This window comes from Hibiscus syriacus, unplaced genomic scaffold, assembly GCF_006381635.1.
Source record: "Hibiscus syriacus cultivar Baekdansim isolate YM2019G1 unplaced genomic scaffold, ASM638163v2 tig00000764_pilon, whole genome shotgun sequence".
Lineage (NCBI taxonomy): Eukaryota > Viridiplantae > Streptophyta > Magnoliopsida > Malvales > Malvaceae > Hibiscus > Hibiscus syriacus.
Genome location: NW_024061820.1, coordinates 570,974 through 692,869, shown reverse-complemented (window position 1 = coordinate 692,869; position 121,896 = coordinate 570,974). Strand labels below are relative to the sequence as shown.

At 35.2% G+C, this 121,896-nt stretch overlaps 10 protein-coding genes and 3 pseudogenes across 14 annotated transcripts; 5 read left to right on the top strand and 8 right to left on the bottom strand.

The window, feature by feature from the left end:
- Positions 1-407: 407 nt before the first annotated feature.
- On the bottom strand, positions 408-1,516 carry LOC120214398. Its single transcript, XM_039212308.1, has 5 exons — positions 1,466-1,516; positions 1,207-1,383; positions 1,047-1,121; positions 807-947; positions 408-730 (listed from the first exon to the last, which is right to left on the bottom strand). Exons 1-5 carry the CDS (start codon positions 1,466-1,468, stop codon positions 410-412), a joined length of 717 nt encoding a protein of 238 aa, XP_039068239.1. The 5' UTR covers positions 1,469-1,516; the 3' UTR covers positions 408-409.
- Positions 1,517-7,120: 5,604 nt separating this feature from the next.
- LOC120214691 (axial regulator YABBY 1-like) lies at positions 7,121-8,414 on the bottom strand. Its single transcript, XM_039212519.1, has 7 exons — positions 8,337-8,414; positions 8,101-8,253; positions 7,888-8,011; positions 7,734-7,782; positions 7,566-7,641; positions 7,280-7,354; positions 7,121-7,192 (listed from the first exon to the last, which is right to left on the bottom strand). The coding sequence occupies exons 1-7, from the start codon at positions 8,412-8,414 to the stop codon at positions 7,121-7,123; spliced, it is 627 nt and encodes a 208-aa protein (XP_039068450.1).
- A 5,350-nt stretch (positions 8,415-13,764) lies between these two features.
- On the bottom strand, positions 13,765-17,607 carry LOC120214368 (Golgi SNAP receptor complex member 1-2-like). Of its 4 annotated transcripts, none has more exons than XM_039212283.1 (6): positions 17,256-17,607; positions 16,828-17,024; positions 15,355-15,444; positions 15,204-15,275; positions 13,979-14,117; positions 13,765-13,905 (listed from the first exon to the last, which is right to left on the bottom strand). In XM_039212283.1, exons 1-6 carry the CDS (start codon positions 17,386-17,388, stop codon positions 13,808-13,810), a joined length of 729 nt encoding a protein of 242 aa, XP_039068214.1. In that variant the 5' UTR covers positions 17,389-17,607; the 3' UTR covers positions 13,765-13,807. The 4 variants fall into 4 exon arrangements, with proteins under 4 accessions (XP_039068214.1, XP_039068217.1, XP_039068231.1 ...); XM_039212286.1 differs by having other exon boundaries at positions 13,778-13,905; positions 13,988-14,117; positions 17,256-17,595; XM_039212300.1 differs by having other exon boundaries at positions 13,778-13,905; positions 13,988-14,117; positions 16,828-17,015; positions 17,256-17,589.
- Positions 17,608-26,822: 9,215 nt separating this feature from the next.
- Positions 26,823-27,830, top strand: LOC120214362 (auxin-responsive protein SAUR36-like). Its single transcript, XM_039212277.1, has one exon. It carries the CDS (start codon positions 27,171-27,173, stop codon positions 27,696-27,698), a length of 528 nt encoding a protein of 175 aa, XP_039068208.1. The 5' UTR covers positions 26,823-27,170; the 3' UTR covers positions 27,699-27,830.
- A 1,406-nt stretch (positions 27,831-29,236) lies between these two features.
- On the top strand, positions 29,237-31,190 carry LOC120215544 (plasmodesmata-located protein 8). The gene is made up of 3 exons (XM_039213204.1): positions 29,237-30,067; positions 30,837-30,944; positions 31,050-31,190. The coding sequence occupies exons 1-3, from the start codon at positions 29,326-29,328 to the stop codon at positions 31,052-31,054; spliced, it is 855 nt and encodes a 284-aa protein (XP_039069135.1). The 5' UTR covers positions 29,237-29,325; the 3' UTR covers positions 31,055-31,190.
- A 510-nt stretch (positions 31,191-31,700) lies between these two features.
- Positions 31,701-34,526, bottom strand: LOC120215534 (protein GRAVITROPIC IN THE LIGHT 1-like). The gene is made up of 3 exons (XM_039213197.1): positions 34,377-34,526; positions 33,839-33,895; positions 31,701-33,382 (listed from the first exon to the last, which is right to left on the bottom strand). Exon 3 carries the CDS (start codon positions 33,314-33,316, stop codon positions 32,063-32,065), a length of 1,254 nt encoding a protein of 417 aa, XP_039069128.1. The 5' UTR covers positions 33,317-33,382; positions 33,839-33,895; positions 34,377-34,526; the 3' UTR covers positions 31,701-32,062.
- Positions 34,527-38,830: 4,304 nt separating this feature from the next.
- LOC120215522 (UDP-glucuronate 4-epimerase 3-like) lies at positions 38,831-40,578 on the top strand. The gene is made up of 2 exons (XM_039213192.1): positions 38,831-40,361; positions 40,430-40,578. The coding sequence occupies exon 1, from the start codon at positions 39,030-39,032 to the stop codon at positions 40,341-40,343; it is 1,314 nt and encodes a 437-aa protein (XP_039069123.1). The 5' UTR covers positions 38,831-39,029; the 3' UTR covers positions 40,344-40,361; positions 40,430-40,578.
- Positions 40,579-41,949: 1,371 nt separating this feature from the next.
- On the bottom strand, positions 41,950-44,010 carry LOC120215505 (pentatricopeptide repeat-containing protein At2g45350, chloroplastic-like). Its single transcript, XM_039213178.1, has one exon. The coding sequence runs from the start codon at positions 43,906-43,908 to the stop codon at positions 41,992-41,994; it is 1,917 nt and encodes a 638-aa protein (XP_039069109.1). The 5' UTR covers positions 43,909-44,010; the 3' UTR covers positions 41,950-41,991.
- Positions 44,011-44,209: 199 nt separating this feature from the next.
- On the bottom strand, positions 44,210-45,947 carry LOC120215514 (annotated as a pseudogene).
- Positions 45,948-48,352: 2,405 nt separating this feature from the next.
- On the bottom strand, positions 48,353-53,503 carry LOC120214680 (annotated as a pseudogene).
- Positions 53,504-54,436: 933 nt separating this feature from the next.
- LOC120215494 (AT-hook motif nuclear-localized protein 1-like) lies at positions 54,437-57,382 on the bottom strand. 2 transcript variants are annotated; one of them, XM_039213168.1, is made up of 6 exons: positions 57,067-57,382; positions 56,112-56,508; positions 55,549-55,616; positions 55,197-55,328; positions 54,873-55,034; positions 54,442-54,729 (listed from the first exon to the last, which is right to left on the bottom strand). In XM_039213168.1, the coding sequence occupies exons 2-6, from the start codon at positions 56,461-56,463 to the stop codon at positions 54,442-54,444; spliced, it is 1,002 nt and encodes a 333-aa protein (XP_039069099.1). In that variant the 5' UTR covers positions 56,464-56,508; positions 57,067-57,382. The 2 variants fall into 2 exon arrangements, with proteins under 2 accessions (XP_039069103.1, XP_039069099.1); XM_039213172.1 differs by lacking the exon at positions 57,067-57,382 and having other exon boundaries at positions 54,437-54,729; positions 56,112-56,463.
- Positions 57,383-109,799: 52,417 nt separating this feature from the next.
- LOC120215483 lies at positions 109,800-114,111 on the top strand (annotated as a pseudogene).
- A 5,002-nt stretch (positions 114,112-119,113) lies between these two features.
- On the top strand, positions 119,114-120,631 carry LOC120214353 (AT-hook motif nuclear-localized protein 22-like). The gene has a single exon (XM_039212270.1). The coding sequence runs from the start codon at positions 119,496-119,498 to the stop codon at positions 120,378-120,380; it is 885 nt and encodes a 294-aa protein (XP_039068201.1). The 5' UTR covers positions 119,114-119,495; the 3' UTR covers positions 120,381-120,631.
- The last annotated feature ends 1,265 nt before the right edge of the window (positions 120,632-121,896 follow it).

Here is a 121,896-nt window from a genome sequence, read left to right as displayed (position 1 = left end):
ACAGCTAACAATTTAATAGCATTTGCCTACTTCCCGCCTTCCTATATTGTCCCCACTCTGTCCTGGGAACAAAAATCCAGAAACAGATGGCTCCAAATACAAATCATCTTCATGTTTAACATTAATTATAACTAATGATGACATTGGAATTGATTAAGATTCATTAAGAGCTGGTAAACATAAATCATAAAACATAACAACTGAATAATGTAATGACACAGCAGTTTCTGTCTGTATTACTCGCTATGAATATATATGGGAAAAGAAAAAATAACAATTTGCTGTGTGAGAGGAGAGTATACATAAACAAAATTGGAGGGATTGAAACTGTAAATTGTCCAAAATATAGATAATGTCCAAATCCTCCCTTGCCTCTCCTCCCTCTCTTTCCCTACACAAATAACATATTTCAATACAGTGGAGCTCGTTGTGGAGTTTTCTTTCTCCGGTTCATCAAACTTCCCGAGACTTCCGATACCGGCGGACATGTCGGACGACACGCCGTTAAGCTCGTCCTTTTCTTCCTAACGATCTCCGACGTCGTAGCGGTGGAAGCAAGTGCTCGACACCACACTTCATCGTATCCGCCAGACCCAGACGACGTTTTGGTCGAACCAGACGGCTCAAGGACCGAGTCCGGGTTCACCAAACCAGACTCATGTAAAGGCAAATAATTGCACTCAAACAGGAACTCGGACAGCCCATCATCTGCTCTCAGCAAATAATTTACCTGCAAAAAGAGAGAAATAAAGGGTGAGTCACCGAGTCAAATGATTTTAAAGATGAAAAAGAATGGAAAATGGAACCTTGCAGGAGAGAGAACAAAAGAGATATGGGTCTTGCAGGCTTCTGTCGCAGATGGTGCAGAAATTGCCGGACCCTCTGAACTGCCTCGTCTGTGGCCTTTGGTTTATAAAGATCACTTTTGCACTATTTGTTATGTATGACTAATGGAAACCAAACAAAACAAAACAAATGGAAAAGGGAAACAATTAAAAAAAAGAGTTTAATTCAAAGCTCAACAAGCAGCAACAATGGCGACTTACTTGAACCAAGGAACAGTCCATTAATTTTGTTGCATCATCCAACCTTATAACATCATGGTACACATATCTTCTTATCTGCAAACACGAGAAAAGGATTTAACAAAATTGAAAGCAAAGCAAATCATTTTGAGGTTTTTGGTGTAAAATTCAAAAAGGGAACCTGTAAGAGCCTGTGGGAGCTGTGAGGGTCGAAGCAGTGAGGGCATAAACTGATAGAACAATCCAAGCAGAAGATGTTCTTCTCGTTTTTCTTGGCGTCTTCGTGGATTATACAGGCGTTGAAGAATTTCTCGGTAAGAAGAACTTGAAGCCACCGAGGTGCTTGTGAAGAAAACAACTATAAACAAAAAACACACAATTCAATTCTCTTTCAAAAAGCATGGATTAAAAAAATCGAGAAAGAGAAAATAAACACTTACCATGGTAATTAATTTCCCAGATTGAACTTAGAAGAAAAATTTTGTTTAAAAGCTTATGAACATTATCACAAAAGAGAAATAGAAGGCGAGAGCTCAAGAAAAGAGAAACGTCGCCTGGCAAACTGCAGCCGCCTGTCTAACAGTTACCAATGAACTAACGAGGGAAAGAGAGAGGGGATTGGGCTTGTTTAAAGAGGTGCTGTATCTTTTCTTTTGCATTTGAACGTAATTGTAGTCTAGTCTAGTGTAAAGCAAAGATTATATATAAAAAAATATTTAATATGAGGGTCTTGACTGAAAGGAGAAAGGGTGGCCATGTCCCCCAGGAACCCTTAAAAACCCTAACCATTTGGTTGGCTCCCTCTCACTGCAAAATGACAAGACGAGGAACAGCGACTTTTCTCAGTTCTCGGTGGAAAACGGTAAAAGAAAAGGGCCAAGTGGGCTCCGGGATTCAGAAAGTGGCCCATTTTTTTAATGGGGTTTATACATTAAACCCTAACTTTTCCGGGTTATTGTCCAAAAAAACTCTGCTGCTTCCAAGCTCAGATTTAATACACGTGGAAGAAGACAACTAGGAGTCTTCGGGTAAATCCGTGGCTTCTTTATACATCACTAGATTGCTCAATTATTGGACACCTTCACAGATAACAATGGGGGTTTGATTCCAACTAGTTTGTGGTCAAATAAACATGCCAATTCGTTACAAGGACTATACATTCACTATTTTTTACTAAATAAAAATGAAAAAGTTTATAATTATGTATAGGTATTTAATTTAATGATGGTGTATAAAGTATATATTGTTGTTGATGTACCAAAAATATATAATATTAATATTGAGTGGGTTTTAATTTATTAAATATTATTTTAATTTCACTAATTTAAATCTATTCAAACATGTTTGCCTTCTTCATATTTAAAAGTTCGAGGATTATAAACAATTTAAATATGATATTATATAAAATATATGGAGATAATATTTAGGTTCGATTAATTGAAAATCCATGTACCAACAAAATAATTGGAAACTCTGAACCCAAGAATGTTCATGCACCTCCAAAAGAAAACACGAGAGCAAAATAATAGCGAGCAAAATTCAATGTTTACCAAATCTAATTATTGGCTATAATCATTGAGATTAGCTAGTAATGGCAATGACATTTGTATTTAAGATACAAAAATGTTGTAAATTTAATGAATTTTAATTTGATTTAATAAGCGCGGTTACATGGATTTTTTTACTTTTTTATTAATATCGGATAAATAAAAGGCAATAACTTTTATCATTTGACATTTAACGTTTACGTCCATGATATTTATGGTACTCAAAACGAAATCTTAATAAATAACAATAATTTTTTTACTATCAAGATCGTTTAATTCGTGCTACGACAGAAGATTAGGATAATTGACCAATTTTACATTGAAAGTAATTACAAAAAATGTGGTGAAGTAAAATCTTAAAAACAGATATCGCTTCATTCGTGTTATATGACAAATAGTTATTATTTTTAAAATTATTGTAAATACTTTTTCTTGTTTGAGTTATATGTAGCATTAGATCTATTAGAGTGAATCAATAATTTATTTTAGTGAAATGGGGTATTTAAGTCATGTCAGGAGTTATTTTGATAGGTAACTTATTTTTTACACAATATTTTATAAATAATATTTTGTCATCTTACCTATGATTATTTTTCAATAAATTTTGATATGTATGTTATTTTATATAATTTTTTATTTCACTTTCACTCGCAATATTTATGTGCCAAAATTTAGTATTAATTATTATATAATTTGTGAAATTTTGAAAATTTATAAATGTTCTCTTAATTTTATACTATTAAAATTGGTAGTGTTTTATTAAAGTATTATTGTTATATATATGCGTTTTAAGATAAATTTTTATTAAATATATTCAAATAAAAAATAAGTTGGTATCAAGGAGATTATTTCAAGTAGTAAATAACTTGATATCACTTAAAAAGTCTTAAATTTTAACTCTTGTGTATGCAAAAAATATTTATTAAAAAATTCACCTCCAAAACTAAATGTGTGACAAGGATCAGTCTGATTTAACAAGGTGAAATTTTAAAATCGAAAGTACAATAAAACAAATAAGTCAGTGAAATTCAGTTGGGGTTTGGAATTAAACCGTGGCATGAAAAACGCACTCATAGCGATCCAAAGTGAAATAATTCCAAAGGTTTCCCCTTAGTCATAATTGAATGTAATCTAAAATATTAATTTTTTAATATTTTTCGATTGAAAATCGTAAAATTTATCTTATATATAATATTTTAGGCCGTGCCCAATAAAAAATATTATAATTTTTATAATATTTTTATATTTGATCATATTTTAACCTTAAATTAGACTACCCTCTTCTGTTGCCTGAAATTATTGACCTATGCCCTATTTTTCCCTGCCATTCGTACGGCCGAAGCGGATGCTAATGTTCAAACGTTATTTAGGACTATTATTTAATATGGCCATAATATTTATTTTTATTTCTTTATTAAATAATTATTATGATATTTATTTTTATAGATATTTTAGTTTTAGTATTATATTTACATTAAAATTAAAATGACTTGTGATTGAATGAATATTATTAATTGGTTAGCGATTAATTTATGTTATTATGTGTATATATATTGGTTTGATAAATATATATAAAAGTGATTATTTACCGCATATCACATGTATAAAATGATTATGTGATATATAATTACGTGTTCAAAGTATTAATATATATTACTACAATACAAAAATATTTTATTTTATTTAAATTAATTAATCAATTGTTTTTATTAAATTAATTTTAATTAATATGATAGTAACACATGCTCAAAACATATAGTATTTTATAAAATATTTAATTTGTCGTGAATCACCCATATCTAAACGTAACACCTATGTTTTTCTATACTTTCTTTTATTTATTTATTTGTAGATTTTATAAAGAGTAATGGATCCATAAATAATTTTTAGGAGGAGTGCATAGGTATTAATAGTAACAATATTTTGTATAAGATAAATGTAAATAAAATTTTGAGGCGAATATTTTTAATAAAATAAAATACGAACATAAAAAAGTTTAATGTTTATGATAGATATGTATCCGCTGTATAATACCCATAGATTCGCCGCTGTTACTGAATGGAGTATGGGGGTGTTTGTTGGGCAGCTAAGATTATAGACGAGATATGAATGGAAGGGGGATGTGATGATAAGGCTGATTGACAAGTGAGGTGTTTGGGTAGGGGTACGCTGTTGATCGTACGATTGAGAGAGAGCCTGAAATGGAGAATGGAAAAAATAAAATAGATTAAATTTTCGAGTTTTGAATTATGAATCAGATGAAATTTTATTTTAAAATATTTATTCCGTTAATTATTTAATTAAAAGATAAGAGAGACATTTGTAAGCAGATACCAACTTTATTTTTAATAATCCATTTTCAAATAAGAAGTACGAAAACAAGTTGGTAAAAGTATGACGTGAGCCTGCTGGGTAGCTAAGTTACATGCCGAAAGTGAAGGCTGGTTACGCCGTTTTTCATACTCAAATTAATGCAAATAAATAGTAGTATATTGGCGACAAGGACCCGCAAAATCCAAGGAATTAAAGCCATACATTTGACTCACTTCTATTTTAAAATCTTTCTACGGTGCTTTCATTTTTCATCCCAGATATCCCTTTTCATTGATTTTCAAATATTTAATTTTTCATTAATTTAAATTTAAAGTATTTATTATTTTTTCATGCACGTGAGCCGTAGAGTAAAACTGCAGCAAACAGCGGCTCCAAGGACAGCAGTGAAGCGAAGACTTTTAGGGGCAATCCAAACACAACAAGATGCCAAATAGCATTAAATTTCTCAAACAACACAGGAGGCCGTATGTTTTGAACGACGATTATGAAAGACAAAAACTTGTAAGCAAAGGTGATAGCGAAGTCTCACATCAGGTTATGATCGTGTGAATGCTTCTGGGCTTCTGGATTTTCATCCATGGTTTAACTGATACATTTATTATGATAACGCATAGGTCAAGTTTTTCAATTGCAAAGCGCAAAATGTCGTTAATCACACCCCAAAAGTTGTACGAAACATAAATCTATGAAATGATTAAAGAGTGCAACAAAATCTTTGACTTGGAAAACTATAACCTAAAGTCATTAACATTTATCGATCTATTTTAAAAAATATATATGATAGTTCGTGTGTAAACATGTTTATCTCAAACTCCTTACCAAGGTCTCATCTTTAAGACCATTTCTATTGTATATAGAATGCCAATCGGCAAGCAATGGGAGATAGATGGGCCTGGAGCCCAATGAAAGAGTAAACATTAGTGGTGTGAGGTCCTAGTTGGTTGGAGGTGCCCATTCCGATATCTACTTAAAATGAAACTGGACTTAGCATACCCTTTTAGGGCGTCCCATAATGACTCATGGTCTTAACTCTCAACATCCTTTCGCATCGAGCCATCCTAACTGGGTACAGACTTGAAAATTTATGTTAAAAGAATATAAATTTAAAAGTGACCTGATAAATTTATGGTTGTGAAATAATAATATTTTAAAAATTGTGTGGGTAAAGCCTGAGGATCATCACCTTAATTTCGTGAGAGTTCTGTGTGGGTACAAAGAACGGACAAAGGTTAAAATTGTGTTCCGGTTTCCCTAACAAGTTCCCATAGTTTCCGGAACAATATGAGCATAGTATCAATTTGCGGTTACAGATTTTGTTGCGGATGCCGTTGTGGTGTCGTAATTGCGGATGCTACGGATGTTACGTAATGTTTTGTGACTGCGAGAGTGATCTCTTTCTTAAAAATCACAATATGTCTAAAATATTATATTTATACATTTTACAATTATCTTTTAATATACTAATATTACTATACTCTTTTAATATATATTTTATTTTGAAAATAAAAATTTATTAAAAACAAATATAAACCATAGAAGTGTTATCATACTGGATAATGGGTAATAACAATTATAATATTAACGAGTAGCATATACTATTATATTATAGATTAGATAAAATTTTATAGTTTCATAGTAAATAAATAAAATACATATACTATTATAGTGTTATAAAGTGAGTTCCTCTCTTATACAAAATTTATATAATAATAATTAAATATATAATTATGATAATTAATGTTAATATAAAAATTTAATTAAAAATTAATCACGCCAATTTTAGATGTGAGAAAATTTTAATTTTAATTAATTTAATTTTAAAATAACGTTAATAAATAATTTAATTAATTCAAATTTATGTAACTAATTTTAAACATAATTATTACGATATTATTAATAATATATATTTATAATTCAATTTTAAGAATTAAATTAGAACAATTCATCTATGTAATTTTATAATTCAGATAATTTAAAATTTGTTACGGCGTTACGGCGCAATTTATAGCGTGTTGCGGTGTTACGTAACGGTTTTTTACCACAACAATTGTGATGCGGTTACCTTATCACGTTGTGCCGATATTGTGTCCCAATAACCTTCAAAAACGTTACTTACTGTCTTCTAACAGAACATGTTCTAAGATATTTGATACGAACCCTAATAGCAGCTAAAACAAAACTAGAGGAGACAAGAAACCCTAAAAGTTTTTTACTTTATTTGTAGAGAGAGACGCCCACGTTGGTAGGTATAAAGAACCCATCTTTCACCCGCGCCTCCTCTCCATCCTACACAGTACAGCAGACCCAAAATGATGGAAAATATAAGGATCAACAGTGATAGATATAAATATGCGTATTTAGGGTTTGAAATACCTGTTGGCGTGCGTTAGATTTCCTCATGGATTGGTCATGCATAAGACCGAAATGTATGTGTGGGAAGTGGGCCCACTAGAATATAAAAAATAAGAACGAAAATTAGTAGATGATAATAAACATAATCACTAAACGTAACTAAAGAGATGGACGTGAGACAAGTGTGTTTTATATCGAAAATTAGCACATAATGCCATAATGGCGAACATGACTAAACCCTAATTTTTTGTTTTTGTTTTGTTATGCTAAGATTGTTTTATAATGATTCTGGAATCGTTGATCTTACATTCTTGGCAGCAGCACTAAAGGCGTCTCTGTGACTTATATCAGGATTCTCAGATTTGATACGTTGGATTTCGTCCCTGTAGTTTTGAATTCAAAACACACCAACATTCTACTTAATTTGTAAAATAAAGTAACTTGCACGAGGGATTTTAAGAAGCTAATTACTTACTTGATGAAGCGATTGTAGGCAGACGGTACTCTCTGTCTCTTGTCCGGAGCTGAGCAAAACACAGACAAAATCTATCTCAAACAAACGAAGATCCGGCTAAATTTCTCATACAAGTGCGTTGAACGATAGCATGGTAAAATGTTAAGAATCTCACGTCTGTTGACCACCGGAGGTTTGGTCATCTCTTCAACTGCTGCTCGTATAGGAATAGCTAAACCCCTTGGGTCAGGGTGATTGATCATCAGCATCTTAGGTGGTGCACTACTTCGGATCTCCTCCTGCGATGAATTGAAGTAGTGAAAGACGGAAAAAAACCCTGATTTCTTCGGAAAACAAAACTATTGAATATAAATATTAATGCACATACAAGGAGATTCTGTGGGGTAAATTGAGAATGGGCAAGGTGAAGCTGATTAGCGGCAGGAAGAAGCAAGCCACGCATGTTGACAGACAAAAGATTGGTGCAATGGCCGCATCGAACTGTAACAGTCTTCAGCAAGCTACTGCATGGAACACTCACCTGATACAAATAGGAAGAGAATCAGATTGTAATACTAAAACAATAAAAGCCCCACCAAAGGGTAAAAAAGAAAAAGGGTTTACAGCGAGAACGGTGTCGCAGAAGTTGCAATGGACGTAACAGAGCTGGTCCGGTGAAATTGCAACTGATGAAGACGACATCTTCCGTTGAAAATATTTTATGAGCTTTTTTGGTTTGACTGATCAGTGGAATTTGATAGGGCTTCTAAGTTGTATAACTTGTTGATATGATCCTCTTGGTTGACGACTGGAAGTTGTTCTGAAGTCGCAGAAAAGAGAAACTACTGATTATATATTACGAAACGGAACCCAGAACAACTTGTATGTATGATAAACTGGACCCTGTAAAACGAAAAACCAGAATTTATGGTTGGGTTTTCCGATGTTAAATGAAAGAGAAAGAAATGAGGCTGGGCAGAGGTGAGAAAGGGACGTTTGCATGGGATGTTGTTGACTTAATTTATCACCTGCTGTTTTCATAATTAAGGTGTGTGATAAAGCTTAAGCGTTTTCTTGGTTGTCTAAAATTCCAACGTGCCCTAATAGATGAAATACTACCACTAGCCCCTATACTATGCGTATGTTGCGGATTTACGCACCCATACTCTAATTAACTTGGTCAATTTTAATCCCTCTACTGTTACAAATTTGAAATTTTAGTCTACAGTATCAAATAATCCAGGGTGAAAATGATAAAATCACAAGGATTTAAAATGATTAAATTGGAGGAAAATAATTAAATCTACAACTTAAGCATATTACAAGAACTAATAGCATAACTTAATTCAATACATTTAAACGCTACCTTTTGAGTTAGGATCAAAATTTTAAACTTTGAAAAGTGTAGGTACTAAAAATGACCAAATTAGAGTATATGGATTAACTTTCACACAGTATAGGGACTAGAATGGCAAAAATAGTGCATAAGACCTAGATTCATAAATTTCACATAGTACAGGGACTAATAAAAGGGTTGAACCGCCGGAATATCAGGTCTTTGTAACTCGATATCTTTAGATAATACTTAGCCAGGAACCTATGTTTTGTAGATTAAACTTTAGCTTTTATATATTTAACCTGATCTGGGCATTGAACGTCCAGCGAAAGCTAGCCTCCTCACTAGATATCGAGTAATATGCATTTGTCTTTTCATTAGTGCGGTCCTCCAAAAAAGTAATATGCATTGTCATTTGGCTTTATCTTAATCTAGCCGGCCATGAATTTCATCGACAGAGAAAAGCCAAGGAAGGTGCTGAACCTCTCACTTAATATTTTCACAATATACATCATATATGTGGTCATTCTTCTTCCTTTGATCATATATATATAATCAAGAGAGAGTTGGCGGTTTAGAGAACCTCTTTGCATGGGAGAAGTAGATTGGTAATTTACTTGATACCCTATTATTTAAAAAGTTATGAAACTTTTTATTATGATATGATCAGCTATTCGAGTCCATTCTCTTAACTTTTGGTTTAGATTTGATTTGGAATTCGAGATTAACTCGTCTTCTGACCTTACACTTAAAAAAATAAACCCTTGCATGTACAAACACATCCAGTCTAGTCGGTGACAGCTTTTAGAATAGGGTAAACCAGCTAAGGGAGCTGGTAAATGCTAATAGCTAGAGAGACTCGTTTCGGGATATCCTTTTAAATTTGTTTTTAGAGTAAATTATATGGTCAACCACTATATTTTAATCTCTCTGGGTGGATGTGAATAATAATGTTCTTTATAAAAATTGAAATATTTTTATTTAATTTTTGACAAAGTTAAAATTTATCATTTTTAAAACCATAAATAATCATGAAGCGAAGATCAAAGGCCAACTTATCATCAACCATTGAGCCAAATCAAACTAAAAGTAATGGGTTACAAGTAAAGCTTTTGGTTCGCTAAAGACAAAAAGAGGAAAAGGAAAAGCATTTGAAATATTGATTTGACCACACGCATCTTTCTCTCACCTGCAATATTTCACAAAGATACGTAGTTGTCAGGGACAACAAAGACAGAGGCCTTTTTAATCGAATCTACTACGTATTTTTGTCTTTTGCATGGCATAGATGGTATTAGTGTATTGTTGGATATTATACTACGCCTCTACATATTTTACTTTGCTGAAAAAGATGGCTGTCAATGTCATTTCTCTTTTAACATATTTGAAAACCATCACCATTCCATCTAATCCCCCATCCGTGCAAAAATGGTTTCCATTCTCCCTCACATTTTATTCTAAAATGGTAAAGAATATAAAGTCAACTAGTTACAAATGACAGGCGATTTTCTCACTATATCATCGTTGAACAGTATTTTTCTCGATCAGGTATCGTTTAGATTATATTTTTTGATTTAACACCTTTTGTAGAAAGACACGACCCCTACAGTGCGCCTTATGCTGACATGGTATACACGTGTGTAAAGCGCGGCCCCGGGCGCGCACCTTAGGCCACCTAGGAGTATAGCGCAGGACATAGGTCGTGCCTTACCTTTAACACAATTATTAAGCGCGGAACAGGGGCCGTGTCTTAGCTTTATCTAATATAATTATGTAAGGCGCGGTGCAGTTACCGCTATATCTGTGGCATGCAAGTCGTCCATATTGTGATGTGCTTTCGGAATTGGTTGAAAACAACTAAATTGCCAGAACACACGATCAGTGGAGCACCACTCAACGGTCGCATAACATATTAAAGGGACCATCGCCATCCAAACATCTGATGGGCCCCTCAACTCAGGTGGGATCACCGTCCTCACATCATCATTAAAATATGACACCCATTCAAACTAAAACAAATATATATAATTTTTATCAAAATAATAATATAAAATCGATTTTTAAATATTTAAATTCATACATGTGTGTTAGCCTTCTGATCGATGAGCACCCTAATTTTTTCTAAATCATCAGGTAGCTCCTAATGATTTTTTCTATCAGAAGACCATCTATTTAAGAAAAAAATTTATTATACGCTATATAAAATGATTAATATACGAAATCAGTTTTATAATTACCTCAAAAGTAGCGGAAATACGAATGAGTTCTTCACAACGGAACATAAAAAGGGAAATCGATACCATGCCCAAGACTGCAGGAGGAGGAGACATCCGCCGTTAGCATTTCTCCTGTAGTCAGTGGTTCGACACATTTCCCTGTACAATAAAGTCAAAACTGCCGAGCCCCAACTGAGTGATCCGGCCAGAAAGTCGACAAGATGTCGCAACCACATACAGTGAACTTGGTTGCACGATTTGTCCGGCATCAACAACCATCCTATCAGCTGCAGTATGCATGCCCGTGCATACATTTTAACTTCATCATCTGACGCGTCCTCGCTCAACTCCCGAAAATTGACATCTAACCAATTTAACGGTATCCGACCACCGTTAAAACTTTCCGGGACACGTCCTAGATTATCCCGACACAAAGTAGTCCAGGAACCCTATGCGATCCCCGATATCACATCTCCATCCACCGGAAGCCCCAGGTGCATAGCAACATCCTCAAGTATAATCATGCACTCTCTGCACGGAAGATGGAATGTGTGGGTCTCCGGCCTCCACCGCTCTACTAAGGCAGAAATAAGGTCTGGTTCTATCTTACAGTGACCCTGATATCTACCTATGTAACCGAATCCAGCCTCTACTAAATACGGCAAGACACATCTAGATATCACTAACTTAAGATTCCTAATAAATGGATCTAATACACGGTCCTTCTTCTAAAATTAAATAATTACAAAAATTAATTATTAATCTAATAATCATGCATTAAATAAATCAACAAATAATTACTAATAATTTAAATTAAATTAAAACGTTAAAATGTTACTGTATCAACAAAGTGTCGAGATATATGATTTTTATCAAAGCGAAGTAGACCGTCTTCCATTTTATATCTGCAAAAAAATTAATTAAATAAAATATTAAATAAATTAAATACTTAAATAAATTAAATACAAAATATTAAAAATATACCTTAGACAGAGATTATAATAGTATTTGAGAGAAGTTGAGAGAAGTTAGAGAATTTGGTGTGATGAAAATGATTGAGGATGAGGTATTTATAGGGAGAGTTGGGGTGTGAAACGTCGGGGTAGGTGGGTAATTATACCCAAGGCGCGCCGCATGGGGCGCGCCTTACTGACGCGTGGTAGATTTTAGAGTAAGGCGCGGCCCCTGCACCGCGCTATACCCCTATACACACGTGTATACCATGTCAGCATAAGGCGCGCTGCAGGGGCGCGCCTTACCACACGTGACGCCAAATCAAAGTAAAACGCGTTGAAGGGATCGTGTCTTTCTGCAAATGGTGTTTTATCGGGAAATATAATCTGAACGATGCCTGATCGAAAAATATATTATTCAACGGTGATATATCGGGAAAATCGCCCAAATGACAGTGGGTTCTTTATAGATATGCCACGGGCAGCTTTGAACGTCTGTCTTTAGTAAGCTTAAGGCTATTCGATGGCCTTTCTGTTACCAACTAATCAGCTTTTTCATCTTTGATTTTCCATCTTAAACGGTGTGATGTGATTTTCAATCTACTCACGATGTAACAAAACTTCGAATTAGTCCGGTAGTTAAGCCTCTACCTTCGACCCCAAAAGACTAGAATCCGAATCATTCCAGACTTCACATTTTAACAATTTTCCTTCCCTAAAACAGTGTTGTTTCGACTCTTTAGCCATTTCAACAGTTACATCGACAACCACCAGCCACATTACTATACCGTTAATGATTTAATTGTTCAGTGATATAACTAAAACGAAAATTAAATTTCAATATTGTAACAGAAGAAATTGAAATTTCAATGATATAAACAATAAAACACCTAAAAGTTCATCAATGTCCGGTGTAGTTTATCTTTGTTTTTAGTATCTGATATCTCCTTGGGAACTATGTACTCAGAAATAAACGGGCATACCTATATAGAGTAGAGACTGGAGGGTTAAATATATGTATATCGGGTGGCGCCTGGAAAAGCCTGTTGGGGGTGAGCATAGGAGTCCAATAAAGATAGATAATAATTTATGGCTTCTTTCGGCATAGCCTGAACCATTTAATTCCACTGACCCAGTACGAAGTAGTAGCTACTACTGCAACAGAAGCCTCAAACCACAGCTGGTACAGCACTAGCCACCCTAGGATTCAGATTATATTGACCAAGGCCATCTAGTAGACTAGTTCTGATCAGCTATCTTCGTCTCATAATGGGTACAATTCCAGGCTCAAATGTAAAGATATCATTTGATGAATCTCATATGCAAATAATGAACTTTTACTCTTCTGTAACTAGACCAGACCCTATGTGACCATATGTGAAATTGACCAAATATTGAACTGCCCATTGACTACATCAAAATGCAAATGACTTGCAGAAGGAAGAAAATCGTGACTGTCTGATGGTACCAAAAATAAGGTACCTCTAGCTTAATAGAGAATGTGATATGTTCTAACAATTATAAAGCAAAATTCTCTTACCGGAACACAACCAGTTTCAGCATTCACATTTTAACAACTCATATTTCTAATTACTTCGAGAGCCAATAGATAATAAGGAACAATGTACAGGCAGCGATAACTGCTGACAGAATAAGAGTGTCTCTCGAACGCTTCCTTCTTATGGAACCTAGAAAATAAATGAGTTTTAATTAGTATAGAAATTATTACCATATGCAGTAACACCTCTGTAATAAAGATACATGAAGTACCAAGCAAGCCACGGATAACAGGGAACTTGTCACTTAGAACTTTTACTTTCCCTTGAACGTCTCCAAACAAAGCTCTTTGAGAGCCCAACACAGCCCTTGTTGTTTGAGCTTGATTAATCACATCATCTATCTGTAGGAAACATAAATATCGATAAGGAAAACGGACGTTTCGATAAATAGGAAAAGGGAAAAACACCCGGAATAAATAAAATACAAGTTTCTCTTTTTACATGACACTAAAGCTAGCAACAAAGATATTATGGCACCAACTGAAAGCACCACATCAATCTTATCGAGCTAAAAATGAAAGTAAAGCATTTTTAAGATTCTTGAAAAAATGAAAAGATACATGTGATCCAAGAAGGATACTTGTTTGTGTCTGTGCAAGCATGCAAATGTTTTTGTATGCATAAGAAAAAGAGGCTACATAAAATTCCTATTAGCATATCTTTCCACAATCAGTTTTGGACATCAAGTGAGTTCCCCTTCCTGCTCCCTACCCAACTACTAATTTTACCTTCTTGGGTGAATAATTAGAACTCAGTCACATACCATGTTCACTTGAGCTCAAAATACAGATAATTCAGAACCCATGGTTTCTGCGGCTAATCATAGCAGGTAACAGCACCAAGAAGGATCAACATTCCCAAGTTTATTGCTTAGCGTTTCAAGTTAAATTAGTTCCTTCTATAGCATAGCGTTTCAAGTTAAGATAGTTCCTTATTTTGCAAGAAACCAATGATGAATACATTTGGATTTAGAGGTGATAGTCAAGAGATAAAAGACGGAAATCCATCATCTAAATGGAGGTATACTCGCTGTGGGCAAAACTTTAGGAAATAGGATTGGTGATTTGGGGTTCCTTTTATTTCTATGGGTTTCATTCTATATTTATGTATTTCATGTTTTATCTAGTTTTTGGTAATTGAGATTTGGAATCGATGACCTAAAACAACAGATACTTGAGAGTTTTTGTTTTTTGAGCCATCAGGATTCAGGCTTGAGAGTTGAGACGAAATTTTGGTATTGATAAGGTTTTACCTTCTTACAAATAGATTCATTCCTTTAGTCTGTTAAGTGTATGTGCATAACACATTTCAGCATCATCTCAAAGCTGTTAAGTAATTTCAGATTAATGACAAGACACTAAAGAAGTAGATTCTTAAAACAGAGAATGCACCAAGATATGCACTGATTAAAAATAATTAAATCTTACATGAGCTATGCTCCCGTGGATGGCAGCTCGCTCCCTGAGCAATTTCATTCTCGGTGACATGCTCCCAGATGCCTACATGAAGGCAAATATAGTAAACTTCGGGAAATAGTAGTACAGAAAATTAGAACAACAAATTTAAGAATATGACTACCATAGACTCGCTGATATCATCCCTAACTGAACTCATAAGTTCTGCATGTTCCTTCATTGAGTTTATATTTCCCTTGATTCTTCTGAATTCCTTAAAACAAAAAACTATACCATTACTTCAAAAGTGTAGATTACTAATCAACTAGTCCAAATAACAAATGTCCAAAAGAAGCAATAACTAGGCTATTTCATAGAAAATGAGTACATTAATCAATAGTGCAAGGAACCAGAGTGGTAAATGAACTGAACAAACCATAGGATTTGGTCATATAGCAGCATAAACGTATGAGTTGTGAACCCTTTACTCTTCAGAAATTTGGAGTGAATGAATACATTTTGGGGGCTTGGTTTGAAATGTACAAAGTAACAGCAATACTGTAACGGGGTAATTCCAAGTAAAATGGGTACATTTACTTATGGGGCAATGAACCAGAGTTGCAAATAAAGCAATTTAAGAATCCCCGGGTTTAGGCAATACGACACAAACATATGTGAGGGAGGAATCCTTTTTCCCTTTTTCTTTTCCTAAGAAATAATTTAGTGCTTAGTTCAATATGTAACAGATGATATAGGTACTGCTCTACTCTTATTCCAATTCTTTCATGGTTCAATGAAAAGAAGAGATAAGGTCATTTCTAACACAAAAATACTAAAAACACATGTTATCCCTACATCAAGTTCTCTTGTAAATTAAAGGATTCCCATTTGTCCATGGAGAATTGTTTTCTCTAAGTACACGTACAGAAAACATAGTGATAACCAAGAAAATAGAGTATATCAGAGTTTGAGCTCTGTAGCCCCTAGAAGAATATCAAATTATTAGAATGGACCAAAATATTTCGGGAATTTGATCATCTTTTCTACTTTCTTGGCCAATGGAAGCTTGACCTCAGTACTGGATACGACAAAGAAAAAGCAAAAGCACAAAGAATACTATATTCATACTCATGTTTTGCTATAAACACAAGAAAAGTTATTTTTTAAGTATTTGCACCAAGTACTACTCATTGTTTATACCGAATTTCTTCTCCAATTGAAGTATTTGCCAGGCTAGTAACAATCAAGGACGATGAACTCTTATGTAAGTAATTTGAAATAAAAAACTTATGAATTACATTTTACACCAAATGAAGGTACAAATACCCTTGTAAGGATTCCCAAAACCAACCAACCAAACATGATAGGAGCATGCCAGAGCTTGTCTCCCAGAAGCAGCTTCGTGGTGAAATGTTTTAGTAAGATGATCACTTTCAAACTTTAAACCCGTGGCTAATAAACATGTTAGTAACAAATGCAGAGAAGCCCTAGAAGAAATATATCTGCCAAAATATACTCAGTTTACTTATTAGCAATAATGTAGGACTAGATGTCACGAAATATTCATATTCCTTTTGGGGGTCTTAATACCTGATAACTAAACATGAAAATCTGACTTATGAAAACAAGTGTATAAAGCAGAGTCAACGGATTAAACCTGAGTAAATTCATGTAGTATGTCTCTATGCCTTGCAAGTTTCTGGGTTACTGAAGTAGTTGGTGCAGAAGATGCAGCACATCTACTCATAGCATCATTTATGTCCAGCAGTTTCTCAAGCAACGATTGAATTTCAATTTCCATAGACTTCCATGATATGCTTGACCCGACCGGTGGCGACCCAGTATCTACATAACCTAAAAGTAAGTAACTAGCATCACAAAGAAAAAAAGAAAGAGGACCAGATTTCAAAGGCTTTGGATTCATAAATAGAAATAAAATATCATTAACCAAATCTTAGCATTCACCTTTTAGAGTATGCTCAGTTCTTCAACAGATTTGTTTCTAATTTTAATAACTTACCTAAAATTCAAAAGGCAAAGCACATTCCAGAAAACAACAATCGAATAAGGAGGAAAGGAACAAACCACCTGGGGTGAACCTAGCACCGAGCTTAGCATATGAAGAGAGTTTGACATCGAGATCGCCTTCGATTTTTCGAGCTTCTTTCCTCAGTTCCTCCCAACCCGATTCTTGCAGATCCAGGTTCGGATCCGTCATTTGGATCTCGGTAGTTCAATTTCCCTTGCTGCTCAATTTCCGAGTTTAGTTCTTGTGCGGAGATTGGCTCAGTTATTACAGTTAATAACCTTCAATCAATTGGAGATATGAAAATGCTGATAGGTGCTTGAGGTCGGGGAGTTCGTATATTCTCAGCTTAGCCTTGTCGTTTCTGTCTTTTACTATGTTTTTCGGTTTTCATTCAGTCAAATTCAGCTTCAGCCTCAGCCTCATTGAGAGAGAGGGGTTCTACGGGTATATGGAATGGATCTACGGGTACATGGAATAGAATTATTATTTGATATTAAAAAATTATATAAAAATATATTTAAACAATATTAAATGTGTTAGGATCGAAGATGCTCAAATAAAACAATCGAAAAATGTGTAAAGGGGGTGAATTGATAAAAATTTGTTTAGGGAGTAAAGAGAGTAAAAGATAAGATAAATAACACAATAATTTATAGCGGTTTGACTTCTCAATTAAGTTTACCTCCACTATCTTAGCTCCTCACTAAGGATTTTCTAACAAATTCACTAATTTGTTCTTTCTTTTTCAAATATCAAAAGTAACATTTATAACTCCCTATCTTTTCAATTGGCTAAGATAGAATCAATCCTTTTTTACAAAAAATAAAAAGAAGTAAACAATAAAACCTCTCAAAGGTAGGGTGTTTACAAAATTTATCTCACTAAAACACAAATATTTACAAGAGAATTGAAATAAAGAGTGAAAAACTCTTCTCTTGTGTTTGATTGCTTGGATATGTGTTCTAACCCTTCTTCAAGTGTCCTCAACTTGTATTTATGTGTTGGAATGTTGTTGTGATCGTTTCTAGCCATTGAGAGTGTTTTAGAGCCGTTAGTGATCTATTTTCGTGCAAAATAAAATTGTTCAGAATAGAGGGTATCGGTACTCCTAAAGGGAGTACCGATACTACCTTTGTTATTTTTTAAATCAACTAGCCGTTACTCGTCGTTGGGGCCTGATGGTATCAATACTATGTCAATGATATCAATACTATTATACAGAGTAGTATCGATACCCCTTTGTGTATTGGTATCATTTTTGCATTCTGGAATTTGAGTATTGCTGGTAGTATCGATACTACCCAGTGAGTATCGATATTTCCCTTACCTTTGGTATCGGTACCATATGAACAATATCAGTACTGTTCATGAGGTATCAATACTGTAAGAAAAATATTGGTACTGCTTGTCCAAAAAATTGTTTTGTGCTCAATTTCAAACTTTAAGGGCTTTGAATTATTTTTGAAAACTTTGAAAAACTTTAAATACATTTAATTCAAGTCAAAAAACATTTTGCCTTAATTGTTATATCAAAATATAGTTCAACAATCTCCCCCTTTTTTATATAATAAAACATTTGAAAAATTGTTTTTGGCAAAACTCCCCCTTAATAAAATGTTTAATGAAAAAGATATCAATTGTTGGAAAATGTATGAAAATGTTTAGTTCCCCTTTTTCATTAAGAAATTGAATTTTTCAAACTATACTTTTCCTCCTTTTTGTTAGATAAAAAATAATTCAACTTTAAATTTCAAAAATAACATTGAAGAGTAAGTAGTGAATTTGACATAAAAAGCATTAAAAAAAATAAAGCTCTCCCTCAAAAAGTGCATTCCAAACAAAAACTGACTTTAAAAGCTTGACATTTAAACAAAATTGAATTTCAACAAAGAGTAACAAAAATGTTAGTAACACGTGAAATTCAATATATCAAAGTCTAAAATACTTTATGTAATACCAATTATTGAAATTAAGTGCATGTGCATAAAGTTTTCAAAAATGTTATGCATTTGAAGAATTTGATATCAATTGTTAGAGATATATCTTTAACATTTAAAACACATGCATAAACATTTAAATTTAGGTAAAAAATTTAAAATTTGCAAAATCAAAGCATTTGAAAAGTTGATATAAATTGTTAGAGAGATATCATTTGCATTGAAAATGAATTTTGACCAAAATTCATCATGATGAACTAAAATTTATGAAAAATCATTAAAACTTTAAAATGTTCATCATAAAACATTTTTCAACATACATGAGATTAAAAAAATACATAATCATTTAAAATTAAAACTCATGCATGCATAAACAAAATAAGCAACCAAATAACCAAAATAAAAGCATTAAGCTTAGAGGTTACCCATTCATTTTTCAAGTGTGACTAGAGCATCTCATTTTCTTCACCGTCATCACCATTGCTACCACACACCTACAAGAGACATATAAGTAGATTTTAGTATCCAAATTGCTTTGGATCATTGAACGTTAGTTTCAATTGCCCTTATTCCTTTAAGAACCCATACTTGTCTAATTTTAAAAGATTTTCTTTTCTTTATGAGACAATTATGTTCTAAATGACCATAAAAATGACAATGTGAACATTTTTCCATTTTTAAACCTAATGAGTTGTTTTGGGAAATTAATTATTTTCTTTTGTTAAGTTCTCAAGCTTAACTTTCAAATCAAATTTTTTTTTTCTAAATCATTGATTTTGACTTTTGAAAGCTCTAAATCATTTTTTCAAAATTTCATTTTGATTTTCAAAATTAATTTTTGCTTTCAAAACCAAATCATTTTCAACTTTGAGTTTTGAAATTAATTTCTTATATTTGGAATTCACGGTCTCAAATTCCAAATACAACTCATTATAAACATCTTGTAACTCATCAAAAGAATGTGATTTTAAATCATTTGGTTAGAAGATACCATTAAATCTTCTTCGATGGCCATGAGACATAGGTTGACTACTTCATCTTCATCATTGGAGTCATCTTCATCACTCCAAGCTGCCACAAATACCTTTTTCTTGGATGATCCCTTCTTTTTTAGGAGATGACATTCATACTTGACATGCCCGTTCTTTAACAATTGAAGCACACCGGGGGACCTTTCTTCCTGCTTGATTCATGCTTCACTTCCTTGGAATACATGAATCTCTTGAACTTTTTGAAGAGCTTAGTCATCTCTCTTTTTTTCATCGTCGTCTTCATCCACTTCTTCACTTGAATCTTGATAGCTCTCATTATTGGACTTGAAGGCAATGGCTACCTCATTCTTCTTCTTGTTTTGCTTATCTTCATCTTCTTCATCTTCTTTCACCATCAACTCATGAGTGAGAAAATAACCAATCAACTTGTCGAGAGTGAGATACTTTAGGTCTCTAGCTTCGATAACAGTCATCTTCTTCGATTGCCAAGACTTTGGAAGAGAGTAGATCATCTTCCTCACAAGCTTCTCATTAGAGATTACTTCTCTAAATCCCTAGAGACCGTTGACAATCACGGAAAATCTATTTGTCATAGCTTTGATGTCTTCATCGGGTTTCATCTTGAAATTCTCGTAGCTATGGTTGAGAAGACTTATCTTGGTTTCCCTCACTTCATCGGTTCCTTCACGAGTGACTTAGAGCTTATCCTATATCTCTTTAGCATTGGAACAAGAGGAGACTCTTCCATATTCATCCGGGCCTAATGCACATCATTGACTTTGAACTTCTTATTTTCTCCATCACTCCAATCGTCCATCTCACTGGTTGGAATGATATATCCTTTCATGATAGAGTTCCAAGCTCCTAGATCATTTGTTTGAATGAAGAACATCATTTTATTCTTCCAATAGAGATAATTTGCTCCATTGAAGTAGGGTGGCTTGCTGACCGGTTGTGAATATTCAATGTAATAGGCACCGGAGGTTGAAGCTATTTCTTTGTTGATTGCGTCGGGAATTGGTAGAGCTTCTTAGAGGATCGTCTCAAGGATCTAGAATCATGTACAAGCTTGATTGTTGATTAAAATCATTTGTACATGGCTATATAAGTTTATGTTGAATTCATCCAAACCCTAGCTTTTGGGGAAATATGTATTTTGATGAAATTAAGTAAGGGGTTTGATTCTAGAGGTCTTGAAGTGTTGAATAGAGGTTGGTTTCATGCTTGAATCAAGTAAAAATCATGAGATTTACACCATAAATCTTTCAGACATGAGGAAATAGGTTGTGAAAAATTGTGGAAAAATTCCCATGGCTTAGAAATGATATTTGGAAGATTCTACAAGCCTTAGAAAATTTTTGGGCCAAAGTGTAATTTTTCAAAAGTTGAGGGACATATTCGGTAATTTTTAAAAGTTATGGGTTGATTGTGTAATTACTCAATAATTAATGTATATTACTGAAATTTATTGTTTGAGGGCTGAAATTGAATTTAGAATGTGATATTAAGCCATTTTGGAAAGTTGCCAAAGTTTAAGTACACAATGGTGAATATTGAGAAAGTTAGTGGCTTAAGTGGTAATTATGGTATTGTTGAGATATTTGGATGTAAGTTTAATGCTGGAAATTTATTGGGCTTATTTGGGCTTGAATTGAAGAATTTATGACAATGGCCCATTATGAATAAAAAAGAAAAATTAGGATGAATTTTAAAATAATTCGAAAATAATGGTATTTTTTAGTATTATTATTTTGTATAAATGTTAGTAAGGGTACTAACATTGTATTTTATAATTGTATATGCTTTGTATGGATGCTTGAATATATCGTGATCGAACTCGTGATATAAACAAAGCAAAAAACAAGGAAAAAGTTCAAGAATAATTGGATTTCGATAATAAGGCGTAATAGTGAGACATACCAGATGAGTGCATTTATTATGCACTTATATGATATGAGGACGACTTGCGATGAGTCAACCTCGAATGTTTTTATTAAAGAATGTTTTACCGTATTTTGAAATATTTTCATAAAGTTTATGAAAATGGTTTTACAAATGATTTTAGGGTATGAATTTCCCTACAATGAATATATGTGTTTCATACAAATTATTATTTATTGATGGTTTGGAATAAATGTTTAACATGCGATTTGGATTTTAAAGCATATTGTATGTACATGGAGAATCATAGGTGCAATAATAATACCATAAATAAGATGGTATTGTAGTAGTACTTTGTGTACTGTAGTATTTTGTATGTAATTGACATACTTGGTGTGAGATGGATATCAATCGATTTTAGAAAATGCATTATTGCATTTTCGTAAAAGTATTTCGTTTACTTGGAGTAATACTTTGTGTACTATGTCGAGAATACTTTGTGTACTTGTAGTAGTATTTTGTGTATTATGACATTTTGTGTGCAATCACTATTCCGAAAATGGTTAGTTTCATTTTATTGTGTACCTTGAATTCTCATTTGTCATACATTGGGTTGTGAATGAATATTTTAGAATATACTGATTTATAAGTATGCTAGGCATACGAAATACTGTTTCGCAGGTTAATTGATGGAAACTTGGCTTATCAAGTCAGTTTTGTGTTTTTATATATTATACGATTTCAAATCGTATTTGATCTTTATTGATATATATATATGTTTCTAAATTGCTTTACTTAATTTATTATGCCTCACTAAGTGTATACTTAGCGTGTGATAATTTTCACACGTAGGTAATAACGTACGATCGGAGTTAGGGGTGTAACTGATATCATATGTCAATGATTACCGCATCAATAACAATATGACATCTCTAGAAGTTTATTTTGATATTACTAGTCGGCATATACTTAGATATGTTGTGATGCTCTGATAAGATACGTGGTATTTGGTTTTGTAGTATTATATTACGTTTGAACTTAAACTATTGTATATATATAATTGAATAACATTTTGTAAACTTTATTATTAAAATGTTTATTTAAAGAAACAAAATTTTAATGGTTTTCAAGTACGAAAATGTTTTACAAGTCATGTGACATCTGTGACTCGTGTACGAGGACGTATACAGGAAGTGAGTGTTACAAATCATGCATGAATCAAGTGGCCTCCATGGTAAAGGAATTATTGTTATTCTTAAGGACCAATGTTCGAGAACTATAGATGCCAGGGGTGTGAGTGTTCAATGTTGAAAAGTTGAGAGTTGTCTATGAACATATACAACATTGTACTTACCCTAGATTATTTAAAAAAATAATGAAAAGAGAAATATAATTCCGAACAAAAACGAGTGTTTACTATCATTGAACTAGGGGAATTATTTTATTTAGACCACATAATTATCAATTTAGTCCCTAAACTATATTATTTGTTGCTTTAAGCTCCTAAACTATTTTTTAGTCAAAATAAATCTCTAAATTATTACTCTTTTTTTTTGTTTTTAAGTCCCTAAATTATTTTTTTATCAAAATAAGTACTTGATTTTTAGTGACATGTTAACATCTTATTGTCCGAATAATAATTTTCTAGCTAAAAGTAGCAAGATCTAAAATGATTAAATATAATAGTTTAAAGATTTAGTTTGATCAAAAAATAGTTTAGGCTCTTAAAGTAAAAAGATACATACTTGTTTTTACTTTAAGTCAAAATGATATCAATCAATCCACTTATCATTTATTGTAAATGAAAATATTAACGTAATTGTTAAGAAAATTTACATACCTATATATTTAGTCCTCAATATTTACATATTCTAATAATTTGATTTTAATGTTAATTTAATGAAACTAATCATCTAATCAAATGATAATACATGTCACCATTTAATTGTAAGAAACAAAATAAAATAAGAATGGGTGGACGGAAGGAATTCAAACTTGGTTATATGAAAAAGTTCAGGCATGCCTTAACTATTGAATCACGTTCAATACTTAATATTTTGTAAAAAAGATACATATTTAAGTTAAGATGTACGATCGAATTATACAATATATATTTTTTATTTTGTAAACTAATGAATGAGATTAAAAATAAGAAATAAAGATATTTTTATAACAAAAAAAAAAGAATTATATAACTTCAATCACCAATTTACAACCATTTAATAATCATAAATTAATTTTTTTGAAATTTTATATTAATTATAAATATTGTATTATGCAAGTAGATGAACCTCTTAGATTAACATATAATCGATGCTTAGAAAAAAAAATAACATAAAAAATTAAAAATCAAACCGATTCAAACTAAGTTAAATAAATAAATTAAAAAAGAGTGAGTCCAAACGATCTCGCCATGAAGTTGTGTTGACTGTTGAATCAAGAAAGCCGACTGTGACAAGTACTAGGTATCAAACTCTTGTTGCAATTGGACGACGTGGCCGTATGATTTTAGGAATCTTCAACTGCAGTTAATACTGTAAAGTACTACATTCTGTACGGAATAAAATAATGTAGAGTAGTCTTGAATAAAAATGTTCCACATCACTTCGGCGTACTTTTTTGAATTAGTATTTCGCTAATAATATTCAATCTGCCTTAGAATTTATTATGAATTGCTAAAAGAAGTTTCGCTGAAGTTAACAAAGGTTGATGTTTTGAGTATTTTATATACTTCATAATATTTGTTTTGAGGGTTGGGAAGAGTGATTTCATGAATTTGACATTCTAAGGTCAAGTTTGAATCTTACTACCATCATTTTTTATGGACAATCTGTAAATTTCTATGTAAATCCCAATTGAGTCTTAGGTATGTCCTGACTCTTGACTGTGGGAGTCACCCTTAACCCAACCTTTTATGTAAAAATAATAATAATATTTATTTAATTTTTTTATTTATCGATAACATATATAATCAATAGATATGATTATTTGAGTATGAATTTTCTAAGGATAGTATTATTCATTTTTTTTATTAAGATCGTATGATAAATTTTGAGTCTTTTATATTTGAGTCCGTCGTTAGAGGTAAATTTATTTTTATATATGGTAAAATATTATAAAATTTTAAAGGCTTAACGCAAAATAAATGTGTAAATTATATTTTAAATTGATTTTTGGTGCTTAAACTTTTTGTTTGTTTGTTAAAAATAGGTGTCTAATACTTATTTCGTTACACTTTAGGTGTCTACGGTTAAAAAACCCGTTAAATGATACATGTCATATTTATTTTTTCATTTTTTAAAAATAAAATATTATTTTAAAATATTTTTTAAATCTGAACGTGACACGTATCACTTAAAAGTTTTTTTATCGGTAGACACCTAAAAGTGTAGAGGAGAAAACATCATACACCTATTTTTAACGAAAATTTCTTCAGGCGTCAAAAATCAATTTAAGATATAGTTTAGAGTTTAAACACCTAAAAGTGTATTAAGCCAATTTTAAAAAATTAGAAAAATTAATTAATTTAAAAGTTATATAATTTACTAATAGGATCAAATTTAAAAACTATTATAGTATTGATGAGGACATTTCGACTTTGTAAATAGAAATATTTTGGTAAAATCTTATTAATATTATAAGAGTAAAATATTTTTAACTCTATTCCAAACCAGACATCTCAAAACGACCAATAAAGAGATCTAATAGATCATAAATTATCTCATCGAAAGCGCATAATAATTTCCCCTTATAAAAAAACATTACAAGAAACATTTATTTCAATATTTACTGTTTTTTTATCATTATTTACCGAATAATATTCGATATTTTGATATTTTCTTTCGTTCTTTTCTAAATATACGTGGTTGCATTACGATTCATAAAAAATGTTTGTATTTAAAATATTAACTAAATGTATTTATATTATATAATTTTTAGAATATATGTGCAAAAGTCTTAAATCGTAGATATATTTATAGTTAGAGTGCAATTGACAATTCTTTGGAGGCATCCTTACGGTTGAAGGTTGATGCCCAGACTTTGAGGGCACTCCACAACCAGCAGTTCATGGACTATAGTCTATAGATGTAGTCGTTACGAACCACAATAAAATTCAAATATTCATTTGATTTGACTTAGGATATTTCAACATATATATCGTATACTATTCAGGGAAAAAAGGAAAATACAAAGCAATTTTCCGGTGACCAATATTCATAAATCTAATTTTAAAATGTATCATTAATAAATAAATAAAGAATTGCTCAAATTTTATTTTTATTTATCAGTCCCCTTCATCGTGGGTACGCGAAAATGTCAATCCGACGGTGATGACCCTCTCCAATTCTCCAAAAGCTTTCCATTTTCAACGCTTTAATTTAAGGGTAAACTATACGTTTAATGTCTAAATTGTTACATTTATTCCGTTTTGGTAAATAAATTTTATTTTTCTCAAATCATACTTAATATTTAATTTAGGTTTCATTTTAATACCTATCATTAAAAATTTAACGGTCATTCCATACAATCATTGAAAAAAGTAAAAAAATTCACATCAATAGTTCTATTAATTTTTTAACGGCAGGTATTAAATTGAAACATAAACTAAACGTTAAACATGATTTTGAAAAAAAAACTCTAGAACTAAAATGGAATAAAAATAATAGTTTAAGTATTAAATGTGTAGTTTATACTTAATTTTATTACGCGTGCCCGTTGACCACCTTTCCAAATTCCCTTTATTTTGTTCACTTTCTATTTATAAAACTAGCTTCTTCATCTCTCTCCACTCAACCTACACCACCCTAAGATTCTGAGTTTAATTCTTCAGAGTTGCTGAACAGAGGACCAAAACCCAAGAAGAAGAAGAAGAAGAAGAAAAAGAAGAAGAAGGCTACTTGATTCACATAAATCTTGTTTCGAATGAAAAACTCTATTGTAGAGTGGAACAGGAATGTCTAATATACCGACGTCTCTTTCTGAAGTTTGCCTCACTCTCTCTCGCCTTACCATGTCCATCGCCGATCCATGGCCTTTTTCATAAACTTCTTCTCGCTCTAACCAAATCCTTTTAGCTTATTCTCTTCAGCTTGTCCCAGAAAAAAAAGGAAAACGCACTCATAAACAGAGGCCTATTTCCTCTCTTTACTTGATTTTATACATGAGGAAGATAAGAGGCTTCAAGATCGGGAAGCGGCTGGTTCAAATCTCCGGCTGGTTCATACGAAAATCTAGGAATCCGGGTGGGTACCGTCCGGTGACCCAAGAAGTATCGTTTTGCAACTCGAAGCCTTTCTCCAAGCTTATTGCTTGGTGTCGCCTCTTGAAACAAGGAGCCAAATCTCTTTGCTCGGTGAAACCCGGGTCGGGTTACGTTCCCATTGGTCAAGAACCGATCAAACAGGATGTTCCGAAAGGACAGTTGGCCGTCTACGTCGGTAAAAGGGACGGCGATTTTCATAGAGTTTTGGTGCCGGTTATTTACTTTAACCACCCTTTGTTCAGCGAGCTATTGCGAGGAGCCGAAGAGGAGTATGGATTTAGCCACCAAGGTGGAATCACAATTCCTTGCGGGTTCTCGGAGTTTGAGAGGGTCCAGAACCTGATCGCAGCCAGAACCAGAGGATGGAAAATGTCGTGGAAGCGCTACCATAGGAAGGCCACAGCTGGTGGTGGTAAAAGTGGTTGATATTTGAATATTTCGATAACACCATAATTAATTATGGTCGATGATTGTGATAACGATGTTTTCGGAATTAATGTTTTGGTAGATTTATTTACCTTTTCTTTTTCACTTTTTCGAAGACTCAGTATTATGGATTTTCGCTTTCACTGTTATAAAACATTAATATTTGTACAAAAATATAAATCATAGAAATAACAATATTGATTAAGCTTTTAAATAATTATGATCGAGAAAATAGTCTTATTTATAGAAGTAATGCTGATAAATATTACAGGTCGGGACACGAATGAAATTGGTTTCTAGCATAAGACAAGAGCAAGAGAACAACTTCAGATAGGTTGGTTTTTTTCGTTATTGTAATCGTGCATTGCTTGTCCGTTATTGCAAATCTTCCCACACTACTGTAAAGATTGTTTTTCAAAGTGGGCAGCAGGTGTCCACTTCCCGAACATTTCACAGGTTCATCATGTTTCATAATACTTAAAGCTCTTTATGAAGAATTTGGAAGGAAAAAAAACACTTGCAACATATTGTAATACGAAACCCCAAGCAAAAAAAGGTTGGCACAGTGATTCTCACCATACATGTCTCTATCAAGCATCTTGAAGGTGGTAGTGGCGATTATTGGGGAAATTCCACAACTTTGTTTTAATGCGTGAAAGTGGATCCTTCGGAACTTCAATGGCCCTGTGCCAATTGGCACATAAAGCTCCCTGCTCCATCCTGCTCCATTATTAATCCCTGCGTCCTGTAAATTTTGGTGGTCCTATGCCATAACAGTAAAATAAGCCTTTTAAAACTAAAATATTATATATATAAAGAACCATTATTAATCCCCAATGGCGTCCTGTAAATTTTGGTGATCCTATGCCATAACAGTAAAATAGGCCTTTTAAAACTAAAATATTATATATATAAAGAAGTTCACTAATATTTTAAAATTTGGTGGCCCTATTCTATAATAGTAAAATAGGCCTTACACTTGAAAATTCTTGAACCAAACATCCTAAATACATATATATACAAAAGACTTAAAAAATTTTGTAGGTCCTTTCAAAAATTGGGCCCTGTGCGGTTGGGCAGCCCGCACAGGCCCAAAACCGGCCCTGTTAATCCCGCTTCTAATGTGCATTTTCTTTCCATTATCGAGAAAAATACGAGCTTATTTCATTTCGGTTCTGCACGTGAACCTGAGCTTGCTCGAGACCAATATAATATTAAATTGTGATTGCAACACATCTTAATAATCGTATCATAAAATTTTTAAAAATTAATGTGACATCGCAACTACATCCATAAAGTAAAAATATGATTACTTTTAAAAAACAAATAATATCGTAGCGTTTGTCACGGCTATAAGCACAACCACAACCACGATTCAGTATTATTCAGACCATAGTGGGCTGTTGGTTTTGTCCTGAATAGGGCAGCAGCAACCTTATTACGAGCCCAAACATGATGCCTCGATCTTTTTGCTGTTTTACTAGGGAGAACAAATGGGGTCCTTTTTTAATAGGAAAACGACGGAAAAGCTATCACAAACTCACTTCCGCACCACTAAAACAGAGCACAAAAGGAAACAAAGCCAAATTGTAGAAGAAGAAAAAAATCAAGTGAGAAACGAAAAAAAATGTTTTGTAGCCTTGAATCGCACTCCTTCCACGAAACAATCAAACCCTTTCTCTTTCTCTTGCTCTCTCTTAGTTGCTTTGTTTATTTTGTCGAAGCTAATATCTTTATCTATGCCGGTTGTTCTCAAGACAAGTACGCATCGAACTCACCAATCGAAGGTAACCTCAACTCTTTTCTATCATCAGTCGTTAGCTCATCCTCCCAAGTCTCTTACAATACGTATGCTATTGGAAATGGAAGCTCGACGCCGCCCGACGCCACCTTATACGGCTTGTACCAGTGCCGGGGTGATTTGCAGAAGGCCGATTGCACAAGGTGCATGCAAAGTGCCGTTAATCAGATAGTCTTGGTTTGTCCCTACGCTAACGGTGCTTCGTTACAACTCGAAGGCTGCTATTTGAGATACGATCATGCTAATTTCTTGGGGGTCCCCGATACGAGTCTGAAGTTCAAGAAATGCAGTAGAAGTGTGAATAATGATGTCGAGTTCTACAAGCGTCGAGACGATGTTTTAGACGACTTGGAATCGGCTATCGGATTCAAAGTCAGTTCGTCGGGTTTGGTCGAAGGGTTTGCTCAGTGTCTGGGGGACTTGAGCGCCACCGATTGCTCTTCGTGCCTTGCAACAGCTGTGGGGGAGCTGAAGAGCTTATGTGGATCGGCTGAAGCTGCTGGTGTGTTCTTAGGGCAATGTTATGCTCGATACTGGGCTTCTGGCTACTATGCTGAACTCTCTCCAGGTGTAAATCAGATATCATACAACTCTTTCTTTTAGTTTTCGTTTTACTATTTATGTTTGAGATAATATCATTTCTAAAGTTTGAACCTTTAGAATAAACGGTATTGATTAAATTTGTCATTTTTTTTATAAAGTCATTCATTTTTTGATATAATCAGATACTTATCACATAGTTACATAGTGTTGTTGACGAGTAAGATGAAAACAGTTTTAAGATTAATTAAATTCCTACAGTACTGGTAGATGAAAAAGGTGCTATATTCCACTAAAGGGGTCAATTCCACAATTCGAGAGAAAGCATCATCTCCTACTTTTCATTCGAATAAGAACCGTATGGTTTGCCTTAAAAGCAGCATTATTGGCTGACGAATAAATAAAGCAGTAGAGGGAATATTGGTATAACCATGACTTAATCGGAGATTGATGCAGACTACTGTTCATTTAAATTTTTTAAATTTCTATATAATTTATGTTTTTATATTTTATGTTTAAAATTATTGCATTTATAATTTATTTTCATTTTTTAAATTTTATATACTTGTTTCTTCAAATTTTATTCAAAACATAAAATATTAGGTTTAGCCGGGACCCAACTCCAAATAGTGGAAAGATTCCACTAGAAAACCTTCCAGTCTTCTTTCGGAATTTCCCTACCTAAAGCACTTTACTCAAGTTGAGGCTACGGAATATTGAAAGGATTAAGTTTTGCCCACGCTTATCCGATTGCCACTTCAATTTTGATTAATTTTTACTTCCTTTTTTGTGTGTAGATTCCCACCACGAAGATGATGTGGGAAAAACAGTAGCAATAATACTGGGTGTATTAGCAGGTCTAGCCGTTCTCATTGTTCTTCTCTCAATTTGCCGAAAGCCTTCGCGTAAAGCTCTTTCTTTTACTTCATTTTGTTATTGATTTCTGTCCATTCTTTTTTACCTCATTTGCAGAGATGATAACTTTGGGTCTTCTCTTTTTCTTTTCCCAGACTGAATGAATCTGCCCCTGGGAAGACGTGCATGGTTTTTTTTCAAGCCTCGCAAAGTGTATTCTTTGTTTCAGAACTGAATAATGTTGGGATTTTTGTTTTTATTTTTTTAAATAATATGGTGGCAACTTCGTATCCTGTAAAATCTTTTAATGGAGCCGTAATCTTCATCAATTTCGAAAAAGAGCTGAAGATTCCTTCTCAAAGCTGACATAACATCCATGCCTTTGTTTACACAAGGTAAATATAACTTTTGGTAGCTAATAAATGTTAGATGGAGTGGTAATATATACTATTCTAAAAGGTAATTTAAATTAATATTGAAGATAAAACTATCGAAAGAATTTTTTTTTTGTATATTATTAATATATGTGTACTAACAAAAAAAAATATTTTTGAATTCATAACTGTGCTTCTTAAGCAGCCAAGAATTTACATTAAAGATCTGAAAACGGTTAGATTAAGCCTAGTTGATCACGTGATTGAGTGGTTTCTCCTCAAAATCAAATGCGCATATTTCTGTAGGCTGAATCCGGAAGAACATCTTTCTTCGATACCATGTATCATCTTCTCTGTCATTATGTAAATGAGATAATTGTAATCTAAGAAGCAAGTAATTGTTATTTAATATGAAATGGATACATTGATGAGCAAACACCATTTTTGAGGTGAATAACAGCGTTTCATAACAACATTTTCCTTGCATCTGCTCTTTCAGCAATCTAAGGGCACAACAAAAGCATAGAAACAGATGATGCTCAAATCATGGGGCCGTCTTGCTGCATACCTGCAGGCAATTCAAAGCCCAAAATAACAGTTGAATCACACAAAGACAAATGGACTTTGTCAAGAAACAGTGAGCTCCGATGTCGACTTACAATTATTGCAATTGTGTAACTACAGCAATAACAACAAATCACAAAGACAAACAGCATGCCATATTAGTATGTATGCGGATTACTCGTTAAAATCTAGATAGATTTGCGTGGTGTGGGCAATTTACTCGTTAACCTTCATTCCGGATAGATAAACTCGGCTCTTGATGCACTGCCACCAATCTCAAAGCCAGGCATGACCATCAGCCCAACCTTGGGCTTCTCATTGGTTTCATCCGTTTTCAAATTCTTCTCTACACTTTCCATATAAACCTCTGAGAACTCGCTCCCCCTTTTAACTTGAAAGACTTTCACATTAGGGTCGAATGAGTAGGCTAGCCTATGCAAAAGCCAAATTGATTTAGCCAATTTTAGAAAGGCTTGGTAAAATGGAGTCCTAGGATGTCCACCTCCCATTATGTAATTACGCTGATCTAGATTTCCAAAGAATGAAGCTTCTATCTTTGGATGAACGACCATCAGGTACTTGCTCTGGGAAAATTTCCCTAACAAGGAATCGGGATTCTGGCCCAACATGTCCAATGGTTCCATCTCCCTCAAACCCAGATATTGTTGGAAGAAGCTCGCTTTATTGACCGTAACGTTATCTAATTTAATGGCGAAATTCTCCTGCTGAAACGCACTGAACATCCTCTGGCAAATGTGGGACTCAAATGCATATTTCTTGTGAGCTCTCTTGGCATAAACAACGTTGGGCTCAATTGAGTCAGCGGCAGCATCAAGGTCCCAGCCAGCAGCTTTCATCATGTTGATTAACGGTTTAGAAAAATCATGAATGGATTTGAAAGCAGATTCAACAGCTGATGTGAAGAGCTCGGGTGTCAAATCCACAGGAAAGATTCCATTTTCTTCTCCTGAACCTTCAGATTCCTTCATAGACAAGCCCCTAAGCTTTATATTCTTTTCCAGTCTCACTCTCTTCTGGTTTGCATCTTCAATTTGTGGCTGCAACTGTCGAATCTCGGAATCCTTATTCTGAATTTCAGACTGAAATTTCTTAACCATAACCTCATAGGTTTTCAGCAGGCTCTGCTGTTCTTGGATCTCATCAGCTAAACGTGAATCTTGAGGTGAAACACACATTGGCTTCGGGTTCTTTTCCCTGTAGAAGTGCTTCAGTTCAGATAGATTCTTCAGCTCGGATATTACAAGTTTATCGGCAGCTTGGATCTTTTCAGGGTCATAGGGAGTATGGGCAGTTTGTAGCTGAATATAAGCTGACTTGAGGGAGGAGATGTTCGTAAATAATTTGGATATGAGAGCTTCCACAGCTTCTAGATTCTGGCTCATGCTCTCTCCCATGGGTTGAGGGTGGACTTTTGGATTGTTGCTATCACGGAGATGAGTATCTTTTGCCCCAGTCGGTTGCATAGTTTTTACCAACCAAGGGGATAATTGAGATGGAATCTTTCAGAAAAAATACTGCGACCAGAACACCTTCGAATTCAGACATTATTAAACCTTAGGCAACTTTTCATGTATATCATATATGATGCAAAACATGTACAGAAAACAGCTGAGTTTCAGCAGGCGCTATTATACCAGCCATGATGAAGATTTGAATAAGTACTCAAACTTAACAAAATATACAAATATTGAGCAATCTTTATATTCATTAAACTCACCAAGTTCTCTGTTTAACTATAGCTTCTGGTACACCCATAATATAACTCGACTAATATTTCCATGCCATATGATAACCTGGAAATTATACCCAACAAAAGGAGTTTCTTTCCTACATTTAGCCTATATCTTACACACAGTAGTAACTCAAAAATAATGTTGAAATTGTATGGTGATCCAGGCCATTGGGCACGCATTTTGATTGTTCAATGATCTAAGTGATACAAACTATTAGTTGTGTATAACATAAGAGTTAGAACCTGAGCATATCTGAAAAGATCACAGACCCTCTCCAGGATATATCCACTAAACATAATCACCTTCAACCTGAAAGCAACAGTATCGAATAAACTAAAATGCTTTCCAGAAAATGATGGATTAAAACGAAAGCAACAAATAAATAAAATCTTTCTTTTTCCCCAGCAAATATAGCTCCATCATTCATCATTTTGAATTCCATATGATTAGGTACACTACCAGTACCAACTTAAAGCGAAGAAAAACATAAAATTCTCGAACGATTTAACATACATAACCAGAGACCCACTAAGAATTGTTCAACAAACGAGGTAAAGAGCACATTTTTAATAAGCAAACCCTTAGGTACACAAGATTCCCAGCAACAAAAACGTTGTTTAACTTAAAGATAAAATACCCTTAGTTTAAAAAGAAAATGCAATCAATCAAAACCCTAATCTAAGATTGTACAGTAATGTAAGACCTAAAGTGACTAAATTGAACCAGGTAAACCTTGGGTTCGAGAGTAATTTAGATTTGGGAATAATTTGGCGTGGAAGAAGAAATTTACCTGACCGAAGATGTAGCCGGACGAGACGGGGAATATTTTTTCGGACATAAATATTAAACAAGGCTTCAGAGAGAGAAGCAAAGCTTCGAATAGGTAACATGTTGCTGAAGTTTTCCACTTTCTGGTACGGGCCCGCGGTCCACTAGAACAGAACAAAGCAAATCCCTATGATCATAGTATTTTTTTTATTACTTGGAATTCAAAATTTGATCTTGCAGTTTTACTTTATATTGGAATTATAAATAACACAAATTTTATGATAAGCTTGTTTGGTTCATAATTTTAATCTCATTTTCAAGGAAGAATTAATTAGCTCATTCAAGGAAGAATTTTAATCTCAATACAATACTTTCCTCCTCCCAAATAGAATTATCAACTAAAATTGTTCATTTAAATTGAAAAGGGTGATCTTCCTACCACTCTCACGAATCCTATTATTTTCATAAACCATACTCTTTTTAGAAAATCTGTTTCATCCCAAGGAAAGGAATGAAACAACAGTTGCAAGAAAAGAGCTGGATTAAGGATTGCTTCTGTTCTGCAATACCTATTCACTTCATTGAATCTCAGGAACAATGGCAGTTTAGATCGAAGCCGACAACAGCGTAAAGGAACTTGTGCGACAGGGATGTCTTTAGTTGATCATGGGACATACGAATTTTCCATTAATGATTGAAACACAAGCACTTTTGTTTACAACTTCCTGCTCACATTAACTATCCAGCTCTAAAGTGAAAGGATAACTTAAAGATGTTTCCTTTCCACCAAATCCTCACATGGTGTATGTGGAACTTTGAAGTTTAGAATCTTTCTTTTCCCCCACTCAAAATTGATCTACATGTTCATCTTCCTCTGTTAATGAAAAAACTAATCAAAATGTCAGTTAAATTAATGAAAAAATATGTTGAAAAGTCAAGCATAAGCAAAAAAAACTTTCAACAATTTTGGCTGGGAATTAATGCACCGATTTCGGTGCTGTTTTTGTTAAAAATAAAATGGGAATATTGCAATATTTTTCAGGTATTTACAAGATTAGTCCCTAAGAAATGATCATCCAACTCAGTTGGTAGAGCACAAGGTTCTTAACCTTAGGGTCGTGGGATCGAGTCTCACGGAGGGTATTTCATAATTCGGGGGTCTCTTACGGAATCTGCTCTCAACTTGGTGTTGGGAGTAGTCTACTATCTTACCTCCCCCTTACCCCATTACATATGGGAATAAGGGTCAGCTAATTTTTTTTACAAGATTAGTCCCTAAGCTTCAACTATAAATATTTCTATCCCATTTAGCTTCAAAATCATCCCAAATCATTCTAGTTTTCTCCCAACACTAAAGAGTTTAGAGAGTTTTCTTGTGAGTTGTGAGTGTTTTGTAAACACCTGTAAATTTTATCTATTTAGTAAAAGATCTGCAGCAGTCCGGAGACGTAAGCAAAATTGGATGAACTCCATTATCAATTTCATGTATTATTTTTCCGCTTTTATTTCGCATTCTTACTAATCTGGTTATAGGAAAATTACTCGTTTATTTCCCAACAACTGGTATCATGAGCTTTTGGTTGTGAATTTTGTCATTTTTTTTGTGAGGTTACTATTCACGTAAATAGTGAATTTCGTGAATAGTGAAATTTTGTCGGTGATACGAATTTGTCGACAGAGGTGTTCTAATACAAGGTGGTTCGCAATAAATTGTCAGAAACGATCCAAAGGAAGCCAGATTCGAGTGAGAGCGATGGCTTTGAGAAACGAAGTTGATGAGATCAAGAGGGAGTTGCTCATATGCAAGGGAGCAATGAGTGAATGTGATACACTCAAGACCTTCTTGGAAGGACTTAGACCAGGGGCGATGCTAGGGGGAGAGCAATGTGATGCCCAGAGACTTTCAGAGGCCATAGTTGTAGTCGGAAAGTTGACTGAGCTTGCAGGTGACAAGCCAAGTAGAGATGTGTCGTCCAGGCCCATGCCCAGAGATAGTGACAATAGTAGTGGGGGAGACCGGGAAAGGGTGCAGCAGGGAGATGGTAGAGAAAGCTCTTCGAGTGGCCAAGGTGAGCCATCGACTGTTCGTAGCTAAGGAATGCCATCGGGAAAGAATGACAAGTCTAAGTCCGGGGCGAAGAAGAAGGTGAGCAAGGAAAAATTGAAGTGCTACTTCTGTGATGGTCCTCATTTGATTAGAGGATGTCCCGAGAAGCGTCACCTTACAACCATCATGAATAGAATGGAAGAAGGAGAAGTAGCGGGAATTGGCGCGGTCGCAAGTGTTAAACTACCAAGCCAGGAAAAAGACTTGGTCCGATTGATGGGATCAATACGACCAAGTAAGGATCGAGACGAGGTAAGGCTGTTGATGTTGAAGCAGCCGAACCCGGAAGAAAACGTGGCGAGACTGCAGGTGTCAAAGCAGTCGAGCACAAGAAGAGACCCGATGCGATAGTAAGAGATAAAGTCGTCAAGCCGAGGGTGCAAAGTGAGCAAGTCTGCTCACAGTATGCCAGGATGGAGACATGGTTCAAGTTGAGGCGTCTCAGGCATAAAGGGACACTTAAGGAGTATGTGAGTCGATTCAGAAGACTCATGCTCAAAGTCCCGAGTTTGATTGAAGAAGATGGATTCTTCACCTTCATGTTCGGATTAAAGCCATGGGCGAAGAAAGTGTTGGAGCGAAGGGAATTCAAGGAGTTGTCTAAAGCCTTGAAAACCTCCGAGTCCATCAAAGAATTTGGAGTCAAGAAAAACAAGACTTCCAAAACAAAGCCGAAAGCCGAGGGTAGTGGCAAGCGAATCCATAAGGAAGACAAGTTAGAGGATGAGGAATATTGTTCCTCGAGTGGCAGAGAAAGTCCACTCAATGATGAACCGGATGGTAAGTCTGGGGAAGATGTGTGCAGTCTTGGCACAAGTTCAAGTGTCAAAGATGCTAAGCCGAGAGTAAGAGTCGAGCAAACGAGGGGGCGCAAACTTAAGATGCCAGAAGCGTTGCAAGATTACCCGAGGGGAGTCGAGTCATCCAAGGTGATGGATGAGCCCAGGATCGAGTTGTTCAGAAAAGTGGACGAACCCAGGATCGAAGAGGTGTTGAGACTTGGCTCAGTACGGTTTGTTACTGCCAATGCGAGTAGAAGCCAAGTGCAAGAAGAGTTGTCTGTGTCCAAAGAGTTTGCTGAGCATGTTCGTGTAGAGAACATGGCTTCAGAAACCATCTTAAGAGAAGGGTCGAAACAAGGGCTTGCCGAGGATGTTCAAGTGAAGAAAAATCCTTCAAAGACTAGTGGACAAGAGTCGAAGGGAGCCAAGACGTTGAGGGACAGGGCAACCACGGAGAAACTGCCCAATAACAAGTGGGTTTACAGGACGGTGACTACAGACAAACTGAAGTTGTGTTCAGCTTCAGTTGGTATTCTATAGTAACAAGACCACAAATATTACTGCATCGGTCGAGGTGTGAAGACAAATTAAAATTAGTCTTCAAGTGGGAGATTATTGAAAAGTTAAGCATAAGCAAGAAACTTTCAACAATTTTGGCTGGGAATTAATGCACCGATTTCGGTGTTGTTTTTGTTGAAAATGAAAATGAAAATGAAAATGAGAATATTGCAACTTTAGTCATTGCATTTTTAGGATATTTATAAGATTAATCCCTAAGCTTCAACTATAAATACCTTATCTCATTTAGCTTCAAAACCATCCCAAATCATTTATTCCTCCCATACTAAAGAGTTTAGAGAGTTTTCTTGTGAGTGTTTTGTAAACACCTGTAAATTTTCTCTCTTTAGTAAAAGATCTGCAGCAGTCCAGAGACGTAAACAAAATTGGCTGAACTCCGTTATCAATTTCGGATATTATTTTCCGCTTTTATTTCGCATTCTTACTAATCTGGTTATAGGGAAATTACTCGTTACTCGTTTATTTCTCAACAAAATTTGGGTCTTATTTGATAATCCATGAAATTAGAATTTGAAGATGATAAGGTGAGGGGCAATGTTGTATAAGAACTCTGTTGGTCTGAGTTTGGTGTATAATTAACCTTGAAGCTCACTCTTGTTTAATTTTGACGAGTTTGCAAATGAAGTAAAAGCAAAGCTTTGTTTAGCGTAGTACTTGTTTCTTGAGAATTTAACAATGTGGATTGCTATCTACAATCCCACATGATTCTAGCTTAGCTTAAAATAGATTAAAATCTAAGATTTCTAAAGAAAATTCCAGAGAAAGTTTGATTACTTTTCTGTTTTATTAGTTTAATACGTCCATCTCTTTGAATTAATTGTTTTCTCTTAACAAAAGAAGATGAACAAGAAGATGTTGAAAGTTGCTATTTTTAACCTAGTTAATTGAATCAATCATGTAATTTTAATTGGAAAAAAAATCATATCTTAATTGATCTCTCTGTTTTATTTTTAGAGCCATTGGAAGGGAAACTAAACTGAACAACAAACAGGCCGACCATTTTCCCTTCAAAGGCTCCATTTTCATCACAATATAAAACAGAGCTACCACGGGAGAGGTCCACCACCCCAAAGAGAAGAGCAACTTCCTTTTCCTCCGCCACCACCGAAGCTGAGATAACTATTACTCCAAATCCTGATAAAATAGACAAGTAGGTAAATATATCCAATTTCAACGTCTTCTTTTTTTGCTCCACATAACCTTAGAGATGTCAAAACAAATGTCTCATCTTGACAACATTCCATCGACGCCGGGGAAATTCAAGATGGAAAAATCACCCTTCGTTCACAACAGGCTGAGGTGGCATTCCTCTCTTGCAAAGCTCGCATTTTGGTCATTTATCTTCTTGGGCCTGATCTTGATCTTCTTCTTCCGATCTCCTTCGTCCAATTCTCTCCCGCAAGATCCCTCTCGGCGCTCGCTTCGTACGTATAACTGGGGCGGGCCCGCTTGGGAGAAAAGGGTTCGTTCCTCCGCGCGTGCCCGTTCCCGCAATGGCATCTCCGTTTTGGTCACCGGAGCTGCTGGTTTCGTCGGTACCCACGTGTCGGCTGCTTTGAAAAGGCGCGGCGATGGTGTTCTTGGACTTGATAATTTCAATGACTATTATGACCCTTCACTGAAAAGAGCTCGGCAAGCGCTTCTGGAACGAAGTGGAGTTTTCATTGTTGAAGGAGATATCAATGATTCTGCCCTTTTAAAAAAGCTTTTCGAGGTCGTTGCATTTAGCCACGTTATGCATTTGGCTGCTCAAGCTGGGGTCAGGTATGCAATGGAAAATCCTAGCTCTTACGTGCATAGCAATATTGCTGGTCTTGTTAGTTTACTAGAAGTATGTAAGTCAGCCAATCCACAGCCTGCGATCGTGTGGGCTTCCTCGAGTTCGGTTTACGGTCTTAATACCAAAGTTCCATTTTCTGAGAAAGATAGGACTGATCAGCCTGCTAGTTTATATGCTGCTACTAAGAAAGCTGGTGAAGAGATTGCACATACTTATAATCATATATATGGTCTTTCTTTAACTGGCTTGAGGTTTTTCACGGTTTATGGTCCGTGGGGAAGGCCGGATATGGCTTATTTCTTTTTCACTAGGGATATCTTGAAGGGGAAGTCCATACCGATATTCGAAGCGGCTAATCATGGTACGGTGGCTCGGGATTTTACCTACATTGACGATATTGTGAAAGTGTGTTTGGCAGCGCTGGATACTGCTGAGAAGAGTACTGGTAGTGGAGGGAAGAAGAAGGGTCCGGCTCAATTGAGGGTATATAATTTGGGGAATACTTCGCCAGTGCCTGTTTCGGATCTTGTTAGTATCTTGGAAAGGCTTTTGAAAGTTAATGCTAAGATGGAAATTATGAAGTTGCCACGAAACGGGGATGTTCAGTTTACTCATGCCAATATTAGCTTGGCTCGGAGGGAGCTTGGGTATAAGCCCTCAACTGATTTGCAGACTGGTTTGAAGAAATTTGTCAGGTGGTATCTCAGCTACTATTCCGGCGTAGAGAAGGCTGCTAGCTGATTCATTCTTTGAATTGTGGTAGGATCCTCCAAATTCTTGTTCATTACCATTCATATCATTGTTTTTAACATTTCTCTGTTCATTAGGCAATTATCGTTGTTTCATACATCTTTAGTGATGGCCTATAAGGGAGGACACTGTGTCCTACATGGAAGAAGTTTTGCGATAACTGAACATTGTTTGCTGGCCAGTCACACGTTGTATCAAAGAACACTGGAAAATCTTTTTTTTCTTCATTTTTCTGTGCCATGGAATGTAATTGTTGTAGTTTTGGCATTTAGAATTCATGTATAGAGCATAAGCTGATCGTTGGAAATGTATCATTGGCATGCAATTCCAATAAAATAGAACTGGATAATATGATCTTTCTTTCCTTTGGTCGCGTTTGAAGATCTTTTCTTTTAATGTTTGCAAATCCCCCGCTCCCCCCCCCCCATCACAGTAAAAGAAGAAAAGGAAATACACTTACTATAATAATTATAAGTCAATCTCTATTGCACTTTTGTAAAAGTAATGTGCTGTTGTTGATGTCTTGCTATGCTCTTTTGCTTTTTAGATAGGGTATTTTTCCCGACTTTGACACCGATAAAAGCATAGAGGAATTGCTCCTATAAATGAATAAATATGATACGGTTTCTGGAATATGTTTCATTGAGTTGCTGTTTAAGAATTGACAACTATTTATGGTTTGAACAAGTTGTGTCTATCGGCTGTTGAACTTTTGGAATAGCCATTCTGTTGTTACCCGCTTTATGATTTTTTGAGCTGTATACACTCTTTAAGTAGTGCTATCTGGCATGGTCCATGATCGAAGAATCGTTCACGTGAACAAATAGTGTGATGCTAGGCAATCGTAGTCGACTAGCTTTATTCCTTCTTGGTCTGGTCCATGTACAACTAAAAGATCCTTATCTTTAGAAGCATCCGCTTGAAGTCATCTTTTGATGTAATTTATTACAGCTTTTGCATTTTCATGTAAAGTGGTGCCTTTACCAGTCTTCTGTGGTTGAAAAATCTTTTCTTATATGACGTGAGCAGAATTTATGTCGCCTATAATGAAGTTACATGGATTTGTTCATCGAAAGGAGAATATGAAATACTGATGGGTTCTTTCTTTGAGCAGTGTACTTGAAGGAGATGTTTAAAGAATTTCTCAGTATTTCATGAAGTGTTAGATTTGATCTAAGATGTTCTCATCTGGAAAACTAAAACTTTTTGTGCATTTGCTTTTCATCCATAGAGATAGCTCGTTTATGTTTAGTCAGAACGATGACGCTATTTTTGCATTCGGATCAGTATTTGAACCAGATGCTTCAACAAATACAATGTGGAGTCGATGTTATCCTCGTTGTCTGCGATACAATCTGATGCAATGTTATGATCTGCTCGAAATTGCTTCATGAAGTTAAGCCTGTCACAATTAATGTAGTAAAACAGCTCAAGAAAGAAGTTTGACATTGCTTTTACTTATGTTTCAATATTTTGTTTTTTAAAATTTCTGAATTTGGAATCCTTAATAGCCACTGATTCTTGTTTATTAGTTGCTGGAAATTTTAGTGTCGAAATGGAGTAATAGTACTAGAATTGTGGACAGAACGAAAAATGCTATCAATATGTTATTGAATAAGTAATTGAAAATTATGTTACACTAATTCAGTAGCATACAAGGTGCGACTCTTGAATTGGATGCTGAAAAACTATCCAACAAAGAATAGATCTCCATAACTTGGGGATGGGACTTATCTTGAACAAAGAACTCATGAACAGTTCCCTCTAGTTCAATCCAGCTACAACCGGGAATTTTCTTCAGATCTCTTTCTTTCATCATCAACCTAACCCTACTAACAGAATTCCACATACCCAGGCCAGCATACATGTTGGATAAAAGTACATAAGAACTCGAATTACAAGAGTCCAGTGTGATTAACCGCTTAGCTGCTGGTTCTGCAACATTGATGTTGTCATGGTTTTTGCAGGCACTTAGCAAACTCCTCCAAATCACATCGTTAGCTTTGATAGGCATTTCCTCGATAAACTTTCTTGCTTCGTTTACCAGCCCCGCCCGGCCTAGGATGTTGACCACGCATCCATAGTGTTGCAGTTTCGGTACCACTTTGTGAACTCTTCTCATGATATCAAAGCAAATCAGACCTTCCTTGACCAAGCCAGCATGGCCACAAGCATTCAGCACCCCAATATATGTGATATCGTCAGGCTCTACAGATAGCCTTTCCATATCCATGAGCAAATTGAAAGCCAATTCACCCATGCCATGAATGGCTAACCCACCAATCATAGCATTCCAATGATCGACAGTCTTGAATTCGGTACCCTCGAAAACCGACGCGGCATTCTTTATGCTCCCACATTTCGAATACATGTCAATTAGGGCAACCCCAAGTCTTCCACCCATAGAGAACTTCTTTTGCTTTAGATAGTGATTTAGTGCCAACCCTTTGTCAATAAGCCCTAACTGTGCAATTGCTGAAAGAGCAATCAACAATGTGGTACTATCAGGTTGCAAATGACCATCCCTTTGCAAATGATAGAATATTTCCAAAGCTTCCGCACAATATCCATTTTGGACATAACCAGCCATCATGGCATTACACACAACAACATCTCTTTCTGGCATTTCATTAAACAAAGACCTAGCTAGATCAATCTTACCTATTTTAGCATATCCGTTGATCATATCAGCCCAACTGACGACATCTCGTTTCGGCATCTTATCAAACAAATCCTGGGCATCTTCCATATTTCCACACTTTACAAACCCATTAATCATTGAGTTCCAAGAAATCAAGTCCCTATCAGGCATTTTGTCAAACAATTCCAAAGCCAAATCCATCCCATTTTTCAACTGCGTGTAACCACTAATCATGGAATTCCAAGTTATCAAGTTCTTATCCCCAAGTGGCATAGAGTCAAACAACTCTCTTGCTGAATCAATCACTCCCCTTTTAATATACCCATCAATCATCGAATTATATGAAACAGAGTCCCGTGTAGACATTCTATCAAACAACTGACGCGCATATCCAATAAACCCACAGCGTACATACAAAGAAATCAAACTATTCTGCAAAAATAAATCAGACCCAAAATCCAGCTTCCTCAGCAAGCCATGAACCTGCATTCCTTTCTTCACTAAACCCAATCGAGAACAAGCTTTAAGCACCAAAGACAACGAGAATTTATCCAAAGGAACCCCGTTTTCAAGCATCAAACGGAGAATGACAAAAGCTTGCCGCGCGTCACGCCCGTGAGAATACGACTTTATCACAGCGTTCCAAAGAAAAGGGTCTTCCCCGTGGTGTTCAGGCGAGCGAAAAGCAATGTGCTTGAAGAAGACAAAGCGAGCAAAATCGACTAAAGGAGTGAACGGTGAAGGGGAGAAAGCGAGGACGATTTTGGTGGTGATAATTCGGTTTCTGATGAAACCGGTTGTTATCAAACGGGCGTGGATTTGGTTCACGTCGTTTGAAGACTTGCATTTCTGGAGAAGAAGTACAGTTGGCAGCGGCGAGTTCCAAGGCTGGTTTAGATTCGCACAGATAAGCATTGAACTCTGCTTTCTGGGTTTTAGATTCTACAATGGAACTTGTGTCCCCAGGCTTTTTGGATATTATCATCTTTAGATATTATTTGGAAAAAAAATAAAACTTCAGATATTATCATCTTTTTAACGGTTTTCAACGGCCAAAATGCATGTGTGTCGTTGTCATCCAGCAATGGAGTCGATTTGAGTATTAGCCGGCGTCGTTTAGTGTAAACTACAAGCCAAGGTTGGATTATCATACTATTAGTTGACATTATTCTAATTCTTCAACAGTTCAACTTCATATAAGCTTTTATGCTGCTATTTTACATGATATTTTGATCCACAAATCATTACATAAACTTTGCTAATTCAGACTGGGAATGTTTGAGTTGAAGAAGCCTGCTGCATATCATTAGCATCAGCCTCTTCCTTTTCTCCTGTAATTTCTTCTAATGATTTTCCCTTACATTCAGGAACCAAAAAGGTGAAGAATATCCCAAGGCAGTTGATCCCTCCAAGCAGAAACAATGAATTTCTAACCCCATTGCCAGGCGGGTAATCTGCGTCAGTCTTCGATGGATCCTTGTTTTGTGCCGCATACGGGAACCCGAGAGCCCCGACTATGGCCACGAGTTTGCCGGAAGCGGCCGATATGCTGTGGCAATTCAACCTCAGCTTTTCTGGGAAAATCTCAGCCGGCACAACAAATGTGGTGGCATTGGGTCCAAAATTTGCAAAGAAAAAGGTCAACGAATACATGATGAGGAACCCGGCACTGTTGGATAACCAGTGATCGTAAGGGATTGCAAGAGCAAACATGAACACGGTCATAAAAAAGAACCCCATCAATTGAATCGTGAACTTGTCGATATAATCGATGAACACCACCGTAAACCAATATCTGGGGATTGTGCCGCAAAGTGCAATGATCGTTTGTGACATGGCGACTCGATAAACCTCGTGAATCGCATTCATGGTTTCGGCTTTCGGAAGCCAGCCAATGGCACTGAAGATGTCTTTTTGGAACAGATTGTTAATATAGGCAATGTCTAATAAGAACCAACACACGCTTGTTCCTAGTAAGTGTAGTCCATGGCGTTGAGCGAATTCCCTAGTAAATAGACCAAAGGAGTTCGATGAAGCAGTTCCGATCTTATCTACCTTCTCTTCTTCAGCTTCAATCTCTACTTGCATGACCTTGGACACGTCCGAAGCAGCCTGTTTCGCATTCCTAGCGACAAGGGCCATGTATCGAGCTGTTTCGGGCATCTTCATACACCAGTAGTATGTTAGAAGTGCAGGAACTGCTCCGAACATGAGTATGATCCGCCAAATATAATCAGCTTCCGGTGCAGTCGAGTCTTTTCCAGCGACCGAATACGTAGGCGTCTTATAGGCATGATCGAACCAAGACGAGAAGTGCAAGGATCCCACCAGTCAAAATCCCCAATCCCTGCATCGCAAACACAGCAGAGATAAACGCTTCTCTGAGTCTTCTTGTTTGCATATTCGGACATGATGGGGTAGTCTCCACCGATTCCGAAACCAAGCCAAAACCTGAAGAAACAAAGTGTCGTCATAATACGGGTCGGAGACTTCCCGAAGGAAAGTATGGAAGCAATCGAACAGATCACCATGAGCATCAGGGTGAGTCCGTAAACCTTTTTTTCGACCTAATTTATCACCAAGCCAGCCAAAGAAAAGCTGACCGGCTAAAGTGCCAACAAAGGCTGTACCAGTAACGGCAGCCGCTACATTAGGAGGCAAAGTTCCAGGCTTCGGGGCACCTTCAACATGGTAGTAAATTCGACCGAGCAATTTAGTGATAAGAGAGATGCTAAATAAGTCATAAACATTGGTGAAAAATCCCATTTCTGCAATTACAATTACAGTGAAGTGGTACCACTGTGTCTTTGCTGCATCAAGAGCATTGAGAACTCCAAGCTGGTTTCTAGCCATGGTTGTCTTCTACTTGAAAAAGTTGAAAAATAACAAGAGTATAACTGCAGTCTGCCTTGAACTAAAGGAATTCAAGGGAACAACAAACCGTGCTAGAATCAAATCCCAAATACCGAAACCAAGAACCCAACAGGAACAGCTTAGCTCAGGTTCGTATAGTCATCCATGTAAGGTGACTACAAGTGTAAATGAACAAAACATTTGATAAATTATTCGTGAATTATTCATATAACGTTTATTTATTAAGTTAAATAAAAGAGTATTATAAAAAATTGTGTTCAGTTAATAAACAAATGAACACGAATAGAAATATGTTCAGTTTGTTTATTGTCACAAACAAACTCATTTAACAAGTTCTCATTTTCCTTTTATTTTTACATTTTAAATATTAGTTTAAGTAGGGGCTAAACATAAACCATGATGAACTTTGGAATTCAAATTATGAAGTCTAAGGGTCTTAAGTAATAGGGGTGTAACTTCATAATTTTCTAGGACATATAAATGAACATGTTCGCAAACACTAAACGAATTGAACACAAACACCTTAAAAAAGAACACGATATTAAAAATTTAAACGAACATGAATACCTTAAATTTTAAGCAAATGAATTTGAAGAGAACCTTGTTAGTTTAAACTGAGTTCATTTACTACCCTAACGGTGACATCTAGCAGGTCTGGCGATCAAGGATTCTAATCCCAACATCTAAAACTTTTGACGACAATCAAACATAATTTCACATGCAATAATGTATTGGTTAAAGCTTTAGAACAGTTACCTGACCTTTTTTAACCCGAAGGAGACCTGCAGTTCGTCCACAAGAGGAACAAAGAGGGCTGAGTTAGTAAGATGAATTGGTGAGTGAAGAGTGATACGAAGTGAGGGTTTTTAAATACATCAGACGTCGATCACTCAGAATCTTACCGGCGGCATATTCCATTTGTTGATTTTCCTCCGCATTGTTTACCTTAAAAGTCAATGCTTTCACAACAATTTCCATTGCTGATCTCTCTGTACATCAATTCAACATGTTTAAATTCTTACATCACACTGGAATTATCTGCCCAACAAAACACGCCAGCGACCGTAATGTTAACTTGAATATTAATTAATATTTATGCCTACAACAATTCTTTTACAAATGCAATCTTGGAAAACATTGTGTATATCAACATCATTCCACGGCACATACAAAGGTTGAGTGCAATGCCATTGCATTCTTAAGTGGAAAATTTATGCCAAATTCTAGAGATAATATTATTGAGAGAGGAATCATAAATCTCAATTATAAATTATGAAATAGATATAAATTTTACAAAGAAATATCATGCCACGGTAAAGTTTTTTCTTTTCCTTCTCTTATCCAAATTTAACTTAATAAATTCAGTTTGAATAAGTACGTTTATGTTTTTGTTTTCTATTTATTTTTAAGTTTGGGTATGAGATATGATTCAATTACACAGTGTATTACATGAATAAAAACAAAAACATGAGATTAACAATAAAAAAAAATGAGAAGTCAATGAATAGAATTTATTTTTTTAACAAGTTTACTATACAATCTCATTACTATCAGATAAAACTATCATAAATATTACTGAATGTTAACACTCTAAGTAATCTCATATCATTCATTTAAAATAATTTTTTTATTCAAACTTGAAGATATAAAATTATCAGAAATAATTGTTAATTTTATGCTGGTAAATCAAATTCAAATAGGTTCTACCTACCATTCTTTTCTCATACTTGAACTGCAACTTCTTTTACAGTGTTGAGGTATCTCCTTGTTGCATGGCATCAGCCAGTTTGACCTTTCTGATTTTTTTCCTTTCAAAAAGACACAGCAGAGGTAGGCAAACAAAATAAGTTTACTATCATGATTTGATTGAAACATAAATACATACATGTAGAAGTTTAATATATATTTGTTTATTTTGTGAAAAATCACTCGTGAAAAATTATATTTGTTTGAATGACTTTATAGAAAACTTCTGTTATTGATTTTTTTTATAAACATCAAATATAATAAATAACATTATTAATAAATATATTTTAAATATTTTAATAATTAATATTTTTAGAAATAATTTTGTAATAATATTTAAATACATCTAACTATGCATTATTCGCCAATTGGTCTTCCAAGCTCTCCCCGTTCTACAATTCAGTCCTCAAACTTTCAAACCCTTCGACGGGGTCCTCTATATAGTGGCAATATATACAAGGTAAATACTACACAATCTACGGATCATGTCCTTCCTAATCGCGACTCTCCCAAAACCCTTTGCAGCGTCGATTAAAATCCTAGAACTAAAACAACAAACAAGGTACCATGGTCACACAATACCTTCCGGTTATTGAAGATTCCGATTGTTCATTCCGACCGAACAATCGAAAGATCCTCTAACACTACTCACTTTAGACATAATTATAACGACAAAAATACTGTTAACACATTATGAGTCTAAAATACTGATATATCTTAAATAATCTTTGCTCGGGTCAACAAGAAAAGGGTTATGTTTACTGCACATTAAATGAGAACCAACTACACAATAGAAAAACAGAAATGTAGAGACCTCTAATCCTAGGGGTTTTGCTCCATTTTAACGAAAAAGCTTCTCGCCTCCTCATATGTATCGTTGCTGCTCAGAAAGAAAAGTAACATTAAAAAAATTGACATAGAATTAAGTTGGCTTATAGAAGTAATGAGAATATTTTAAAGTATTCAATGAATGCCGCGGAACCTGTCTTCAGCTTCTGACTTGGAGATCAAAGTGAGATCCCCTGATGCAAGAAGTTGTGGAAGACTTTCGATTCCTTTCCCCTGGCAATACTGGCGAAGCTGGCGCATTAAATCGTTGTAGGGTGCTGGCTCCTGCAATGGAAAATGTCTGTATGTAACATAGGACCAATACACTGATAGATGTTTTGTAGAATGCTAAACTTAGGAATTCAGATACAATTCCTTATGAACTACCGAGATTATAATACAGTCAAGCAAAAGCACCACCATCATCATTATCTAATCAGGAAAATGCACATTGGGAATTTTCGATAACATATACATGCATGGATGGGTGCGTAGAAAACAGAGGGATAGAGGACATACTTGCTCAATGATGAAACCCTTACGAAGAGCAGCTATACATTCCACCACTTTGTGATAATTATCTCCTTCATGGGAGTGTATCACTTGGGCAAGTACCTTCTCTCTCGTTTCCTTAATTGCTTTTCCGACCCGTTCTGGGTTATCTCTTTGGGACAGAATAGCTTCAAAATCTTGAACAGGAGTTGAATCTCCAATTTTCTCCATCTTAACTGGCTGTTGATTTTCAATGGATTTGACCGCCTGACCATCAGATTCATGTGCATTTGATCCAGATTGTTTCTCTCGATAAAATTGCCTAGATGATTTCTTCAGCTGCAAACGGATAACACTTAATACCACAATAAACAAGCTAAAGATTAATAAATTCCATTACTTCAAAGATGTTAATGAGAATCGACCTTTGGGCTTGGTTTGAGTTCAAAGTGTCCATGCAATGCATCAAAAACAGACTTGTTTTCAGAAACAAGCACCGGATCTGGTCCAGTGATCTTCTTTAGTGTTTCATCAAGTGGAGGCACAGCTGCATCTGGTTGCTTTGCTTTCAACTCTAGATGATGATAAAAACGCTAAAAACACATAATAATATTAGAGAAACAATGAAGGCATTTTAAGTGTTACTTATTCCTGACTCCAATATGAATAACTTCAAACCCCTATCACCTTTGGCAGGCCTTCAGCCAGCTTCTAGGATCTCTAACCACACAATAATTCAAATGTGCATTTGGGGTTTCACTCTAGTAGTTCACATATACTTTCCCTTTCTCTAAACAACATATAATTCAAATGTGCATTGGGGGAGGGGATTTGCATTAACAAGCCAACATATAGTCACTTGGAGGCATCACAGGTAATTATTCAGTTTTTCACGTTGCAGAAAGCAAAGCACAAGTAACGTGATAAAAGATTCCACCAAGCATAGGATACAAAAATCAGAATCACATGCTGTGCAGTAAACACAAAATACAAGCATATTTAAGTACCTCCAGAACAGGATTTGGGGTGAACTCAGGCAACAATGATTCTTCTTTGCCTGATGGGGCAAGATCAAGCATCTGCACCAATTCATCAGCTGCTTTTTGCTGCTGTTCATTAGGTTTCGATGAAGCTGGAAAACTGTTGAAAGAGGGGAACAGATATTCACGAACGTCCTCGGTGAAAGGAAGAAAATTGAAATAAAATGATTCAGGCTGCATAGGAAAATCAGAGAGCATCACAAGTTTCACAAGGGTAGAAGCATGAATGTGTATGTAACAAATTCAAGTGAAGGATTAAGTGAAGAGGAAATAAAATCCTACAATTTTATCATTTCGTGAAATGTTTGGTGTCAAGACCCCCAAAACAACATTTTGCTGTCCTTATCTCGAAACACATCGCAAGATTGCAACCGTATTTATTTCCTTCATTGCTCTTGCTATGGCAGAAACTGCAACAATGGCTCTTGTATTGCCCGGTTCAGCAATAAAAAGACATACATCTTTCATGAAGCAGTGTCTTCAGTTAATTGCCAGGCAGGACATGGATAAAAAATGGTATAAAAAATCATTCGAAACAAATTTAATCAGAATATACATATACTTATCTCAGATAAAGCAACTTACCGTTTTATTTTTGAAGCATCAGTAAATGCTAGTAGCTTTACACCCTTTTCTGGTTTGAACTTGACAGCATCCCATTCAGCAGTTGAAATAGGAACTACTTGAGGTCCGTAACGGTGGCCTTTAATCCTTTGCTCTGGGGGTATAACCATAGTACTGGAGTCGCCAACACTTTTATACTCATAATCGACCTTGACTTGATGTGTTGCAAACTTATTAGTCGCAGGTGCTTTTTCTGAGTATTTCTTCAGAGTGGGAAACTTCTCTTCTTGTGTTCTTTTATAAACCCATACTTAAGTGTCATATATTTATATATCAGAATTCTTTTTCACAAAAGCTAATGAGAACCAAACATGAAGAAAATCCTAACACCACAATATGGTATGTTAATTTATTGTCTCAACAACACCATTGAATCATGATGACCCATTGAGGCATCACTCCATGCAGCCCATTAGCTGCAAGCAGGGAACCTAAACAAAGGAGGATGAAATAGCATAGCGAGTCTCAAAACAACGGATGTTCTCACAAAGGGATGCAAATTAAGATGACAATCATCCATCTATAGCAACTTGGATCGCCACTTGGTGTACAAGAAAATGTGTAGCATCAAGTAGAATTCATCATCCATCTATAGCAACTTGGATCGCCACTCGGTGTACAAGCAAATGTGTAGCATCAAGTAGAATGTTTCACATAGAGTATCCATGCAGGGAACCTCAATGCTGATAAGCATGGTTCTATTTCCACACAAAAAAACACCTACTTATACTCAATGGAACAAGCATCTCTCTTTGTATCCATGCATATGGGCATCACATAGAGTATAATGCTTGCTGCCACAAAATGTCCCGGAAGTAAATGTTAAAAGCAACTATAATGTTGTTAAATGATATTTGACGTCATCTATCATTAATGAACAAGGTAGTCAAATACAAATATCAGAGGAACTGTTAAAAAAAGTTTCACTCTAGTGGATCCATATAATTAGTTTTTCCTAAACTGAAAATAAAATAAATAAATAAAGTCAAAAGCAGTGGCGCAGGAAGAGAAGGGGGAGAGATAAGTAAAAGAATGTAATTACTTCAAGAGTATATGTTTGACATTAATTGTCTAACCTTAATTTTCATCTGAGGACTGAGCTCAAGATGACCTCTGAAAATTGTTACAGGAGTTACTCTTCCGTTTTAAGTGCTCCCAGTAATGAAGTTGGACTATCAACACACACATTCCGTGTACAGGTTTTCTTTGAAAATATACTCAAGAGATGATCATTCTCGTCCATTATTCTTTTATCTGCATCCTGACTTAACTTTCCCTCACAACAATACTTTCCATTTTCATGTCTTGTGCAGTCATCTGGTCTGCAATGGTAGCGACCTGACCTTCTTTGCTTCCTTCCAAAGAGTCCTTTATAGGATTAATGGCATTAGTAATAAGGCACAGACGCTTATTTCCTTTGAATGTATCTTTATATTTCTTTATCAGCATATCCATCCCAACAACAATTGCATCAAGAACTACCAAAGTTAAGGAACCAAATATGCAGCCATGAGAAGAAAAACAGCCTGCTTAAATAGTATTTTTTTCCTAAAACAACTGTCTTTCAGCAATATATGCCAATTGAAAACTTAAAAGCATAATGATCTATAATAATAACAACAACAACAACAACAACAACAAAATTGACTTGATTCTTGAAGTCACGAAATAGTAACAATAGTAATAATAAACACAGAGAATTAAAAGCAATTAATAATATTTTAAAAAATACCAAAGTCTTGCAAATTTTTTTATCAGAGAAAAAATCCCTCAACTTCATATAACAGCAACAACAATAATAATAGTAATAATCCTATCCAAAAATATTGCCAGAAGATTTGCATGAGAACTCTCAATGGAATGAAGGTAAACATCATACTTTTCAGATTAGACTATCTTAACAAAATATCCAGAAAATTAAGGGATACAATCACCATCTAAAGTCCCACGAGGCAATTTCTGTAGAGTGTCAATAATATCGCCATCAACAACTTTGATATCTTGCAACAACGTAATATTTTCATAACCACCCACTTCCGTTGTAAGGTCGTTGTTAGTTTCTGTTATTTACGGGGAACATCATTAAAATAATGCAACACTGATATTTGATTAAAGATTCACAAAGCTTAAAAATCATTGATATGGAGGCAGCCATTAATTGGTCAAAATTAATCCCAAAAGTTGCTAGGATTCATCACAAAACAAAGGAGTCACCCTTCGGTTCCGAATGCCACCACTCCCACTTCATCATATTTGCTGACAATAAGCTGCGTACACAAAAGGCAATCAGAAATATATTTTCCTTAAATTTTTTGCTACCATATTTAATGAAAGTAGAAAATATCATAATATTAGCAGAAAGACTGTGAGTGTACATTCATTGAAAGCAGTACCTTCTTCTCCACTAACATGGAGCAGAGCTTTCCAACTTCTGGAAGAACACCGTGCATTGATGGACCGACATCAAGCAATAACACTAATTTCTCCTGTTCCAAAATAATTATCAATTCAATTACAGGAAAAAAAATTAAAACCCTAAACCCTAATCAAATGAACAGAAAAAAATCGGTTGAAACAAGTCAAAAACTACATGAAAATCATAGCGAACGAATAAGGAGTGAGTGCAAAAAGTATTAACATGCAATTGTTGAATTTGGAAGGGGAAAAGGAGGGAACCCTGACAATAGTAAGAAATGTTTGAAAGAGAATCAAAGTGGTGGAATTTCACCTTGTTTCGAGCCATTGAAATGCGAGTGAGCTAGCCAGGCCGACCAGGAAGATACAGAGAGTGAGAAGCTTGTGGCGTAAGCTTGGAATTTGAAAGAAGCGTATGCGGGGAAGTGGGTCTATATACAGCGTGAAAATTGTTGACCATTTCTAGTCCATTTCTTTCTTCTTCCCGCCTAGGTCAGTAAGTTTCACTAAATTACAAAATGGTCCTTTACAAATTCGAATTTATGCAAGGACAGAAAACGTTATACGTCGTTGACGTTCTGGCGTATCTCTATGCCTTTTTTCCTCTCGTTTAATTTACTTTTTACATCAAAATCCGAACTCTCAACATTGCTATTGAAAAAAAGAACATTAGTGACCGTTAGTGTAACTTACCCTATATACATTTGTCAGTTTTCCTGCAAACTTCTGTCTAACATTTGTCAATGGGGAAGTTAAAACAGTTAGATTCTTAGTGATAGCAAATAGTAATGCATATATATATCCTAACAACAAAACCTTAACTTCAATTTCTCATAGTTGGTTTGGATCGCGCTTTCTTATTTTCAAATGAGAATGTGATCATAGGAAATCAAAACCGTATAATTTTCTAATGATTAAGATCAATGTTTTTCAATTATTTTAACTTTTGTTGGTTGATAAAGTGGCTCGGTTACGTACTCAGCTATATCATGTTACAAATAAAATATTGAAAATTCATGTCTTTTTTAGTTGCTTAACAAACGAAATTTTGGTGGTTGCTCAACCATAATCAAAATGCATCATATCACTGTATCCGATAAATCTTAATGATCAATGAAACCAGAGCAGATAGAACTGATGAAAAATTCATTAATACTCCATAATTTGGAGATGTTTAGAGATCCAGTGCAGTTCTCATCAATAAATTCATCAATCAGGTGAGAAGAAGGGGGGGGGACAAGGGATGTCTTTGCCTGAGGCTGAGACATTAAACACCTAGTTGGATATCAGTAATGTTATCCCTACTTTATCCTACATAAAAACATTCAACCACAGATGGCACTCCGTACTCTCTGATGAAAGAAATATCAGGAATTTTTAATCTAGTCAGCTTCCTAAGTCCGGGATGATCGATTCTGGTTTTATCGGATTAACCTGCAGGCAAAGAAATGTTGATATCGGTTGCCGAATTCCTTGGCTCCTGCATGGCGGTCGCCCAATTTTCTCTCCGGAAGGTAGCAGTGGTGAGGTTTGGTTTCAGGGCATTCAAATTTTGTTGCGACAAAACTACATCCATGCCATCCTCTTTTTCCGCATTTGAATCCTGTGCGGCAACGATGCTCGGGTTTGGTGCAACAGTGGCCGGTATGGACTCGATTTTCTGCTTCTTCGACTTTTGGTCGTTCTGGTTTCCCGGTAAAAAGCTCCCCACCACAACCTGATAATTCAACAAAAGATTAGGCAATGTGTGACTAGATGTTCATACTTTCCCACACTACTGGTAGAAGGGCCAATCGACAATCTCATTAAACATTTTATTGCTTCTAATCGGATGGAAAACTCAGCACTAAAGGGCTTTACCTGTACAGGACTGGCAGCTATCAGAAGTCCAGCAACTCCTCCCCCTACAACACGACCATCAGCGCTTGCCAAAGACACACTCATCCCTCCGGATCGATTTCTTGTTCCTTGAGTTTCCGTAGGCATGAAGGATCCGGACAAGGAAAGTATCTCAAACCGACCCTACGAGAAAACATGACAGATGAGGTTTTCTATAAAGGATCAGAAACTCAAAACAGTGTAAGAAATTCATGTCATGAAAAATAAATCCTGTTTTAACACATCTAAATATTACTGGAAACTCAGGAAAAATCAAAATGTATAGCGATTTCAAAATTGCCAAACCTCATATGTTAGAGTGCCCCCCGAAGAATCAGGCTGCCGAAGTGTAACATTAGAAATTACTCCATTAGCTGATAGGATGCAGATAGCTCTCGGTCCTTGTTGAGAAAAGGAAATCACCTTCATCGTAACATCCTTAAAACACCACAAAAATCGAATAATCAAGTAAGGAAAAACGTAGACAGCACCGAAGAGATCAATAAATTCTCCCCTGCAGTCGTCATATGCGACCACGCTCCAAGGTTTTAGAAAAAGAATGGATCTAGCAGAGATCCTATACAAGTATTTGATAATGATAGAAAATGAAGCACGAGAATGTTCTATGCTCCTCTCTCTTTCCCATATCGAAACATACCTCACCAGCGTTGACCGTGATTACATGAGGCGTAAAATTTGTCCCGACCGAAGTAGCAGCCCATTCACCTATAAAAAGCAAAATGAATTTCGCTGTCAAACATACACATTACCCCGTTTGTCATCTACTACATGGTTGGGATTTAGTATGATCAGAACAAAGCCCTTTAAACTGGACATTACTAATCAGTCGATCTTGCTGCTTTAACAAGATTCATTTTGTTCCTACTGGCGAATCTCGAAAAATAATTGATGAAAAGAAATCTAAGACGCTCGAAGAATATTCCTCAGCCCCATACAGACACAAAAGGGCCACTTTTTCATTCTCAGAAACCAGAAATATCCTTTCAGATCTGAACAACGGCATCTCATATAAGGTCCCACAAAAGGTTCAACAAGTATTATCAACTTCACATGTAGAATCTCTTGTAGTGTTCCGATTTTCGACACTAGTGCATGACTAATTGCTCTTAGTTTCGAACCAGAAACATTAATGCCCGCAACCAAATCTATAACTAAATCGAATTTGAACAAAGACAACAGCATGCTAAAAGGGCTTATTACCTAAATTCTCCATGTCCATTCCCTTGTGATGTTTAATCTGGTAACCGCTACCTCGACTTCTCCCACGCTTCCCTCCACCACCACTCGAGAAATCGCCTGCGCCGGGCGGGACAGACGAGGAAATCGGCATCGGCGACAATGCCCTCGCCATTGTCCCGCCCGGCCCGTATTTCCTAGGTCTACCTCTCTTTTTCTTTTCTATGCTACCAGTTAACCCAACACTAACTGGTGAAACATCCACTGCTGTCGAGCCGCCACCACCAATCTGGTTGGCATTTTCGGTCCTCGGTGCCATTTGATAAGCCGACGGAGCTTCTGCTCCGATCACTGTAACACCCGGATTTGTCTCCATGCAAATATTAAATTATACTTAACAGAAACTCCAAGCTAGTCTCACCTATGAAACAGAAATCCACCAATCAAAAACCAGAAAACAATCAATCTATACAATGTCCTCATAGTTTCTATTTCACTTGCAGCTGAAACAAGATCACTACAACTCCGAAATACATTAAACTTCACACACACACACACACACAAACAGTGAGTAAAACAGGAAGCTAAAGTTTTTAAAAATAGATACTTTGAGATTTTGCCCCATCATACAAGATCCTCAATTTAAAAACAAATAAAAAAATGATCAGCTTTCAGTTTAGTATGATCATAGTCCCTTAACACAAATTGAAATTTTAATGTGAAAGAAATAATTACACAATCAACCTGGAAAAAAAACAACTGATAGCTAAGCATAAAAACACTCAACCCACCGAAGCTTAACTTTAAAAGAAAAAAACTGTAAAAAAAAAAGAGATTTAACTGTAACCCAATCAATATTTTTAAAGAGGAAAAAATCAATTTTCATATGAATGGGAAAAAAAAGAAAATCATTAAAGAAGTTTTTTTTCTTCATTTTTACGGCAAAAATAAATTTAATGTTAAATGTTGAGATCATGACCTGTATAACTTTCAAGTACACTACCCAGAAAGAAAGAAAAAAACTCTTCACTGACACTGTTCCTCTCGAACCTGTTCACATCTTCCTGTATCAAAGTACTTCAAAAGCTTTTTCTATCCAACCAAACAAAATTTTCTTTTTTTTTAAATAAAAAAAGAAACTGATCCCCGAAGTTTATAAAAACAAAAAAAACACTGGGTTTCAGAAAATCGCTGGCCGGTTCTTTTATTTTCCCTGTCTGAACAGGTACTTTTTTACACAGAGATAACACACAGGAAAAAAAAAGAAAAAAAATTGAAAAATAAAAATATTTTAATAAGATGTAACATAAATATTAATTAGTAGGTAAAATTGATAATCCCGATATATAAATTTTGGTTAAGAAGGAATTTGACGTCCGGTTGAGGGGGAAATTGAATTGAAAATGGGGTAAAATAGTAATTTGGTCAAAAGAGAAGTGTGAAATAAAATAAGGAGAAAAAGTAAAGTTAATACTTTCCTAAAATATTAATTTGTGTCTTCCAGTTAAAGCTGGAAAGTTGGCGTTGGCGGGCCCACCTTTTTTAAAGTTATGCTATTTTTTATTAAATGAGTCCGTAATTCTTTTAAAGCTGATATTTTGAATTTAAAATTTAAAAATTTTAAAAAAAATTAAAATTTGATTAATAAATATATTGCATCCAAGGAGGTATAGACAGTAGTAGCCTTCGACATTTTATTTGCTGGTAACTTGCTTTTTTTCTTTTTTTCACAAATAAAGAGTGAACATCATAGATATTGCCCTTGGCTTGTTTTCTTATTCACGGTTTTGCCACCGAAGAGTGTGGACTGGTCTTTCTTTTTGTTCTTTTCTTGCTTGTTCTTTCACCATTTTTTAATATATTAACATATATTTTAATTATGAGCGTTTCTGATCTTTAGCGTTGGTGACTGAGTGGTGATAGCGTGACGTGAGGGTGAAAGACAGATTGTCTGATGGTCGGATATGATTGGATAATCTCTCGCACGCTACTGTGTTACGTCACGTAACGGAATTGAATAATATTTAAGAAAAATTACGCATTTAATACCTAAACTATTAATTTTAGCCTGTTTTAACACCTAAACTTTCAGTTGTTTTCAGAATCATACTTAATATTTATTTTTTTATTTCATTTTAATATATCGCCATTAAAAAATTAAAACACTTAGTATCTAAACTATAAATTTTGATCTATTTTAGTACCTAATTTTTTATTTTTTTTAATTTAACGTTTAATTTTGAACAATTGTACTAAAATGAAAAAAATTAGGTATGATTTTTTAAAAATAAAAAGTTTAAATATTAAAATAGACTAAAACCGATAATTTATGTACTAAACTCCTAATTTGCCCTAATATTTATGGCCTATCCCATTACTCGTTAGAAACGCATTAATTTTTTTATTTTAAAAATATTTATTCCAAATATTTTAAGGTTCAATGAAATATTTATATTGGATTTATAATAGTTTTAAAGTTAAAAACATTTTCCAATACAGTTTAACGTTAAGTTTGTAAGTCAATTTCATGATTTAATTTCTCTTGTAATCATACTTTTAATACATAGATTTTTTTTTATTAATTTAGAGTGGTTACAAATAGTAATACATGTTTTAAAGATTTTTAATTATTTAACAATAAATGTTTAATATCTTATAATTATTGGTGTTCGAACCTAAAACTTTCAATGATAACAATTATATCTTTAATCACTTAAGTCGATTGATTTGTTAAACGAAATGTTTATAATTTCATTTCCTTTGTAATAAACATACCTTTGTAATAAACATATACATTAATGTAAAAAATTCATTCAAAATGAAAAAAGGCAAACTATTTTTTAGTCATTAACTTATTACTTGGTTTTTATTTTAGTCATTTAATTATTATTAATTTTCAAAATCATATATAATATACGTTTTGACTATGTTTTGATAACACGTGTTAAAAATTAACAGTGACACTAAAATATTATTATAAGATAATACCAAATCAACATTAACAGATAAAAAATATCATGTTAGCGTCACTATTCATTTTTAAATACAAATAATTTATATAAAATTAAAACGTAATATTATATATTATTATAAAAAAACTTGAGTGATAAAAGATAAAAAATTAAATGATAGATCATTAACTAAATAAATAATTTACCTTAGAAAATAGTGAGCTAAGATGGGTGGATTGTTAATGTGAAAGACAGCCACGTAGTATAGTGTAAGTGGAGGATGAGTGTGAAGACAAGGGGCCTACCTACTTTTTGAATAATTTTCAAAGATCGTTTAAGATAGGCTGTCCCCAACTTACCCCGACCAGTATTTGGAAATTTTGGATTTGGTCTCACCCCCCAGGGTCTTTCCCCACTAATGAAATATTTAGTATATTAAAATAATCCTAAAAATGTCAGTTGACGGTTAGTTGATTCACATAATTGACGCAAGTCATATACTGTATTTCTGAGTCTTACACGAGAGAAAACAACCTAGGACTTTTGTCTTTGGCCATCGTCTTCTCAATTTCATAAGCACCTAAGTTGTTGGTGTTATCGTCATACGTGGACACGAGCATCTGTTTCTAATGTGCGGTTTGAGTCGTAAAAACACACAACGGCCAGTGATTTAGCACTCTGGTTTGATTTGAGTTAGGTGGAAGAGGGATAATAATATATATTTAGAAAGGGAGATGTTCTTAATGAATGGTATATTCATAATCTAAAAAAGAAATATCAGTTGAAAGTTAAATAAACATCTGATCTAGAGATTATCGATACATAATATATTTGTTATATCATTTATTAGATTTAAAAAGTAATATTTTATTTATTTTTTATTATTCGAGTTGGTGTCAATTGTCGTCTTATCAAATGGTATCTAATTTAGTTCCAACTTTTATAATGGTACTATAAATTGTTACTCATTGAAAATAGGTTAAAAATAGTTTTGGGGCATTTGAGCAAATACGACCTTAATTTATTTGATGCCATTGATGTTGTGATTAGGTACTTCATTTTTTAATGATGTAATTGGATATTCAATTTTTACTTTTGAACATAATTTAATATTTCATAATTTCTTAATTACATATTTTCATATTTAAAGTTTTAACATCTAACTTTTAATCTACAACGTATATTATATATTTAATTAAATATTATTAAAATTATAACTATGAATCAATAAGAATTAAATATATATAATTTAAAAAGTTAGATAATTATATCATTAAAAAATTAGGTATTTAACTAAAAAAAAGTTAGATATCACATTTATCGAAATTATATTTAACAAAAAATATAGACAAAAATGAGCGTTAATTAAGTAAAAGAGCAACTTAAAATCAACTAAACTTGACTTTAATCTTGATCAATATTAGATTATAAGTCCCCGATCTTGAAAATCTCTAATTTTCCTTTTATATAAAGAATAAAATAGTTAGAAGAAAAGAATAGTACAGTTAAAAAAACTAAATAAAATTATAAAGAGATTTTTAAAGATTAATAAAGAAGTGTGGGTTAATATATATTTTTTCAAAAATAAATTAGTTATATAAAACTTTACATTTATTAGTAAATTAATTATACATATTTTTAGATTTTGAAATTCACCGTGATCGAAAAAGACAAACAAAGTCAAATCCAAAACTACTTGAATATTCTCTGTTTTGAAAATCGGATCGGTTTAATCGGTTCAACCGGGAACCGTTACTTAGTCCGGTTCAATCTAAACCGGTTGAATCGCTATTAGTGAACCGGCCAGAATCACTAAACCGTTCGAACCAGACCGGCTGAAAACCAGAAAAAACAAAAAAAACCGATATTATTTATTTATTTAAAAAAAAAAATTAAACCAAACAACGTCGTTTGTTAAACGAGCCAAATCGAACTCGAGTATTGCTGAGCTCGACTCGAACTTGAAAACTTTAAAAGTAAGCTCAACTCAACTCAAACTCACAAGCTAAAAATTATCAAGTTCAACTCAAACTCGAAATATAATATTGAAATTTGAACTCAAAAAGACTTAACTCAAAAAAAATTAGAAGCTCGATTGAAGCCTAAAATTCGAGCTTGATTGAAGTTAAATAATAGTTCACTCAATGCTCGACAAAAGGCTCCATGATTTTGAATGCCAAATTACCTATATTATTTATAGAAGTTAGTTGTGATGCGCTTCTATATTTCTTAGCAATGTGAGATTGTTTTGTTCTCATATTTTTACTCTTTAGACTTTTGAGATGCTCTTATATGTTTCTTAACCATGTGAGATTGTTTTTTTTAAAAAAAATTAAACCAAACAATATCATTTTGTTATGATTTTCTTAATCCCAAATTTATTTTTTAATTATAGTTATATAATTATATTTATTATTTAATATGTTTTACCTTAAATATTAGAGAAAATCGCCTCAGTGACCAAAAAAAAGTTATAATATACGATTTTAACCAACTTTTTTTGGATTTGCCAAAATGACCAACAAAATCGCAACGCGAAATAAAAATCGCAACGCGATCCCCAGAATCGCAAATCAGTTTCCAAAATCGCAACGCGATTCTTGAAAATCGCGATGCGATAGTACAAATTCGCATTGCGATTTTCAATAATCGCAACGCGAATATGAAAATCGCAACGCGAACACATAAATCGCAACGCGTATCCGTAAATCGCAACGTGTATCCGTAAATCGCAACGCGTATGGGTAAATCGCAATGCGTATCCGTATATCGCAACGCGTATCCGTAAATCGCAACGATAATACATAAAATCGCAACGCGTATCCGTAAATCGCAACGCGATATTTAAAGCGCCATTATAATCGCTACGCGTATTTTATTTTCAAATTACAAAAAGAATATTAAGACAAAATCCCGTAATCGCAACTCATAACCTAAAACCTAAAATCACAACTCAGTCCCATCTCCATCTCTCACTCTCTACGGCGAAGAAATCCGTCCCCATCTCCGAAGATTTCCGTCCCCATCTCCGGCGAAATCCCTCACAACCATTCACGGTCAGAAATCCCTCACAATATTCAGAAATGGAAAATCAACCTCCGAGGGTTAGTTTTTTTAATTATTTTTATTTTGAAATGTTTGCATTATTGTAGGTTTTTCATATTGAAACTGATGATAAGTTTACTGGTCATTTCAATAATAGATTAACCATTTCACTTAGATTTCATTTCGCGTTACGATTCTGTCGTTGCGATTTTCATTTCGCGTTGCTATTCTCTCGTTGCGATTTTCAAGTTAGTATTTGTCTTTGTCTTTGTTCTGTCTTTTGGTTGAAGTAATGCAATCCATTCAAGTTTCAATTTGCAGAAGAGTCGCAACGAGATAAATGAAAATCGCAACGAGAGAATGACTGTCGCAACGAGAGAATCGCAACGCGAAATGAAAATCGCAACGAGAGAATCGCAACGCGAAACCAAAATCGCATTGCGATTTTCATTTCGCGTTGCGATTCTCTCGTTGCGATTTTCATTTCGCGTTGCGATTCTCTCGTTGCGATTGTCATCTCGCGTTGCGATTCTCTCGTTGCGATTTTCATTTCAACCAAAAGACAAAACAGTGTTGCAAATTTTAGTTTCAAGAATAAACTACTACTTTTTATGTTATTGTTTTTGGTATATCTTCACAGTGTAGTTTTTGGTATATCTAACTTGGTATGTTTATTGTTTTTGTAGAAATTTTTTCGGCTCAATTGACCTTGAGAAATAAAGTCAGCCTGGCCACTACAATTGCAAAGAAGCTTTCACCTGCTCAAAGACAATTGTTTGAGGAAACCTGCTTCGGGCCATGGCTGAGAGTACAGCATCCGGGTGGAGATGCTAATTTGACCCATTTGTGGCTTCAGACCATGACATCAAATCTACCCGACAGTATACAACGTGGTGAGGAAGAGATATGGTTTCATTTTCCACCAGCGTATACTTGCTTTGGGCGGAAGGAGTTCTGCTTAATCACTGGTCTACGATTCGGACACGATGATGTAGGCCGGTACACTCGTCATATCGCCCGCCCATCATGGTTATCCCGGGTTTTTCCGGATGAGTCAATGGAGAAGCCGAACCTACATGTCGACGACCTGAAGAAATTATTTAATAAGAAAGCTGGTTTCACTCGGATGGAAGACGTCGATGTTGTCCGAGTATGCCTTCTACTACTTGTGTATGCCGGCTTTTTAGGCAGAGAGGCCAGACAACCTATTCATCGGGAGCTAATAATATTGGTAGAGGACCTGAATGCATGGAATCTGTTTCCGTGGGGTTCGTATATATGGAAAGCTACCTGGACTAAGTTGTCGTCTGCCTTTGATGACCGCAAAAGTTTGCGGGGCGATGGGTCCAAATACACTTTGTCAGGCTTTGTTTGGGCCTTTAAGGTAAGAATTTCTATATAATGTTTCTAAAATTATAATTAATTATTTAACAATTACTAATTTTGTTATTATATTGTTTGTAGATTTGGATATTCGAGGCTTTCCCCAGCATGCGTACATATGCAATAAAAACGTCAAATGATATTCCCAGGGCTATTTCCTGGAAGAGGAAAACTCTGTTGGATTGGGAAGACTTAATACCATATGCCACAATAAATAATGTAAGTTAACACAAATACTTTCATATAATATATAAACAAGTTATTAATAGTAGACGTTTAACTTTGTTTGAGTTTTTATATTTTAGGAGGCCAACATTCCATTACAAAGACTGTCACCCACGGAGGAAGAGCTTGCCACTGATTGGTGGCAAGCTAGTCAGAGTTTTTTTGATGGCACGGATGATGAGCAGCATCCACTTCCTCCAATTCGAGAGCCATCACCTCACCTAGAGCCATCACCCGATCGTGACGACTATACACCTCTAGAACGAGAGCCATCACCTATCCCGTCACATCATCGAGCCTCTTCTCCACCATCACCTCATGATAGGCGACCGGCAAAGATGCCACGACTCCTATCTCCCTGTTCTCCACCTCCACCTCAACGGGATGAGTCAAGGGAGTTACGTGATGAGGTCAATGCCTTGCGTGAGGAGATCGGTACTCTACGCGATAACGATGGTGCATGGCGTGTGGAGGTGTCAACTTTACGTGGTGAGGTTGCCGCTCTACGTGAGATGATAGTATCGTTGCAGAATGAGGTTCATACTCTACGCAACGAGGTAAGTTTAAGATTTTCCATATTTAACTTAATGATAAATTTACTCGTAATTTCACTTAGATTAGCCATTTCACTTAGATTGCTTAGTAAATTTATTCGGTTGCTGCCAATTCTGCTAAACTGTGTATTCTTTAACACTGTGAAATAGTATTTGTCTTTGTTTTGTCTTTTGGTTGAAAGTAAATTTGTTCGGTTGCTGCCAATTCTGCTAAACTGTGTATTCTTTAACACTGTGAAATATATTTGTCTTTGTTTTGTCTTTTGGTTGAAAGTAAATTTGTTCGGTTGCTGCCAATTCTGCTAAACTGTGTATTCTTTAACACTGTGAAATATATTTGTCTTTGTTTTGTCTTTTGGTTGAAAGTAAATTTGTTCGGTTGCTGCCAATTCTGCTAAACTGTGTATTCTTTAACACTGTGAAATAGTATTTGTCTTTGTTTTGTCTTTTGGTTGAAAGTAAATTTATCCATTCAAGTTTCAATTTGCAGAAGAAGAAATAGTTTACTTTCGCAACACGAAACTTAAAATCGCAACGCGAAACCAAAATCGCAACGCGAAATGAAAATCGCAACGACAGAATCGCAACGCGAAACCAAAATCGCAACGACAAGATCGCAACGCGAAACCAAAATCGCATTGCGATTTTCATTTCGCGTTGCGATTCTTTCGTTGCGATTTTCATTTCGCATTGCGATTCTGTCGTTGCGATTTTCATTTCGCGTTGCGATTTTGGTTTCGCGTTGCGATTTTAAGTTTCGTGTTGCGAAAGTAAACTATTTCTTCTTCTGCAAATTGAAACTTGAATGGATAAATTTACTTCAACCAATAGACAAAACAAATACTAACTTCAGGGTATTAGTTTGAAACATATTTTTCTTTGTTATCTGATGCATTTTGTGAACTATGATAGAATAATGACTTGGGTGAATACAATGCAAGTTTGAAACATATTTGTCTTTGTTTTCACTGTTTAAATATCATGTCTGTTTATTTACTGATTTTTGTATTTAATTATTTAGCGGCCCGATAGAGTGGATGCTTTACGTCGGGTTATGCTTGCACGACGGAGTTCACGCATCAGACAGCGTGCACGTGCTATTAAGTCTCCGTACACCCCAATAGTGCGAAGACACCGCAAGAAGAAGCCCGACTCGCCTGTCATCCCTCAAGAGTCCACTCCTATCGTTGAAGAGGCCCCCCATATCATTCCTCGAGAGTCCCCTCCCACCGTTCAAGAGGCCACTGTCATCATTGAAGAGGTCCCTCCCACCATTCAAGAGCCCGATTCACATGGCGTCATATGTAGGCTTCTTGAGAAACCCTCTGTCGTGCCGGACATGATGGATTCAAGTTGGCTCTCGTATGAGTTACCGGCCAGTACCATACCGGTATCTGAAGAGGAGAGGGAACAACTACCGGACACAATTTTGGATAACACCCTTTGGGCTAAGACCGCAGTTGATTTTTATCTACATGAGCGGAGCAAGGGGTGTTTCACTGACATATGCAAGCTCACCGATGATATCTTTTTGTTGCTTGAACGGCCTTGGTGGGGCGTATTATTAGGGGTCGAAGACAATGGCTATTTCGATGGGGGGGTAAGTCTTATATTTTTCTTATATTTCAATTTGATTAATTTTTTTTTAAATTTATGTAAGTCACTAATATATGTCTTTTTTTGTAAAACAGCATATCGATGCGTGGGTGACACGTCTTCTAATAATAAGAAAACTTAAGAAAAATAAAAATATACGATATACAATAATGCCGACGTCTTTTCACGCCGTTCACTTGAAGAATGCACGAGATGAATCATTTGATTTGGGCAATGGACAAGCTAAACTTTATCCTGCATGGTGGGAGGTCGATAAGGTTAGTATTTATTTTAGATTGAGTTTAAAGGTTTTATGAAATAAGTGCGCAAATGAATGAATTATTACTTATGATTGCAGGTGTTTATCCCTGTTTTGGAACGTAAACATTGGATTCTCGTCGAGCTTCAGCTCCCATCCCTTAAGACAATAGTGTATGACAGCATGATAAATTACATATCATTGGCTGATTTAAGAGATGTTATTAAGGGATGGAGCTCTCATTTGGCTAAATTCTTGGATGCGATCAATTATTGGACTCGTTCTGGAAACAAGAAGCCAAAGAAGCTCAATATTACAGTTATTAGAGACGAGACCGCGCCACAACAAACGAGCGGAGCCAGAGGAGATTGTGGTCCTCTCGTATGCTTGGCGTTGGAGCGTTTGACGACGGGAAGCATCAAGTATCTACCTCCCACCGATAGAGATAAAGCTGCAGTAGGCTTGTGGTTTCGGCATTATATGGCTAAATCGATATATACGAGACGCTGCCTACCTGCATCCGCGTTATAAAAATTTCCATAAACAATTGGTAAGTTTATATACTTTTGGTTTGAAAATGTTTGGTTAAGTAACTAGAATTCAATAATTTGTAGAAAGTGTTGTCTGAACAAATGTTTGGTTTCTGCAGGTTAATCTCAGAAGTGAACTGCGTGAAAATGATGTCGAGCTGCAAAAGTTGATTCAATAGTTTAATTGATTGTTTTTTGATTGTTTAATTGATTTGTAAAAGTTGATTCAATAGTAGATGATCGGAAATAAGAATTATTGCTTATTTTTTGATTGTTTAATTGATTTGTAAAAGATGATTTGTAAAAGTTGATTTGTGTAATTGATGCGAACATAATTCTTATTTGTGCTTGTTTAATTGATTGAAATGTAATGGTTGATTTTGTTGATTTCAATCTGCATTATGTTGAAGGCAAAAATGACTATCGCAATGCGAAATGAAAATCGCAACGAGAGAATCGCAATGCGAAATGAAAATCGCAATGCGGAAATGAAAATCGCAATGCGTTTATAATTTCGCATTGCGATTATCTCGTTGCGATTTTCATTTCGCATTGCGATTTTCATTTCGCATTGCGATTCTTTCGTTGCGATTTTCATTTCGCATTGCGATTTTCATTTCGCATTGCGATTTCCATTTCGCATTGCGATTTTCATTTCGCATTGCGATGTTCATTTCGCATTGCGATTCTCTCGTTGCGATTTTCATTTCGCATTGCGATTTTCATTTCGCATTGCGATTCTCTCGTTGCGATTTTCATTTCCGCATTGCGATTTTCATGTTGGGATTTTCATTTCGCGTTGCGATTGTATTTTCCGTGTTGCGATAGTCAAATGCATGCCTAATAGTGATAACAACTGAATAACAAGAGTTGGTTAAGTCAAAATGGTTGGCCTGAGTCATTAATTCAACTGAAAATGTTAAAAGTTCACACATAAAATCCACATAATACAACGTTTGCATTTAAAAATCACCTAAGTTAACAGTCTCAAAAGGTGAAGCCAATCGTGATTGGGATTTTAAAGATGATTGCCTTTTGCTTGACACCATATGAGCTTTGGATTTTGATGAGGATCCATATTTTGGTAGAGGAAAAGATGATTTTGATGGCACTGGTGATCCACATGTCAACCTTGTATGACCACTTTCCTTGCACCGACTACATGTCGATCTCTTCTTCTCTTCACCCTTAGACGGTATACGATCGTGACTTTTTGGTCGGCCAGGTAGCCTTCTGTCCATGGCTGGTGGCAAAACTGTTTGTAAGTCATCTGGTATGTCCCACTCAGAAGGATGTGGAATAGGGTAGACAATCTCGGCATAAGTCTGTCGATAAACTTCTGTAGTGTAGCAATCCATAGCGTATGCGCTTGAATCATCTTGGTTTAAATGAAGAGCAACTTTTATAACATGGCCACACGGATAACCAGATGTTTGCCATTTCATACAACTACACGTCTTTGCATTTAGATCGACTAGCCCATTTAAGTTATTATCCAGTACTTGAAACAAAGTGTTTGAACATGGTTCAACTCTCCATGACGTTGACTTCACAACACGTTTCGTTATCTTTTTTTCAGTCCATGGTGTAACACGATGTTCCAATGTTCCTGTAAATTTAAATAAACAATACTTAGTAAAATATATAAATATGATAAGTTACGAATTCAAAGAAATAATACCTGCATGGTTTCTTTTCTTGTAGTACCACTGTTGAATAGAGGCTCGAAAAAACTCCATTAACATAGTAATGGGTAATTTCCGGGAATGACGACTTAGAGCGTTGATTGATTCTGCACTATTAGACGTCATGAAACCATATCTTGCTCCAAGTTGATGTACTCTTGACCATCTTTCAAACCCGACATCTTCTAGTGTTTGAGCACACTGAGGCAAAACACGTCTTAAACAATTTATATGCTTATTGAAATCCACTTCCCGATAAGCTTTTACAGCCTTCCAGTATGTCCATTTGTGCTTTTTTATACCAGCAGACCTTGATTTTAGATTTCTATACAAATGAACACCACAAAGTCCATGAAAAGCATCTGGGAAACACCTTCTAACAGCGTTGTCAATTGAGTTTGCCCTATCGGATATGATTGTCAGATTGCTAATAGGACCTATGCAATCCCTAAGATGCCCCATAAACCATGTCCATGAATCAGAGGTTTCAGATTTGCCAACCCCGTAAGCTATTGGCAATATCCCATTGTTAGCATCCATGGCTACTGCTAATAAGTTTACTCCAAGGTATCGACCTTTCAAATGTGCTCCGTCAACTATAATAACTGGGCGCATGCAAGTAATAAACGAACGAATCTACAAAATAATATACACAAGAAATATAATCATTTAAATGTGAAATGCATGTAACTAACAAAAATGAGTCAACAAAATTATATTGATTTACTAACCGTAGCACCAATGGCGATAAACAGCAACTCAAAGCGTCCATCTCTATCTGTTTTGATATGAGTTACCGACCCAGGATTTTTCAGCTTTAAATTGTGACAATAAGCCGGCAGTTGGGCAAACGATGCTTCTGGCGACCCCCTCAACAATTCCAAGGCATAACATTTGGCTCTCCAAGCTTGAGAATATGATATACTAATCTTGAACCGAGCATTCATGTCAGTCATAATTTCATGTCCCCGATATACCCTACCATTCAAAAACATTAACTCAGCCAGAAAACCACCCAACACCTTTTTGTTTGCCTGTCTATGGTGAGGAAAAACTTGGGTTCTTGAACATGTATGTTTATCAATAAAAGTCCTAACTTGAAACATTTTGCAATCTTTTATTCTCTTTGCAATCATACGCCACGTACAGTTTTTGTCAATCATACACCTTGTTTCGAAACGATCTTTGCTTGATTTGTTAACTTTTAGTTGATAGCCATCTTCCACACATTTTGTATACAAAGCTATCTTCAAGTCTTCCTTTGTATCAAAACAATCATCTTTCTTGACACGAATAACTTTTGTGTAACAATCAACTGCTTTCTTTGCCAACTCTTCTTCCGGTAACTGAAGTAATTCTGGCATATTCCAGTTATACTCCCGTGGCATTTTCTTTTCTTCGGGGACTTTTTCTTCTTCTTTTTCTTCTTCAGGATTATATGAATTACAGAATGGATGTTCAACATGTTCATTCACAGTCGTAACTTCCTCCTCATTATCATCAACAACATCTTCCTCGGCAACGGGTGTTTCATCATCAAAATTCGGGTATTGACCAATATTAAAATCATTACACACATGGTCTGTTTCTTCTTCTGAAACATCATCAAAATCCGTGTATTGACCAATATCAAAGTCCGGATATTGACCAAGACCAAATTTCGAATACTGACTAGTACTCATAATTTTTTCTGTTGGCTCATCATCGTCTAACTGGTCAATACGAAAACCGGAATTTGGTGCTGAAAGTTGATTGGGATTTGGATTAGAGAAAGGTTGTGGGTTTTGAGAAAAACTTAGTTGATTACTACCCGCTACTGACCCAACAATACTACTTCTAGGTTCAACAACATACAATGTAACATCATCTTGTGAAACACTAATGTAAGCAATGAATCGTTCAACATCTTCATTGTCGGTTAACAAATAAACTTTACCATTTCTCTGATAAGATAGCCTAAATCCACTTAGGGGCTCTAAATTCAATTTATTTGAAACACGTAGCATTAGAGTTTCATAAGTTAACTTTTGTAAAGACAATTTTAGTTGAAGATTCATGGGTAAAGGCATATATTGTAAAACACCATGAACATTATCCCATGACCCTCCAAAACACAAATCTATCCAAACATGATCAGATGATTTCATGGTTGTAAATTAATTTACTAAACAGACGAGCTGCGAAACTAAAACCTGTTGCCGGATTGGGAAGGATGTCGTTGGATATAGGAACGGATGTCGCCGGAGAGAGTGATAGATGGAGATGGAATGAGTTGCGATTTAGGGATTTAGTTTATGATTTCAGTGTTATATACCCAAAATTTCAGTGTTGTGATTTACAGATTCTCGTTGCGATTTACGGATTATCGTTGCGATTTACGGATACGCGTTGCGATTTACGGATTATCGTTGCGATTTACGGATACGCGTTGCGATTTACGGATACGCATTGCGATTTACGGATACGCGTTGCGATTTACGGATACACGTTGCGATTTACGGATACGCGTTGCGATTTTATGTATTATCGTTGCGATTTACGGATACGCGTTGCGATATACGGATACGCATTGCGATTTACCCATACGCGTTGCGATTTACGGATACACGTTGCGATTTACGGATACGCGTTGCGATTTATGTGTTCGCGTTGCGATTTTCATATTCGCGTTGCGATTATTGAAAATCGCAATGCGAATTTGTACTATCGCATCGCGATTTTCAAGAATCGCGTTGCGATTTTGGAAACTGATTTGCGATTCTGGGGATCGCGTTGCGATTTTTATTTCGCGTTGCGATTTTGTTGGTCATTTTGGCAAATCCAAAAAAAGTTGGTTAAAATCGTATATTATAACTTTTTTTTGGTCACTGAGGCGATTTTCTCTAAATATTATGTTGTAGTTAATTTGAATCATTTTGTTTCACTTGATTTTATGGTTTTTAACTTATATATGTTATGACTTGCTTTGAATATGACTTGTGATATAAAAAATTATTTTTTATTAAATATTTTTGGTATTTTTATTTAATTTTTTAAATAATTATAAAATCGTCCGGTTCTTCCGACCGGTCGGACCGGTTCGATCGGTTGAACCAGTGAACCGGTAGTATGACCGGTTCGTTAACCGATCCGGTTCTGAAAACCATGTGAATATTTATCGACTCGCTAAACTTGCTTGCCGACCAGACCTACTTTGCCATTCACCAGTAGAGGCGTAATGCCCATGCTATGAAGCTGCTGCTTAAATTATGCCAAGTCTGGGTGTAAAATTATGGGGTAAGTAACTCTCGTGGTAAAGGATCCATAAATCTTATATATATAATTTGGGTAAAAATAAAACTTTATGATGAATATAATTAATAAAATAAATAATTAATCGAGGAAAATTAAGATTTTAAGTTAACAAATAGGTCAAACTTGGATCCGCCTGCTTGCAATTTTTTTTGGGGATACACAGCTGAGTTTCCATTCCAAATGCTAAGAAATCTGTATTATTTTAGTGCATGCATGCAAGCCATGGCTTTTTATGATTCAATGCAAGGAAGAAGACTTAGACCTAACGCTTAAAGCAGTGAAGTGATTATGTCTCAAATCGAGCTAAGAGGGGTGACCTGTTGTTGGAGGGTAAAGACATGGCCGGCACAGCCATAAACAGGGTCTCTAACCCTAGCTAAAGCCTCATAACGGAGTGTAACCACCGCGTCGATGTGCCAGTATCCGCTGCAGCATCTTGGAATCATTGCTGGCAGTGGCACCGTAAACCTTGGGCACCGCAGCGAACTGAACCATTCCTTGGTCCGAGTCGAAATACGGTGCAAATATGCAACCTTTTTTCTGTCTTGACTTTCAGAAGTAGAAAACTGGGGGTCATTAATTACAGTTATTTTAATCGATATATATATATATATATATATATATATATATATATATATATATATATATATATATATATATATATATATATATATATATATATATATATATATACACATACATGTAAGATTAGATTATGAGTATTTGTTTGGCTTTATGTAGAGATTAATAGTATTAGCAGATTAAACATGTTTAGGTTGGATAGTATGTAAGAGTGAGAGAAAGTATGTGGTTGGTTTTGAAACTTTAAAGCCACGGCAACCAAGGCGCAAGGCAAAGTAGAAGGGAGAAGTGGAGTGGAGCAGCTGTCTTGTTTGCGTGATGCAATCACATAAACATGCCGGGCAGCCTCACCTGTCAGAATGCCATTCACAGTTTAGGACAAACATCCTATATCAACAGGGATTAAATCTTTAAGAAGCTGGGACGAGAATCTTTTGCATTCGATTTTCTCACTGGATGACGCTGCTCGTATTATTAGCATCCCACTATCTTTTAATCATCAAGGAGATGTTTTGTTTTGGATTGGTGAAGGTTCTGGTTGCTATACTGTCTGAAAGTATGTGGATTGGATAGTATGTAAGAGTGAGAGAAAGTATGTGGTTGGTTTTGAAACTTTATAGCCACGGCAAACCAAGGCGCAAGGCAAAGTAGAAGGGAGAAGTGGAGTGGAGCAGCTGTCTTGTTTGCGTGATGCAATCACATAAACATGCCGGGCAGCCTCACCTGTCAGAATGCCATTCACAGTTTAGGACAAACATCCTATATCAACAGGGATTAAATCTTTAAGAAGCTGGTACGAGAATCTTTTGCATTCGATTTTCTCACTGGATGACGCTGCTCGTATTATTAGCATCCCACTATCTTTTAATCATCAAGGAGATGTTTTGTTTTGGATTGGTGAAGGTTCTGGTTGCTATACTGTCTGAAGTGGGTACAAATTCCTAATCTCGTCTACTACAACAAATGCTCAGGTATCAAGTAATTATAAATTGCTTTGGAATATTCCTTGTTCCTCAAAAGTTAAAATCTTATTGTGGAAGTTCACTCTTAATTTTGCTCTTACCATGCAAAATCTGGTTATCAAACGCATTTCATCATCACCTCTGTGTCGTAGATGCATGTCTGGTATTGAGGATATTAATCATATTAGTAGGAATTGTTTCTATGCTATTAATGTTTGGGAAGCATTGGGTATTACTTGGGATGCTGCGGTAGACAGCGCAAGTTTATGTGACTGGATTTTTCACTTACTCAAATTTCATGACAAGGAAAAACAAATTTTAATTTGTACCAATTTGCGATGGAGATTGGTCTTAGATGCGTGATTCTTGAATGTGTTCGAAAGAAACCGAGCAATCGAAATTAAGTGGAAGCACAATCGATGTTCTTTCTCTCTCTATAACACCTGTCAATAATTATGGCAAATACAATAGCACAAAATATGTTTTTATAGCAATACTATCCAACCACAACGCAAATAAATAGAGACAACAGTATTTTTACGTGGAAAATCCTTCTAAATCAAGAGTAAAAACCACAGGACCAAGGATGGAGCTATAACTAGATATTGACAGGGGTCGAAATATTGATTTTTTTTAAAAAAAAATACAATGATTTATTGGGTATTTAAACATAAAATTTAGAAGATAATGTCTAATTTATCTAATATTTAAATTTATAATGACCTAAATTTACAACAAAATAGGTTTTTAACGATGTTTTTAAGCATAGCTAAAAACATTCTCTGCGCAAGTGAAAACATCGCAAGAAACGTCGCTAAAACCAGTGCTACAACAATTAGCGATGTTTGTGAAGAGAAAATGCCGCAAAAGGTCAAGCTCTATAGCCGCATTTTTCTTACAAATGCCGCAAAAGGTCAAGTTCTACAGCGGCGTTTATTTTTCAAACGCAACTAAAGGTCAAGCCCTACAGCGGCGTTTTTCTTATAAACGACGATAATTACCTTATCTTTAGTGACGTTTTTTTGTCAAACGCCGGAATCTTTACGCCATTAGTGGCGTTTCCATCACAAAATGCGGCAAAAGTACCTAACTTCAAGTGGCACAAATGCCACTATGGTTAACTGATTTCTTATATATCAATTTCTACTTTATATTACCCAAATTTAATATCCTGTAGTATTATCTAATAAATAAACTTAGGTGGTGTTTGTTTTCACTGTGCAACCTCTTCAAACCACTTATGTCTGCGTCGCGCAGACCACGCGCAGACGTTAGGCTTCGCAGACTGTTTGTTTTTTAGAAGACAAAAGCTCTTCAAACGTCTGCGCGAGCTCTTCTTGGTGCAGACTTGGTTTTATGTCTTCAAAGGTCTTCAAACATCTTCAAGAACAATTATAAAATATAGTTATTTATTAAAATAATTTTAAATAATTTAATAAGGTTATTTATTTTAAAATAATTTATTTTAAAATAATTTATTATAAAATAATTTATTTTAATTATTTTAAAAAAAATATTATAAAATAAATTATTTTAAAATAAATTATTATAAAATATGGATTGATTTATTTTAAAATAATTTATTTTAAATAATTTATTAGTATGGATTAATTTATTTTAAATAATTTATTAGTATGGATTGATTTATTTTAAATAATTTATTAGTATGGATTGATTTATTTTAAAATATGGATTGATTTATTATTGTAGTTGTATGTATTGATTTATTTTAAATAATTTATTAGTATGAATTGATTTATTTTAAAATATGGATTGATTTATTTTAAATAATTTATTAGTATGAATTGATTTATTTTAAATAATTTATTTGTATGGATTGATTGATTTATTTTAAAATATGGATTGATTTATTATTGTAGTTGTATGTATTGTTTTATTTTAAATAATTTATTAGTATGGATTGATTTATTTTAAATAATTTATTTGTATAGATTGATTGATTTATTTTAAAATATGGATTGATTTATTATTGTAGTTGTATGGATTGATTTATTTTAAATAATTTATTAGTATGGATTGATTTATTTTAAATAATTTATTTGTATGGATTGATTGATTTATTTTAAAAATATGGATTGATTTATTATTGTAGTTGTATGGATTGATTTATTTTAAATAATTTATTAGAATGAATTGATTTATTTTAAAATATGGATTGATTTATTTTAAATAATTTATTAGTATGGATTGATTGATTTTAAATAATTTATTTGTATGGATTGATTGATTTATTTTAAAATATGGATTGATTTATTATTGTAGTTGTATGAATTGATTTATTTTAAATAATTTATTAGTATAGATTGATTTATTTTAAATAATTTATTTGTATGGATTGATTGATTTATTTTAAAATATGGATTGATTTATTATTATAGTTGTATGGATTGATTTATTTTAAATAATTTATTAGTATGGATTGATTTATTTTAAAATATGGATTGATTTATTTTAAATAATTTATTAGTATGAATTGCTTTATTTTAAATAATTTATTTGTATGGATTGATTAATTTATTTTAAAATATGAATTGATTGATTTATTTTAAATTATGGATTGATTTATTATTGTAGTTGTATGGATTGATTTATTTTAAATAATTTATTAGTATGGATTGCTTTATTTTAAAATATGGATTGATTTATTTTATATAATTTATTAGTATGGACTGATTTATTTTAAAATATAGATTGATTTATTTTAAATAATTTATTATTGTAGTTGTATGGATTATTTAAATTTCAGTATTGTAAAACTAAAATTATTTAAATCTCAGTATTGCAAAACTCTTTTAAATTTAAAAAATCAGTTTATTTATATTTCAGTTCATTTTAGCAGTCTGCAAACGTTAAAAAACAAACAGTCTTCTTCTTGCAGACTGCAGACTTTTGGTCCACCTCTTCTGCTGCAGATGCCTGCAGATGTGGTCCGCAGACTGCAGACATTTTACCTCTGCAAAAACAAACACCACCTTAGAATTTAGTCTAAGTTCTTTCTCTTCCAATTAAAAAAAACATTGTTCACCATAATAAAAAAAACATTCTTCTAGTGGCAATTTTGAGCATTGATCTGCAACTTCAGTTGATTCTTTTCATGAGGAAAACACCTTCAATTCAAACAACAGTTAATCAGATAAACAAGTTTAAGGAACTGCGTTTTAAAAAAATGAGCCTAATGAATACTATCACCTTGTCACCATCATCCTTCAAACCAAGAATAGTCAAGCTTGAAAAGTTGAGCACAAGGAGTACAGTAACTTGATATAAAGCCTGAAATGAAACTTGAAAACATTATAAGACATAGAATCATTGTATTATATTCTCAGATTGTCCGCGTTAACAATTCTCGGTCAAATAATATTGCAAAACACAAGCTAAGACAAGTATAATGTTAATGGATCGACTAGAACTAAAAGTAAAAAATGCATGTGTTTTTCTTTCGCTTTTATTTGCTTATAAGCCTTATAAGTAAATAGAAATGAGAATCAGACCAAGAAAAAAATGATACTGGAGAGCTCTTGTGGCATTGCCTAATGGAGTTGGAGACATTTTCGCTATTCCATTTCAAGTGAGGTTTGGTATTGGGGACAATAGAGCTGAATTTTTAGCAACGAAGAGATTTACTAAGAATGTCATGGGGACTGATAAATGAATATATGTTTTCTTTATAAACCAGTAAATCCGGATCTTAAGAAGGTCATGGAGATTCAAGTTCACTAGTTGCCAATAAGATTTTTGTGAATGCTTTTGAAGAATGTCATCAAATTGCAATGGAATCAACATTACAACATACAACTACTTTTTCATTATGCTCAATATCCAGATTTCATATGCAATTTTTGCAAAAGTATGCTTTATCATTCAAGAGAATAGAATACTAACCACTTCAAGATGGCTGCCAATGCTCAGGGTGGTGAATCGATATATTGAGCAGATTTTAGTTTGGGTTTCTAAACGCCCGTTTGGCTGAAATGTAAACAGGCAAAGGAACTTGTTATCACATCCAATTAGATAATTATGAACATATGTTCGGATTTATTTATAAAGAGAGCGCTTACTGTCAGCAACATAAATGAAGGAGACTTAAATGGATACCCAACAGGCAATTGGATCCTTCCATGATAAATTCCTCCTTCAAATTCAGAATCCCTGGGACCCCTAATTGCAAATTGTCATTCGAATATATTCTCCTGAAAACCAATCCAAATGAAAAGAAAACCCAATTTATCATGAAGATCCACAATAGTCTCGTAAATCAACGAACAATTTGCCTCCTAATTGAACAAGAAACCAAAAAAATCTCAAAAATCATCAAATAACTCCACATTCCATCCAGGACCTAAATAATCAAATCGGAACTAAAAAAGAAGCCCTAAATCTTGAAATTTGAGGGGAAAGAAAAAAAATACCTTGAGAGGGAGGTTCATGAAATCATCAGAAGGATTCAATCAGCCATTGAATCACGATCTGATAGAATATCAAAACTTGGAGAAAACTTTGAGAAAAAATGAAGGAAAAAATGAGAGCTGCAGAAATTTTTGAGAAAAAGTGAAGGAAAAAAAGAGCGGCAGAAACCTAAAAATGAAAAAAATGGGAGTTGGGAGATATCAAAATTCTTAAAAGGTCACTAAAGTATTGATAAATTGTGGTGTTTATTTAAAAATGTCACTAAAATGCTAATTACGGTGTTTATTTAGGAAATGCCACTAAAATATTGACAAAATGTGGCGTTTAAGAAAAAACGCCACTATATATGCTATCTATTGCAACGTTTGACAAAAACACCACTAAAGGTTCTGGGACGATAAAAAACTCAGAAATTACGATGTTTGTAAATACAAACGCCACTAAAACATTGATAAAGTGCGGCGTTTGGTTAAAAACACCACTAAAGTATGGGTCTTTAGCATATTTTTATTAAAACGTCGCTAATGTTATTATCTTGTGTTGTTTTGGCTGTAAACACCGCAATTTGTGTAAAGTATGCGGTGTTTACTCTCAAAACGCTTCTAAGAGCCTATTTTGTTGTAGTGCAAAATACTATTAGATCGAAATCTATTGAACATAAATTTTTTTATAGGGGTCGGGGCCCAAAAGGGCCCCAAGTGAGCTCTGCCCCTGCACGAGGCTTTGGAGTCCGATAAAAAACTCCACTATCAACAAATGTTCAGTTACAATATCACAAAATCAAGCCTATAACAAGCCTACAACTCCAAAAAGGCTAACAACTAGTAATCTTTAGTGAAAGATATAAAAATGGGAGAACATCACAAAAAACACAACATGCTGAAAAATGGGTATTTTCAACGCTACAAGACTCGGATGAAAAATCCCGTAACACCCTCATCCAGTCCAACCTAGAGGGCACATGGATTATGATGCCACATGGGATCACTGAAATGGTCGACCCAAAAGTTTATTTCAAACGTTTATACACATCGAAACATTCTTCATATCATAAACAAAAATCATGATTAAGTTTACGAAATATGGGAGTCTCTCAAACACGTACAAATACAACCATTGAGTTTAAAACAAAATAAAGTTATGACTAGAATAAATACAAGGTCTACACAAATACATGCCCTTAAATGACTTAAGTCATACTCTAAGAAAAGTTCGGTCTGGAATATATATGTACGATAGGCTTCTTGTCGATCCCCTATAGACCTGCACATAGAAACATATTACAAACGCTGAGCTCATAAGCTCAATGCCACGAAAATGACTATGCAATACTACATACATCCATTTCTTGAACATGCCGGTACGAAAAGTCATGAATATGTACAAGAAACTCAACAAACATGTGATAGACCTAGTAATGTGGTCGGAGGAATTTTACTTGTATCTCAGACAACACATTGGCCTATCTTGAGACTGAACAGTCTCAGGGTAAGAGCCAAAATTTTACGTGCATAGAAACTTATCTCTCTTATCTATCCCACCTACCCGAGAGTTTTCAGGGTAAAGACCAAAATTTCAAGTGCATCGGAAGCTCACGTCCCAAACCCACATATACGGGCTCTCGAGTGACTAGTACGATCCGAAATTTTACATGCGTCATATACATACCTGATCAGATAATATCTAGATATTTCACAAACAGAGGATGATCGTCATAAAGCTAGAGTAACTCGGGTATCCTGACTGTTTCCCGAGCATCATGCAAATGCCAATCGTATGTCACCCTAACTCACTTGATTTCTAGGTGTGTTTTAAGTTAGCTTGATTGTTCTCACTTGTATATACTTGAGGCTTACCTAATCTTAAAACACCCCACACTTGAACACTTAAACAAATGAACCAAATTCCCAAAAATCAACGATGGTATCGATATTGTTCCAACAGTATCGATACTAACCCTTGTGTATTGATACTCAAGGTGAGTACCTGTACCTAAAATGACTTTGACGTTTTGAAAAATACCTCGATATCGATACTCCTATGGGGAGTATCGATACCAAAATGGGCCACTGGAATCCTAAACTTGCCACTGGTATCGATACTTCCATGAAATTACCCTAGCATGCTTCATGAGCTAACTAAACCATATATGCACATACAATGACCTACATGTGGTATGGTCAAGTTAGAATCATGTTACCATGATACTTAGCTGTTGAAAACGTCCTTAACTCACCCAAGGACTAGTTTTTTGTTACCCATTGCCTTAGATCTCATTCCTTGATCTTTCACTAAACCAACAATAAAAATGGGTTGTAAACTCATTTTGGGTCTTAAGATGAAGCTAAAAACATTTTCTTACAACTCAAATCCCAAAAACGAGCTAGAACCTAAGGTTCTACAAACCCCTACTAAAACTCATTTTTGGTTAGCTAAGCCAAAACTTGTAAATGAGAGCTTGGATGGAAGTTTGGAATATATGGATTGTAGTTCTTACCTTGGAATTCTTAAAGGGTTCTTGTGCTTCTTAAAGCTTATAACTTTGAATTGGCTCTTGAGGAAGAAAAATGAAGATGAAGAATGAAGAAGAATATACAAAGGTTGAGGTAAAAAAAGAAGGAAATTCAGACGGTGATATCATCAACAATTAAGGAAATTTAGCCTTGGTTTGAAAAATGGGTTATTTACTCATTTGGTCACTCAACATTTGATTCATGATTAAAGACATCCTTTTTCATGGCTCAATGGGCTCGAACCAAGCCCAAACATAAAAATTCATGGACTAAGGCTCTCTAGAAACAAATGAACTCTCTCTCAAGTTAGCCTGAAACTCCTAACTCAAGATTCGGGGCATTAATCTAACCAAAGTCAAGAACACATTGTCTCCTAACTACTGTCTAAAAATCAGCTCAATCAAACCACGAATGGACCTTCAATCAAAGAGTTGATCACTTATGTACAAACTTCATAAAAATTATTTTTCTCCTCTTGTTTTCTCTCGAATATGAAGTTTCTCTCACGCATTTTCAAAAATTAATTTTGTTGATATGTAAAGGTTGTCCATGCACACAAGACAAAAAGCTAAATGCCTTTTTGCAAAAGTCAAAGACAAAATAATAAATGTATGGTAGAACCCTTTTTACCAAAACAACAACAGACAAACAAACAACCCATTTTTTTGTGATGAGTTCCCCATATAGTGGGACTTATATCCAACAAATCTCCCCATCTAGCCATGTAGGGAAGCCTCCATGACGGTGGTCAAGCAACATGCTTCAAACTTTCCTCTTGGTAAGGCTTTCGTCAACATATTAGCACCATTATCATCAGTATGAATCTTCTCAAGCTCTATCAATTTAGCTTCAAGAACATCACGTATCCGATGGTACCTTACATCAATATGCTCAGATCTAGTATGAAAAGTTAAGTTCTTATCGAGATGAATTGTGCTCTGGCTATCACAATACAATGCATACATCTCTTGAGTAAAACTAAGTTCATGCACTAACTTCTTCATCCAAAGTATCTCCTTGAACTCTTCAGTCGCTGTAATGAACTCTGATTCGATGGTAGACAATACAACTCACTTTTGCAATCTTGATTACCATGCCACAGCTCCCCCTGCATAAATGATCAAGTAACCTGAAGTAGATCTCTTCAAGTCAATGTCTTCGGCCATATCTGAATCTGTATATCCAACAAGAACAAGTTCCCTATTACCAAAACAAAGTTGCATGTTGTAAGTGCCACAAAGATATCTCAAAATCCAGTTCACTGCATTCCAATGTTCTCTGCCTAAATTTGAAATAAATCGGCTAACTATACTAATAATGTAAACCAAGTCTGGTATCGTACATACCATCGCATAAATCAAACTACCTACGACTGAAGAGTAAGGAACTTTTTGCTTCTTTTCCTTCTCCTTTTCTGTGGAAAGACTATGCTTAACACTCAATTTGAAGTGTGTAGCAAAGGGAGTATTCACCGCTTTAGCTTTTTTCATACTAAATCTCTAAGTACCTTTCCTGTGATAACCACAATTTATTAGCCTTTCTATCACGTGTCAACCTTATGCCAAGATTTTTTTTGCTAGTCCTAAATCCTTCATCACAAAGGATATAATCAATTCTTGCTTCAACTTCTCAGTTCTAGAAACATTACGACCAATAATAAACATATAATCAATATAGAGTAAAATGATAATAAAATCATCACTGGAGAATCTTTTAACAAACATACAATGATCAGAAGTAGTCTTATTATAGCCTTGCTCCCCTATAACATACTCAAACTTCTTGTACCATTGCCTAGGAGCTTGCTACAAACCGTACAAGCTCTTCTTCAACTTGCATATATAGTCCTAATTCCCTTGTACAGTAAATCCCTCTGGTTTCTCTATGTAAAGCTCTTATTCTAAATCACCATGAAGAAAAATAATTTTTACACCCATATGTTCAACCTCTAAGTTATAACAAGCTGCCAAACTCAGTATAGTTCTAATAAAGGACATCTTCACAACTGAAAAAATATTTCTTCAAAACCAACCCTTTTTTTCCTGAGTATAACCCTGGATGACCAATCTAGCTTTGTATCATGGAGGTAAAGACTTCTCTTCTTGTTTCAACCTGTAAACCCACTGATTCTTCAAAGATCTCTTGCCCTTAGACAATTTCACAAACTCAAATGTATGGTTTTGATGCAAGGATTGAAGTTTATCTTTTATCGTTTCAACCCATTGATCTTTGCATTCACTTTTCATAGACCTTCGAAGACCTTCTAACAGAATATCATTGATCTCTAGAAGACCTTCGAAGTGGAACTGCTGGTAGAGCTATAGGTGTTTGTTGATCATTTAAACATCATCCATGGGAGCATCAAATCACCTATAAGTTGTTGGTCATCATGAAAATCACCGTGCATATCATCCTGAACATCATCATGCATATTATCCTGAATAGGATCTGGTGAAGGGTCTAAGGGAATTAGATTCATGTCGATCAAGTCACAATTATCTTGTGAATTTGTTTTCTCCGTCTTATCAATGTCATCAATGGTCTGATCTTCACTGAAGATAACATTTTGGCTTCTCGCGAGTTTCTTCTGAACTAGATTATAAAGTATGTAACCAAACTCACCTTCTAGACCATAACCGATAAAGATGTATTATCGAGTCTTAGTATCCAACTTGAATCTTTCATCATTTGGAACATGAACAAATGCTTTACAACCGAACACATGAAGGTGATCATATGACACATCTTTATTAAACCAAACTCTATTGGTACATCATGTAAATTAGTAAAAAGGGAAATGAGATAAGATAAGTAGCAATTACCTATAAGATTCAAATAAGATTATTTGAATATGTAGCGTAAATTATATATGAGTAACTTAGATATTATACGATTTAAGCATGGAATGAACATAAGATATAATCAGGTAAAATCATTATGTGATATGAGTATATGAATATGTTAGATAAGTAACAAAGGAATGTCGATATGTTAAATGAAACTATGATTTAAAACTATTAGGTTTTTATATGATATGAAGTATAATACCAAAGTACTTGAAATCATGTGAGGGTGTTATAGGAATTAGAAATATAAATTATATGGCATTAATGTATTAATTATAGGAAAAGGAGTACATGATGTTGTAATAAATTATAGAAATTGTTGTAATGAAAGTATATGAATAATTGAAAGAGTAAAATAAGTTAAGCGACAGTGACCTAAACTATATTATGAATTAGTGGTATAAAATATACAATAAGAATCTATGTGTTAAATGATAAATATGAACTTATTAGAACAAAAAGTTAATATAGGTGACTATGAGTATTGAATATGTATCTATGTGATATGACCTATGAGATCGTATGAAATATTATATGACTATGTGATTATGTGAAAAAGAATACAATTATATGTGAATCATATGAAAATGTTCTATGCGTAAGTGAACCATGTGTTTATATGTATATGTGATATGTGATATGTGATTGATATGACAATGAGCTATGTGAAAGAACTATGAGACTATGTGTATATGTGAATGTATGATAATATAAATATTAATGCCCATGCTATATGACATGAGAGCTAGAGGTATAGTTAGCATGCCAAGAGTTAAGGGTCTACGCGGTCTTTCGGGACATATACGTATTCTTTGGAACATTTATGAGGCCTTTGAGATACATATTTGGTCCTTGGTATATGTATATGATTCTTAAGGAATTTCTATGTGGTCCTTATAGACATTATATGGCACTACGGTGCATTCTTATGCGACACTTCGGTGCAATTCTATGTGGCACTACGGTGCATTTCTACGCGGCACTTCAGTGTATTTATACGAGCTGTGGTGACAACATTTGTGCACAACCTCTATAGACTCACATATCTATAGTTCTCACATGTGTACATGGGCTAATAAAGAAATAACAACAAACATATTACATGTGACTTGTATGCTTTTGTGCTATGAATTGTATTATATGATTTATATGATGATATGTGGATTGTATGATTAAATAAGTCAAATGTTGGTTAAAATGCTAGGTATAAGAGGATATGTACGAAGTAAGATAAATAATAATAATATTGATAATGAAATGAGGCTAATGATGGAAATGATGAGTATATGTGTGTATATATGTTCTTACATGTAATGATATACTGCATATGTGTTATAGGGATTTGTTACATGAATAAGGGTATGAGTGATAACAGTAATAGTTCATGCATGATTACAAGTTATAGTTTACATTATATGTTTATTTTCCTCACTAAGTCATAGACTTAGCGTGTGATTGTTTCACACGTAGGTTACAGAAGCGAGAAAAGAAACGAAGAAGAGCAAAATAGGTCAACATCTCCCTTACAAAATTTCAGATCAGAAAATAGATGATTTAAATGTGTTTGGTTAATTTGAATATAGTTGGCATGTATTAAGTGATTGAATTGAATATGCTCTGATCGATTTTGATTATTTTGGTCAATTTATGTAGATAAATCACTTTTATTTTAATGGAAGTTTTAAATTTTCTTTGAATTTTGTTCAGAGTCAGTTTGAAAAGTAAATGTGACATCTCAGACTCGTATCCGGGTCGAGTACGGGGTAGGGGTGTTATACATGAGATTAAAATAATGATGCATAATCATTTAAAACCAAAACTCATGCATGCTTAAAATCAAATGAGCAACCAAATAACCAAAATTAAAAGTATTAAGCTTAGAGGTTACACATTTCTTTTTCATATGTGGCTAGATCATCTTGAATATCATCATTTTCATCACCATTGCTCCCACACACCTACAAGAGACATTTAAGTAGATTTTGGTATCCAAATTACTTTGGATCCTTGGACGTTAGTTTCAATGCTACTTGTTCCTTTTGGAACCCATACTTGTCTAATTTTAAAACGTTTTCCTTTCTTCAAAGGACAAGTATGTTCCTTATGACAATGATAATGACAATGTGAGCATATTATCATTATTGAACTAAATGAATTATTTAAAATGATTTCTTTTTCTTTTGTTAAGCATTCAAGCTTAACTTTTAAATCAAGATTTTCTTTTTCAAAACTTTCAATTTTTATTTTTGAAAGCTCTAAATCATTTTTCAAAATTTCATTTTGGCTTTCAAAATTTATTTTTGTTTTCAAAAGAAAATCGTTTTCGATTTTAAATTTTGAAATCATTTTCTTATATTTGGAATTTATGGTCTCAAATCCCAAATACAACTTAGTATAAGCATCTTGTAACTCATCAAAAGAATAATAATTTAATTCATTTGAGCTAGAAGATACCTCGGGATCTTCAAGAGCCATTAAAAACACCACCTTTGTTGGTTCTTCTTTCTTGTTTCCATGGATTTCCTCAAGCTTATTCCAAAGCTCCTTGGAATTCGAACAAGAAGAAACTCCATAGATATCTATACCAAATGCACAAAACAACATGTGTATGGCCTTGATATTTTGTTGAGCTTTCTTCCGTTCTTGGTCACTCTACTTCTTCTCCTTCTTCTTTGGAGAAGAGTATCATCTCTCGATCATCTCCCATGCATCAAGATCATTGGCTTGGATAAATAACTTCATTAATTTCTTCCAATGATGATAGTTTGCTCCATTGAAGTATGGAGGCTTGTCAGTTAGTAGGGAGTCTTCTATGTGGAATGAGCCGGAGGTGGAAGCCATCTTCTCGGTTGTGTCGGGAATTGGTAGAGCTTCTTCTAGGATCGTATTGAGGTGGTTAAACCTTCTAACGAGTTAGGCTCTGATACCAATTGTTGGGATTTTTGGAAGTTCGAATCGACAACCGGAATGATTTGTAAAGAGGAGTCAGAACGGTTTTGTGTTTAGGGAGTAAGGAGATTGAAAGATAGGGAATTGCACAACGATTTATAGTGGTTCGACTTTCTCAACCAAAGTCTACGTCCACTACCTTAGCTACTCACCAAGGATTTTCCAACAAATTCATTAATTTGTTATTTCTTTTGAGGACAAAGAGATAATCTTACAACTCCCTAGTTTTTTCCGGGCTGAACTAGAACTTTTCCCCTTTACAAAATGATAAGAAATGTAAACAAGAAAACCTCTCTAAGGTAGGTATTTACAAGAATTAAGCTTACAAGAATAAAATATTTACAAGAGAAAGATGAAATAAGAATGAAAAACTCTTCTCTTGTGTTTGATTGCTTGGATATTTATTCTCTTACTTCTTCAAGTGTCATTAGCTTGTATTTATAGCTTGGAATGTATTTAAAGTCGTATATAGCCGTTAGGGATGTTTTGGAGCCGTTTGGGGATGAAAATCAATTAATAAAATAGCTTGAAGCGTGGGGGGAATCTGTACCCCATCATAGGGAATTGGTTCCTGCAGTGTAAAATTCAAATATTTCGACCGTTACACAGGGGGAATCGGTACCCTTTAGACATTCTGTTTTCTCTCGGATCCAAAAACATGGGGGGGAATCGGTACCCCCTGGGGGGAATCTGTTCCTGGGGAATCGGTACCCCCTGGGGGGAATCTGTTCCCGGGGAATCGGTACCCCCTGGGGGGGGAATCTGTTCCCTCTGGGCAATCTGGTTTTTCTTGAAGCCCTTTAAAAAGAAAATATTTTTGGCTCGATTAAGACTTGAAATACTTTGTAAATTTGTTTAAAAAGATATTTTAAGATTAGAACATAATCTTACACTTGAGTAAGGATTGAAATTGACATTTGAAAAACTTGGAGTAATATTTTGATATTCGAATAATTTAATCTAATATATAATTTAAAATTCAATATAAAATCTTAAAATTCATTAACACTTAATTTGTTATATTGCAACATCAAAATGTTTTCAACACTATTAATATTAACTCTTTCCTCAATAATATAAACATCTATCAGACTTAACTTCAAAGTCTTTGGTTTCACTTTTTCCACTTGTTCTATCTTTGTTAAGCACAAAAATTTTCATCTTTTCTTTGAAGATTATTTACTCGATCTAAAAACATAGGCTTTAATTTTAATTCTACAATCAAAGCACCATCTCTCTCTAAAGATAACCGCATATTCGAAACTTTCAGAACAAAATTATCTTTCGACTTTATCGTATCAGTAACCACATTAATCTTTCCTGGTGATAGTCGATACACACATCATCATTCTTTAAGGAATTCAATCCCTTTCTTTTATTTTCACTCCTTCGAGTTAACACATACTTTTGACTTTTGAGATCTATATAGATATAACGTCAATCACCATATAGATAGTGGCGTTATATCAATGAAGTAAACATAATTGTTGCCAACTCAAGATCATGAGTCAGATAATTTCTTTCATTATTCTTTAGTTGCTTTGAAACATAAGCCCTAACTTTTCCTTTTGCGCAAGCATAATCCCAAACTATTATGAGACGCATTACTATAAATCACATAATCTCTTCCAGGTTCTGATGACACTGACCTTGGAGATTATGTCAATATTCTTTTTTTAACATCTCGAAGTTTTATTGGCACTATCAATCCAAATGAATAGCGAGTCTTTTCTCAATAGCTTGGTCAAAGGGAAAACAATCATCGAAAAACTTTTCACGAACCTTTGATAACAACCAACAAGTTCTAAGAAACTTTAAAATTCAAAAACATTCTTTGGACTTTATCATTCGACAATGGCTCGTAATTCTTTAAGATATATTCTTATCTTTTCAGCTAAGACCACATGGCTAAGAAATACAACATTAGACAAGCAACATTTACATTTTGTCAACTTAGCATACAACTTTTCTCCCGAAGGGTTAGAAGAGCTATGCGAAGATATTCATTGTGTTCTTTCTTGGTCTTACTCTAGATTAGTACATCATTGATGAACACGAAACCATAATTAGTCCAAGTATAACTGAAATACTCGGTTTATCAAACCATAAATGCCGTAGGAAATTTTTTAAACCAAACTATTTTCTTACAAACTTGTAGCATTTATAATGAGTCTTGAAAGGTTTTTTAGGAAGATCTTCTTCCTTAATCTTTAGTTGGTAATATCCAAATCGGAGATTATTCTTGGAAAACATCAATGCACCTTTTAACTGATCAAAAGATTATCAATCCTCGAAAGAGGATTCTTGTTCTTCATTGTTATATTATTTTGATTAACAATAGTCCATGCATAATTGCATATACTCATCTTTCTTTTCACAAATAACATTGGTGTGTCCTATATGACACGTTTAATCTCTTAAATTCTCAATCTTAACAATTTTACTAAATATGCCTTTAATTCTTTGATTTCAGTCGGAGCCATTTGATACAGGGTTATAGAAACAAACGCAGTACTTGGTAGCACATTTATTTTAATTTCTACATCTCAATTTGGAAGTAACCCAGGTAGCCTCTGCGGATACACATTTGGATAGTCTCAAACAGTTGGAATAACTTCCAACTTAACTATCAAAATTTGAGTATCCACCTAATTTACTAAGAAGGCTTGACAACCTTATAGCAATAACTTCATAAGCAATAACTTCATAATAATTACTGTTAAAATCACATTACAAAACGAATTTACTCTTTTCCCTACCACTAATACCTCAAAACTTTTTGAATTCTTTAAAATCAATCGCTTTAAGCGATAATTCATTATGACATGATAGGGTAATCAATCCATTCTAAACATTTACCTTCAAAAGGTAATTCTATCAAATCCATTAAAACTCAACACTTTGAATATTTAACATACAATTACTGACAACAAATACGACTCACCCTTGCACTCCAGCCTAAAGGGTTAGTCGCAACGATGTCACTTAGGATCAATTCTATCATAATGTTACATTCTTTAATACATACTATACTTATGTATAAATGAGGGTTTTCTTAAAATTATATTGACACTATCACTACTCGTTTACTGTTGAACCTCCTGCTTGGTCACTTACTTCAAACCCTCGATTCCACACATCTTATACATATACTACATTTATTCATCTTCATGATTAAGGAGTGACATCAATCGAACCTTACAAATATCATATCAATAACAATGACATCCTAGTACATGCATACACTTTTTTGACACAAAATAACTCGGTTTAGTCCTAAAATCGGCTAAATTTGTAGCTTTGATACCAATAAATGTAACATTTTTTAACTTGTAATTGAGTACATTTATGGGTTAAGGGTGTTACAAAGCAATCTTCTTTGAGTCCATTTTTCTTGCTTTTGTCTCGGGGGGAATTTTATCAAGTTTCCAGTAATGGTGAACCCCCTTCCCTTCGATCTCCGTTTCTCAAAGATATGCTTTTATTGACTGAAGTTGTGTTGACTAGTTCATGTACTTTGGGTCATTATTTGTTTTAAAATCATTTATGTACTTTACTCAATAAATTTAAACTAAAAAACTATAAAATGGTTTATATGATTATAAAATTAATATACGCATATTTAAACCCCAAATCGTGAGGGGCTATAGGATAATTTGCTTAGCTTCAATATTTATAAGTCATCAATTTCTAATTTAAATATGAAGGGTCAACATCTAATTTATCTAAATTCAAAAATATTTAAATCTAAAAAAGTCAAAGATTAATTTGTTTAATTATAAAATTAATATGTAAAAGATTACTTAATTTCCCGAAGCATAATACTATTTTTTTTAAGAATATTCTAATTAAAACGCTTGTAAAACGGTTGCAACTAGAAAAGTAGTCGGGTATTTCAAACATAGAAGATCAAAGAAATTCTTTATTCATAATGCCCTAACTGTCCTCCGCCTTGTCACAATATCACAGTTTACCTTTCAAACATGCTTGATAAACCGTAGCTCAAGCCCTAAGGGGTATTTAAGTCTATTGACTTTCAAACTTGGATTGTCCAAAAAAAAATCAAAACGAGATCTGGATCTGTACCAGCAGCCCCTCTGCCTGGCTCCGTGTATCAAAACAACTCGTTCTTCTCCTTCCGTTCTCTGGGCTCCGTACTACCTTTTTTTGTTTGTACTTAATATGCAATTAGAACAAAGGCAGGCTAATCGTGTTAAATCACTGAGTCAACTCGATTCTAATTCTTAACTCAGGTACTTCAACCTACTCTAAGTAAAGAGAGGTAAAAGAACCAAGGTGTTTTCCAACCCGATAAAATGCTCTGATTCTTTGGACACTCCATTATTAGATACCTAAGTGCCTACGTCTTATAGATGTTTCTAGATACATCCTATTCCTCTAGAATTGGAATCGAGTTGACTCAGTGATTTCAGATGCTTTTGTCTGAATTTGACATCGAGTATGTGAGCCAGAAAGCAATAAAAGGAAGTGCCATATCAGATTTTCTGGCAAGCCGAACGGATGAGAACTATGAGCCACTGAGTTTTGACTTCCCAGACGAAGACTTGATGGCTATCACCTTAGAAGAAGCAAGAACTTCCACGGACGATTCCTGGAGAATGCATTTCGATGGTGCATCAAATGCATTAGGACATGGCATTGGAGCTATACTGATCTCCCCAGAAGGGAATCATTACCCATTCACTAGCAGACTGAACTTCGATTGCACCAATAATATGGCAGAATATGAGGCTTGTGTTTTGGGAATTCGAGCTGCAATGGGGCAAGATATAAAGACCTTACGGGTATACGGAGATTCAACCTTAGTAATCTATCAGCTCCGTGGAGAATGGGAAACCAAGGATATAAAGCTGGTAGAGTACCGGAAGCTAATATTGGATCTACTCGAGGATTTCAATGAAGTCACCTTCCACTATGTGCTGAGAGAAGAAAATCAAATGGCTGATGTCTTAGCGATCTTGGCAGCCGTATTAAAAACTAGCAGGGAGTCTGAAATGATGCCAATTGACATGCAGTCGTATGAGTACCCGGCTCATTGTTACCAAATCGAAGAAGTAAAAGACATTAAGCCTTGGTACCATGACATTCTACAATACATCAAGAATCAGAGTTATCCAGAGGAAGCTACTGAGACTAACAAAAGAACCATTAGAAGGATGACAGCTGGATATGTCCTTGACGGGGAGGTCTTGTACAAGAAAAGCCATGACCAAGTCCTATTAAGGTGTGTAGATGCAGAAGAAGTAAAAATGATAGTGGAAGAAGTACATGACAGAGTTTGTGGAACACATGCAAATGGGCACATGATGTCAAGACAAATAATGAGATGCGGATATTTTTGGTCAACACTGGAAAGTGATTGCATCAATTACGCTAGAAGATGTCATAAGTGTCAGATTTACGGAGATAAAATAAATGTTCCACCTCATCCACTTCACGAGATGACATTACCATGGCCTTTTTCTATGTGGGGGATGGATTTTATCAGCAAATCCATCCGAAGGCTTCGAATGGTCACCGTTTCATTCTCGTGGCAATTGATTATTTCACCAAGTGGGTAGAGGTTGCTTCTTACGCCAGTGTTACTCAGTCCATTATTTGCAAGTTTTTGAAGAAAGAAATCATATGTCGGTATGGTTTACCTGAAAGAATCATTACCGATAATGCTACAAACTTGAACAACAAAATGATGAATGATGCATGTGAGCAATTCAACATAAAGCATCACAATTCTACTACCTACAGACCAAATATGAACGGAGCAGTAGAAGCAGCAAACAAAAACATTAAAAAGATAGTGGAGAAAACAACTGACACCTACAAGGACTAGCACGAGAAATTGCCTTTTGCTTTATTCGCTTACCGAACCTCGGTACGAACCTTGACTGGGGCAACTCCATTTTCACTAGCTTATGGAATGGAAGCAGTACTGCCCATTGAAGTAGAGATTCCGTCACTCCGGGTCTTGACAGAGGTCAAACTGGATGATGCAGAATGAGTGCAATCCCGATACGATCAGCTGAACCTGATAGATGAAAAGAGACTGAAAGCCATTCATCACGGTCAAATATATCAGAAACGAATGATTCGGGCACATGACAAGAAGGTGCGCCCGAGAATATTTCGTGAAGGAGACCTGATGCTAAAGAGAATTTGGCCAATCCATAAAGATTACAGAGGAAAATGGATGCCAAATTGGGAAGGACCTTATGTCGTAAAAAAGGCCTTTTTCGGAGGAGCCTTTGTCTTGGCTGAAATGGACGGACCATAACTGCCACATTTTGTCAATTCGGATGCAGTCAAAAAAATACTTTGCTTAGGATGAAAACTCGAGATGGCATCCTAAGTCGAAAAAGAAAAAAGAAAAGAACAAAAAAGAGAAAAACGTTTAGGGTGAAAACCTGAAAGGGCGCACTAAATAGCAAAAAGAAAAAAGAAAAAAAAAGAAGAATAAAAATAAGGTGGGTTCAAGATGAAAACCGTAAAGGGCGTCTTGCAACCAATGATGGGTCTAAGTTAAAAACCCGAAAGGGTGATTTGGATATTAATTCAAGATATCCAGACATCCCGACATCTTAATCCTCTACAGGATTAACGAGTCGGAGAAATGTTGCACTTTCCTAAACGTTGTCGCATTTTCAAAGATCCCTTGGCAAAGGTTGCGTTCAAGGTCACATAACGGGCTTATCAGTTCAACAGTGCCCACATTATCAAGATCTAAGACATTCATTCACACTTCATCATATATTCATTTTCCAAAATATTTTTCATTTGTTCTTTTTCCTTTATGAATAAAGACAATGTTTTCTTTAAATCAATTCCTTTTGAGCATCTTGGGTTGAATTTAAACCTAATGATTTATTTACTTTTGCAAAAGATAATTGTATATTACTGTACAAAGATTCTTTGAAAAGTACATGTACTCAGAAAGTCGATCAAGACTCATGCACATAATTGAGATGATCGAGAAGCATTTTCCAAATCAAGGATAAAAAATACCAGATTTAAACATTTGAAGAATTCAAGATTGGGAATTAGAACTTCAAGATTCCAGAATCAAGAGTCAACAAGACAGACAACCGGAGATCAAGATTTCTCTCCAGAACTCAAAACAACATAATTTGCTCGAGAGTAGATTTCAACTTCACGACGATAGATATCTGACTCGAAGCCAAACTTTAGAATGAAGGGGCCATCCGCGATTTCAACTCCACGACGGAGGATATTGTACCCACACGTCCACGATTTCAACTCCACGGATGATATTGTGCCATTTGAGGCTCAACTTCACGACGAATGGGCTTTCCAGTTTCAGAGCCAATTTCAACTTCACAGCGAAGGATATTGGACTCAAGACAATACAAGCTCAACTTCACAACGAAAGGGCGACTGATTGTCAACAAACAACTTTTCAGTTTCATTCAGAGCCAATTTCAACTTCACAGCGAAGGATATTGGACTCGAAATATCCACGATTTCAGCTTCACGACGAAGGATATCGTGCTCACAAATAACATTGGATTTCAACTTCACGACGAATGATATCCAATTAAAAAGCCCAACTTCAAAGCTAATGAGTCACTCTACGATTTTAACTTCATGACGAAGGATATCGTACCTAAGAGATTGACCCAACTTCAAGACGAATGAGTCATCTGTAACACAACAACATCGAAGTCTTCATGTCAAGTTTCAGCTTCACGACAAAGTATCTTGAGCTAGTAGATGATACAGAGAGATACTTGTGAAAACTTTGAGTTCGGTTTCAACTTCGCAATGAAGGATATCGTACTCTAGTTCAACTCAACCTCATGACGAGTGAATCATTTTGTATTTATAAATCAGTTTTAACATTGGATTTCAACTTTACGACAAATGATATTCGATATGGACGAAATTTGTGTCTTTTAATCTTTGCCCTATTGTCGTTACACGATAATGATCAAAGAGGGGCAGCTGTAGAGACTTCATTTCACCCTAGCCCTACTCTAAGCAACTTGCTGCCATTGCTGTCCTAGAGCATTAATGCTTGCTTCCTACCAATGCCTCCAGATACATGTGAGATCTAATCCAAATTATGATCACCTTGCAAGTTGTATTATTTTATGTAAAAGCTATGTAAGAAAATGGCTATAAAAAGCCGAATGAAAATAAAATTTATGAGGAGAACGTTTTTTTCCAGAAGCAATAAACCACTAAATTGAAGGTTATTTTCCTCTTTTTTTTACTTTAGAACAACTTCTTCATTTTTATTATTTTTATTTCGTATTGATTTTCTGTTTTGAATTTTTTAATAGTGTTTTTTATTTATTTCCATTAGTTATTTTTTATTATTATTTTCGAAATAGTATGTCATTTTAGGTGTTATAAACACTAATATATTCACACATATTCGAAATAAAAAGCAATCACATTTTTATTTATTTATTTATTTTGAACCTAATCAACCCAATTAATAGCAGAAAATAATAATAATAAATAAATAAAAAGAAGGGTTAAAAACTTACCTTGTTGTTGTTGAGTTCGTTAGTCGAAAGGAGAGAAGCCTCATGCCCGGTGGCCAAGTGCCATGGCTCTGGCTATTTGAACAAGTTGTGTGTGTGTGGTTTTGAGTGAAGAGAAACTTCTAGAGTTACCTGTCGGAGTAAATTCGGCCACCATGGTGGTGGTCGGCCGAGTTTTGGAATGGTAATGTATCGGATGTGGGGAGAGTGAAAAGAGAGAAGAAAAGGGCTAGGGATGCAATTTCTGTGGAGGTCACTGAAAAATGACTTGTTTCAGATGTTTAAGCTGACCCTCATTTTAAAAGCTAATCATTCATTTTAATTTTTTAATCATAAATGTTGTATTAAAATGGCGTTAATTATAAACGGTGGTTTTTTTTTTGTTATATAATATGAGTTTATTTTCTTATATTAAATTAGTTTAGTGGTTCACATAATTACTATTTACTTTTTAGTCAGTGGTGTACTTTGGAACTTGGAAAAGGACTGTTGCTCTCAGGACAACATTATTTCTTAGCATTCCAAATTTTAAATTCATTTTCATGTCTTGGTTCAGACGAAACTGACATTATATTTTATGTATATAATAATTTTGAAGGATTTTGGGTAAATCGCACAAAAGGTCATCATACATTAACGTGTTCTGTATTTAAGTTACCACATTCGTGGATTAATTACGCATATGTCCTCTAAATTTAGGAAACACATATTAAATTGGTCACTAAATATTTGCGTAAAATTAAGTTTAAAAATCTTTTAATGTTGTTGTGTTTCTATTCCAGTCCCTAAAGCTCTATGTTTGATATGTTTCGTTTCTAGCATTTAAGTTTCGTTATTCATAATTTAGTCACTAATATGCCATATTTTCTATTTTATTTATTTATGATGTGGGTACATTAGTTTTTGTTATTTTATTTTAGCCACTAATTTAGTCACTAATATGCCATATTTCCACTGATGTGCATATTTAAATAATTATTAACACCTTCTTTTATAAATCATCATTCTCTTCTAAATATGTAAATGGGAAAATGTTTTTGTTTTTGTTTGTTTTATTTTTTTAACTTTATTTATGATCATTTTAAGATAATTTTAATTGATTAATAGGTAAATAATTATGATCGATTTTTTTAAATTTTAATTTTAATTTTCGTAATTAAGATAACCGATAAATTAAATGGTACCGAAAGGGCAATTCAATGGTGCTAATCCTTCCTTAACTGTAACCGACTCCCGAACTCGACATATTTCTGGTAAAACGCAAATCAGGTAAGATGGTATCCGATCAACCTAAATATTTTTATATGATCAGTGGCGGCTCTAATATTTTATTTAATTTCGGGCCCACCCGAAAGGCGGTTACGACAGCTTGGCGACTCCGCTGTGGACCAGGTAAGTGAGTCAGGCCAAATTAATTTTCTGTTGTCTTTTTAAGCGAAAATGGTAAATTTTAATTTTAATTTATTTATTCGATTCTAATTATTTACCTTTGATTATTTTTTTCAAGTAAATAGTTGTACTGACATTTTTTTCAATGATTTCAGATTTTTTGAAAAAAGTTTTCATCTTTGGCTCTATACCCAAGCTCTGAACCCTTTTTAAGTGAGGGTGAAAGCGACGCCTTCGTGAGAATTTATTCTCCGCACAAGCCTAGCAAGTAATCTTCGGGATTCATATACCTTACGTCTTCATGTGAATTTATTCACCACATAGACATAAGAGAATGTTTCCTCTCGAGTTTAACTTAGTCCAAACAAGCTTATAATGAGTTTAGGACAAAGGGTCTGGTAAGCCCAAGGGGGCACCAACAAGGAGAACTCGGGTACCGTTTTTTAGAACTTAAACCGGGCGACTATGGAGAATTATAACCTACCCCAAAACCACATTCCAAAACCTATGATATTTTCACCCTAATCATGATGTTTGTTTGTCTTTTAATTTTTCTTTCATTTTTTCATCATTTTTATTTCATTCTTCCATCATTTTTATTATTATTATTATTATTATTATTTATTTTACTAACTTTTTGCCTTTGTGTTTGTTTTTTAGCATTTGCATCATAACAAGAGGCTATTGATCCTTAAAAAAGTATTAATTACACACAAAATAATCTTAATTAATGGACAAAGGTGTTGTAATACAAGAGATAAAAAACACCGAGGTACGACTATGGTCCGAGAAGACTCAGAAAGAAAAGGGAGACAATCTTCAAGGGAGCTATGTGTCAGAGCTGGGTAATTATGCCTCTATCAGCCTAAAGCAGAATGAAGTACAAGAGCTTCGAGATATCTGGGACAGTTGGAAGAGTGATCGGAAACAGAAGTTCAGCTAGCGGTACGGCAATATTGCACTCTTACTTTCTGTCAAGACTGATGAACCCTAAATCAGAGCCTTGGTTCAGTTCTAGAACCCAAGGTACAGTTGTTTTACCTTTAACCAGGAGGACATGGTGCCCACTATCAAAGAATACACTACACTGCTGCACTGTGAAAGCATCAAATTGGAGCGAGCCTACATTAAACACGTCAAAAGTCAACCCTTCAAGAATGCACTGGCTAAGGTTGTTGGAGTTGACGAAAAGTGGATAACTGACCGAGCTCGACAAAAAGGCAGTGGGGAAGGAATCACTTGGCTTCATATTAGGCAACTGATGAAGAACCATCCCAATGAGTGGAAGGCAATTGATATGTTTGCATTAGGTTTGTATGGTTTGATTATATTCCCGAAGACTTTGGGATACATTGATGCAGCTGTGGTAGAGCTATTCGAACAACTCCCAAGGTGAGTAAATCCAGCACAAGCCATCTTAGCCGAGACCTTTCGCTCTCTCAACCATTGTAGAAGGACTGGTGGAGGGAGGTTCACAGGGTGTGTTCAGCTACTCCAAGTATGGATTCACATCCACTTATGGAAGACTAACGGGGTTGCCTACCACCGATTCAGCATCACCTATTCACCTTTGGGAGAGTTCATCACTATGAAGTGGCATGAATGTGCTTCAAAGGAAAAATGGATGAAGGTCTTCATGCACCTTCAGGATCGAGATATTGCTTGGAGAGCCCCCTGGTTGTTCTACAGTGACACATTTCTTTTGATGTGGGGATTCCGACACTATGACCCTACTTGGACTATGGGGTACAGTTGGGTATTCTCCGTTGTTAGCACTTCGACAGTATGGCATACGTCAGTTTGTCCCAGCCACATACAGATTATTTACATCAGAGTTTGTGTACCATGGTGATAACTATAAGAAGGTGATCAAGGAAGTAGCCGAGTCATAGAAGAAAATATTCCGGATGGAGGTCGTAGCGGCCAAAGATATGCTCACGCCAGATTATTTGGAATGGCGAAGATTGCGAAAAAACGACAATATCCTGGTGCCAGACTGTGAGGACACCCGGACCATGGAGGAACATCTCAGGCATGTCCCTTTCGAGCTTGAGATAGCAAAAACAGAGTTTGAAGCTGTGAAGAATGAGCTGAAGTAAAAGGTAAGAGAGCTCAAAGCTGAGAAATATCAGTGGAAGCTAGATGCAGACACTCAGAAAGATCGGGCAGACAAGCTGGAGAAAGAACATAAGAAGATTGTTCAGAAGGAACAGCTGAAGACTACTCAAAGACGCTTAACAGATAGTCAACATCATAACCAATACTTGAGAATCCAGGTGGCTGATCTGGAGAAACAACATGAGAAAGATGGCAAAACAATAGCTGAATTATAAGCCATTCTTGATGGATTCAAGAAGCAAGCAAGCGAACTTCAGATAGTTCCTTTCGATTGAGGTTTACAGTGGCGTTTCCGTTAGGAGCAAGCTCAGCAAAGGGTGAAGGATAGAGACGCAGTCATCCAAGATTTCCTGGATCAAGTACAGGAGGCAGCCCATCATCTATATGGCTTGGCAAGGGAAGCCGGAGTGGTTCGACAGAGCATTCAACTAGTAACATATGAAGGAAGAAGACTTGTCAACCTTCTAGAATATGTTCGGGGTCTGGAGAATTTAGTCCGGATATACCTTTGATTGTTTTTATGTCTCTTATAAGATAAAATATTTTTGTTTAAATAAGGATTATTTATAATAACAAACACTTTTCTGGATCAATGCCTCTAAATTACAAACATCATACATTGCATACTTTGCATTTTATATTTCATGTTAATTTTTATATTTTTCCATGTTTTTACATTCGTATTAACTAACAGAACATGTATCAGACACCAAGTTTACCTCCACAAGCTCAAGACACACATCACCCTCACAATACTCGAGCAAAAAAGAGACAAATGGATGCTAGAATCGAGAAACTTGAGGAGAACATGGCAAGACTGAAGAAAGAATTGGAGGACTAAATGGCTCAGAACAGTCAAAGTATCGTGGAGTCCATCAAGAAAAGCACAGAATCCTTAGTCGACCAAATCGTGGCTAAGTTATCTGGTTTACAACAACAGACAAGTGCATCCGGAGTAGGTGCATCTGAGGGATAACCATACCACCGACCCCGCAAGTGGTTGTCTCATCCGGGATCTTACCCGGACTGTAAAGTGACTTATCTGCCGCCAAAGGGAAAGCTGTATCGGTTGTAAATTTACAGGCTTCTGCGGTAAATCATGCTAGTCATCTGGACGACTGCCCTATCCCGGATTTTGACGAGGATGATAAGGCAAAGAAGATGGAAGAGAAGATCAGGATGTTAGAAGATCAAATGAAGATTGTCCAAGGGAACCATGATTATTATGGGGTGGATGCAATGTAGTTGAGCCTGGTTCCAGACTTGGTGCTTCCACCTAAGTTTAAAATTCTTGATTTTGAGAAGTTCGACGGGAACAGCTTCCCTTCAGCCCATATCACTATGTTCTGTCGAAAGATGACAGGGTACGGGGGAAATGACCAACTCCTGATCCACTGCTTTCAAGAGAGCCTGTCCGGTTCAGCTATCCGGTGGTACAACCAGCTCAACCAAACTCATATCAAGACGTGGAAAGACTTAGCCAAGTCTTTCTTAGAGCATTACAAACATATCAATGATATGAGACCAGACCGAGTTTTGCTGCAGAGCCTAGAAAAAAAGCAAAACGAAAGTTTCCGACAGTACGCACAGAGATGGAGCGATTTATCTGTGCAAGTTCATTCACCATTGGATGAAAAGGAAACTAGAAAGTTGTTTGTACAGACCCTGAAGACACCATACTTTAGGCACCTAGTGGCAATCACATCAGGAAGTTTCTCAGATCTGGTAATGGCCGGTGAAATGGTCGAACTGGCCATAAAACAAGGAAAAATCAAAGGAGGGGACTCTAGTAAGAAGCCTCCCATAAAGAGCAAGGACCGCGAGATCAACAATGTCAACACCTACAATGCTAACAAAGGTGCTACGTTCTCAAGTTCAAAAACAACTGCAGCTGTACCATCTGGTACTTTTAACCAAAATCAGAGAGAACCAAAGAGAGAAAGAGAAAGGGAGTAATTCGATCCCATTCCCATGACATACAAAGAGTTATACCAACAGCTCTTCGATACTCACATGGTGCCGCCTTATCCTATGGATCCAATAAAGCCCCCTTACCCTAGATGGTTTGACGAGAACGCTCATTGCGAATATCATGGTGGTGTACAGGGGCATTCAATCAAAAATTGTCTCGCCTTCAAGAGGCTTGTACAACAAATGCGGAACAATAATTGAATCACTTTCAACTCTGGAACACCAAACGTCACCCGGAATCCCTTGCCAAATCATTAAGAGACTGAAATTAACTCAGTCACCACCGAGAAGGGCAAGAGAATCAAATCGAGTGTTTCGGAAGTTAAAGCTCCTTTGGCTTGGGTATGGAGCCAAATGGTAAAAACAGAGCTTCTTGTACCATATCCAGATGCAGCAAGAAATGAAGACGGTAACCATTGCTGTTACCATAATGAAGAAGGGCATAAAGTACAAGATTGCCCAGAGTTCAAGACATTAGTCCAGCTCATGATGGACAGAAAAGAGCTGGAGTTTTACGAAGAAGTTTAGGATTCCCCGGAAACAGACGTTTGCGCTACTGGAGAATCATCAGAAAGAAGATTCGGTAGGGGTAATCCATTGATAATTACCCCTAAAACAAAGATGACAACAACAACTCAAGAAAAGGTGGTGATCACAGCACCTCAGCCTTTTCAGTACAAGGACAGTCAACAAGTGCCATGGAAGTACGAATGCCAGGTGAGTACTTCTAATGAATGTGATATAAAAGTGGGGCAGAGACCACTTGAGCCTTTCAAAGAAGATGTGATGGCTATCAATGAACCTATAAAGGAGGAAGAAGTTAAAGAATTCCTCAAATTCTTGAAGCATAGCGAGTACAATGTTGTAGAATAGCTCCACAGATTGCCAACGCGCACTTCAATGTTGGCACTTTTGTTAAACTCAGAGGCACATCGGGAGGCACTGTTGAAAGTCCTAAATAAAACATTTGTGCCACAAAACATACCAGTCACCAAGATGGATCGATTGGTGAAAAATATTCAAGCTGATAATCTCATCTTATTTTCAGATGATGAGATTCCATCCGGAGAAAGAGGCCGAACAAAGGCATTACACATTACTACGTATTGCAAGGGGAATGCCTTACCAAGTTTGTTGATTGACAACGGCTCAACCCTAAACGTGATACCTTTAGTTACATTGAAAAGGCTGCCAGTAGATACCTCACATATGAGAACTTGCCATAATGTGGTTAGAGCATTTGATGGGACCAAGAGAGAGGTTATTGGTAAGATCGATGTGCCGTTGACCATCGGATCTGTCACCTACAATGTCGAGTTCCTAGTGATGGATATCATGCCTTCTTATAACTGCTTTTTGGGGAGGCCATGGATTCATCAAGTAGGTGCAGTACCGTCCACACTACATCAAAAAGTTAAATTTTTTATTGACGGGGCCTTAGTAATTATCAATGATGAGGAGGATATCGTGGCAAGTGTGACCACGGAGGCCCCGTACATCAAAGTAGATGAGGAAGCAGTGGAGTGCTCTTTCCGCTCCCTGGAGTTTGTTAATGCCACATTCGTGGCAGAAGGAAGAAGGATTCCTAAACACCGGCTTTCCAAATGTACTAGAATTGAGATCATGCAAACTTTGGGAAAATGTGCCAAAACTGAAAGAGGGTTTGGGAAGTTGTTGTAAGGAATGATTAATCCAGTCCTTCCTATTTCGAAACTAGATCAGTTTGGGCTTGGTTTTCAACCTAGTTATCATGAAAAAAGGAAGAAGATCCAGAAGAACCGGGTAAGAAGACTAGCCCGGTTAACTGGAAGTGATTTTCAATAGGAGCCCATGATATTCCCGCCTCTTTACAGCACGTTCAAATCAGGAGGTTATGTGTTTGAAATCACCTCATCTGATTTAGAAGCGGCTCTGGAGGATCTGAGCATCAATGTCGTGACCACAGAAGATGTTGACAACCCCGATAGATCCGAAATCTACCCTCTACCACCTGGGTTTGTGCATAGCAATTGGTCGGTGGAAGAACTACCTATGGTTTACAAGAGTCTTTCAGAGTAATATTCGAACTATCCCTATTTGCCTATACCCGGGGCAATAGGTTATCTTTTGTAAGGGTGAATAAACATTATTTTAAATTCAATAAAAGATGCAAATTTTCTTCATGTCAAACATTTTTCTTATTTCATTTCTTCTGAATTCATTTTTTTCAATACTCCATTCTATTCTCTTTCAAATTTAATTTTTGATTGTTTCGTGTGGGATATTTTCCTCTCACGCATACACATTTTCTTTCCTTCAGGTCCCCAGATAACGATAATGTAGGCACTAATGATCCTGATCCGGAGGTAGATTTTGAATCGGTCATTTATCTTGGGGAATTTGATGAATGCTGCAATGAGGAGAAGTGCAACTTACCTACCGAATTGTTGAGAATGGTAGAAAGAGAAGAGAATCAAATACTGCCACATGAGGAGAAGATCGAAATATTGAATCTGGGCACTAACAAGGATAGAAAGAAGGTTAAAATCGGTACAATTCTTTCGGCTGGAGCAAGAAAAACTTGATAGTATTACTTCAAGAGTACATAGATGTGTTCGCTTGGTCGTATCAAGACATGCCGGGACTAGACACAAATATGGTAGTCCACAAACTACCTATTAAACTAGAATGCAAACCTGTGCAGCAAAAGCTGAGGAGAATGCGACCAGAAATGCTTCTTAAGATCAAGGAAGAAGTCAAGAAGCAATTCGATGCTGGTTTCCTCCAAGTGGCCAAATATTCAGAGTGGGTGGCCAACATTGTACCAGTTCCAAAGAAATATGGGAAGGTTTGCATGTGTGTCGATTACCGATACCTTAACAAGGCGAGCCCTAAAGACAACTTTCCGCTACCTCACATTGACACATTGGTGGACAATACAACCGAGAACGCTTTATTTTCATTTATGGTGGATTCTCGGGATATAATCAGATCAAGATGCATCCTGAAGACATGGAAAAGACCACGTTCGTCACGATGTGGGGAATTTTTTGCTATAAAGTGATGCCCTTCGGACTAAAGAATGCTGGGGTAACATATCAGAGAGCTATGGTAACCTTGTTCCATGATATGATGCACAAAGAGATTGAAGTTTATGTCGACGACATGATTGTCAAGGCACAAACCGAGAATGAACATGTCAATAACTTGAGAAAGCTCTTCCAGAGATTGAGAAAGTTCCGGTTGCGATTGAACCCTATCAAATGTACTTTCGGGGTAATATCCGGGAAGCTGTTAGGCTTCGTGGTCAGTAAAAAAGGCATTGAGGTTGATCCCGATAAAGTTAAGGTTATTCAGAATCTACCTCCTCTACGAACACAAAAAGAGGTCTGAGGTTTTCTAGGCAGAATGAACTACATAGCATTGGTTCATATCCTAGTTAACCGACAAATGTGACCCAATCTTTCGACTTTTCTGAAAGAATAGCCCCGGAGCATGGGATGAGAACTGTCAAATTGCATTCGAAAAAGTAAAAGAGTATTTGTCTCGCACGCCTATCTTGATGTCCCCCATCCTGGGCAGACCTCTATTCTTGTATCTATATATATTTTAGAATTCGATGGGTTGTGTCCTAGGTCAACATGATGAGTCTGGAATGAAGGAAAGAGCCATATACTACTTGAGCAAGAAGTTCACCGATTGCGAGGTCATATATCCTCCCATTGAGAAGGTTTGTTGTGCTCTAGTCTGGGCTACAAAGAGACTCAGACAATACATGTTGTATCACACCATTTGACTGATTTCCAAGCTAGATCCTTTAAAGTACATGATGGGTGTGCCTGCTTTATCTGGAAGGTTAGCCCGATGGAATATACTATTATCTAAATTTGACATCGAGTATGTGAGCCAGAAAGCAATAAAAGGAAGTGCCATATCAGATTTTCTGGCAAGCTGAACGGATGATAACTATGAGCCACTGAGCTTTGACTTCCCAAACGAAGACTTGTTGGCTATCACCTTAGAAGAAGCAAGTACTTCCACGGACGATTCCTGGAGAATGCATTTCGATGGTGCATCAAATGCATTAGGACATGGCATCGGAGCTATACTGATCTCCCCAGAAGGGAATCATTACCCATTCACTAGCAGACTGAACTTCGATTGCACCAATAATATGGCAGAATATGAGGCTTGTGTTTTGGGAATTCGAGCTGCAATGGGGCAAGATATAAAGACCTTACGGGTATATGGAGATTCAGCCTTTGTAATCTATCAGCTCCGTGGAGAATGGGAAACCAAGGATATAAAGCTGGTAGAGTACCAGAAGCTAATATTGGGTATACTCGAGGATTTCGATGAAGTCACCTTCCACTATGTACCGAGAGAAGAAAATCAAATAGCTGACGCCTTAGCAATCTTGGCAGCCGTATTCAAGACTAGCGGGGAGTCTGAAATGATGCCAATTGACATGCAGTCGTATGAGTACCCGGCTCATTGTTACCAAATTGAAGAAGTAAAAGACATTAAGCCTTGGTACCATGACATTCTACAATACATCAAGAATCAGAGTTATCCAGAGGAAGCTACCAAGACTAACAAAAGAACCATTAGAAGGATGGCAGATGGATATGTCCTTGACGGGGAGGTCTTTTACAAGAAAAGCCATGACCAAGTCCTATTAAGGTGTGTAGATGCAGAAGAAGCAAAAATGATAGTGGAAGAAGTACATGACGGAGTTTGTGGAACACATGCAAATGGGCACATGATGTCAAGACAAATAATGAGATGCGGATATTTTTGGTCAACACTGGAAAGTGATTGCATCAATTACGCTAGAAGATGTCATAAGTGTCATATTTACGGAGATAAAATAAATGTTCCACCTCATCCACTTCACGTGATGACATCACCATGGCCTTTTTCTATGTGGGGCATGGATGTTATCGGGCAAATCCATCCGAAGGCTTCGAATGGACACCATTTCATTCTCGTGGCAATTGATTATTTCATCAAGTGGGTAGAGGCTGCTTCTTACGCCAGTGTTACTCAGTCCACTATTTGCAAGTTTTTGAAGAAAGAAATCATATGTCGGTATGGTTTACCTGAAAGAATCATTATCGATAATGCTACAAACTTGAACAACAAAATGATGAATGATGCATGTGAGCAATTCAACATAAAGCATCACAATTCTACTACCTACAGACCAAAGATAAACGGAGCAGTAGAAGTAGCAAACAAAAACATTAAAAAGATAGTGGAGAAAACGATTGACACCTACAAGGACTAGCACGAGAAATTGCCTTTTACTTTATTCGCTTATCGAAACTCGGTACGAACCTCGACTGGGGCAACTCCATTTTCACTAGCTTATGGAATGGAAGCAGTACTGCCCATTGAAGTAGAGATTCCGTCACTCCGGGTCTTGACAGAGGTTAAACTGGATGATTCAGAATGGGTGCAATCCCGATACGATCAGCTGAACCTGATAGATGAAAAGAGACTGAAAGCCATTCATCACGGTCAAATATATCAGAAACGAATGATTCGGGCACATGACAAGAAGGTGCGCCCGAGAATATTTCGTGAAGGAGACCTGGTGCTAAAGAGAATTTGGCCAATCCATAAAGATTACAGAGGAAAATGGATGCCAAATTGGAAAGGACCTTATGTCGTAAAAAAGGCCTTTTCCGGAGGAGCCCTTGTCTTGGCTGAAATGAACGGACCAGAACTGCCACATTTTGTCAATTCGGATGCAGTCAAAAAATACTTTGCTTAGGATGAAAACCCGAGATGGCATCCTAAGTCGAAAAAGAAAAAAAGAAAAGAACAAAAAAGAGAAAAATGTTTAGGGTGAAAACCTGAAAGGGCACACTAAATAGCAAAAAGAAAAAAGAAAAAAAAGAAGAAGAAAAATAAGGTGGGTTCAAGATGAAAACCCGTAAAGGGCGTCTTGCAACCAAGGATGAGTCTAAGTTGAAAACCCGAAAGGGTGATTTGGATATTAATTCAAGAAATCCAGACATCCCGGCATCTTAATCCTCTACAGGATTAACGAGTCGGAGAAAGGTTGCACTTTCCTAAACGTTATCGTATTTTCAAAGATCCCTTGGCAAAGGTTGCGTTCAAGGTCACTTAACGGCTTATCAGTTCAACAGTGGCCACATTATCAAGATCTAAGACATTCATTCACACTTCATCATATATTCATTTTCCAAAATGTTTGTCATTTGTTCTTTTTCCCTTATGAATAAAGACAATGTTTTCTCTAAATCAATTCCTTTTGAGCATCTTGGGTTGAATTTAAACCTAATGATGTATTTACTTTTGCAAAAGATAATTGCATATTACTGTACAAAGATTCTTTGAAAAGTACAGGTACTCAGAAAGTCGATCAAGGCTCATGCACATAATTGAGATGATCGAGAAGCATTTTCCAAATCAATGATAAAAAATATCAGATTTAAACATTTGAAGAATTCAAGATTGGGAATTAGAACTTCAAGATTCCAGAATCAAGAGTCAACAAGACAGACAACCGGAGATTAAGATTTCTATCCAGAACTCAAAACAACATAATTTGCTCGAGATTAGATTTCAACTTCACGACGAAGGATATCTGACTCGAAGCCAAAATTTAGAATGAAGGGGGCCATCCCCGATTTCAACTCCACGACGGAGGATATCGTACCCACACATCCACGATTTCAACTCCACGGATGATATCGTGCCATTTGAGGCTCAACTTCACGACGAATGGGCTTCCCAGTTTCAGAGCCAATTTCAACTTCACAGCGAGGGATATTGGACTCAAGATAACACAAGCTCAACTTCACAACGAATGGGCGACTGATTGTCAACAAACAACTTTCCAGTTTCATTCAGAGCCAATTTCAACTTTGCGGCGAAGGATATTGGACTCGAAACATCCACGATTTCAACTTCACGACGAAGGATATCATGCTCACAAATAACATTGGATTTCAACTTCACGACGAAGGATATCCAATTCAAAGCCCAACTTCAAAGCTAATGAGTCACTCTACGAATTTAACTTCATGACGAATGATATCGTACCCAAGAGATTGACCCAACTTCAAGACGAATGAGTCATCTGTAACACAACAACATCGAAGTCTTCATGTCAAGTTTCAGCTTCACGACAAAGTATCTTGAGCTACTAGATGATACAGAGAGATACTTGCGAAAACTTTGAGTTCGGTTTCAACTTCGCAACGAAGGATATCGTACTATAGTTCAACTCAACCTCATGACGAGTGAATCATTTTGTATTTATAAATCAGTTTTAACATTGGATTTCAACTCTACGACAAATGATATTCGATATGGACGAAATTTATGTCTTTTAATCTTTGCCCTATTGTCGTTACACGATAATGAGCAAAGAGGGGAAGCTGTAGACACTTCATTTCACCCTAGCCCTACTCTAAGCAACTTGCTGCCATTGCTGTCCCAGAGCATTAATGCTTGCTTCCTACCGATGCCTCCAGATACATGTGAGATCCAATCCAAATTATGATCACCTTGCAAGTTGTATTATTTTATGTAAAGGCTATGTAAGAAAATGGCTATAAAAAGCCTAATGAAAATGAAATTTATGAGGAGGACGTTTTTTTTCCAGAAGCAATAAACCACTAAATTGAAGGTTATTTTCCTTTTTTTTTTACTTTAGAACAGCTTCTTCATTTTTATTATTTTTATTTCGTATTGATTTTCTGTTTTGAATTTTTAATAGTGTTTTTTATTTATTTCCATTAGTTATTTTTTTTATTATTTTTGAAATAGTATGTCATTTTAGGTGTTATAAACACTAATATATTCACACATATTCGAAATAAAAAGCAATCACATTTTTATTTTTTATTTTGAACTTAATCAACCCAATTAATAGCAGAAAATAATAATAATAAATAAATAAAAAGAAAGGTTGAAAGCTTACCTTGTTGTTGTTGGGTTCGTTAGCCGAAAGGAGAGAAGCCTCATGCCTGGTGGCCAAGTGCCATGGCTCTGGCTATTTGAACAAGCTGTGTGTGTGTGGTGTTGAGTGAAGAGAAGCTTCTAGTGTTACCTGTCTGAGTAAATTCGGCCACCATGGTGGTGGTCGGCCGAGTTTTGGAATGGTAATGTATCGGATGTGGGGAGAGTGAAAAGAGAGAAGAAAAGGGCTAGGGATGCAATTTCTGTGGAGGTCACTGAAAAATGACTTGTTTCAGATGTTTAAGCTGACCCTCATTTTAAAAGCTAATCATTCATTTTAATTTTTTAATCATAAATGTTGTATTAAAATGGCGTTAATTATAAACGGTGGTTTTTTTTTGTTATATAATATGATTTTATTTTCCTATATTAAATTAGTTCAGTGGTTCACATAATTACTATTTATTTTTTAGTCAATGGTGTACTTTGGAACTTGGAAAAGGACTGTTGCTCTCAGGACAACATTATTTCTTAGCATTCCAAATTTTAAATTCATTTTCATGTCTTGGTTCAGACGAAAACTGACATTATATTTTATGTATATAATAATTTTGAAGGATTTTGGGTAAATCGCAAAAAAGGTCATCATACATTAACGTATTCTGTATTTAAGTTACCACATTCGTGGATTAATTACGCATATGTCCTCTAAATTTAGGAAACACATATTAAATTGGTCACTAAATATTTGCGTAAAATTGCTTTTAAAAATCTTTAATGTTGTTGTGTTTCTATTCCAGTCCCTAAAGCTCTATGTTTGATATGTTTCGTTTCTAGCATTTAAGTTTCGTTATTCATAATTTAGTCACTAATATGCCATATTTTCTGTTTTATTTATTTATGATGTGGGTACATTAGTTTTTGTTATTTTATTTTAGCCACTGATTTGTTAATACTCTAACATTTACTTCATTCAAACTAACCCCTAACTTTTAAATTTATGCAATTTATTTTTGTTTGTTTATTTATTTTTCAGCACCTTAATTTCAGTATTTTATTTTTCTTCCCTTTAACTTTCCAACATTTTATTTCAGTCCTCTTTTATTTCCAACATTTAGTTTTCAACATTTACATTTTGGCATCTTAATTTATTATTTCATTTTATTTTAGTCATAGACCTTGCTTTTGGTATATTTACATTTTTATTTCGGTCTTATTTATTTACACTCTGATTGGTATGATATTTTTAATCTTGATGAATAGTTTAGAAAGCTTGCATGTTGGTCCCTTATTTATTTATGTGCATATTTAAATAATTATTAACACCTTCTTTTATAAATCATCATTGTCTTCTAAATATGTAAATGGGAAAATGTTTTTGTTTTTGTTTTTGTTTGTTTTATTTTTTTTTAACTTTATTTATGATTCTTTTAAGATAATTTTAATTGATTAAAAGGTAAATAATTATGATCGAATTTTTAAATTTTAACTTTAATTTTCGTAATTAAGACAACCGATAAATTAAATGGTACCGAAAGGGCAATTCAAGGGTGTTAATCCTTCCTTGACTGTAACCGACTCTCGAACTCGACATATTTCTGGTAAAACGCATATCAGGTAAGATGGTATCTGATCAACCTAAATATTTTTAAATAATTTGTGGCGGCTCTAATATTTTATTTAAGTCGAAGCCAAATTTCGGGCCCACTCGAAAGGCGGTTGCGACAGCTACCTTAAAACATAATATTCTTTTTATGCATTTCATTAGAATAAGGTAGAATTTCAAGAAGTATTTTCATTCAACTTTTTATATGGTTCAAGCTTAAATAATGCTTTGAGATGTTGTAATTATCATATTCTATTTCAGACAATTTTGGCTTTTACCCTGTCACTTGTTAAACAGGATTTTCACCCATGACTGAGCATGACACGTGTTTTTAGAAATATGGTATTTCCTGTTTAGAGTGGAAAGTTTGGTTTCGATTATTCCTTGATTTCTTTTGTAATGGCAATTTGTAGGTCAGTTTATTATGCGGCTACAGATGTAGTGGTTCTGAGATTCATGGTAGAGGTGTGCTGGGCTCCTATGTTGGCTGCCTTCAGTGTGTCTCTCGACCAAAGCGATAATGAAATAGTGATAGAATTATGTCTTGAAGGCTTCCGTTATGCAATCCATGTAACTGCTGTGATGTCCATGAAGACTCATAGAGATGCTTTTGTGATCTCATTGCTAAGTTTACTTCATTGCACTCTCCTGGAGATATCAAGCAGAGAAATATAGATGCTATCAGGGTTAGTATTTTGCTTCATCTACAGTGTGTATGTTGTTAGTAAGCTTCTTATATTTTTAGTCTGAATTTTTTTATGGTGTTTAATTTGTGTTTTTCCCTTTATCTTATCCCATTCAGTGCTTGTAACCTGATTCTATAAAAAAAAGTGCTTGTAACCTGGCAAACCATGTGATGCCATGTATTCCTACTGACAAGAATCCCTTTATTTATTTCCGATAGTCAATGTAACCTTTGGTACAGGGAGTTGTGAGTGCGACTAGTGAATGTTTACCGATTTTATACTGAGTGTGGTCATTCCTCAGGTCTTGAATGAAATTAATTTTTGAATTGGAACGTTAATAAGTGGCCGTAGGGAGCTTGTTAATATGATGCTTTTATTTGAAAGAAAACTCTTATTTGCTTGTTAATCTAACATTTAATTTCCATTTACATTGTTAATAGGCAATAGTTACAATTGCAGATGAAGATGGAAATTATTTACAAGAGGCTTGGGAGCATATTTTGACATGTGTGTCTCGATTTGAGCATTTGCATCTCTTGGGGGAGGGTGCTCCTCCCGATGCCACTTTCTTTTCCTTTCCTCAGAATGGGTCAGAAAAACCTAAGCAAGCTAAGTCAACTGTCCTTCCTGTTTTGAAGAAGAAGGGACCAGGGAGAATTCAGAATGCTGCTGCTTCTGTAATGAGGGGCTCATATGATAGTGCAGGTATTGGAGGTAGCTCTGCTGAAGCAGTCACATCCGAACAAATGAGCCATTTAGTCTCTAATCTCAACATGTTAGAGCAAGTTGGTGAAATGAATCGTATATTCACACGTAGTAAAAAATTGAATAGTGAGGCAATCATAGACTTTGTTAAGGCTCTCTGCAAGGTCTCCATGGAGGAGCTGAGATCTACATCTGATCCTCGGGTTTTTAGCCTTACAAAGATTGTTGAGATTGCGTAAGATTCATTCCACTTCTCTTTTGTCTTATTTTAATGCAATATATTTGTTTATATTCCTCAACTGTTAGTTTTCTGATCTACTGACAGGCACCATAACATGAACCGGATCAGGCTTGTATGGTCAAACATCTGGCTTATACTCTCTGATTTCTTTGTGACTATCGGTTGTTCTGAAAACCTGTCAATTGCAATTTTCGCTATGGACTCTTTACGACAGCTATCAATGAAATTTTTGGAGCGAGAAGAGTTGGCTAATTACAATTTTCAGAATGATTTTATGAAGCCTTTTGTTGTTGTTATGCGCAAGAGCGGTGCTGTTGAAATCCGAGAATTAATCATCAGATGTGTCTCACAGATGGTGTTTTCTCGAGTCAATAATGTCAAATCAGGATGGAAGAGCATGTTCATTGTATTAGATTTTTTTTATAACTTTCTGAAACCTTAGTCTTTAATAAACTTATTACTGATCTGATAATTCTTTTTCAGGTTTTCACTACTGCAGCTTATGATGACCACAAAAACATCGTTCTGTTGGCCTTTGAAATAATGGAAAAGATTATTCAAGACTATTTCCCATACATTACTGAAACTGAAACCACCACCTTTACTGACTGTGAATTGCCTAATTGCATTCACCAACAGTAGTTTCAACAAAGATATTAGTCTCAATGCAATTGCTTTTCTACGTTTCTGTACCGCAAAGCTTGCAGAAGAAGATCTTGGCTCCTCAAAAGATAAGGAATTTGGGAAGATTTCTCCATCTTCACCTAACAAGAGAAAAGATGGGAGACAAGATAATGGAGAGCTAGTGGATAAGGATAACCATCTCTATTTTTGGTTCCCGTTATTGGCTGGTAAGGGAAAATGAACTAGCTGTTTTAATGTATTTGAAATTGCTTGTGTTTTCAAAGTTACTTTTTATCCTGATATTGTTCGAGTTTTTAAATGTACTTTTATCCTAATACTTTACAAATGCATTATGTTCTGAAATTGCATCAAATTTTTTTGTTCAGGTTTATCAGAACTCAGCTTTGACCCGAGGCCAGAAATTAGGAAGAGTGCTTTACAAGTTCTGTTTGAAACTTTACGCAACCATGGTCACCTCTTCTCACTACCTTTGTGGGAAAGGGTGTTTGAGTCTGTCCTGTTTCCAATATTTGACTATGTGCGACATGCTATTGATCCATCAGGTAGTGACTCAACTGAGCCGGGGATTATTAATGACATGGATGAACATGATCAAGATGCATGGCTCTATGAGACGTGTACATTGGCACTCCAATTAGTTGTAGATCTTTTTGTGAATTTCTATAATACTGTCAATCCTCTTTTGAGGAATGTTCTTTCGTTACTTGTAAGTTTTATCAAGCGTCCCCACCAAAGCCTAGCTGGCTTTGGAATTGCCGCATTTGTACGTTTGATGAGCAATGCAGGGGATCTTTTTTCTGAGGAGAAGTGGATGGAAGTAGTTTCTTCATTAAAAGAAGCTGCTAATGCTAAACTTCCTGATTTTTCTTTCTTTGTTAGTGGGGATAACATGGTTAGAAGCAGCGGACATGCTTTGAACAGCCAAAGCAACGAGGCTTCTGTTGGTTCTGACACATCTCATGGTGATTCAGAGAGCTTGACAACACACCGTCTTTATGATCTTTTATCTGATGCGAAATGCCGAGCTGCTGTTCAGCTTCTATTGATTCAGGTAATACTTCATCTGATTGTTGAAAAACTGAATGAAATCCTTCCTTGTATCGTTAAAAGGAATGGGATGGAGATATAAACTTCCATCTTTTTTTAATTTGTTATTAATATAGAGTTAGGTGAGGGAGGATTCGAACTTTTAAAGGGTGCCGTATCCCTCCCTATTCAATGCTCAACTCATTTGTAGCATAAGCTTAGACCTCTGACTTCTTGCATCTTTTAGTGCACAAAGTCTCTTACAGGGCTAGTAAAATAAAATGTGGCGGCAAACCTATCTAAGGTTGTCAGTGGTTCTTTTTGAAAACCAAATGTTTTTTCATTGCGCACTTAAATTTTGTTTCTTAAAACTTTTTGAATTTAGCACAGCTGTTTAGCATGGTTAAAGTTATGGATCAAAGGCTTGATTTTGTTTGAAGACTTCTTTTTGAAATTGAAAATTTCTAAAACGATCAATTATTGCTGTTAATTGATCTTTTTTTTTACTGTTTTTTATTTATTTTATGTTTGTACTAAGATGTAACTAAATAATAGATCTATTTTATGTCTGAAGTGGACTAAATTTAAGTTTTGGATGTCATTCTGTTGTTCTTATTCTTCTAACAGACAATGATGGAAATTTACAACATGTATCGAACTCACCTTTCAACTAAGAGCACCTTAGTCCTCTTCGAGGCAATGCATACTGTGGCGTCCCATGCTCACAGGATCAATAACAATTCCGTACTATGTTCCAAGCTTCAAGAGTTTGGTCCTGTGACCCAACTACAAGATCCTCCGCTATTGCACCTTGAGAATGAGTCATATCAGTTTTGCCTTACATTCTTGCAGAATCTGATATTGGATAGGCCTCCAAGTTACGAGGAAGTCGAAGTAGAGGCCCATCTTGTGGATCTTTGCCAAGAGATACTGCAGTTATATATTGAAACGGCACGCCCTGGACAGGCTTCTGAAACATTGACCAACGGACATACACAGTGGGTGATTCCGTTAGGTTCTGGGAAACGTAGAGAATTGGCTGCCCGTGCACCTCTTGTTGTGATGACTATGCAGGCCATTTGCAGTTTGGGAGAAACCTTGTTTGAGAAGAACTTACCTAAATTATTCACTCTTATTTCGAGCTTGATAAGTGCTGAGCATGGTTCGAATGAGGTCCAGGTAGCTCTCAGTGACATGCTTAGCTCCTCAGTCGGTCCTGTTCTGTTTCGATCATGTTTGTCCTGGTGAAATTGGATTGTGTTTTGAATATGTATGATAAAAATGGCTCCCCCTCGAACCCTCCGATTAACTCCGTGGTTTTATTTTCTCGTACAGGTTACGATATAGCTCGAATATAGTGCAAGTGTATGAAGAGTGCTAGAGTTGGATTTGAATTAGTACTTCCCCCCATCTTGGCGAGTAGTTTTATGTGGGATGATAGCCATTTTCTTCAGAATATATAGATATAACACTGGTATATTTCCTTTTTTTCTTTAACCTTTTCCTTTTTAACATAGTTTCATATCATCAATTTTCCTGTAAGAAATTTACTAAGTACCATAATTGAAGACCACGTATGGTGTATAGACGTTCATTATGAGGTTGGGCCTCATTATTTCCCATTCTTTTGGGTGTCCAAGCTGTTCCAAATTATATTTGAATGCATTGTCGAAAGACGTGCACTTTTACCCGTGTTTTAGCAATGCCATGCCAATGTTGGGGTAAATTTATATTTTGGTACCTAAACTTGCATAAAGGTTCAATTTGGTACCTATATTTTCTTCAACTACCTAAAATTAGCTTCCCAGGTTTAATTTGGTCCCATTAAGTACATAAATTTGGCTTGATACTTGTGACTTTTTTTTTATCTAAATCGGGATAATTGACCTATTTGAATCAATTTGAACAATAAAATCAATTTCATGTTCCAATTTAAATAGAAAAACTTAATTTGGATATCTAATTGGATAAACAAATTAGGCTTCAAACTAAACCTTAAATCAGTATCAAAAATATATTTGTACCCTTAAAGTCAAAACGCAATCATCATGCTGTTTCCTCAGTTTGGTCTAGTTAAAATATTCATTTGTTGTTTTATCATCCAGGTCAAACATTCATACAATGAAAATAAGATAATTATAAATCTTTTCGAATGCTAAAGACGGGAGAAAAATAACTTTCCAAAGTTATAATTACAGTGTCCTTTGGAGACAATTATTAGTGTGAAACAGAGAATCACATATCAATGGATGCTAACCTTCATTTAAAGACAAAGGAACTAAAGTGTTGACAATTGAGCAAGGATCATCACTAGTGATTGAGTTGAATGAAGTCATAGAAGCAGGTGAAGAGATGACAACATTGATTACAAAACAAAATCGCTATCAATCACATGGAAACCCCTGGTTGGTCGGCTATTTTAATCTCTAAAAACTAATTCCCACTCCTCGATGTGGGAAACCAAGGCTTCCCATTGGGTGCAACAATCTGGAGCCACCGTGGCTTATAAAAGCGGCTTCTTAGAGAGCAAGAACATGGAAACACATTGCCAGATTCGAAGCAAACAGGTGCCCCTCACATGGAGAACCCACATATTCCCGTTGAGGTGGTCCAATCTCTTCCTCCATGTTAGCTTTATATTTGTTAATTTGGACACCACAACGGATTCTGATTTGTTGAATCGGAAGGAGGGGTTTGTATTAAAATAATCCCCCCCCAACAACGTGAAGACTGTGCCTTAAATTTCTTGAAGACTTAAATTCTCATCTTCACAAGATTCGGCTGATTTTGCTTAATTATGTTTCGTTAAGCCTCGTGAACTTTACGTTGTTTCCGACGTAAAAAACTGGATCTTATGAACATGAAAGAGTTTAGCTTAGCCACGAAACTACAGTTGTCATCTAACAAAGCCATAATTGTAGTGGTAAAAAAATGAAACATGTTAGACTAATTTCGGTAAAATATGAATCAATAAGTCACAATGGTGAATGCATCAACCAAAACCGTCTAATAATATAATGAGATAAATTGTTTCAACGGTAAAAGACAAAATTATTGTTTTCTAGACTTTTTAGTTCGAACAATTTTATATATAGGGTATGTATGTTGTCAATAGATTAAAAAATCCTAAATAAATACGACTTTAAAATAATTTCAAACTATTAAAAAACGATATTTAAGAAAAGATTCCAAATTTTTTGTCACGTATTTTTTAACGTTAAGGTTGTTTTCATTGGGCTTAGTTGTTTAGTAAGAGAAGGTTTGGCTAAATTTGATGAGATAGATGAAAGTAACGTGAAGACGAGGATGCGAGCTAATTTTGGACTAGTGCAAAAGATTTGATGAGAGATAAAGATTTTGTTCTTTAAACAACTTAGAATATTCAAAATTATTAAATGCAAAAAATCATTAAAAAATAAAACATATATAATTTTCAAAATCTATATTTTGAACTTTTTTTTTAAGAATTATAATGTATGTTTAATTAATTTATTTTCCATATCCAAGAACGGCTTGGATAAGATTTGTGTTTTCAAGATTATATATACACACACATGAAGCTAATATTAAATAAGAAACCACCTTTTATCGGTAAACTAATGTATTATACGAGGAGCATTGCAGAGGAGACAAGTGAAGCAACAAATGGATTCATGGGATTTAGGTGTGCTAGTGGATGCTATGGAGTGGTAGAGTAGGGTCTCTTATTTTTCCCACTACCCATAAATATGAATGAACCCCATCAAACGCTGCCATGCGCCTACTTTTCTACTTTCTTTCCCCCCCTTAAATTTCGTATAGGTTTTTAAAGGTTTAAATATGTATAAGTAGAGCAAGCGGGTGATTCTGATGTTGATCTTTATTATCTCGTATTCTCTCAAGTCATGAGTTTTAGATTCATTAAGATCATTCTCTTTTCTTTTTCTATAACTCTTCCTTCCTCCTCCTCTCCGCTCTAGGTAAAATTAGGATTAAATTTAGAATTTATCGAAAAAATGTATCTAGTATTTAAATTAGACATATTCTTTTATGTTCCTATTTGAAGAATTCTTTTATTAAATGAACAGTCGAATTTTAATTCCATCCATGGTTTTGGTATTTTAATTAAGGTTTAATGTAAATATAAGTACTTAAATTATGTTCTTTTTTGTTTTAGGTATCTAAATTATTTTTTTATCACATTAAGTACTTAAACTATTATATCTAATTGTTTTAAGTCTTAACATTTTTTTCGTTAGAAAATTATTTTTACCAAAAAATATCTTAGGGTCTTAAAGAAAAAAATGAGTATAGTTTAGGGACTTATTTTGACCAAAAAATAATTTAGATACTTAAAGTGATTATATATAATAGTTTAAGGACTTATTTTGACCGAAAAATATTTTAGTTACTTAAAGTAAAAAAAATGGTATAGTTCAAGTATTTTATTAGTTTAAGTCTTTTATTAATGATGTTAACTTTTGATGATATAATAACATGAAATTATAATGCGTGTCAATGATGATACATCATGTGTTTTTATATAAAATATATGTATATTATAAAAGATATTATGAATATTCATTTTTAAATATATTTTTTATAAAAGAAAATAAAAAAATCTCATTTATTGTATAAAACACTTTAAAAGTTTGTTCGTTTGAGTATCAATTTAAAGATAAAAAATCATTAGGTGTCAATTTAAGAAAAGATGTCTAATTTAAGTACCGAATGTATATTTAACCGTTTTTAAATTATAAAATGAATATAAAACGAGAATAAGAAAATGAATCTAAGCCGGTTAGATTTGAGTGGTATATCCAAATGCCTTTAATTGTAAATGGTGACTATGCAGTTCAACAATTAATATTACTGCTGGGCCTGCTTCATGAGAAAATGAGCATGGAGTTCAAGACGAGGCAAATTAAGATGTAGAAGACGGTTGATCCGTTGGTACATTGACTTGGAACCCTATAAACAAGAGCTCCCCCGGTTAAGACACGCCCTGACCCTATTTCTTTGGGGTAGGTCCCTCCTACAATTCCCCGTGCATTTTCACTCTCTCCCCGTTAAAACAAATTAATTTAAAAGCTTAAAATTAGAGACGTTGATTCGATATCAGTTAAAAAGTTTAAAATTTTGAAATTTAAAAGTGAGGACGTTAGATACCATCAACTATCCCTTATGAAAAGATTAAAAGTGAGGGTTTTAGATACCATCAAATATATTTTATGGAAAGATAATGATTATGTAACGAGTGATATCATAGTTATTTAATTTTATATTAAATGTTTTAACAAATGAAATAAAGTAAGATAAACAATTATAATAATATTTCGTGACGAAAAACGTCACGAGATTGAAGGTTACAACAGCTCACCATATCAGTCAAATAGATGGTTTGACCCTTCTTTCACTCATTCTCTCAAGAGCCAACGGTGAGCAAGCATGGAACCAAAATTAGTAACGGTAGGCAGCTCCCCCTTCTTTCAGTTCCAACCACAAACAACGCCTGCTTTCTGTTTGAACGCTTGTTTTTATGTACATACACACTTTCTCGTAGTTTTATAAAATGAATAAAATGTACGTTAGATGGTAGTACAAATGCCATTTTAAGACTTTACAAGGTGAAACTAACAAATCAGATCCCATGAAAGAGACCTTAGGATTCACAAAGTGAACATTCTCTCTACTTTCTCTTCTTCTTTCCGTTTCCTACGTGTCTTGTCATCGTCTCAAGTACGTTAGAAAGTACACTTTTTTTAATGGAATGGGGAGAGATGGAGACAAGGGATTTTTAGGGACTGAAAGAAGAGATCGAGAAGAGGCACCAACTACTAAATGGAGGACACTGTAATCTTTATAATGCAGGCTTTGAATTCTCAATATACATTTAAGAGAGAGAGAGAGATCGTGGGCTGTTGGAACCCATGATGGAGGGGAACACATCAAAATTTGATAACTCAAAAAAAAATAATTCAATATTAAAAGTCTTGATTCATGATTTCATAAACTTAAGTTGAACTAAAAATATTTTAGGTAAAATTCGTGTTATAAATAGAAGTCGAATAATTCAAAAAATTTAAATAGGTTGATTTTAAAATTATAACTAGATTCATTCTATATAATATATGTATATTACCCATAAAATAATATATATATATATATATGATTATAAAAATCTATTTAAATTAAAATTAATTAGTTTTATAATATTATAAATATTTATAATTAAATTTAAATAAAAAGTCAAACAACTCAACTTAACTTAAAAAAAATTAAAAAAAAATAAATTATAAAATAAAAATCTTCTCGATTCATTCAAATATTATAAATTTACTCAACTCAACACAATTCAATCAAATACTCTATGCAACACCGTCCATGCCTTTGATCATCTAACCCGAACCCAACAACACATTTGACTACACCCCAAAAACAATCCAAGTACTCCCTCAGATCTAAACCCATAAGCCACCTCTACCTCTAACTCTACCCTTTTCTCTTCCTTCCAAACCAAAACTTATCTTCTTACAAGGGAAGCAGATCACTTCCATGAACTACCAATGAATAACATGTCATCTCAACTCACATGGAAGAGTGGATAAGATAGATAGGCTTGATTCAGCTTCAAATTTGGTGGCAGATTCTTCAAATCACTTCTATTTCCCTTTTTTGGTGAAACCTGTAGATATTCAACTATTCAAAGTAACCTGCAACTATTCAAACTCTTCTGATCTATCGGAATTCAGTTGATTCTTGTACTTAAGGTTTGAAATTTGAAGGGCAAGAACAAAAATGGATCCAATAACAACTCATGGACGACACCTCCCTCCTTTCCTCGCTAGAGATCTTCATCTGCATCAATTCCAACAACACCAGCAGCAGCAGCAAAGTTCCGAAGACGAGCAAAACCATGGTCAGAAACGAGATCGAGAAGAAACAGCCGCCACCACCGAGACCGACACGGGAGGAGGGAAAGAGTTAGCCTTATCCGAAGGCGAAAACACTAGAAGACCGCGCGGCAGGCCTACCGGTTCCAAGAACAAGCCTAAGCCACCGATCATCATAACCCGAGATAGCGTCAATGCTCTCCGGTCCCACGTTATGGAAATCTCCACCGGCTGTGACATCATGGAAAGTGTTTCCACTTTCGCCAGGCGAAAACAAAGAGGGGTTTGCATTCTCAGCGGGAGCGGAACCGTAATGAATGTAACCTTGAAGCAACCTGGAGCTCCTGGTGCAGTCGTGAATTTACAAGGAAGGTTCGAAATTTTATCGCTTTCTGGGTCGTTTTTGCCTCCCCCGGCTCCAGCGGCTGCATCTGGATTGGCCATATATTTAGCAGGTGGTCAAGGTCAAGTAGTAGGAGGAACCGCGGTGGGTCCACTTGTTGCTTCGGGTCCGGTTGTGGTTATGGCAGCTTCTTTTGGTAATGCGGCGTATGAAAGGCTTCCATTGGAAGAAGGAGAAGAAGAAGAAGAACAACAACCAGTGGAGCCGCCTATTCCTGGAAGCGGAACCTTAGGTTCACCGGGAAGCATGACCACTCAACAACAACAACAACAGCAACTATTGCAAGATCCCAATGGATCTTTTGCTCAAGGATTGCTACCAAATCTTCTAAATTCAGTCCAAATGCCAGCCGAAGCCTATTGGGGCACAGGCCATCCCCCTTATTAACAAAAAAACACAGAAAATTTCGTGTTTTCCTTCTCCTTCTTTTCCTCTTTAATTATCTTTTTTCACTCCTTGTTAGTTTATTCTTCTTTCTTTTATTAAATAGTTGATGTTTTAAGTTTGATCATCATGGCTTTGATTTGTAGAAGGATATGTGCAAATTTCCTGGAACATTTCTCCCTGCTGTGGGTTTTTTTTTCCAGTTGTATTTCTATAAAAAGGTAGCCTTTTTCTCAGTTTTGCTCATCATAGTAGCTTAACGATTGAGAAGCACCAGAAGTGACTACCCTAAATCCCAATTTTTTTTTATGATAGTTGTTTATTTTATTAGAAGTGAGCATTTTAAAATTTTATTTGTATTTATTCTGAAATTTAATTTTTTTTATGTTAATAGTTTATTTTATTAAAGATGTTTTTTTGTTCATTTCATATAAAAAAAATCGTTATTAATATATGTATCTATGTTGAAAAATATTTTTGGATCCAAAGCATGCAAGTCATTTCTCTTTGCTGGAAGAAAGGCAAAGGAGATGGGAGGTTATGGGCTTAGGGTTTTGCTGTCTTTTCCTTGCTTTGATAATGCTATAGGTTTCATTATGGAATCAGCCTGTTCGGTTACACGTGCGCTGCTCTGCAAGATAAAGAAGAAAGCTCCTTTCCGAGGAAACCATTTCCATTTCCTTGTATAATTCCCATGTAAAAATGCCAAGCAAAGCAACACCAGTAACAAGCACGACAAACTGGGTCTGAATCTGATCCTCAAGAATTAAAGTTTCATCTTTCTCGAGAAAATAAAAACTGTCCCTGCCATTATTCGTGTAAAATGGCATGGACTGAATCAATTAGACAAGGTAAGTACATGTTCGATTTTTACTTCTTATAATAGAATAATTGATAAAGATATTGCTTTTATTCTCATTGAATTATCAGATTTTTTCCCACAGTTCATCAAAATTAGTTGCATGTAGACTTTAGGGTTTAGGTTTTAGAGTTTTAGGTTGTTTAAAGTTTATAGTTAAAGATTAAAACAACTAAGATTATGAAGTACAAATTTTAGATGGTAAATGCATCAAAAGAATTTCCTTTATAATTACTTGCTCTTAATTTTCATTGATCCTCCTTGGCAGTACATGCATAGCATGCAGACCCTCTTTTAGGTGGTTCTCACAGTGAAAACAAACCCTAAATTTATTTCTTTCATTTTTTCCCCTTTTGAAAATCTAACCTCGTGGAATTTATTTCTGATTACGTGAAGGAAAAGCTGTTTCTTCTAACCTGTTTACAGGATTCATGTATATTTTGTGTATATATTGGTAATGGGGTCAGAGAAAAATAGAGGTCAGGTTCCTCATGATTAACATGGATCCTTTGATTCCTCGAAGTACATCACACTTCAGGAATTATTACAATGTAAAATATTAAGATTCCTTTGTCCATTTCATTTTCTGGTAGCTATCTCATGAAGTGAAACTGAAAGAGCAAAGCATATATAATTGCCACATTTTAGACTATCAATTAA

Coding starts and splice junctions, on each gene's coding strand:
- LOC120214398 (XM_039212308.1), bottom strand. Junction 1,122..1,206: donor GCTCCCACAGGCTCTTACAG/GTTCCCTTTTTG, acceptor TCGTGTTTGCAG/ATAAGAAGATATGTGTACCA. Junction 731..806: donor TTTGTTCTCTCTCCTGCAAG/GTTCCATTTTCC, acceptor CTCTTTTTGCAG/GTAAATTATTTGCTGAGAGC.
- LOC120214691 (XM_039212519.1), bottom strand. CDS start 8,414: ATGTCGTCTTCATCAGTTGCAATTTCACCGGACCAGCTCTGTTACGTC. Junction 7,783..7,887: donor ACCTCCGGTGGTCAACAGAC/GTGAGATTCTTA, acceptor TGTTTTGCTCAG/CTCCGGACAAGAGACAGAGA. Junction 7,193..7,279: donor AATCTAACGCACGCCAACAG/GTATTTCAAACC, acceptor TGTACTGTGTAG/GATGGAGAGGAGGCGCGGGT.
- LOC120214368 (XM_039212283.1), bottom strand. CDS start 17,388: ATGACGGATCCGAACCTGGATCTGCAAGAATCGGGTTGGGAGGAACTG. Junction 17,025..17,255: donor TGCTAGGTTCACCCCAGGTG/GTTTGTTCCTTT, acceptor ACTTACTTTTAG/GTTATGTAGATACTGGGTCG. Junction 15,276..15,354: donor ATGATATCAGCGAGTCTATG/GTAGTCATATTC, acceptor GCCTTCATGTAG/GCATCTGGGAGCATGTCACC.
- LOC120214362 (XM_039212277.1), top strand. CDS start 27,171: ATGAGGAAGATAAGAGGCTTCAAGATCGGGAAGCGGCTGGTTCAAATC.
- LOC120215544 (XM_039213204.1), top strand. CDS start 29,326: ATGTTTTGTAGCCTTGAATCGCACTCCTTCCACGAAACAATCAAACCC. Junction 30,068..30,836: donor CTATGCTGAACTCTCTCCAG/GTGTAAATCAGA, acceptor TTTTGTGTGTAG/ATTCCCACCACGAAGATGAT.
- LOC120215534 (XM_039213197.1), bottom strand. CDS start 33,316: ATGCAACCGACTGGGGCAAAAGATACTCATCTCCGTGATAGCAACAAT.
- LOC120215522 (XM_039213192.1), top strand. CDS start 39,030: ATGTCAAAACAAATGTCTCATCTTGACAACATTCCATCGACGCCGGGG.
- LOC120215505 (XM_039213178.1), bottom strand. CDS start 43,908: ATGCTTATCTGTGCGAATCTAAACCAGCCTTGGAACTCGCCGCTGCCA.
- LOC120215494 (XM_039213168.1), bottom strand. CDS start 56,463: ATGGAGACAAATCCGGGTGTTACAGTGATCGGAGCAGAAGCTCCGTCG. Junction 55,035..55,196: donor GGGGCACTCTAACATATGAG/GTTTGGCAATTT, acceptor GTTTTCTCGTAG/GGTCGGTTTGAGATACTTTC. Junction 54,730..54,872: donor TAGCTGCCAGTCCTGTACAG/GTAAAGCCCTTT, acceptor TTGAATTATCAG/GTTGTGGTGGGGAGCTTTTT.
- LOC120214353 (XM_039212270.1), top strand. CDS start 119,496: ATGGATCCAATAACAACTCATGGACGACACCTCCCTCCTTTCCTCGCT.